The sequence below is a fragment of the Mus caroli genome, unplaced genomic scaffold (assembly GCF_978045245.1).
Source record: "Mus caroli unplaced genomic scaffold, Mus_caroli_1 scaffold_2, whole genome shotgun sequence".
NCBI lineage: Eukaryota > Metazoa > Chordata > Mammalia > Rodentia > Muridae > Mus > Mus caroli.
The window spans coordinates 14,003,152-14,144,425 of NW_028227257.1; the positions used below are offsets into that span (position 1 = coordinate 14,003,152).

General features: G+C 50.5%; 5 protein-coding genes across 7 annotated transcripts in view; 4 read left to right on the forward strand and 1 right to left on the reverse strand.

The window, feature by feature from the left end:
• Nucleotides 1-7,554: 7,554 nt before the first annotated feature.
• Nucleotides 7,555-19,507, reverse strand: Slc2a10 (solute carrier family 2 member 10). The gene is made up of 5 exons (XM_021157041.3): nt 19,381-19,507; nt 11,773-13,044; nt 11,124-11,246; nt 9,713-9,848; nt 7,555-9,298 (listed from the first exon to the last, which is right to left on the reverse strand). The coding sequence occupies exons 1-5, from the start codon at nt 19,382-19,384 to the stop codon at nt 9,223-9,225; spliced, it is 1,611 nt and encodes a 536-aa protein (XP_021012700.1). The 5' UTR covers nt 19,385-19,507; the 3' UTR covers nt 7,555-9,222.
• Nucleotides 19,508-29,912: 10,405 nt separating this feature from the next.
• On the forward strand, nt 29,913-33,461 carry LOC110289581 (EKC/KEOPS complex subunit Tp53rkb). Its single transcript, XM_021155859.3, has 2 exons — nt 29,913-30,490; nt 31,874-33,461. Exons 1-2 carry the CDS (start codon nt 30,235-30,237, stop codon nt 32,350-32,352), a joined length of 735 nt encoding a protein of 244 aa, XP_021011518.2. The 5' UTR covers nt 29,913-30,234; the 3' UTR covers nt 32,353-33,461.
• Nucleotides 33,462-48,627: 15,166 nt separating this feature from the next.
• Nucleotides 48,628-118,974, forward strand: Slc13a3 (solute carrier family 13 member 3). Its single transcript, XM_021185867.3, has 13 exons — nt 48,628-48,769; nt 73,356-73,621; nt 76,488-76,651; nt 84,881-84,947; nt 88,068-88,247; nt 91,882-92,007; nt 96,294-96,389; nt 97,428-97,532; nt 98,839-98,936; nt 103,563-103,675; nt 112,242-112,403; nt 115,262-115,399; nt 117,352-118,974. Exons 1-13 carry the CDS (start codon nt 48,659-48,661, stop codon nt 117,526-117,528), a joined length of 1,803 nt encoding a protein of 600 aa, XP_021041526.1. The 5' UTR covers nt 48,628-48,658; the 3' UTR covers nt 117,529-118,974.
• A 4,885-nt stretch (nt 118,975-123,859) lies between these two features.
• Nucleotides 123,860-128,651, forward strand: Ocstamp (osteoclast stimulatory transmembrane protein). Its single transcript, XM_021156969.2, has 3 exons — nt 123,860-123,974; nt 125,895-126,894; nt 127,807-128,651. The coding sequence occupies exons 1-3, from the start codon at nt 123,931-123,933 to the stop codon at nt 128,257-128,259; spliced, it is 1,497 nt and encodes a 498-aa protein (XP_021012628.1). The 5' UTR covers nt 123,860-123,930; the 3' UTR covers nt 128,260-128,651.
• A 7,346-nt stretch (nt 128,652-135,997) lies between these two features.
• Znf334 (zinc finger protein 334) overlaps nt 135,998-141,274 on the forward strand; it is an 11,977-nt gene continuing 6,700 nt past the window's right edge. For 2 of the 3 annotated variants that reach the window (XM_021154393.3, XM_085832330.1), the window contains exons 1-2: nt 135,998-136,316; nt 137,280-137,342. In XM_021154393.3, coding sequence (XP_021010052.1) covers nt 137,328-137,342 — 15 coding nt within the window. In that variant the 5' untranslated portion in view covers nt 135,998-136,316; nt 137,280-137,327. The remainder of the gene's footprint in view (nt 136,317-137,279; nt 137,343-141,274) is intronic. The other variant, XM_085832326.1, reaches the window with a different exon arrangement.

Here is a 141,274-nt window from a genome sequence, read left to right on the forward strand (position 1 = left end):
AGCAGGCTGAGCAAGCCATGAGGAACAAGCCAGTAAGCAGCAGCCCTCCGTGGCCTCTGCATCAGCCCCTGCTTGCAGGTTTCTGCCCTGAATGAGTTCCTGCCCTCGCTGTTCTTAATGATGACGTATTCTATGGAACTGTGAGTGAACTAAGCCCTCTCCTCCCCAAGGTGCTGTTGGTCATGGTGTTTTATCACAGCAATTGAACCCTAACTAAGAGAGGCCCTGAGTTACTCCTCCTACTTACATCCCATCCCAGGCCACCACAGCCTTCACGGAACACCCCCCCCCCCAGAATTCATCCTGCTGGAGGGCCCCACTGTGAAGGATCTCTGGGGAACTCCTTTCACTGGCCTGCTGAGTCTGTTGTGCTTGGCACTGTCTCTGCCCCCCCCCGCCCCCAGCGAGGGGACCAGTCTTCAATTAACATAGAAAAATAAGAACAGAAAGGACCATAGGCTTTATGGAAGAGATGAGATTGTGGCAAACGCATGCGCGGGGGGGGGGGGGGGGAGGTGACCTCAGCAGAGCAGGGCACTGGCGTTCCCCAAAGGGGACAGAGACAGCTGAGAAAACTAACACCTGCCCCACTCCCTGGCCACTGGGCTTCCCGAATTTGTGTTTAGAAAAGGATAGAGCACAGCTAAGTCTCCAGGGCCTCGCAGGCAGGCACAGGGTAGAGAGAAGATCTGGGTCCTGCTACATTCGGGCCCCCTTGCTTCTTGGGGAGAAAGAGTTTCCTGGGGGTTTTGGTTTTTTGTTTGTTTGTTTTAAGGTTTATTTATTTTATGTATGTAAGTACACTGTTGCTGTCTTCAGACACACCAGAAGAAGGCATCGGATCTCATTACAAATAATTGTGAGCCACCATGTGTTTGTTGTGAATTGAACTCAGGACCTCTGGAAGAACAACCTGTGCTCTTAACCGCTGAGCCATCTCTCCAGCCCAAGAAAGAATTTTCTATCACCAAAGTCTAGAGCCTGGGGACCAGAGGTTAGGATAGAGGGTGTGTCACAGAGGACAGAGGATGTCTAAGGTGGGGAGGGTGACCTTCAGATATGAGATCATCTCTACTGAGGCCAGGGGCTGTGATAAAATCCTCATGACCTGACTGGGAGTGTGTCTGAATGGTAAATCGTTGCCTCGAATATGCAAGGTCCTGGGTTCCATACCTGGGACTGCAATCAATCAATCAATCAATTGATCAACCAATCAATCAATCAATAATTAAAATACAGTAAAAATAAATGAATAGGGACTAAAAGAAATTTAGTTGGCAAAATATTTGTTTCAGAAGTTTGAAGATCCAAGTTCAACCCCAGAACCTATATAAAAAGTGAAGTGCACGCTTAAAATCCCACTCTTGGGAGGCAGAGACAGGAGGATGCCAGCCAGTGTGGCCTAAGTAATGAGCTCCAGGCCAATGAGAGATCCTGTCTCAAAGGTAGTAGACGGCATTCTGGGTATGATACCCAGGTGTTCCTCTGGCCTCCACACACATGCACATGTATACACACACACACACACACACACACACACACTAAAATAGGTGCATTAACACCCTTCCTGATAACACTTTGCAATAGCAGCCTCTAGCTGCCCATTTGTTCATCTGGAGGGTGATATAGAACACCCACTGCGTGCCTATTTGGTGACTACCTACTATGTGCCCAGTTCTCCCCTTGGTGGTAGAAAATCAGTGCTGAGGGCACAGCAGCTGTGGGGGTGCAGGGCAATGGCGCCTCATCCCTTGCTGGCAGGACTGTAACCCAGAGCTTCTCTGAGAAACAGCGAACACTTTCTTGCCAGAACTTTCTTAGCTTAAGTACCCACTTAACTGGGTAACTTGGAATTCCACCTCAGGTGTGCAACCCAGAAATAACTGTCCCCGGGTCTACTCAAAGAGTGATCACAGCTTGTTTGCCATTACCTTGAACTGAAACTGCCCCCACCCCCACTGTCACCACAGTGTCCCTCAGCTGGGGAAAGGGAACCTTGCAACAGAACATCCTGGGAGGGGCCTGCGACTCGGCGGTAAAGGGGAACCTGGGGCAGACGGACCACTCACTGGACAGGACTGCAGCTCACGGGGGCTCTGCTAGGTGAAGGAAGGCAGTGTCAAAACCCCACGGACTGTGTGGTCCATTTCTACAACCTTCTAGAAAAGGCAAAATCAGAGTGAGACCAGGACAAGTCACCGGAAAGCACCTGGAGAGGGGACGAGATGGGGAGGGGGGAGGGGACGAGATGGGGAGGGGGGAGGGGACGAGATGGGGAGGGGGGAGGGGACGATATGGGGAGGGGGAGGGGACGAGATGGGGAGGGGGAGGTGTTGGGGTGGTGGTGAAGCTTGAGCCCCACTCTGCTAAGAGATGCTATCTTTCTATTTGTAACTACATAGTGTGTGTGTGTGTCTGTGTGTGTGTGTGTGTGTGTGTGTGTACATGTGTGGAAGTCAGAGGATTGAGCTCAGGTCAGAGATTGACAGCATGTGCCCTTACTGAGCCTTCCCGCTGGCCCACTGTTTCCAAAAGCATGTACTTTCACTGTGCTCACGGGTACATTACAGAGCTCCGCAGCTCACCTCCGGAAGTCCCCTATTGTGTTTTAATCTCGGTGACATTTGGGACTTTCTCCTTGTCTCTTTCTCTTTTCCTCCTTGTAGTTCTGACTATAGAAAAAAAACAAAACAAAACAAAACAAAACAAAACAAAACAAAACAAAACAAAACAAAACAAAACAAAACAAAACACTGAACTCCAGCTTCCAGTGACCTCTGAAAGACCCATGAGTCTCACTAGCACAGTCCCATGGAGCCCTGTCCTGGGGTCCCTTGTGTGGCTGAGGATACAGGCCTGGTTCTCAGCTGTCACCAGACCTGGGGAACATTCAGAAGAGGAAATTTGACATGAGTAGCAAGGGTGACAGACTGGATTTAGGTGGTACAAAGACTCCCTCATCAATGGTTGCTGCTTAGAAAGCCAGTTCACGGGTACCTGGTGTGCCCTCTTGTGTCCATGTGGTGTAATAACATCTCAGGTGTTTCAGATCAGAACTAAGGTTGTGTCCACGGGAATCTGAACACTGCACCTCAGTTCTGATATTATGCTTTTTCTTCAGAAAAAATATACATAATTTTTAAGAACTATTCCTGGATCCATTATCACTGGCTCTGACCTTGTCCCTCCTAAGTTAGTCTCGTTAGTCGGCATGCGGAGGGTAGAAGGCTCACTGGCAATGAGTGACAAACTGGGACCTCAGGGGGTTGTTCCCAGGGGGAGAATACCAGGGGAGGATGGTGTCTAAGCTGCATAGCTGGTCCTGTTACTGCAGAGTTCACAAAGGCTCTCGGGACTGCTGCATTGTGTGAGTTCGGGAACGAAGGGGAAGTGCAGGTGTTTCCTGTGCTGGGTTGGTGCAGGCAGGAGAGGACAGCCGCCCGGAGGACCAGACAGAGACTGTGAAGAACGAGGACTCGTGTCTAAGCACATGTGGGCCGGGAAGTGGGGGCACCAACATGTGTGAATGGAGCATCATCCTGCTTCCCGTTTGGCTGAAACCCAAGGACCAGGAAAGCTCACTGGGTGGCCAAGATCCTTCCCTGCATCCATGTTAGAATCACAGAGAGAATGGTAAGATGGATAGATGTAGAGAAGGGGGAGGGAGGGACGGACGGAGGCAGGGAGGGACAGAGATGGACGGATGGATGGGTGGATGGAGGGAGAGATGGACAGGTGGAGGGATGGATGGATAGATGGAGGAAGAGAGAGAAAGAAGGGAGAGAGAGAAGAGATGGATGGGTGAATGATGGACAGAGGGGTGGATGGACAGATGGACGGATAGACGGACAGAGGGACGGATGGACAGATGGATGGCTTTGAGAGCCTTAGCTCAGCACTGCCCTGCAGAGGCTGGAAACTTTGGGGTCTTCCAAAAGCACTCAGAGTGCTACATGTCCTTGTCACCCATACCTCCAGCTCAAAGGTGCAGAGACATCCCTACTCTTTATTAAAGCCAAGGATGAGGGGACTGTGCCCCTTCACAGGTCAGCACCCGTGAGGTAGGTGTGGGGGACATTCCTTGAGGACACTGGGGATGGGGTCCCACCCTGAAACTGTCCAGTGCTTATTCCCAGTTCTGCTTTACCAGCACACTACTCCACACATATGTGTTCTTATAGACGAGCTATTTGGCACTGTGGTGGTTTGAATATGTTTGGCCCAGGGAGTAGCTGTTGGTATTTGGTGGGGTAGCCTTGTTGGAGTAGTGTGTCACTGTGGGAGTGAATTTAAGACCCTTGTCCTAACTGCCTGGAATCCAGTCTTCTTCTGTTTGCCCTCAGAACAAGACATAGATCTCTTGACTCCTGCACCATGCCTGCCTGGATGCAGCCATGTCCCTGCCTTGATGATAATGGACTGAACCTCTGAACCTGTAAGCCAGCCCCAATTAAATGTTGTCCTTTATAAGAGTAGCCTTGGTTATGTTATTTCTTCACGGCAGTAAAACCCTAAGCCTGGCACCTTGAAGGACGGTTGGCAGACATTTCCCATGTGCCTGCTCACCATGAGTGAGAAGCTATTGGCCAAGCAGCCTCTGGACCCTCCTGTAATGGTTTTCAGTGCTCTCTGACCACTGTCACCACAGTTCCTGATGAAGCCACAAGTCCTGTGTTTAGAGACCTCCCTCTAGTCCTGACTGCTCCAGGCAAATTGTGCTGGCTTTGAACAACTCTGCTCACTGTAGAAGAGTCTCAGTGAATTCCAGATGAACCTGCTCACCCTGTAGCTGACCCCACTCGGGACAGGCATATTGTGTCTCCCTAGAGACTCAACAAAACGCCTGTGATCGGTTCAATGTGGAGCTCTTGTCTTAGGGATTCTATTGCTGCAATGAACCACCATGACCAAAGCAACTTGGGGAAGAAAGGGTTTATTTGGGTTACACTTCCACATCATGGTCCATCATCCAACGAAGCCACGGCAGGAGATTAAGACAGGAACCTGGAGGCAGGGACTGAAGGAGAGGCCATGGAGGACACTGCTTCCTGCCTTGCTCCTCACGGCTTGCTCAGCCTTCTCTCTTATACAACCCAAGGTCACCTGCCCAGTAATGGCACTGCCCATGTGGGCTGGCCCCTCTCATGTCAATCATCAACCAAGACCATACCCACAGACTTACCTACAGTCCAATCTTCTGGGAGCATTTTCTCTTCCCAGATATGTCTAGGTTTATATCAGGTTGACAAACTAAGCAGATAAGAAACCCAAGCAGGGCCAGACGTGGTGGCGCACACCTTTAATCCCAGCACTTGGGAGGCAGAGGCAGGCAGATTTCTGAGTTCGAGGCCAGCCTGGTCTACAGAGTGAGTTCCAGGACAACCAGGGCTACACAGAGAAACCCTGTCTCGAGGAAAAAAAAAAAAAGAAAAGAAAAAAAAGAGAAAAAAATAAACCCAAGCAGGACAGCAGTGGGTGGCGCGTCTATTCGTTGGGTAGAAGGGAAGCCATGTATAACCAAAGCTGTGATTGGTGGAATTCAAATCCTCCCACTTCCCCTTTCTGGCTCTGTAAGCAGCCTATTTCTCAGTCTCCTTGGACCAGGAGGCTTCTTGTCTGTGCCCTACCTGCCTAGTATTGCAACATCTGGCCCAGTAAAGGCTTCTCCCAAGAGGGCTTTTATTTATCTTTGATATTTACCATTGGCGGAGCGGGCTGAGCTAGGGACTGGGGAATGAATCAAAACCCAGGACTTCTGGTTCTCTAAGGAAACTGCTAAGAGTGCCAAAGAGTGAGGGAGAAGATACGAGGACCAAGGGGCAAACCGTGGCAGAAGTATCCAGAAGGTGAGAGTCTGTGGCCAGGCAGTGGCTTTGGAGGGGAACAGCTGTGGAGTTCTGAGGGTAAAATCCCAAAGCTACAGGACTACAAACCCGATTCCCACAGAAACAAAGGGTACCAGTGGCTGAAGAGCCAAGGCTCAAGGGCTGTTGCTTTAGTGGCTGATTCTACTCCAGGCCCAGAGCAGTAAACACCTGGATTTGAAAGCTTAGATTTACCGAGTCTCTGGCTCTTAAGATACAAACTTCCTTTTTGGAAGTCCATCTTCCAAAACAGGGACAGGGCTGTCCATGCTGAGAGCCACAGGGGTGGTGGGTCACATACATAATCTTAGTGCTTGGAAGGCTGAGGCAGGAGAAATTGCCAAGTAGTTCCAGACCAGTCTGGGCTACAGGGAGTAAGGTCTTGTCTGGCAAGGAGGGAGTGTGGTGGAGAGGGAGGGAGGGAGATTTAGCTTACCCACAGTTTCTATCCAGATAGGAGAAAAGAATCTGGCCGTGTAAACCAACCGGTGTTCAGAAAATCCTAAGTGTTAGAGATGAGAGCTGCTCAGCCTCTGCAGCACATTGGTTCACTGAGATCACTGGACCACAGACCAGAGACTGGTTCAGAACTTCTAGACGTGTACGACCCCAACTCAATATGTTTCTTAGACCCCTAGAAACGAAGCCCAGCATGGAGTTCTTTGTTCTTACACCTTCAGCCTGAGAGAACAATGACCACTGGGTGACCCACCTAATTCCAGGAACTGACTCACCACAATCTTGACCCACCCAGGCACCTGACCTATATAGTATAAGGGACCAAGAATGTTTGCCAAAGATAGCCTGTAGCCTTTCTGTGAGAGATGAGCTGTAATTCACCATCCCCATTCTTACGATGTTTACTCAGCTTCCCCGTTCTTTGTGGTCTTATCCTCCCCTCACTTTGCGATTTATTCTTTAAAAACCCTCGACTGCAACTGCTGGGGGTCCATCTCTTCTGCCCCTGTGTGGGTTACAAGCTCGGTCTCAGCATGCTGACTCCCGAATAAACCTCATGCAATAGTTATTGGGTTTTTTTTTTTTAATGTTTTTTGTTTTGGTCTCACTATGTCTCTCTGACTGTCCTGAGACTCACTGTGTAGACAGACCTGACCTAGAACTCGAAGAGATCCATCTTCCCCGGCTTCCCAAGTGTTGAGATTAAATGTGTGCACTGTCACGCTGGCTCTCCGGCCTTCATTTTTAACTGGTTTGATTTATCATCATAGACAAAGGAAAATGTGAGCAGACACCAAATATTCTCTGTAACATATAGGGCAAGGGCAGTTCTTAACCTGTTAATTTTAGAGTATTTCCCAACAGTGTAAAAAAATGGGGTGACTGGAGAGGCTCTGGCTATTTGTGTGTTGTCTGTCATCTTATCCCTACTATTCGGTATCTGTCAATCAATGTTTTTTCTCCCCTCCATACAGTTTTTTGTCCTTCTTTCCCTCTTTCATCTCCTTTTCTTTCTCAGTCACCCAACCAGAATGTCAGAATAAGTACAGGAACCTTGTCTAGGTCACACTGTGCCCTAGGGTCTAGAGTGACCCTTGATACTTAGTAGACAACACACGTGCATTTGGGCGGAAATATAAATCACCATATGCGTTTATGTTCAAAATAATTTATTTCAAAATACACTTTTAAATTACACGTCTTTGTGTGAGAAGACTTCCCATCTGAAGAGCACTCTGTAAGCACACACACACACACACACACATACACACACACATACACATACACACACACACACACACATACACACACACACATACACACACACACACACACACACACACACACACACACACACGAGGACATCCCAGCAGCATGGAGGAGGGAGAAGGCCAGGAGAGATGTTAGGAGGCAGTGACACAGGTTTGGTTTTTTTGTATTCATCTATTGATTTGGTTGGATAAGATGTCAGTTTGAAGCCAGACTGGCCTAGAACACTCAATCCTTTAGCCTCCTGAGTGCTGGGATTACAGGCATGCACCAGCACATAGGCAGTGATGAGGTTTGAGTATTGGTTATTATAATTACACTGATTGTTTATTATCAATGAAAACACGGTCTAGATGATGCCAGTGCTTAGCAACCAGTCTGTAGAAATCCCGACTGCATAGCAGTCAGCTCTGGGGAGCCGGCACAAGCTTAATCCAGCACACCACTGGTTATGAATGAAATATCTAGAAACAGAGAGCACGGTCACTAGGCCAGACTTGGGAACCAGGAGGGTATGACAGCTGACAGTGCTGGTGAGGCCAGCTACCCAGTGTCCAGGAACTAACTCTGTTTTATTGATGTCCTCCTTATGTGACCTCTGACCTGAGACTCTTGCTTGTCTCCAGTTGACTGACCTTTACAATGCCCCCAAAGAAGAGTTTATGTAACACGGTGAGCAGAAGCCCCCAGGGCTCACGGAAGACTCTCCTGAGAGAGATGGGGTACGTCAATATATCCTTGAGGCACACAACTGTGCCCATTCTGCAGATGAATAAACCAGGGCTTTAGGAAGTCAGTAGCAACCGAAGTAGAAGCCACAATCACCAACACACGGATGAGTTCCTCTAATCCCTTCCTTCATTCAAAGCCCTCTGCTGAAGCCTGGAAACTATTGGGTTCCTAGCACTTGTCACATGTTGGAATCCTGCTCTTACATTCCAGAATGCTAGACTCTGGAACGGAGGTGCACTCTCTGCTAACTAACAAAGCTTCTGTCCCCAGAGCCACTCGACAGGGCCCCTCACTGAGTGCTTATTATGTCCCTGCTCTGAGACTTCAGTCCTTGTGGAGTCAGAAGGGATCTTAGGAGCAGCTTAGTCCAGCTTCTGTGAGACACATGGGGAAACTGAGGTCAGGGTCATAAGACCATCTCAGTTACAGCCTGCTGTTCCCAGTCAGAGTCTTGGCACCTGATAAACATCTTGGGCAAGGGTAAGGGGGTGATGAATACAGGCTCTGGATCACTAAGACCCCGGCAAGGGGATGAGGAAGGCGGAGACTCACAGCCTCTGCTGGTTGGGGATGGTGGTAGGAGACACTTCCTTCCCAAGTCCTCTGAGAAGCACTTGATGGACAGCACGCCACAGAGGATGTCATTATAAACATGGCAGACAAGCCAACTCCCTGGGGAAACTGAGGCATGGAGCTAAATCTTCCAGAGAGCCCTCGGAGTCTCACACTCAAAATGAAGAGTTTGGCGGTCATCTCTCACACCAGCAAGAGGCAGCCTCTGGGAGCAGAGGTCACTACAGAAGGAAATCTGTATCAGGAGTTTCAGACCCCAGCAGGCAGGAGCAGGAGATAGGCTGCAGGAACCAATGTCCCAGCATCTTCCAAGCAGACGGATGCCTCAGGAGGCTGAGGAGACATCCAGGCGATGGTACTGAATACGGATGCGCTGCCTACGGCCAAAGCTTAGAGGGAACCTGCCAATGAAACCACACAATCAGAGAACAGCAGGCCTGGAGCCTCCCTGGGTAGGAGGCAGTGGGCATCACTGCCCCCACCTGATATGGTGGGGCTGTGCCTCAAAAAGAAAAACCAGGGCTGGGATGGAGCTCAGGGTTGAATGCTTACATGTGTTACACACAGTTACACGGGCAGAGGCCCAGGTATGCATGTTCCCTTCAGTGCACACACAAACCCAGGAGCTGAGCCTTAATGTCCATGCAAAGCCACTGTCTGATGATACAAGATAGCTGAAGGAAAGTGGCTGGGCAAAATGGCAGGGAGGCAGGAGATGCAAGCATGTAGCAAAAGAAAGCAGGAGACTGAAGTCCTAAAGAGCCCCACCCCTTTTGATGCACTGTCCCAGCCCCTACACCTCATCCACCACCTACCTGCTTGTCTGAAACTGCTGCTCTATTTCAGCTAAAGACTGTCCTTTGGTTTCAGGAACAAGTAAGTAGATGAAAGCCAGGCCAAGGACAGCGGTCAACCCATAGAGCAGGAAGGTCCAAGCCAAGCCGATGGCACCTTGGGACACAATGTTGGGAGTGTGTATCAGGAGCTGAATAACCTGGTCTTGAGGCCCAGGCCACCCCAAGCAGCTCCTGGGTGTAGAGCCAGCAGTTCACCCATGCAAGGGCCAGGGATGGCCAGTTTGCAGAGGGCTAACAAGCCCTCAGGTAAAGACCTGAAAGCCAGAATGTAACTGGCTGTCCCTGAGCCCGGGGCCACCAATACAATGAGGACAACTTGTATGGAGGGAAAGGTCCCTCCGAGTCAGAACATCCAAGTGGAGGTATGTCTAACTGCAGGGACCATGGGAGGCAGCTCCAGGGCTTCTGCTGGAGAAGGCCACAAATGGTCACTTGGAAAATTGAACTACAGGTGGTCTAGGCTAGACCTGAGCCAGAACAGGAAGACAGAAGCCACTGCTCCAACCTAGAATTCTACCAGGGCTAAGGACCGTTATCAGAGATGACCTCCGCGAGGGACCTCTAAAGTCTGTAGAGGCAGAAGCCAGGCTCTGTGAGGGCACCTTTCTCTCTGGCAGCCATGATTACCCTTTCCATCAGCCTCCCCAAGCAGTGGAATCTTCCCTAGGCTGAGTCTGTAGGGCCAGGCTCCAGTCCCCCGACACCTGGCTGGACTTAGGAATTACATTTCCCCATCTGTGACACTGGGCTGAGGATAAGGCAGGGCTCTCAATGGGTCCTCCCCCTCTTTCCCCTCCATCCCCTTTTTGTCTTCTTCATCCATCCCACATAGCAACATCTGGAGACAGAGGCAACAAGGGAGAAGAAAGGTTGGGAGACCATCACATGGGTGGCGTCTCTAAAACGTCCCCACAGTCTCATGAGCTAGACTTGTAAACACTTGACAACTGGAAGTAGACAAGTAACCCAGCCCTAAGAACTACTAGGGTGAAGGAGCCCTGGGCATTAGAAGAACAGGCCATTAGCTCTGGGAGGGGCAGGTGATCTTGTTGAGCCAATGGGAGCAGGGCTTGGGCTATAGCTAATGAGAGAGATGCCCCAGAGGCGTGCTGGCCATCCTTGGGGATAGCAGGCCTGAGAGAGAATGAAGGGCAGACCCTGGAGTGGAAAGCCCAGTGGCTTTGTTTGAAGCCACCCACCCCGCTCATTTAGGTGACCTAAGATAAAGCAGCTCTTTCTGATTCACAAGCGGGTGGCATCCGGTTTCACGCAGCTATGACCTAGTGAATTTGGGAGCTTTAGCTCTGGAGAGAACTGTCCCCGGATTCAGCTGGACACTGCCTGGGTGGGGTGTGGTCAGAGTGCTCACCAATGAGGTCGAGGAAGGAGAGGCTGATAAAGAGGTTAGCTGCCCAGTTGAAGCTGCTGCAGAAGGCGAAGGCTCTCCCTCGGATCTCCGCTGGGTAGATCTCACTGAGGACCAACCAGGTTACTGGAGGCGAGAGCAAGAGAGATTCTGGGCACCCGTGAACTAGACAGGCCACCTCCCACCCTCATTAACTGAGACCTGTGTCATGCTCTTGACCCCAGATTCTCTCAGATGCACAACCTCTGTGCCCCTGGAGGAACCCCGTGAATAGCTGCAGTCTCAGGTTCCTGGGACACAAGACATTCGATGCTAAGCAGAAGGGTCCTAGGCAAACTGGTATGACTGGTTTTTGTCGGACTTATTACATTCTCTTCAAGTCAGCCTTTCTGATGGAACCACTCAGGGATAGATCTAAGGTTTGAAGAGACCTGGAGTTTAAATGTTGATGCCCACGACGGGGACAGGGGAGGGTTGGCTTAAAAACTTGCAGATGTGGTTGGATTTAAGCTTATGGGGGAACCCCTTGATATAAGCAAGGAATCCTGGAGCCTCCGCTGCCCATCACTAAAGCTCGAGTGTCCCTAGGCTAAGAAGGCCCACTGAAAGGGACAGAAGGCTCTAGATTCCCCTGCCCGATAAGCCCTCCTACCTGGTCCAAAGCCAACGGAGAAGGCGCTCACATAGACCATCATGCAAACCAGTGCAGACCAGCACAGCAGGGTATGCTCGAGGATGGGACTGGTGGGAACTGGGGAGGCAGTGTTCAGAACTGGTGCCAGGGATGCCATGGTGACTGGATGGATGGGTCTCTCAGTGACTGACAGGACTGGCTGTCCTTGGTCCCCATTGGTGTGTAGCACTGGTGGCAGAGATGAGCGCACAAGCAGACCCGAGCTTCCAGGCAGATCCACCTGCTGGCTGGCATTGGATGTGGCCAGGCAGCTGGGTCCGGAGTCCAGCGACACAGCAAAGCTGACCAGGCCTATGCCGCTGACCGATAAGGCCATGAGAGCACATCCAAAGAGCAGGAGGACTCTGCGGCCTGCACGGTCCACCAGCCCTGTGGCGACCAACGTGGCAGCCACCTTCACTGTGCCAAGCCCCACAGAAGCCAGTACAGCTGAGGAGCCCCCGTGGAAGCCAACGGAGCGAAAGATGGTAGAGGCATAATACAGCACATTGGGCTGTCCTGTGAGCTGCTGGAACAGCACCAGCCCCAGCCCCACTACAGTCCGGCTCCACATGCCGTCCTGGGCCCTGAAGAGGTCCAGAAAGCTGTACTGTGGCTTCACCAGGCCTGGTTTGCTTGTTTCCCCTCCCTGGAGTGGGATGAGGTCTTTGGGGGCTGCTGTGCCCTCTGCACCAGCAGGGAGAAGAAAGAGGCTGAGTGACTGTAGGAGAGCAGGCGCAGCCGCCCAGCCAAACATGTGCCTCCAGCCCCAAGGGCTGCCAGCCAGGACATAGTTGAGGCCATAAGAGAACAGAATGCCCACAGTGATGCCCACCTCGTAGAGGGACACCAGCACACCCCTCTGCCGCGGCCCCACCAACTCTGATACGTAGATACAGCATGCCATGGAAGACAGAGAGATGGCAAAGCCAACGGATAAACGGCCCAGGAGCAGCCAGGGCAAGGAGCTGGCCAGACCCAGAATCAGGCTGCCAGCCAGCAGCACCGCATTGCTCCCTAGGATGGCTCGTCTCCTGCCATAGCAGTCAATGAGGAAGCCCCCAACAAGGGAGGCGAGGAGAGCACCTAAGAGCAGACTGCCCACCAGGAGCTCCTGTTCGAGACAGCTCAGCCCAAAGTTCAGCTGGAGTGGTAGGAGGGCACCAGATATGACGGCCAGCTCATATCCGAAGGTCAGGCCCCCCAGCAAAGACACAGAGGCACAGAGCAGGAGGACAGCTGGGCGAAGGCCTGGGAAAACAAAATGACAGGGCAGGGCTCATATGTCTGTGTGTCACACGTTCCTTCTGTCTGTCTGCCCTCCATCTATCCAGCTGTCTACTGTTCAACCACCTACCCTTCCTTCCTTCCTTCCTTCCTTCCTTCCTTCCTTCCTTCCTTCCTTCCTTCCTTCCTTCCTTCCTTCCTTCCTTCCTTCCTCCCTTCCTTCTATCCATTGATACATCCATTCATCTTGCCACCCTTCAGTCTAACTACCCAAGCAGCCATCTGTTCACTCAGCCTGTCTCCACACACCCCTACTCTTTCCACTCATCTTCCTAAGCATTTATATCTCCTACCAGTCAACTACTTATCCTTCCTTTGCTTCCTCTTCTTTCTTCCTCCTATCAACCGACATAGCCATCTATCCACTTATCCATCCACTTATCCATCCACCCATCCATCCACCCACCCATCCACTCATCCATCCACTCATCCATCCATCCATCCATCCATCCATCCATCCACCCACCCACCCACTCATCCACCCACCTATCCATCCATCCATCCATCCACCCATCCATCCACCTACCCACACATCCACCCACCCATTCATCCATCCACCCACCTACCTATCCATCCACCCATCCAGACAGCCATCTGCCTACTTCTCCTCCTTTCCTCCTTCCTCCTTCCTGCATCCATCCACCCACATATGCTTCTATCTGTCCATTCATCTATGCATCCATTCATCCTTCCAATCAACTCTCTGTTCTTCCCTCCCCCTTCTGCCAACATACATACTGATCCATATCTCTTTTCCTTCTTCCCTTATGTTTACCAAACCACATAGTCACACATCTATCTATCCACCCATCCATTTATCCTGTATTCACCCATCCATCCATCCATCCATTTATCTCTCCATTTCCCCTTTAATTTGCCCAACTTTACCCATTGATTCTTTGAGCCATCTATCCACAGACCCACCCATTTCCCACCATCTTCATAGTCCATTCATTGTCACATTGTTGTGGACAGTCACCCATCCAGCATCTACCACACGCTGGCTGTGCTCTCAAGCCTGGCACTGCTGTGATGTTATCCAAGACCTGGCACCCCGTCAGACAACTGATAAAGTTCACATGATCTCGGGTGAGGACTTTATGCCATCAGCACAGGGCAATGGAAGAGCCCTGCAGGGCTCTGCTTTACACGGGGGAGTCAGCTAAGGCCTCTCTGGGGAGGGGACATCTGGGAAGGAACCTGAACACAGTAAGAGAGAAACTGGAAACAATGTAGCAGAACTCACAATACAAAGGGAAGAGTGGTTACAGAGGCTCCGAGCCAGGAAGCGTTTGGTGTAGGAGCATCTGGGAACACACACAGCTGGTCAATGTGTGACATTCACAAAGGGCCAGACTGTTGTGATGCTGCGCCTGCCTTCCTTCAGGGAATCTCACAGCAGCCCTCTGTCATCATCAGCAACATCCACAGAGAACAGAGAGGTTACAAAGTGTTCTCACGGTCACAGAGTAGGAGGCGGAGCTAAGGTTGTGGGAGAGCTTTTGAGCTCTGGGCAGATCTGCAAGGATGGAGAGGCTGGAGTCAGGCAAAGGTGAGGGACAGGCTGACGAGGTCCAGATAGGAGGAGTTCTTCAGGTCTCCAGGGCAACGAGGAATCTCATTTTTAGGGGACACAAGCCTCTGATAACTTACACAAGAAGGTAGTTGGTGGGGTTGTAACCCCCGAATTACTGATACTAGAGAGACATCAGTGTTGTGTACAGACAGTTTGCCTCTGTGTGTGCCCCCCCCCCCCGACACCTTGCCAGAAGCTCCCATCATCCTTCCAGCCTGCAGCAACCATGATCCACAGACAGCTGGTTTCTGCGCTGCGTCCTCCTACGGCGGCCCTGGACTCCCCTCCCCTCCCCTAGGGTTAGAATGGCACTACCCATAAAACTTCCCCTTAAGGAGACAGCTCGAGACATTCTCCCCGCCTTTGTGTCTCCAAAAACCAACACTCCTCCTGATCACTCTCCAGGTGCCTGTTCTTGAGACCTTAGAGAAATAACACGCTCAAGGGAGACCATGGAAAAAGTGAAAGGTAAACAGAGGTCAGGTCACAGACAGTTACGACTGGCCATAAAATTAGTCCTTGAGCAGACACCTATTAACCTCCCTCCCGCTTCAGTACTACTCCACCCTCTACTCCCTTTTCTGTGAATATTCACACTATTCCTATATTGTATATAAACCCAGTGTTTTCTGGACTCAGGGTTACTTGCCAGCATTCACACAGTGAGTGCTAGGTGGGTGAACCGGATTCGAACTTGAAACAATAAAAGACTCTTTGTGAGTTGCAGTGGACTTTGCAATTCTTGGACTTGTCTGAGTTCCCAAGAACTTGGGGCACAACAGTGCTTTATTTTTAATTTTGACTTTTTGGGTTTTGTTTTGTTTTGTTTTTGAGACAGGGTTTCTCTGTGTAGCCCTGGCTGCCCTAGAAGTCACTCTGTAGAACAGACTGGCCTTGAACTCAGAAATCCTCCTGCCTCTGCCTCTCAAGTGCTGGGATTAAAGGCGTGCGCCACCACTGCCCGGCTAGCCTCGAACTTCTGGGCTCAAGAGATCCCCCGGCCTCAGCCTTCCAAGTGATTGAGATTACAGGTTTATATGCCACTTGCCCCAGTTTCAAACCAGAGAATGAGTGAATGATAAGGGACTGTAGAAAACAGCTATGTGAGCCTGAGGGTGGAGCTGTGTGAGCCTGGGGGTGGAGCTGTATGAGCCTGAGGGTGGAGCTGTGTGAGACTAGGGGTGGAGCTGTATGAGTCTGAGGGTGGAGCTCTGTGGAGCGCTTGCCTAAGGTGAATGAAGCCCTGGGTGCTAGACTGCCAAAGGAAAGGAAAACCAGGTTGTGGAAATCTGGGTACCAGTTAGCTCCCTTCTTTTTTTTTTTTTTTTTTTTTACATATCTTTTGCTTTTATTTTTTTTTTAATTTTTAATATTTTTATTACATATTTTCCTCAGTTACATTTCCAATGCTATCCCAAAAGTCCCCCATAGCGCCCCCGTTAGCTCCCTTCTTAAGAATCATGAACCTCTGTGTTCTTATGAGACATGAGTAGACCGTGAGCCCAGCAGGCAGGAGTCGTCCAAGTTTGAGACCAGCCTGGTCTACACAGCAGGACCCATGTCTCAAAACGCAACAGACTAGCAGAGATGGCGGAGGAATAAGATAAAAATAGCTGTCTACAGGGACAGAAAGACCACATGCCCAAGACTGTGGGATGTAGTCCAAGAGTGATTTTCATCAGATACCCCAACATAACCTACAATAAGGGAAGGAAAAAAGTTGCAAGATAAATAGCCCCAAGGAACAAGTGGAATTCATGAATTTAAAAGCAGATGTTAACGAGATGGTGGGTGGTGGGAGAATCCAGGGCTGTTGGTCACGAAGCCTTGAGGGTTTGCACAGTGAGGAAGGAGAGCCAGAAACACAACCGACAGGGATTATAAAGGGACTGTGAGCAGGGACACTGGAGACGAACACAGACCAGTGACCCAGTGCTTGTCAGCTGGGATCTCCCCCACCTTCAGCTCACGCATCCTCAAGACTGACTGGTTTCTACCTTTAGTCGGGAAGGGACACCCGACCTTCAGATCCTCATGTTTCCAGACCACTTAACCCTAAGCACTTAGAACTGGATGCTTTCCTGTTCAGAGTTCCTGCTCTGCAAAGATTAATTCAAATGTGGCAGCCAGCTCTCTGCATTGCCCACTCTGTCCTCTAGTCACTCAAAACGCTGCTTTCCATTGCCAAACATTTCACGGAATGTTCTAGAATATAGAAACTTCTGCACCTGTGCTGTTTGCCTATGGTAGTAACCAGCCGCATGTGGACAACTGGGCGCTTGAGTGGCAGCTAACCTGATGGAGGGTGTCAGATTTCATTTCCATTAATTTAATTAGAAAATGTCTCTTAGTGCCCATGACGTCAGAATAAAATTCCTTTCGTTATTATTAGTAATATTAATAACTTGTGTTTGGTGATGGCCACATTGGCATTGGAGCCGTACAGGTCATTCTTCCGTTTTAATTCACACACTTAAGCACAGATACTTATGGAAGCATCTAGAAGCAGTCAGCAGCGTCTGTCACCCCACCCCCACTGAAGACAAGGAGAACTTTGGTCACGTGATAGCCAGATTTGCGAGAGCAGTCTCTGGTTCAGGTGTTGCTTTGATCACCAAGCATAATAGCTCATTTGTGTCTTACCACAGTTTTAGGAGATGGGCCTTGATATTATCTATGAGTGAATAAACTCATGACCAGAAAGAGGAGAAGCCTTCCCCAGAGCCAAAGCCAGGCCGTCAGCACACCGAGAAAGCAAAGGTTTGAGTGATAGGATGTTGTCCTGACCTCTCCTTCCTGCCTCTTCCTGGGTGTCAGGCAATTTTTATGAAGAGGCAAAATGCTCATGGTGGGAAAATTGTTGTGATTTCCACCTTCTTTCCTCATGAAGGAAGCACCCCCAAATTACTGCCTGGTCCACTGTGTTGGCATTTCTTCTAGGCTCCGCCCCACAGTTACCTGGCAACAGTCAGATGTGCCTGACTCACTGTAAAAGGGAATGCTTGCCCCCTCCTCTTTTCTTGCTCTTGCTCCTCTCTCTTCTCCTCTTACTCCTGCTCCTTACCCTCTTCCCCCCTCCCCATTCCCTCCCCTTTTCTCTCCATGTTCTCCTTCACTCCTCCTCCTCCTTCTCTTCCTTCCTCTCTCTCTCTCTCTCTCTCTCTCTCTCTCTCTGTCTCTCTCTCTCTCTCTCTGACTTTCTCTCAATTCCCCTCCCCATGTCCTGAATAAGCTGTACTCTATATTATACCACCATGTGGTTGGTGCCTCAGAGAGGGGAAGGGATGCCTTTGCCTCCCTCAAACATATCCCTGGTTACCCTTATCTTTTAATAAAACACAACACACTGACCTTACCTCTGGTGGCCCCTGGAGTTCACTCTCAGAGGCGACAAGAGGTGATTGCTATGGCTTATGTATGAGTTGAACTCACAAAAAGCTCATGCTGTTGGGGGACTTGATCCCCTGTTGGTGGGGATGTTTTGGAAGGTTCTAGAAACCTTAGGACATGGGACCTATTCGGAGGAAGTAAGTCCTAGAACACACAGAAGGCCAGACGTGGTTGCCACATCTGTATTCCCAACATTCCCCTGGCAAGGTGGGAAGCAGGAACAGTAGAGTCACCCAGAAGCTTGGGGGAAGCTACCCTGGACCTCACGGAGCAACACAAATAACCAGAGAGGCAGGGGCTACCCTGGACCTCACAGAGCATCAAAGATAACCAGAGAGTCCCTGCCTCAACAAGGTGGGGAGAACACCAATTACCTAAGGCTGGTCTTTGATCTCCATATGCACAGCATGGTGTGTGTACTCCTGTACTCCTCTTCCCACCCATCTACACACACACACACTCACACATACACGCACATGCACGCACACACATACATCATCATCACCACCACCACCATCATCATCGTTACCACCTCTCTTTCTCTTTCATACACACGCATGTGTGTGCATGTGCACACACACACACACACACCTCATTCCACCCCCACTTCCCACTCCTACTCCCCCACCTTCCCCCCCCCTCAGAAAAACCCACTTCTGGACAAGGCTTCAGGTCTGCCTTGGTCTCCTTTGCTACCAGAGGAACACACCTCCTGGCCTTCGTACCCCTGTGTGTGCCACGGCTCCTGTTCATTACCTGGTCCCCAGCTTCTCACCTCCGAGATTGAGAGCACAGTCTCTTTCTTCACTGTGTGTCCCAAGCCCCTCCCTGCGCGTGCTCTGAACAGCATGCCCACTGAAGAATGAGAAACTGACTATGCCTTTAAGTTTCTGAATCCAGAAAAGATAACAGAAATCTTGACCTCCTGTCCTCCTGGCTGGAACTCTGCATTAGTGGACCTGTCTCCTCTCACCAAAGTCAAATCCAGCCCAGGAGTTCCATCTTAATCTGTCCCTGTCAGTGCCCTGCCCCTAGGGCAATACCGAGCACTGCTGGCTGGCTTGGTTCTGGGGTCTATGACTCAGTTTGCCGAACTGGAGTCCCCTCAGAGCCCCCAACAGCCTCAACACCCCAAAGCGACCATGTCTGTGGAACTATCCCAAGGCCCTGTCTGCAGAATCATCGCCCTGGGGCTCCAGGGGGCTCCCTGCGGCCAGGCCACTCCCCTGGAAGGCAGATGGATAGCGCGGGGGAGGGGGGGGGAACCCGCCGGGGGGGGGACCCGCCCTGCCTTTCGCGGTGTCCAGGACAGGGTAGGGGTGGCCGCGACTTACCCATAGCTAGCGAGTAGCGCTGGGCGGCCGGGATGGGCTCTGGGTCCCGCACGTCCTGGTCAAATCCCCGCTGTAGCAGTGGCAGACAAACTTTCCCCAGAGCTGGGGCCTGCGCTCTCCCTCCGCCACGTTGGCCAGCCCGCTCTGAGTCTGGGGGGCGGGACGGAGGGTAGCCCGGTACCGCCCGACAGCCAATGCTGTGGCGGCCCTGCTGCCCCACAAAGGAACTTACTTCAAGTTTCCCCAGAGAAACTGTCACTCTACAAATAGTTTCCACAGTCACTGTGGCCCACCCTTCACTGGCCTGCCCAGTGTACACACACACACACACACACACACACACACACACACACACACACCCTGTGCCAGGTCTCACCCATATTCACACACACACACACACACACACACATCCTATGACAGTCGTCGGGCCTCTCCCATGTGTACCCCCACCCCACCCCACTCAGCACCTCTGACATCACAGCCATTCAGCACCATTCCCTCTCCATCCCTGTAAGCACAGAAACACTGGCTTGGACTTGGGGTGCCCCAGGGAACAAGGCAGACAAGTTCCTTGTTTCTTCTGCGGAAGAAAACGTTCTAAAGGAATCAGAGGAGCCCAGCAGCATAAGGAAGGACAGCCGGAGATCATTAGCCTGGGCACCAAGCCAGGCAGCTGGGGATGGCTGGGTTGGTTTGTCCTGATGGACCAGGCCCTGGGGATAGCAAAGGGGACAGCAAAGGAGCCAGTGGGAACAAAGGAGCATACGAAGTGAAGGCTGAGAGTCTAGAATCTAGGGGTTCAGAGAGGTCAAGTGGAGAGGAGTGGGTGAACCGGGACGCCATCCTGAGATCTTGGGGCTCTGTCAGGAATGTAAGTGTTTGGTTCACTGCAGTGCCGGGAGCTGAAGTTAAGGCCTCCCGTATGCCGGGCAGGCACTCTGCCATGGAGTCTAGCCCCAGACCAGGAACGAGGAGTTTTATCCCAGTTGAAGGAGACAAATTCTGATGGGTACAGGGGTAAGGCTGGGAGCTGGGCAGCTGATGCAGTAGAGAGAAAGCCATTTTGATGCCAATGGTTGGGATGGAGACATGTAGGCAAATCAGGGGAAGGCTTGGTAAAGATCGTCAGGAGGCTGGGAAGGGAGATGTAGGGCTCTGTGCTTACTGCCAAATGGCTTTGGGCATCCATGTAGAATGGAGGAGGGGATGGCTTTGCCCCCTAGGTTAGGGACAATGCCAGTAATTCTCACTCCAGGACCACAGGCAGGGTACAGCCCTCCCCCGCCTCTTGTGTGCTCACACACAGGTTTTCTGTGAATGTCGTCACACCAACCTAGTCTCAGGAATACTTTCTCCAAGAGGACCAAATGCCTTAGGAAAATGCAAGTACCTTGACTGTGATGATTTGTGTATGCTCAGCCCAGGGAGTGGCACTATTAAAAGGTGTGGCCCTGTTGGAGTAGGTATGGCCTTGTTGGAGTACGTGTGTCACTGTGGGTGTGGGCTTTAAGACCCTCATCCTAACTGCCTGGAAGCCAGTATTCTGCTAGCAGCCTTCAGAAGAAGATGTAGAACTCTCAGCTCCTCCTGCACCGTGCCTGCCTGGATGCTGCCAATACTCCCACCTTGATGATAATGGACTGAACTTCTGAACCTGTAAGCCAGCCTCAGTTAAGTGTTGCGCTTTGTAAGAGTTGCCTTGATTCATGGTGTCTGTTCACAGCAGTGAAACCCTAACTAGCTGAGACACTGACAAAGAGATGTTTGTAGACCAGACCTTCTGAGGCAAGGCCCTTTGGAGTCTGGAGAGACTACAAAGTTTGAAAACACGGCCCAGAATTCCTCACTCTCTCTCCCTAGTGTGTGTACACCGAGAGATTGCAGGGAGTAGCAAGCCATGTGACAACTGGGCTGAGACCCTGACCCTCAAGGTGAGTCTGACTGAACTGGGATTGGTGGCGCGCATCCATAAAGCTGGCAACTGGGGCTGGAGAGATGGCTCAGTGGGTAAGAGCACCCAACTGCTCTTCCGAAGGTCCAGAGTTCAAATCCCAGCAACCACATGGTGGCTCACAACCATCCGTAACGAGATCTGGCGCCCTCTTCTGGAGTGTCTGAAGACAGCTATAGTGTACTTACATATAATAAACAAATAAATAAATCTTAAAAAAAAAAAGCTGGCAACTGAGAAGCTGAAGTAGGAGGACTGAGGGCAGCTCAGACTACTCAGGGAGACCCTGTCCCATACAGCTGACGATGACAAAGTCCAGCTGCCAGCCCTGCTGTGAGGAAGCCCACACTACAATATATGTAACACTATATAACAATATATATAGTCCTAGCATCTGGGTCATCTCAAAGCCAGGCTCTGTGAATGATTCCAGACCTCAGGAGTCCTGTTCAGCCTAGGCATTAGCGATTATATGGCCATGACAGTTAGAATTTAAGGGCCCCATATCCCATGCATGAGTGTAATAAATGTTTGATCGAGCTGCATCAATTTGTACAGCAGTAATAACTGGACTGAGCACTGAAACCACTGAGAGAATCTACTTTTGATAATTACCTAGTATCGTTAGTGTTTTACCTCCTCATTAACCCCACCGTAGCCTAAGGAGGTAGGAATCGCTTCAATCTAGCCCCATGTTGGGGGACAAGAAAATTGAGGCCAAAGGAGATGGCACACTTGCCTGAGACACTTGCAATTCTCTGCCAAAAATAACCAAGAGCATTGACTTATGGGAGTGAAGAGTTAGGTTGGCTCGTGGTTTCAGGGGAACTTCAGTTCATCACAGCAGGAGAGACACGGTGCAGTTTATACCGGCAAAAGTCTGTCACAGGCACCTCATGTCATGACAGACAGGAAGCAGAGAGTTCTGGGCCAAAATAAGTGGTGGGAATAACCCTCAAATGTCCACCAGCCAGGTCTCACCTCCAGTCTCCACAACCTTTAAACCAACCCGTAAGTTGGACATTCAGACTCAGATGAGCCCGTGGGGGAAGGGCCACTTGGGATTCAAACCGTAACAAGGAGTTACTGGGAAGCAGGGCTCTTTCCCTGTGTGTGCTGCACTTCCAACTGTCCTACTGTCCCACTGTTCCACACAGTTCTCAGCCTGTTCCATGTGGTGGCTCTTCCCTCTTCTGTGGAACTGAGATCATGCAGTTTGGCAAGCGCTGTTCCACTCCAGTGAGACTTATGCATAGATGCCGCATGCCTGGAATAGTCTAGATGTTATTGGTCTTCGTGGCTCACACTGCGCAGTAGGGGTGTGTGCCTGACTGATACCACCGTGTCTGTCTCTTTCAGAAAACTGAGGCTTCTCTCTTTGTTTGAGCCTCTCAAGGAGGAAGCACCTTTCCATTGCTTGCCAATGGTCCCTGCCCCCTGGCATTTGTGTCCTAGGGCCATTGGCTTCCCTGACTTCCCTGCCGGTAGTGGAGACCTAGTGATAGGATTCCAGCAAATGGAAGGCAGACAGCCGAATTGACAATCTGGTCATGCAAGTTGGCAGTGTCAGCCTTACTCTTGCTTGATACCTGGTCACTTAACCAATTCACTCAGCCACTTGCCTCAGTGTGAGGTGCCCTACAGATGCCCCCACCCCCACCCCAGGCACTAACCTGTGGGGAACTGAGGGCCTTAGACCAGCTGCCTGTGAAGGACTGATCGTCAGCCAAGACCACAGCACGCTCGGGCCTCCTCCCCAACCCTGCCTGCCTGACATGTCTTCCTGGCTGTTGCCTTGATCTCAACTGTTACCATGTGTATACCTCTTAAGGGGATTAATTTTGCTTTAAATCATTAGGTTAGTAGGAATTTGTCATGGGATGATAAATAGCTAGCACCTACTCCATCACTATTAATCACATTGACTGAGAACAGAACGCCACCTAAAAGGAAAAAGTGTGGACCAGATGTGTCACACACAGCTGGGGGGTGGCGTGGGGGCTTATTTGTCTTGCCAATTCTCGGCTGCAGCAAACCTACATGACCTTGGACATATCATAGACCTGGTTTATTTATTGGGTTTATTTTATTCTCCACAAAAATGAAGCCGTATGAATGGGAACTTTTTAAAAGTCTCTTGTATCGCCTTCTTGGCTCCAGCATTCAGTTAAGAATAAAGTTCCAGGACTCTGCCCTGCACACAGCCAATGCTCCATGACAACCGATGAGGGGTGTTTGCCTTCCTTGGAGTGTCGACCCATGAGGGCAGATGAACTGAAAGAGGCAGAGGGACCCAACCCTCCCAGGGCACTGAGGCACGGGCTAAGTACCATTGGTCAATGCTACAGAGACTGTTAATTTTGATATAGATTTAGGGTTTTTTTTTTTAAAGCACTCTCTAATGTGTTTTTTCTAATGGGTAAATACCTTCAGAGCAGGGCCTTACAGGCCTGTGAGTGGAAGCAGACAGGCCCTTCCCTCATACCTTCGAGCCTGGTACGGGAGCCATTAACTGAGGAGTTACTTCTCTGGGTTGCCTTGATGGCAGGCTGGCCGTTTTGGACACCTTATGGTCACTCTGAGGACACTGCAGCTGAAGCCAGGACTTCTGCCCCAGCAGGGCCTTGTTCCAGTCAGGATGGCTCCAGACATCCTGCAGTGGTTGCGGTAGGCAGGACCTAGATCTCCTTATCGTCCTTCAGAATGGGATGTGGGGCCCTTCCTCAGTTATTGGAAATTCCAGAGATAGTGGAGAAGAGACACGGAAGATAACAAAGGCATCAGAAATATAAAGAGGGTATGAAGAGCTAAGATCAGGGACTACTGTCCTGTCTCTGAAAGAGTTCCTGGGAGCTATCGAGAACTAAGGACAAGGGCCCCAGGATCCCAAGCCCCAAGCTAACACTACTTGCAGTAACTGCTGAGGGCTGACACCTGAGGCTCCAGTAGCCACAGGCATTATGGGAGCTGAGAGCCCTGACACCTGATAGTATAGAATAAATAAGCTTTCCCGGTGAGAAATCACTCCAAGCACTTAGAGCTTAATAAAGGAAAAACCCTTTAGTAATAGCAGTCGACTGACTCTGGCTAACATACAAAGGAAACAGCCCCAAACAGGAAACTTCGCCAGTTTATACAGGCCTTAGGCATATACGTTCCTCTGTCATCCTTGACTCTCTTTCAAGTCCTGGCCTCAAGCCACACTTCTAACAACTTAAACAAGATGCCAGAATTATTTCTTTTTTTTTTTTTTAAAGATTTATTTATTTATTATATGTAAGTACACTGTAGCTGTCTTCAGACACTCCAGAAGAGGGCGCCAGATCTCGTTACAGATGGTTGTGAGCCACCATGTGGTTGCTGGGATTTGAACTCCTGACCTTCGGAAGAGCAGTCGGGTGCTCTTACCCACTGAGCCATCTCACCAGCCCCAACCAGAATTATTTCTTAAGTTCACCCATGCTGTTCATTTAAATATTTTCCCCATAAGGGAACTTGGGCTTGATGGCAGACTGAAGGCCGTCCTGGTGTGAGGTGTGAGGTCCCCTGGGCTGCCGGTTGGTGGAATGTTCTTTGGTATGAGAATGGACCTAACAGCCGGTTGTAAGTCAAGCTTGTCTTGGAGCCTAACTGGAGGTCAGTGTGCTGAACAGTAAGCAGAAACTGCAGTTTTGGCACGAGGCTGTTTCTACCAAGCCTGGTTAGATGACTACTTCTCTTCCGGTCACACTGAGGGCAGAGTAAATTGTACCTCAGGTAACTTAATTGGGCTAATTTTATGCACACAGGCTAGAGTCATGGGGGGGGGGCTCTGATGGATGGGGGAGGGCCCAGCCCACTGTGGGTGGTGCCATCCTGGGCTGGTGGTCCTGGGTGCTATAAGAAAGCAGGCTGAGCAAGCCACGAGGAGCAAGCCAGTAAGCAGCACTCCTCCATGGCCTCTGCATCAGTTCCTGCCTCCAGGTTCCTGCCCTGGCTTCCTTCCATGAGGGATTACGAAGTGGACTTGTGAGCCAAGCTGACCCTTTCCTCCTGACTTGCTTTTTGGTCATGGTGTTTCATCACAGCAATGTTAACCCCAACTAAGAAAATATTTCCTAAGCATGACTATATGTAGATCCTTTATAGCATCCATTTTATTCCAGGTCCTCCTGTGTCACTGAGGTTACAGAACTGTGATATTAGTTGAGCCAGACTACTGCGGTTGCTACGAGGAGCAGAGAATTACACTGCCTGAGGAATGCTGGGCCACTGGCAATCCAAAGTCAGAGTATAGATCAGCCTCCAATGAGGGCACCTGGGGCCATGCGTCTTGGCATTAGAACCTGGAACCTGGAACCACAAGCCTCTAGTTGTCAGGACTTGGACTTAAGCTTCAGTCAGCCCCACCCAAACGCCTTTGGCACACAAGGGTCCTTGTCTGCCAACACCAGAAGAGCCACTCCTTATTTACCTGTGAGTTCTGATAGAGGCAAATGACCCAGCCAGCTGATAGAGGATACAGGCAAATTCAGATAACAGCGATATCCATGCAGGTCCATGCAGTGTCACAAATGAGAGAGCAAGCTGGACAAGGTGGAATGCTGAGGGCTGTGACAGACAAAGGCCACCGGTTTCATCAAGAGGCAGCAAACCACAGCCAGCTGTCTGTGCTGTTCACGAAGCACGCAGCCATGTCCCCTCATTTACATGGTGCCCTGTGGATTTCTACTGCACAGGAATAGTCTGTGTGGTCTTATCTGTGAAGCTGTCTCTTAAACCGGAAAATTTTGAGGAGAAAGAACAAATCCACAATTGTCTGGTTAAAGCAAACTTTATTTTAGAGGTACCTGGGACTGGCTAGCCAGCTGCCTCACCCTGAGTTGAGATTTTAGAGAGATACCAGGATATGAGCCTTTGTAAGGTGGCTTTCAAAGGCACCTAAGATGGAGGCAGGCTGGTTCTTCACTGGCCAGAGTCTTACCAAGAGCATCACAGAGGGCATTTGACAACCATAGTCTGAACTCTCTGGACAGCTAAGCAGCACGGCTGAAATTCAGCCTGTCATGGCCAGGGGGACCTGTGTTTAGCCTGTCACGGTCAGGGACTTGTACCCAGTGTGTACAGTCTTCTACCAGGGAAGCCATCTGCTGTTTTGTTTTGTTTTGTTTTGTTTTGTTTTGTTTTGTTTTTGTCTTTCCTTTTTTCCCCTCAGTTTTTCTTTCTCCTCCTCTCCCCTACTTGACAGGGTCTCATTGTAGCTCAGGCTGGCCTCGAACTCGCTATGTAACCAAGGAAGACCTAAGATTCTGTCCTGCCTTAGCCTCTCACATGCTGGGATTACAGGCGTGCACCACCTTGCCCAGTTTATGCAGTGCTGGGATAAAACCCAGGGCTCTGTGTCCTTCAGTCACAAGAGCTGGAGAAATTTAGGGTAGGGGAGGAGGTGAGATCTGAGAAGAGCCAGGGTGCCTGCATGGGCCTCTGAAATGTTTAGTAGGCACTTGTGACACTGAGAGGGGCTCTTTAAACCTGCACCAAACCCTTCAACAACTCCCTTCTGTGCTGAGGATGTGAGCTCCTGCCTTCTCCAGAATCCCCTTCCTGCCCCATCACACCCCCTTTGCACCTGCTGTTTCTACCATAGGAAACTGATGTGTGTGTGGGGGGGGTGCCCTCTGCTGGGGGTGGTCAAGATAGCAGGTGCCAGTTCCCCAGAAAGTGACCCCATTGGAGGAGAGAACTGGCAGAGAAGGAGAGAAGAGGAAGGGAGATGGATGTAAGTTCAGATGGTGCCTAATATATTTCCCCTTCCTTTAAGCTTGTTTCTTGTTGCCACCCAAGTCATGAGTAATACAAAATGTCCCCACCCTAGCTGGCAGTATACCCAAGGGGAAGGCCCCTGCCCTCCACCCAAGTGCAACCTGGTCAGAGCACAGTGCCATATGGAAACGTTCTCGGTCCCTGCTCTTCTTCTAGGCCGGGGCAGAGGCCCCTCATCAGTCACCTCAGTGCGTGTGACCCTTCCCATGGGGGGTTGGAAGCAGTACCTCTGTGACCCAGGGGTCTCAGGGTCTTTGTCCCATGCTTTGTCAAAAACATTGGAGGCAAGAATTGGTGAGCAGAGAGGTTTGCTCACAGTTTGGACAAGAACAGGAGAGATAAATCCTCTACTTCCCTGCCTTGCTATTGGCAGATGTCTTAGGGTTTTATGGCTATGAATAGATACCATGACTGTGACAACTCTTATAAAGGAAAACATTTAGTTGGGGCTGGCTTACAGTTCAAAGGTTCAGTCAATTATCGTCATGGCAGGAAGCATGGTGGCATTCAGGCAGACAATGGACATGGAGAGGTAGCTGAGAGCTCTATCTCCACATTGGCAGGCAACAGGAAGAGCAGTGACACTGGGCCTGGCTTAGGCATATGAAACCTCAAAGTCCACCCCCCAGTGACACACTTCCTCCCACAAGGCCACACTTATTCCAGCAAGGCCACACCTCCTAATAGTGCCAGTCCCTATGAGCCGGTGGAGGTCATTTCATTCAAACCACCACAGCAGTGTTAGAATTCTAGAAAGGCCGAAACACACGAGCTGGGAACTCCACATGCACAGCATTATCTGTGAGGTGAGCTCTCTCAATTGCTAGTGACAACCTTTGTCCTGGAGGCAGTCACTCTGTTACAGGCTTTTAGCCCATCAACATCCCTCTTCCTGGATAAAATTTCCATATTCTTAGGACCCCTCCCCATTATAGAAGACACCGGCTCTCTGCATTGGCTCTTGTTCTCAGCAGAACACTTGCTGTTTCTCGAGAAACATAGCTGACCAGCCCACTTCTCACCGGCAGCCGGGAATCCCTACCAAATTCCCTTCTGATATTTCTTGGGATGGAGCCCCGAATATATGACTTTACAGTCAAACTTGCACTTCATACTAACTGCCCCTGAAAATAGCCAAATAAAAAGGGTTCCTGCCACCCACCCTTAGCCACCAGCTTCCTGCTCTCCTGCCAAGTTACAGGGGCCAGTTGTGGACCAGCCTGTCTCTCATCTCTCCAGTCAACTCATTTACTCATTCAGTGCTTTAAGGTCTCCACCCACATCTCTAACGACCTTTTCAGCACTCAGGTAAACAAGAAACTGTCAATTCCACTTCCCCATTTGGTTGTTTAAAAAAAGTCACACACACACACACACACTCACTCATGAAATATTTTTAAAAGGTCAAAATTTGAATCTAAATGTCCCTACCCTCAACGCCCCAGTCTTACTTAGTATCAGGCTTGCAGTCTCCTGTCTGAGCATCTGAGCACTGCACAGCCTCTGAGTGCTGGGATCACACATATGCACCATCCCTAAGACACTCTAGGCCGGTATCCACCTCTCTGGTGCTGAGGTAGAGATGGAAGCAATACAATCCCTGCCTTGTGAGTAGCTACACAGCAGGAGGGTGGGGGGCTCTGTGTGATGGACACTCTAGCAGGGTGAAGTGTGTTGGGGGGGGTGGAGGGGTCATCAATCAAGCAGTTGAACGGCCAAAACCAAAGGGAATCTGAAACAGGTCTGGAAAGTAGAAAACCAGGGCTGATAACAGTTGAACTCACTCTCCTCATAGAGGCCAGGAAGGGCTTGTCCGGGGAAGTGACCCTGCAGTGGAGAATAAAGGATGTCTATGCAGCTCTAGGTGATATGGAGCTGGACAAACATTTCCCTGCAGAGGAAATGTTGCTCCCTCTGTGCCGAGGGAGCATCATGGAGGATGGGTGGGGATTCTGGAGAGGGGAGGGTTTTATAAGGGATGCAGGAGTCCATGGGCCGAGTTAAGGTTTAGGTCTTTCTTCTTAGCACAGTAGGGAGACACTAAAAGATTTGAAGCTGCTTTAAAGAGCTAAACTCAGCCTGGCTCTGGTCAGCACCTTTGCACAGTAGATTTCTAAGGCAAGGGTTCAGATGGGTTTGGTTACCATAGAGACGGCTGTGTGGACACAAACAATTATGATAATGAAGCTACAGACTTGAGCACTGGGGGATATAAACGGACTGGGTTCTGGGTGCGCTTTGCTGGAAAACACATTTTGCCCACACAAAGGGTCTGATTATGAAAAGGGACCTGCCATGAATATGAACGAAACCCAGGGACCACAGAGCCAAGATGCTGGTGCCATAGCAACCCGGAACTCAAGGGCTTCTCTTCTGTATTTTCAACAGAGCCCCAAGGAGCGTGGGGCAGGGACAAGGGGGTCAAAGGCCATGTGAAGAGGGCCCTGTCCACCGGCACTGCGTAACCAGCCTCTTAATTCTGATAAGCCCTCACCCTAGCAGAACCAGGCAGCCTCATTCTGTAGCTGAAGATACCGGATCTGAGAGGGATGGTGCTGGCTGCTGACAGGCTGGTGCCAGGCATCAGGTGGCGTCTCTGGATAGAAAGCTTCGCCTAGTCCCTGCCTACTTCCCGGCTTAGAGCATGTTTCCATAGACTGAAGTGGGACACGAGTTCGAAGCTAATCTGAACTACACCGTGAGACTCTGTCTCCAAAAAAAAAAAAAAAAAAAAAAAAAGAAAGAAAGAAAGAACCCTAGTAAAAAGGAGCAAAACGTCCATAAAAGAGATTTCCCAAAAGAATCTCCAAATCGGAGGTTCGTCCCAAAGTCGGAGCATCACCAGCGGGCTTCCGGAAGAAGCCGAAGAGTGAGAAGCTGTTGGCCGAAAGTTGCCGAGCGCTCACGGAGATAGACGAAGAGCTTCGGGAAGGGCCCAGTCTACAGGTCCGAGAGGCTCTGTTGAGCGCGGAAAGGTCGAGAGGCGGAACCACACTATCAGGGTGAAGTGTGTTGTGGGGGCGGTGTTCTTGGCGGAAGAGGCCGGAGGATTCCCGAAGCGAGCGGAAGCGGCGCGGTCAGGGTCCGAAGGAGCGGAAGGCATGGCTGGCGCGTCCTCGGAGGCGGAGGCCGAGGCGTTGGCCGCGGCGCGCGAGCGGAGCCGCCTCTTCCTGAGCGGCCTGGAGCTGGTGCAGCAGGGCGCCGAGGCGCGCGTCTTCCGTGGCCGTTTCCAGGGCCGCGCGGCCGTGGTAAAGCACCGCTTCCCGAAGAGCTACCGGCACCCGGAGCTGGAGGCGCGGCTCGGCCGGCGGCGGACGGTACAGGAGGCGCGCGCGCTGCTCCGCTGCCGTCGTGCGGGTGAGGGAGACCGGACGGGGCTCCGGGAGACGGGAGAGACGGGGCTCCGGGAGACGGGACAGACAGGGCTGCGGGAGACCGGTGGGACGGGAGAGACGGGGCTCCGATTTCTAGGGGACAGGATCAGAAGGCAATGCTTAAGGACTCAAGGCGACACTCAGGACAGACGGCATTCTGTTTGGTTCGCGGGGCTTCGCAGCTGTCTCTCTGCTTGTTTAGCGCTCGGGCCCCTCCGTTTCTCATTTCTGTTTCTGCTTACCGTCCTTCCCTCTCCATTTGGTGGTTTTAAGCAGCAGGTGTCCTGACAGGCGGGTGGCAGGAGCCGGGCTCTGTGGATTCAGATTCTCCCTGCACTGCCTCCCGCGTAGCCATTCAATGAGTCGTCTAGCCCAGTTACCTTGTATGTCACGGGAATCTCAGGGATATTGTGGTCATTAAAGAAGGCATATGCATCACATGTTCTTATGCTGACATAGTTCAGTAAATGTCTGATTTCATTAAATTGTTTATTCTTTTCTTTTAAAAAAACATCCACACCCCCACAAAACAACAACAACATTACTCCAGAGAAAATGAGACTCAAAGAGGGGAAGTGCCTGAGGTTCCACAGCTACCAGGCAGCCTGTCTATGGCCCAGAACCACCCAGCCTTTTCTATTTTTCTATTTAGTGGTTTTTAGGTGCCCACTACTAGGACATTGATAGGAGCCAGGAGACTGGGAAATGCAGCAGTGAACAGGCCTGTGCTTTTCTGCCCTAGAGGGGCAATGGAGTTATAAAGAAGTGTTCATATATTCTCCTTTACCTTTTGTAAGTTTTATCAGACAGGGGTGGGGGCTACCTTGGTGCCCGTTGACAGGTCTCCAGGAAAGTGTTCTGAACCTGGTTGACATTCAGGAGAGACTCCTGGCGTTAACTGGAGGTTTTGTTACCACTTTACAGTTGTGGAGACTGAGGCACAGAGCAGCTAAGGGAACCTTGAGGTTTCACGCCTAATAAGTGATCTGAACCTGCCTGTTCCAGAACACAGATGAGCCTGTAAGGTGACACCCTGCTTAGCCACTTGCCTGGTGACTTTGTCAGGTGGAAACTGCTCAGACTGCAGGATGCTTTCCTTCTGGCTTCTTGTTTTGTTTGTTTTTAGGGAGCAGCAATGAATTCCAGTCCTAAGGTGGCTTGAGAAAGGAGGAGCAAGCCTTGATACTTCCAGACTTACCCTGGCCTGGTCTCAGGCCCAGTCCTGCAGGGCTTTAACAGGGCAAGCTCTGGATAAATTGTATCATTTTCCACAGTAGTCTCAACCCTGTTCCAAAGCAGGTTTAGGCTGAGAAACTGTCTGCCTGTGCATGAAGATGCACTCTCTAACCACGTGTGTCCATTGCAGGGATAGCTGCCCCAGTTGTCTTCTTTGTGGACTATGCGTCTAACTGCTTATATATGGAAGAAATAGAAGACTCGGTGACTGTTCGGGATTATATCCAATCCACTATGGAGACTGAAAAGGACCCCCAGTGCCTCTTGGACCTGGCCAGGAGGATGGGGCAGGTTCTGGCCGGAATGCACGACCAAGACCTCATTCACGGGGACCTCACCACCTCCAACATGCTCCTGAGGTGGCCCCTGGCGCAGCTGCACATCGTGCTCATCGACTTTGGGCTGAGCTTTGTCTCAGGACTGCCGGAAGATAAAGGCGTCGACCTCTATGTCCTGGAGAAGGCCTTCCTCAGCACGCACCCCCACACCGAGACTGTGTTTGAAGCCTTTCTGAAGAGTTACGGGGCCTCGTCCAAGAAGTCCAGTCCAGTGCTGAAGAAGTTAGATGAGGTGCGCCTGAGAGGGCGAAAGCGGTCCATGGTCGGATAGCGGAGCTGTGGTGAACTGGCTCACAGTGAAGGATGATGTAGATGAGGCTGGACCCCTCAGCAAAACATGGGTTGTTAAGTGGTCTGTGATTGTGCTGGGCCACCACCATCCATGGCTCACTGTTCTCAGGGGCTTCATGTACATGAGGTTTATTCTGGGCAGAGCTGGGTGGGTAGCTTGGGCTGGCTTCAAACTATGTAGTTGAGGATAACATTGAACTTCTGATGTTCCTGTGTCTGTTGGAGTATCGGTGTGTGCTGTCACATCTGGTTTCTTTGGTGCCTTGGGCATGCTAGTCAAGCACTTTACCAGCTGAGCTGCATCCCAGCCCTAGACCTGGCTGTTTCAGATCATCAAGCTTCCCGCAGACAGTGGCTGTGGAGCTCATGCAGAGCAGGCAGCCTTGAGCTGAGACATCCTGGAAGGACAAGGCAGGGACTCCGTTTGGGATGCAGGTTTTAGTCTGCCTTTTACTCTGGTGGGGTCTTTGTTATATGTCTGAAGGCTGCTCGAGGCCAGTTCAGTGGATGTAAACACCACTTTGAGAAAGCAGAACAGGCTCCGACTGGAATGCAGTGGTCTGCTCCATGGAGCTTGTTCCCAGTGTGGATTCCTCTGTGGGCGTCTGGAGTTTGATATAAAGGATGTTTTTGAGGGGCTGAAGAGGCGGCCTGGATCTAGGAGCACTTGCTCTTCCAAAGGACTCCAGTGTGGTTTCCAGCACCCAGCTGAGGGACCCAGTGCTGCCTCCGCCTGCTCAGGAGCCTGCACCTATGTGCACATCCCTCCCCCCCCCCCCCCCAAACACGGATAACGAAAGTAGCAAGAACACATGGTTAAAATATTCTTGAGAGTTGTTAAAAGATGAAAAAAAAGTACTTCCATTTTTTTCTTTTATAGGAAAGCAGGCTCACAGCTTTTTGACAGCAAGGGGGCGGGGAGGTTAAGGGCACTGACTACCCTTCCAGAGGTCCTGAGTTCAATTCCCAGCAACCACACGGTGGCTCACAACCATCTGTAATGGAATCCGATGCTCTCTTCCGGCGTGCAGGGGTACATGCAGATAGAGCACTCATCCGCATAAATAAATCTTTTGAAAAAGAACAGTTTTCAGAGACCTGGAACACTGAGTTTTTGCTGCTCTGTAGCCATAGGTCGTGAAGCTCATGTGGGTAGAGAAGGGAGCTGGGTTGTCTCTCAGGCAGAGATGGTGAGGGAGCTTGTGATGAGGTTGATAATCTGGGTGTACTGAGTCTGAAAACTGAGTTCAAACAGGACCGGGACTGTTCCATTCACCACAGCTGCTGCCACCTGAGTGGCCTGCTGTGACAGATGGCCAGGAGAGGGTGAAGATGTCCCTTCCCGGGTGGATGTCACTAGTACAGATGAATATTGCCTGCTTTGCTCAGTGTATGCCAGGTTCTGTGCCAGGAGTTTTCATAGCCAGCAATAAAGCAGTCCTTGGGATGTCTTCACTGTGGGGTGGTAGGCTGTACAGGGAGCTGGCCTAGGTCCCACGGGGAGCAAGAGGCCCCCTCGAGGGACTCCAGAGCCAGTGCTCTTTCCATGAGTTTCAGTGCTTTTGTGAAATAAGGTTTAAAACTATCTCAAGCTTGCCTCAGCCTCCCGGTGCTGAGTTTGCATGTATGAGCCACCATACCCTACTGACCCGACAAGAACTGAAGCATCTAACATGACTGACTTTATAAGACACCGATTTGTATAACATTTTCAATGACTTCTAAGGGCCAGAGGAGCCGGCGTTACCATCAACATAATGGAGAAGGCCTACCCTCAGTTTCCTCATGTACAGGAAGGACAGCTAGTTGCCTGAGGAGATGACTGTCTGATACACACATACATTATTAGATCCCTAGTGTCCACAGTGCTGGCCCTTACACGCAAGAGGAGCAGGGAACCGTGCTTTGCCTGTAGGACAGAATGCATGACGGTCTCAGTGTCGAGGAAAGGTGTGGAGCAAACCCAAGGTTCTGGAGCCTAGGGAGGGATTCTAGGGCCGCATGGTCATGCGAAGTTGGTGAGAAGCCCTGGGGGACAAGGCCAGTTCCACAATGCAGAAAATGGGTAAGGAGGCTGGGGAAGGCCAGTTCATGCAGGGTCCCCTATCAAGATGGTTTCCTTTGTAAGCCTCCTAGGATTTTCAACGGTGAAAGTTTTATCCTTTTGTGGGTGCGTTGGTTGCTGGCATATAAAGAGCTGTGGGGAAGAGAGGAAGCGAGACACTTGATATCCACGGGCTGCTACTGCATCCACCCACTGGTGACAGTGGCTGGGGAGGAAGCAGCAGTGGGCATACAGAGAAGTCCCTGGTCTGGGTGGATTTGGTGAGGTGTGGCCTATTGGTAGCAGTAGCACTGAGGGCACATCTTTGCAGGTACGAGAGAGATGATGAGCCTAGTAACGCCCCCAGCAGGAGTGTTACCCGTCTGCACCCAGTCCTTGCCTGTGATGGGAAGGGAGCTTGCCAGGGATGGAGTCTCACAAAAGGCCCAGGGGACCTTTGCAGCTCCAGGTCCTCAGTCTATGTGAGAGCAAGAAGTGTTTTGCTAGAATGAGTTGATAGCTCTGACAACTTGGTGCAAAGCCCAGTCCATTAGGGAAGTATGTCCTAGGGCCACTGGAAATGGTGGCTGGGACTCAAACCCCAGGTTTGACACTACCGGCCCAGTTGAGAATCGCTAAGATCTTTGCACATCTGAAAGCGTGTTACAGGCTTAAAGTCTCTGAGTCTGGACAGGGCTAGGGAGGTACAACACAACACGGATACATGCCTAGGCCAGAGAAGACCCTGGCCACTCTCTCTACATTTACAAGCAGTCCGTGGTGTGTGCCTCAAAGGTATGCTGGTAAGGGTACAAGATGAGCAGGCCATGTCCACAGAATGCTACTGTACAGGACAGGGAAGCCCCCCCCCTTCCTTGTGAAGGTGGGGGTGGGGTGTGAGCTGTGACATCAAAAGTAAGAGCTGATTCTGCTACTGAGCTTTACAAAAAGAGGCAGCTAAGAGCTGGTGTGAGCCATACTTTGCCAATTTGATTTTTAAGAGACACACACACACACACGTATATTAGGGTTTTACTGCTGTGTAGAGACATCATGACCAAGGCAGCTCTCATAAGAACAACATTTAGTTGGGGCTGGCTTACAGGTTCAGAGGTTCAGTCCAGTATCATCAAGGTGGGAACATGGCAGCATCCAGGCAGGCATGGTACAGGAGGAGCTGAGAGTTCTACAGCTTCATCTGAAGGCTGCTAGCAGAATACTGATTTCCAGGCAGCTAGGATGAAGGTCTTAAAGCCCACTCCCACAGTGACACACCTTCTCCAGCAAGGCCACACCTTCTAAAAGTACTACTCTATGGGCCAAGCATATACAAGCCATCACATACATACATACATACATGCATACATACATGTGTGTGTGTGTGTGTGTGTGTGTGTGTGTGTGTGTGTGTTAGCTGACTTGGAACTTGTTATTAAAGAGATCAGGCTGTCCTCAAACACAGATTAACCTGCCTCTGTCTCCCATGTGCTGGCCTGAGTTCAAGGCATGCACCACCATGCCTGGCTCCCAATTTTGTTTTTAAAGCTTAAATTATCTGTCCTAGCTAGTGAGGGTTTCAGCACGTGATTGACCCTGCACTCAGGCCAGCACCTCACTGCCTTCCCAGTCACAGTGTTGCTGTTCCCCCCAGCCCTGATGGAGCAGCCCCTCACCAGCAGCTCAAGTCTGATTCAAGGCATCTGACAGTGTCTGCCTTGTGCCACCAGAGGTCGCCTGTCACCGTCACTCTGGGACAGGTAGAGGTGGAGAAAAGCTTTCCTGTCCCTCTCTCCCCTGCTCCCTCCCTCCTCATTTCCCTCTCTCCTGCCGGGGGGGTTGCCATTCTCTCCCCTTCTTGAGCCTGCTCCTCAGCTCACGGAGTAGTCGTGGAGTAGACGCCGCTTCTGGCTTCCACCCTGACAGACACTTAAGTGACCACTCAGTGCCACACGCGAGGCAGATTGCTCTTTCTGCCCCAACCTCTCACCCATCCTCTTCGATTGGCCCTCCCGTAGGTGTTGGGTGAGCACTTTGGCTGGACCACGGGGCATCCCCAGCAATGGGGAAATCCCATTGTCTGTCCTGGGGCCCCCGACCAGTGCTGAACACTAGGACTTCCTCCCGGGGCTTCCTGCTGCCTGGCTCTGCATTCCTCCAGACTCAGCAGGCAGGGGACACTTTTTGGAAAGAAAAAAAAATTTTTTTTAATTTACATGTACCCCTGCACGTAGAGCCTGTGGGAGTTGACACTCATTCCACCATGTGCATCCTTGCTATTGAACTTGGGTTTTCAGACTTGGCAGCAGGCAGGTTAACCTGTCGAACCATCTTGCTGGATCCTTTTCAACGCTGTGCTACTCCAATGTATGGAAGTTCGCTGGCTTTTTATCTATGTCTCTCTGCTTGTAGCTGCGGGCCTGGAGCCCCTCCTCTACCTCTGTCCTCATCTGGAAAGAGGGCAGGCTGGGTGCCCCCTGTGGTGCTGCTGTAAGCAGTCTTGGCTCAGGTTCCAGGAGGCAGACCCTGAGTCAAGCTCTACAGGAGGTAATGGGAGAGAGAGGCTTGCAGAGGCAAGAGATGAACCAGGAGATGGGCCAGTAATCCTCAGCCAGCCCCAAAGCTATGCAGCCAGATGGCTGTCAGAAATGTCCCATGATGGGACAGGGTGGCCAGGCCTTTGGTATCCCACATCACAGAGTCTCCAGTGGGCCTCCCTGAGGTGGAGCAGAGGCATGGGCAAGGAGACCCCCACCCCCATGCTTGACAGCCAGAAGCTGATTGCTGTCCCTCCCTGAAACTCCAGTCCTTCCTTGAAGGGGAGCTGAGTCACACAGCACTACAGACACAGATGTCACCATTCAGGTGGGACATGGCCGCAAGGCTAGGCACACCACAGTGAGCAAGCACTGTCATGAAGCCATTCAAGTAGTATTGTTTATAGAGACTGAAGACAGGCTGTGGCAGTCTAGTGTAGACTGAGTAACCAGGCTAGTTCCTGCTTCCCTCATTGCCAGAGAATCTGCATTTCTAACAAGTTCTGAGGAAAAGCAAGGGATACCAAGAGGAAAGCTAGAAGTGCATGCTGGGAAGGCAGGAGACGGCTTTCGCTATGTTCCAGATGACAGAGTTGAGTCAGCTTTCCTCTTGACAACCTACAGAGTCAACCCCATTGCTACTGCACAACGCACCATGTGTCTAGGAATTCATTAGGGGAGGGTCAGGCTAGGTTTTTTTTTTCTAACTTTCTTTTTTATTTTCTTATATTCAGAATCTAGATGTTATTTATTTTATGTATATGAGTACACTGAGACACCAGAAGAGGACATCGGATTCCATTACAGATGGTTGTGAGCCACCATGTGGTTGCTGGGAATTGAACTCAGGACCTCTGGTAGAGCAGTCGGTGCTCTTAACCACTGAGCCATCTCTCCAACCAGGCTAGTTCTTGATAGAGGAGTTCTATGTGAAGCACCAGGGCAAAGATGCCTTCTTTGGGAGATTTGTTCCTGATAGGAGAGTGGGGTGAGAACTTTCTCCATGTCCAAACCCCCAACACACCCCCCTCGACAATTTCTACTTTTATTATTTATTTTGGAGGGTCAGGGTTTGGGACAGGGTGTTACTATGTAGCTCTGGCTGTCTTGGAACTCATTATGTTAGCAGACACTGGCCTTGAACCCATAGAGATCTGCCTGCCTCTGCCTCCTCAATGCTGGAATCAAAAGTATGTGCCGCCAAGCCTGGCAACAGTTCCTGCTTTTTAAACGTGGTGATGTCTGGCAGCTCAGTGGCCTTCTTGAGGCCATGAGGCCACAGCAAAGGTAAGGAGTCAAGAAGAGAGAGGAAAATGATGGCGTGCAGAGGTAGGTGTGGAAGGAACTTGTCCTCACCCCAGCCCCGTTCCCTGTCTCACGGCACATGCAAGTAGGCCTCTGCTTACTACTCACTGAAAGGGCCACTGTGGCTACCTGAAGTCCAAAGAATATGAGCCCGCGCAGAGAACTTGCAGGCCTGAGGGGCCACCTTGTCTCCAGCACCTGCTGCCTTGCTTGGTCATGTAGGGATTTTGGGAAACATGGTCTTGCCCACTTAGCTCAAGGTAGGGGCAGTGAAAGACCATTCCAGACCTATCTTGAGCTCAGATCAATCCCACTCAAGGCCTAGCCAATCTCCAGCTTGTGAGCTTGGAGAGTCCAGGTTTCCTTGGGCCTCAGTTTCCCCACCTGTAAGGTAAAGCATTTGGTGTGGGTCAGACATTGCTGCACCTTCTGGCTGGGCCCACACTGTCTTCAGCTGCCAATGTTGAACAGTTGGGTGGTTGCAGAAATCCAGGGAGCTGACTCCTGTGGAAAGAGCATCTGGAGAGAGCCTCATGGGTCTGTTCTCTACCCCCCCACCCACACACTTTTGAGGGGTCTCTGTGCTCCCCTCACCCAGCTCCACCCCTCCTCACCATCCTTCACTCAGGCAGCTTCTGGGCCCAACATTCCTGCCATAAGGACCTCACAGCATGTAAGACAGGAGGGAAACCTCCCCTCTTCATCTGCATGTTACTCCCCCCAGAGCCTTTGCGAGTCCCAGAGAAGACAGCCTGCAAGCCTTCCTCATGTCTCCAGGCACCTCTAACTTATCATGTCTCAATCACATCCATACTTTTTCTTTGTCTCCACACTTACTCAGCATGGCAGTCCATGCTGTTGGCAGGGGCCGTGTAGTAAATAAGAATGGAGAAATTCAGTTGAGCACACATAAGGAAGCAAACAGGCATGCGTTCCTTCCTCTCCGCTCTTGACTGTGGGTGTGATGTGACCAGCTGCCTCGAGCTCCTCCCACTGTGAATTCCCTAAAATAATAGACTAAAGCCTGGAATTGTAGCTATAGTGAGCCCTCTCCCCGAAGTTGCTGTTTTGCCAGCAAGAGAAGTGAAACAGGACAGGGCTCCTGTGGCTCTGTCTTCAGCCCAGAGCACAGACCAGCAGCAAAGTCCTGGCAGCTTAGGAAGGACAGTGACTTGGCTGCTCCTGAAAGGATGGGCAGGCTCTGGTTTCTGCACTTGGTGATGATCGGCCATAGACCATGCCTGCCCTTTCTATGTTACTCTGCTGCTGCCAAAACTGTGAGGAGTTGAACAGGACCTGGTGATGCTCACTAGAGAGGAGTATCAAGAATTAATATGAGCCTTCCACTGCCCAGAACACACATAAAGGTGCGCACACACACACATGCAAATACACACATGTCCACTTAATACATATACACACATTATCACATATATACAGTTATATATGCACATGAGTGCATATAAAAGCACATTCACACATATATACATATATACACACAAATATATATATATATATATATATATATATATATATATATACACACACACACATGAATACACAAATACATCACATACAGACACATACACTCCACATATCCTCAAACATATATACATACACATACACAGAGAGCCACACACACACACAGGCCCCACCTACCCACCAGATTCTCTGCTAGAGGCAAAGCAGAAAACAATCCTGGCTTGGGATTCGGAACAAAAAACAATGAGAATGTTGGGGGTCTGATTGGATCAAAGGCCACTGTGTGTAGCCTCCCCCTCTGCCAGGAGCCAGAGTACAGCCCTCCCCATAGGAAGGAAAGCCCCAAGGATGAGTGGCTGGCCCTCTAGGCCACTAGGGGGGGCCACTAATCCTAGCCCCCACCTGAGAGCTCTGCTGGGACCCATCTCAAAGCCAATATTGCTCTTGGAGGTTCCAAGCGGTGTCACACTGGGAGATGCTGACAGTGGCCTAGGAGAGGAGCAGGGAGGAGCCATCATCCTGGGAAGGAAGCTGAGGAGGCTGCCTATGCCCCTCCCTCCTTCCTGCTTGGTTTCTTTGCAGCATTAAGCACTGTGGGGCCTGCTGCCCAGTCTCAGGTTTGTCTTTTTTCTCTCTTTCCCCATCCCTCAATCCCTGTTTGAGGCAGGTCTTGCTATGTAGCTCAGGCTAGCCTCAAACTTGTGATTCCCCTGCCTCAGTTCTCCAGGTGCTGTTCTATAACTCTGCCGTTGACGTCCTATATGAAGTTCTTCACTACTCTTGAGACACAAGTCCTTTAATGGCTACCGGAAATCACAGGCACGCCTCTCTCTGACTTTAAGAGTGTGGTAGCACAGCAGACACCTGAAGTCACATTTAGTTTTTGCCCTATATGTCTTGGGGCCAGCCCAACCTGGCCCAAGAGGCCTCTTGAGAGTGTGGCTAAGAGTGAATAGTGTGGCCTGAGCCACAACCAGCATCTCTGAGCTTCAGTCTTTTCTCTGGGAGGAGGACAATTGAAGTCACCTGGGAGGCCATGGACACACAAAGGGACAGGAGTCCGGGAGGACTGAGCATAGCACTTGGTCAGGGCAAGAGCTGGGAGGACTTTGACTTGCCTCCTGACCACCCTCACAGGGAAGACAGGGAAGCAAGAGGTTTCTCCCAGCTGCAGGCTGCCTCTCAGTATCCATCAGCTGCCGTCTAACTCTGGGTATCTCTCAGTGGCAGGTTGGGCTCTCTGCATGTCCCTCCACTGCAGGTTGGCACTGGAAATAGGCTCCTGGGATCACTGCTCTAAACTTACTGTTGCTACATTTGAACCCACAGGACAGAAACCTCTGTTCTAAGGCCAGATGTCCTATTCTAATCTTTTAACTGGTTCTGGAGCAGGGGAGACCACCCAGGGCTCCTTCCCATACTCTCTGGTCCCAGCTACGTGCACTAGGGCCTTAGGGGGTGGGCCAGTTTGTGTCTCCCACCCACCACAGCCTGGAAGATCCAAAGCGCCCTTTGCAGGCCTGGCCTGCCCACTCGAGGTTGTCTGCTGCCTTTGATGATGCCGAACTGGGCCAGCTTAGGGTCACGGGAGGAGGTTTCATCACAGCCTGGGACAGGTCCACCCGGAAGTCACTTGCCCTTGGGATTTACAGGAATGCTGTGCTGTGCTGTGCTGGGTTGGGGGGTGAGCCTGGGATCTCTCAAGACTTCCCAGGCCTGCACGTTCACTGTGTCTGCGCTCTCTGCATGTTAAGGTACTTGGTCTCTTCCTGTATTATTACTCAACACTATAGACTTAAGTTTTTATGTTAAAGGGGGGCTTTTAAAAGTCACAGCTGAAATAAAGTTTTAAAACTTCACTTGCTTAAAGTCAAAGGTAACTAACTGTAAGAATGAATGAACATACAATAGTACCATCTGAATCTGATTCTGGCAAGAGAACAAAGTCCACACCCCCAATCCAAGTCTATAATTCCAGTTCTTAAGCGGCTGACAAAGGAGGATTGCTGTAACTTCAAGGCCAATCTCATATACAAATTTCAGTAAAGTCTCAGCCAATGTAAAGGTGAAGACTAAATTTGTTCCTTAGCACCGACATAAAGTACACACACACACACACACACACACACACATATTGTGTGCCCTTGTGATCCTGGTGCTGGGGAGGCAGAGACAGGAGGATCCTTTGTGCCAGCCAGCCTGGCCTGATTGGTGAGCTTTGGGTCCCAGTGAGACGTCGATCACAAAAATTAAAGAATAATTGAAGATACCCAGTGTCAGCCTCTGCCCTCCACAGGTACACATGTGTACACACACCTGCATGCACAGGTGCACACACACCTGAACCCCCCCCCCCACACACACACATTTGTGCACAAGATGCTCAACGCAGCACCGTTCCTATCAGCCAAAAATGCAAATAGCCCCAATGTCTGTCAACTGATGAATGAATAATAAAATGTATCACATCACACAATGAAAGGTTATTTAACAGTGAAAAGGAACAAGGCTCCCATGTTGGGCAGGATGGGGATACAGATAGAGAACATATCCAGTGGGGAGCACACACTGTCTGATTTTATGGATGCAGCCATCCAGAGCAGGAAGAACTATCTAGATGGGAAGTGGGTTCACAGTTGCCAGGGCTGCTGGGTAACTATTCACTGGGTGGAGCTTTGTGGGGGTGGAGGAACACAAGGGTCTCCAAATCTCCCAGGGGTTCCCACAGGTAACCAAGGTTGGGAACCCCCATGCTGGGCATTTCAAAGGTGCTGATGGTGGGGATCATCCCGGAGAGTGGGCACACACATGAAGTTTGCAGCATCTGCAAGCACCTGGGATGGAGAGATACACACTGACTGCAGTGGCTCTGTCCCGTGTCGTCACTAACATCAGTGATCTCATACCTAAGAAAGGCACACATAGCTGTCCCTTAGGAAATGGCTAAGCACAGGAGTTCAGCTGCCTTGTATAACATGCTAGTTCACATACCCTTTGCACCCCCTCCCCCATAGTTTATGTCAGTCCTGTTACTTGTGGGCCCAATGTAGCCTAAGCTAAGCAGTTGCTTGTTACACTGTATCTTCTAGAGAGTAACAAGAAGAAAAACCCGAGTATTTTCAGAACAGGTTTATATTTGGAATATTTGTTACAGGATGGGTGATAGACCTGGGAAGTCTTGAACCCTTGAGGGCCAGTCACACTGTGGGTCATGGAAGAGTGGCATGTGAACTCAGGCTATATTACTGTGGGTCAAGTCCCCATTTTGTATCCTTGGCTAAGTTTGTTGAGCTATTTGTATATGGTTCCCCTTCTGCAAAATGAGGCATCTGAGGACAAGTCTGTAGGGTTGAACTCTCAGTGGCTTAATGCATGGAATGCTGTTGGGACGGAGCCAGGCTCCACATAAGCACCCAGAGAGTGCTAGCTGTGGTTATTCACAAGGAAGGATTGAACTTGACACTCAGGAACACATCACAGGCTTTTCTGTTGCCTTGATGAAACACTGACCAAAAGCAACTTAGGGGAGAATGAGTTTCTTTCATCTTGCACTTCCAGGCCATTGTCCATCACTGCGGAAAGCAACTTGATGCAGAAACCACGGAAGAATGATGCTTGCTGGCTTGCTTGCTCTCTGGCTCATGCTCACCTAGCTTTCTTATACATCCCAGGGCTACCTGCCTAGGGAATGGTGCCGCCCAGAGTGGACTGGACCCTCATACATCAATTAAGAATCAAGACAATCCCTCACAGATATGCCCACAGGGCAATATGGTCTGGTAAAAATCTCTCAGTTGAGACTCCTTTCTTAGGTGAGTGTAAGCTGTGTCAAGTTGACAGGTAAAGCTGACTATGACAGTTCCCTCACAGCCTGAACTATAACTATAACATGTTTCCATAAGTTATATGTTTCAAGCATTAGATACATAAAAATCCCTTTGTGGCTAAACTCATGAGTACCCTGACACCTTGAACAGCACAAGAAATTCATAATCTGCTTTCTTATCTTTACTTATCCTCCTCCTCTTCTTTTCTTTCTTTCTTTCTTTCTTTCTTTCTTTCTTTCTTTCTTTCTTTCTTTCTTTCTTTTCTTCTTTCTTCTTCCTCCTCCTTCTCTTCTTCTTCTTCTTCTTCTTCTTCTTCTTCTTCTTCTTCTTCTTCTTCTTCTTCTTCTTCTTCTTCTTCTTCTTCTTCTTCTTCTCTCTCTCTCTCTCTCTCTCTCTCTCCAATCTCTCTCTTTTTTGTTGGCCAGGGGTGGGGATAGGGTGTCATGTAGCCCAACCTAGTCTCAACCTTACCCTGTAGCCAAAGCTGGCCTTGAACTCACAATCCACCTGCTTTGACCTCCCAAGTGCTGAGAGTACAAGTATGTGAGCGCATAACAGCCAGCTTTTACTCTCTTTCCTGGCAGAACTTTGGTAGGTTCTAGTTTTATCCCTTCTCAGATACTGCACTTAAAAAATAAATAGATGCCCTCTTGGTGGGTTGGGGAGATGGGTTAGTTGGTGAAATGCTTGTCATGAAGGCCTGAGGCCCCGAGTTTGCATCCAGCTCTGGGGAGGCAGAGGCGGATGAATCACTGGGTGGCAGCTAGCCAATTGATGAACTCTAGCCTTTCTGAGAGATTGTATTGAGGGAGACATCACTGCCGACCTCTGGTCTCTATACACACAGCCACCTACAGTGAACTACTCATGTGTACATGTACATACAACACACACACACACACCTCCACCCACCCCCTTACCACCAGGTTGAGCCTAGTCCCATACTCCTACATAGGTCAAGCCTGAGCAATAGGGTACCTCCTTGTTCACCCTGACACAGGATCTTGCTGGGTAGACCTGTCAGGCCTTGAGTTCTCCATCTTCTCCCTCAGAATCACAGGTTCTGGGATTGAGGGTACATGCTTCTATGCTTGGCTTCTTTTCTTGATGCAGTCTTACCCGGCCACAAGAGATGCTCTGGAGACTTTATATTTTATGCAGCACTATTGAAAGTTATTTTTGGTAGTCCTGCCCTTCTGGTTGATAACAGGAAGTTCCAAGACATTATTCAGGGTCTGAAGAGATGGCTTAGCCCTTAAAAGCTCACCACCAAGAGGCTTTCCAGGCTGCAAAATAACTAGTAAGAGCAATCTCCAGAGAGCTGAGGACATATAGGAGCCTGAAGGAAATAGTGTTTTTCACTTGTGTATGTGTGTGTGTGGTTTGTGTGCTTGTGTATACATGTGTTCACATGTGTGAGTGAACCTATGTGCATAGGTGCACGCGCACGTTTGTAGAGGCCTGAAGTTGACACAAAGAGTCTTCCTCTATCATGCTACCCCTTATTCATTGAGGCAGGGTCTCTCCCTTGACCCAGAGCTCATCCATGTGGCTCGTCTTACTCTGGATAAGCCTGCATAGCTAATGCCTTACCCACAGAGCCAGCTGCCTAAGGAACTCCATTTTTAGCAGAAATGGCAAGATCATTGCAACAGCAAAGTCTCGGCTGCTCTAGTTCTAGAGCAACTGGCGAAGAGAAGGAACTCACGTCAGGCAGCAGAGGAGTCAGCCATGTTCTCTGCTTTCAAAGGAGCTCTGCATCTGCCTGCTGCCTGGAACTGTGGGGGTTCACCATGCACAATGACAAGAACCCAGAGGGAAGGGATGCTGTGAGCGAGTTTACTCCTGGGTAGGAAGGGGCCTCCCTCAAAAACAAGGTGCTGCTGCAGAAGTGGTGGCAGTGAGATCTGAGATCTGTGTCGGAGGCTGAGGTGGCACACATACACCTACAACACATGAGGAATGAGACCAAGGAACTGAGAGGCGTCCTTGCTTCCAAGAAGTGCAGACTGCCAGAGGCTGAGTGAGCTGTGGGGAGAGCTAAGAGTCAACCATGCATGGCATTTCAGGCCTTCACAAAGATTCAGGGTCACGACCCTGCTACCATCACAGGAATGACTACAGCACTATCTGGAAGACTCTTCCAGCCCCAGGATATGGGGAGGCCTTGGTGGGGACAGGTAACGCCCCCCCTCCCAACAACCATAAAACTTATGGCAACTCAGCCTTACAGAAGGGAGGCACTGTCTCTCAATTCAGAGACCGGGAGCCAAAGAGCTCTGGCTTGCCTGTGCTCCGCTCCTCTCCTGCTTCAGGAAGCAACCAGCTCCTGACACAGAGCATTTGAAGCCAGAGACGACTGAGGCCACACAGAGGCTGAGGGCCAGGAAGACCGATTGCCTCTTCCTGAGGGAAAATGGGATGAACACCATTCTCTGCTGACCCTTCACACAGAATGTCCATGGTGTGTTCAAAGATTAACAAACAAAACTGCCTGTGGGAGAGCTGGCTTTGTTAGTAACCAATACTGCAGGGGGATCAGGGTTTGGTCCTCAGCGCCCAGGCCTCGGAACTCATTATCAAACCTCCTGGAACTCCAGTTCCAGGGGATCTGATGTCCTCTTCTGGGCTCTGTGGACACTCTTGTGGCAGACACTAACAGAGATACATAAATAATAGCTATTTTAAAATGTGACCATCAACAGAATTAATAGATCTTAAGGTAACTTAGGTTCTTAAAACTTAGGACTTAAAATGTGGACAAAAATAATTTAAAAAAATAGAGCAGCATTCATAAATAAACGGGACCATTCCTCTGAGACTTGAAACTGTAACAAGCCAATGGAGAAGACGCTAGGGTCAAAGGCGTGACCTCGTGCACGAGGACGGAGCCCGGCAGCAAGGAGATAGAGTGAAGACCAAGTTAAGCAAACCAAAGTGGGTTATTGAGGGTTCTCAGACCGGGACACACAGAGGGAAAAGGCAAAAAAATGTGGAAGAATCTGAAATTTACACACTAATGCCAAGCGATCTAACATAAGTGTTATTGATGGTTAGAGACACAGGATAAAGCTTGAGATGAAGGAAGCATTTGAAGGGAGAATGGTTGGGACCATGTCACAGCTGGCAGAAGATGGGGATGCTTAGAAACCCTGAGCCAAACCCAACCAAGGCCATGACACTGAGAGATCTTCCCAAACAGCCAGAGTTAAGATGGACACCGCCAGCCATCAGGAAACCGTGATAAAAACCATGGGAGTTTGTTAGTGGAACTGTGGGAAATGTTAGCACAGTGGTCCCTCCCTTTCTCTCCGCCCCTTTCCCTTTTCCCCTCTCTTTCTTGTGCAGTTTTTATTTTAGTACGAGAGGGAGAGAGAGAGAGAGAGAGAGAGAGAGAGAGAGAGAGAGAGAGAAAGAGAGGGAGAGAGGGAGAGAGGGAGAGAAAGAAAGGAGAGAGAGAGAGAAGAGAGAGAGAGAGAGAAAGAGAGGGAGAGAGGGAGAGAAAGAAAGGAGAGAGAGAGAGAGAGAGAGAGAGAGAGAGAGAGAAGAGAGAGAAAAGAGAGAAAAGAGAGAGAGAGAATGCACACTTGTGTGTGGTGGTCAGAGGACAATTTACAGGAATCTTTGATCTCCTTCTATGGTGGGTCCCAGGGACCAAACTCAGGTCACCAGGCCTAGAGGTGCCTTCACCTGCTGAGCCAACCCCTCTTCTGTACTTTCTATCTCCATGTGTGTGCATGACGTGCGTGCGTGCGTGTGTGCGTGCGTGCGTGCGTGCGTGCATGTGTGTGTGTACAGGCATGTGAGAGTGTGGGCATGTGTTGTTGGAAGACCTCGTTGGTTGTCACATTCCATCTAGTTTGAGAGAGTATTACATTGCTGTGGCTGGACTGAAGTCAGCCATGTTAACAAGACCTTGGGTTTTCTAAGCCTGAAGTTGAAACTAAGCCCACAGCATGGCCATGATTCCAAATGTTTGCAGAGCAGCAGCAATGTTAGGAATGATAAGCAAAGGGGACCCAGGGATCAGTGAGGCTCTCATATTTTACAGGACCTGGTAAGATGGCAGTGCCCATAGATTATAAGCTGTGTGTATGCAAAGTTCTGAACCAAGCCCCCACCCACCCACCCCCCACACGTCAAAAACCAAGAAGCTTCCCAACAAGTCCCTTTCTCCACAGAAACCACTCAGGCCCCAGGAGCCAGGACAAGGTCCCCATTGACAGTAGCCAGTGGGGAAACATGTCGCGCTCCCAAGGAGGGTGGAGGACCCACTCAGGGCCGAATGCAGAGTCAGGCCTTGTGCCTCCTGCTTTGCATGGCCAAGGCCTTGTGTTCCTTCCAGGCATCTCTGGGAAGCAGAAGAGTCCGGCTGATCCATCACTGCTCAGCAGTCCACGGAGGATGTGGAGAAGCTGGGCCTCCATGAGTGGCTAGCGGGAATGTGAATAGTGCAGAGTAAGACCAAAGAGTCCCTATTTTCTTAAAATAGTGGAGGTTGGATCTTGAGCTGACTTAGCAGCTGCCCATATGAAACCAGGGGCATTGGCACACTTCCATAATGCCAACCCTCAGAAAGTAGTGGCAGGAGGATGGGAGTTAAAGGTGGTCCTCAGCAGCATAGGGAGATGCAGGCCAGCTTGGGCTAAATGAGAGCCTGTCAATATCAAGCAGGTTGTGGCATCTGTCACTGAGAAGGGAAACTCCTACCCACAGGTGACCGGTCCCTTTGCACGAAGCACTATCTCACTTAAAACCCCAACCAACCTCCACGGCTGAAGAGGCTGCAACCACGGTCACTAGAGGTCTCAGTAGCGTGGTCTGTCCCTACAGGGTCTGAACTGGTTTGACAGTGCTGAGGCCTTTAGTCCCACCTGGGCTTTGCCCCATTTCCCACGTGAGTCCAGAGTGGGGCGCGGGGGCGGGTGGGGTGCTCTGGGGCCCCTTCCCTGCTCCTTGTCCTCGACTTTCCCCGGCCCAGGAGGCGCGGCTGGGGCGGTTCCGCTTGGCTCCTCCCCGTCCCTTGGGGCTTTAGGTCCCTGCCTGCGGCCGCTGAGGGGCAGTCGGGCCGCCCGGTCTCCAGCGATCGCGCGGATGGCGGCGCTGGCGGCTCTGGCCAAGAAGGTGTGGAGCGCGCGGCGCCTCCTGGTGCTGCTGCTGGTGCCGCTGGCTCTGCTGCCCATTCTCTTCGCCCTGCCGCCCAAGGTACGGTGGTCCCGGGTCGAGACCCTCCCGCCTTGAGCCTGTCTACCCCTAGGAGCACCCGCTCCCCTTCTCCCTTCCTTGCCTCTCCCTGGTCCGCCTCTCTCGGTCCTCCCACTCTTCTAAAGTTTGAGCTCTGACCGCTTGCTTGGTGCTACTTCACAGTCTTTCCGAAGAACAACTGTGTGACCTGTCGCCAGTCACTTAACCTCTCTGAACTTTGGTTTGCGTACCCCTTACCTAGAAAGAGGGAATATGATAACGCAACATAGGCTCACGGTGAAGATAAAGGAGTCAGTCTATGTCAGTGTCTTAAATGGGTGCTAGCTGCTTTTGCTCTGTAGCAGTTGCTCAATGACTGGAGAACTACACCTTCCTGAGCGCTTCCTAGGAGAGGTGTCACCTGTCCTGTGTCACCCCTGAAAAAAATCCCTTCAGAACACACCCCCCTCCCCACTCATGCTGGGTCAACTAAGGCTTAGAGACAGCAGGGGACACTTTCATGGGTGACTCCCAATGGGAAACCCCTGAGTGCCCACATCTGAGAGCCCAGGGCCTTTGCTGTTCCCAGAGTCCAGTTCTCTTAGAGAGAAGGCTGGAGTGAGTTCCTAGGGACCAGAACCTGTGTCCAGCCCATCAGGACTTCCAGAAGGGCACGAGGCCCATCGCATTAAGTGGCTTCTTCCAGAAGGTGCTTGGCCACATCATGACAGTGCTGAATGAGCTAGCCGATGGTCACAAAATAAAGGAGAGGTGATGGTGTCCTTTAATATGTGTCAGGCAGCAGAGCCCCAGGGAGCGGCCTGCTGCAGAAGGGCTCCTGCGTGCCTAACAAGGAACGGTGACCCCAGGCTGGCCGTGCACAGCAAGTCCTTTAGTGCTCAGCTATCTAGCCCGTCAGACTCTGTTGACATTGAAGAGAGCAAATAAATGACCTCAGAAGGAGTAGGTCACCCTTGCCAAGGCCAATGGGGCCCTGGACGAGCGAGCAACTGGCCTGGGGGCTCCCCGGCTCCCTTCCTTGTCCAGGTTTCACTTTCCTTGGCTTTAAAACGAGATGACCATCTCTTTGCTTTTGGGAATCAGTGTTGCAGTTGGTTGAGGCTGGAGTGATCAGCTCGGGAAAAGGTGGAAGGTCGAGCCAGGACATCAGTCTTGTGGCCAACAGATGTCTGAATAGGGACGGTGGATGCATAGGAACCTTATGGCTGCAGGGACCACGGCTGCTGTGTGCTCCACCCCAGAGGCAAATATCACAAGAGCAGACCCACCAGCATGAGTTTCGGGTGAGGTCCTGCCAAGACAGGGACGGTTCCACCTTGGGTCTAAATGGATGGGGCAGCCACAGCCACCTTAACCTGTGTTAGCTGGGTAGATGTCAGGGATTGTGGCCTGCCTGATAAGGAAAGGCCTCCGGCCAGGCTCTGCAGCAGTATCTTCTGCAGTCTGCTCAGCCAGGGAGGTGCCTGTGTTTGCCTTCCTACTTGACACGTGAGGAAGTAAAGGCTCAGGAGGCTGGGTAACCTGCCCAACGCAGCCCAGGGTAGCCACACGCCAGGGATAGCAGGGGGTGTGGCTCAGCACAAACCTCAAACTTAAGGCATCGTGAGACTTTCGAATCTTACTTTTGGGGTAAGTCAGTGGTGAGATTCTCAGGCAGGTGTAGATGACATGGTACGGCAGGGTCAGAGAATCACACATGCTCGGTGGGGCTGCGTACACTGGGCTGGTGCCCTCTTCGTTATCAGGAAAGGACCACTCATTTGTTTGTGGCTCCCTGGGTAAGAACTGCATATGTGGGCCTGAGATGTCACCGCTAGGACCTGGCCTTGGCAGACAGGTGGATCCGTTGAGTGAGGAGGCTTGGCATCTCTGCATTCAGAATGGTTTACATAGTTTTCCTCAAGCTCCTGGCTGGTAAGAGCTGGTGTGTCCTCCTCTTGGTTGTGAAATGTGATTCCACAGAAGGCAACTCTCGGTTCATAGCTAGCAGGCAGTGTAGACATGGCCTCCCTAAGCCTGCAGGGCCAATCTCAAAAAGCTGATGGCAGCTTGGAGTGTCTGTAGTGTTTACCCAACTTCCCTCATCAGAGACTGCTTGGAAGTCTCTGAGCCCGAGGCATGCCCAGGCCACCAAGCAGGTGGCATTGGACAAGCATGGCCTAGAGATCCTTGGGAGTGGCAGGTACCAGATGAGGGAAGAAACTTAGAAGACCAGGTCATCTTCCATTTGGTATGTTATGGAGAAATGGAGCCCACGCCAGCTCAGCGCTGGCTTTCTATCTCTGTGATCCACCCAGGCCACACATTCTGATGTTTATGAGTCACTGGTCCAGAAGGCGCTGGCCCACTGTGGAAAGCTGGGGTTGGGGACAGAGAGGCTCCTAGCACATGCTATGAGTCAAAGGTGCGAGGCAGGAGGGAAAGGACACGCCAAGACCAGGCCTAGAATTCCCCGCCCCCAAGGCATCTTTTTCCATGACCCCAGGGGTTGCCAGCAACTCTGGACAGAAGTCAAGAGCTGCTGTGTTTCCCACCAAAGGCCATCTCTGGAGGTGGGAGTGTATCGGTGGCCTGCGTAGCTGGTGGGTGTGGCTGCTTTTGAGTTAATACCAGCCCGTCTGCTGGCAGAGTAGCTTCCTCTCCTCTGGTTCCACAAGGAACAGACAGATGCTCTGAACCCCCTGGCCGCTGTGAGTTCTTCACCACTGGGTGACTCTGAAGATGCTATAAGCACGGGCGGCTGGGGAAGTTCCAGGCTGGACAGAGACAGAAGGTTGCACAGGTGGTGCACAGAGCAAGCTGCAGCTGTGGCTAAACCAGGTCTTAGGGCACAGCTGGATCCCCCTAGGGACACTCCCTGCTTCTGAATTTGCCCATAGGTGTCCTCTGGAAAGGCTTGACCTGGGGCAGGGAGGGGGAGGGGGGAGGACAGCAATCTTTTTAGGGGGTAGTGGGTCCCCAAGGTACCTTTCTTTTCTTTGGCTCAGTCTCTTGCCTGTGGGTGGCACGAGAAGGCGTTTCTTTTCCTGTTTGTGGGGATTTGAGATCAGGACTTCTCTGTGATCCAGACAAGTCACTGGCTCCCATGGGCCTCCCTTTCAACACAGCCAACATGCTGTCTGCCTCCCTGGTTATCCTTTGGGTCCCATGGCACAATCACCATGGACACATGGGGCTTTGTGACTTTTGAGCTCAATATTCAAGAATGGGGGTACTTACATTGTCAGATAAGGGAAACCGAGGCTCAGGGGGCATTAGTGATGGATGAATAGGGGCCCTAAGATGAAGGAATAGAGAAGATGGCTCTGGGCTTGAAGGCAGAGTTTCTGAGTCTCCTTTCCTTCTTGGTAGGCAAGGGCTCCCTAACTCAGTGGGCTGTGAATTCAGACAAAGCTCAGGGCAATACAGGACTTGGACATTCATTGCCATAACAACGGCCAGCACCTTGGCCCCTCCCCACCTGAGCTTGGATATCACACCTCAGTTCCTTTCGCTCCCATAGTGGTCTTAAGAAGGAAGTACAGTGGCCATCCTCATCAGATGAGGAGATGGCGACAGAAGTTGAGTCATGTTCCCAAGGTCACATAGCTTCTGATTACCAACCCAGAGCCTGTCCATGCTCTCTAGGCCCTGAGCATTGGAAGACAAAGTGACCAGGTGGTGTAAAGCCCTGGTGGAGATTTCTGGAAAAACAATTGATTTCCAGCCCTGTGGTTGATGCTTTCCATGACCAGACCTTGCTGAATGTCTTCACTTAGCTGGCTTTTCACTGAAGTCCAGAGAGGGATAGGGGTGGTGAGGGGAGGGGGAAGGGGGCACATGGGAGGGGCTGACAGCTCAGATCATAAAACTCTCACCTTGGAAGTGTGGGGACCTGAGTTCAATCCTGAGAACACGTGAGAAAATGTCCTGTGCATCTGTGATCCCTCGCTGTGGGAGGCAGAGCCAGGGGCATCCCTGGGACTCACTGGTTGGTCAAGCCAGCCTAATTAGTGAATTCCGGGCCACTGAGACACTCAGTCTTGAGGAGGCCGATGGCTTTCCTGAGGGTGTCCGCTAGTCTCCAGGTAAACAGACACATTATATATGAAAACACACACACACACATACACACACACACACGCTCTGCTAACTACTTGGTCACATTCCTCTTGTTTACTTCTTCAAAGACCGCAAACCTGTCCTGCCCTCCCACACTCCCCTCTAGAAAACTTAAATACACTGTCTTACAGGGGAGCCTTTATGTGGGGTCCGTCTGTGAAAATCCAGGTCTATAATGACTGAATGGACAGAGAGCAGCTCACACGTGTGATGGCAGAGACCAAGGGGAGGCCAGGCCTCAGAACTGGCGCTCACCCCAGGGCCTTTGTATATGCGTTTCCCTCTGTCTGGACCACTGTTGTCTGAGCAGTCTGCAAGGCTGACTCCCTCAGTTTACCTATGTGGTTCACACCACCTCCTCCAAGGCTTCCCCGCCACCACCTTCAGGTCCTCTCTAAAAGGGAAAATCCCCACACTCTACTGTCTTCTCTGCTCCTTTCCCTGACAACCTTTATCACCAGCCGGCAATCTGTCACATATTAAGCGATGTATCTGTCAGCATGCCATCTACATCGCCACCCCCCTCCGCCCCCGGCCCCTGAGGGAGGTCAGCTCCAGGAGGGCAGGGTTCTCTGTCCCTACCTCCCTGTCTTCAGCCAGCATAGGGCCTGACATGTAGTAGACAGCAAATCCAAGTTGCATAAGAGAACAAAGGAATGCTGGTCGACAGCCAAGCTCTAGCCGTGCACTTCTCACAAATCCTCCCGTGACCCTGGTGAGGCGCTCCCGTGGTCCTCTCTGTCTGCCCCATGCAGATCAGCTCTGAGGGGCTCTGGTTCTGTGAGTGCTGGCGAATGGATGACAGTCATAGGATGCTTCCCGGGCTGAGGCCAAAGTCTTGCTTGTCCTTAGGCCTTTTGCCTTGTTTACCATGGTGCTTGGGTGACAGAGACAGACAAGCTTTTACCTAGGGTCAGGCTGGCAAGCCAAAAGGCATCTGCCCCATGGATCCTGGCCTGGATGGAGTAGGGACGGGGAGGAGGGCAGGACACTGCTGGCTGTGCTGGAAGAGGCAGGAAAGTAGGCCTCCCTCTACCCCACCCTAAGCTTCAGGGAACCCTGACCCCAGAGGGCAGGAACATGCAGAAGCCGCACTGGCTGAGCACCTACTCTGAGTCTGGCTGAGAGCCTACTATGTGCGTGGCACATTATATTCAATGGAAGCGGTCCTTTGACATCAACCAAGGCGGCCTCCAAGGTCTAAGGCAGTAGACCAACTTGGACATTAGCAGAGGTCTCAAGTCACTTTCAGGTCCTGCCCAGCACTGTCACCTGCCTGCCACCTCTCCTCATGGTGCTGGGATTGGTCAGGGAGCTCCTAGCCACAGTTACTGTCATGAAGGAATAAGCTCTTCACACACACAGCTGCCTTAGAAACAGGAGCAGGCCACCATGCCGCCAAGAGTACCCAGGAAGCCCAGGGCCTGCGGGAGGCAGAGGCAGGGAGGAAGGGCTGCTGAGAATGAAAGCTGAGGCAGGGCAACTGGTCAAGGCCGACCGCTGGTAGGAGCTCAGTGAGCTCTGGTACGCAGGGCTGTCCCCAGATGCTGTCTGGCCCTCTGTGATTTGGGGAGGTGAACAGCAACTTGGAGCAGACCCTCTGAGCAGACTGCAGGCGTGGGCTCCCCAGTGGTTACATTACCAGGCAAGAAATGGTGCAGGCTTCTCATCTTTAGGAATCGACGCACCTTGCATGGCGCAGCCCCTCCGGCTGTCTGACCACCAGAGGCAGAAACTAGGAAACACGATCAGAGCTCTCTCTTGCCCTCACTTCTTTTCTTACTCTCTTCCAGCCGCTCATGAGCCTGCTACTTCTTCACACCTGCCCTGCCGTGTTTACCTCAGGACTTTTGCACCCACTCTGCCTCTGGAATTCTCTTACCCTAATCAGCTGCAGCTGGAAGGCTAATGTTATCGAAGTCTTGAGCACAAGGGCACTGCCTCCAAGGAGTCCTCCTGGATGACCACTTTAAAAATCTTGGCGCACGCCTTTAATCCCAGCACTTGGGAGGCAGAGGCAGGTGGATTTCTGAGTTCGAGGCCAGCCTGGTCTACAAAGTGAGTTCCAGGACAGCCAGGGCTATACAGAGAAACCCTGTCTCGAAAAAACCAAAAAAAAAAAAAAAAAACTTGCCTCACTCACCCCCAGAGAACCTCTCTAAAGCTACACCACCTGCTTATTGTCCGCATAGCACTGTGTACAGTCTTGCCCTGTTTCATATCTACATCTTATTCTGGGCTGTGGCCAGTATCAGGGCAAAACTTTATTGGCTGCATACAGTTCCCTCTGTGTCTCTAAGGTCTAGAACATAGCCTGACACATGAAGGATACTTGGCAACAGAGAGTAGTCAGCTTGGGTTTAAACAGAGGTCCTGGTTTCAGAGTGTGCATGCCTCCTAAACCCCCTGCCCACGTCTGGACTGTGGTGCCTTTGAGCAGAGGACAGCAGATTATGCTTCTCAAGCCGGGAGACAGAGGGAAGTCATCCTGGTCTCCCCACAGGGAACCCCAGATCATCCTAGGAGTCCTCCTGGCTAGGTGGCCGGCTGCCCATCCCTTACGGGCACCCCTAGCTCTGGGCCCCAGCCGTAGTCCTCTGAGGTCTGGCCAGCTTTCCACTTCTGCCAGGTGTGTAAACAGGCCTGCATGGTTCCCGGTGGCCCGGCAGGGAGCTAGATCGAGTGTCCTGACCCAGACCCACAGGATGGTGCCCTCTACACTGATGAGCTGAGGGTTCTGATACCCCCAGACCCTGAAGACACAGTCCTCATACCAGTGCCAAGCTGCTGCCTCCCGCGCAGATGCACCAGGGTCTTGGGAGGAGACACATGTGGCCATCCTGCCTCTTGGCTGTTTTCCTCCCCGACCTCAACTTCCTTCCCAGCAGAGTGGCTCAGTGAAAGCCACTTGCCAGGAAAATGAAAATGCTTAGTGCCCCACGGGTGCCTGGTAAAGGCTGACTGATGCCACCTGCAAGGTGAGGGTCCAGTGCCTGTGGTCTGTGTCTCAGAAACCCACATCAGGTGTGGCAGCACCCCAAAAGATAAAGACACTGGGATAGGACCCTCCAGGCCAGCATGCCCTTGCCACCCAGACGAGTGGGGATCCACAGTTTCCTGAGGAGGCCTTAATTCACAGGACTGAGAGGGGCCTCTGTGTTCAGTGTGTCAGGCTTCCTCTGCAGAGAAATGCAAGCTCCCCGGAGGCTGCAGGGAGAGACCTCTTCCCATTCCCCAGAAGTCCTTTAAGAGCCACGGTTCAGAGCAGTGTGGGTGGCACACACCTTTAATCCCAGCACTCAGGGCTGAGGCGGAGGCAGAGGAAATGGATCTGTGAGTTTGAGACCAGCCTGGTTTACAGAGTGAGTTCCAGGATAGCAGCTAGGCAGAAACACTGTCTTGAAAAACAAAAACAAAAACAAAAACAAAAACAAAAACAAAAACAAAACACAGATAAAAAGGATCAAAGCTCAAGATTCTGCCAGCTCAGGGATGTTCAGGGATGTCCACTGTGTGTGTGTGTGTGTGTCTAGCAACCAAAGCATAGAAAGGAGCAGGCATTGCACTGGGCTCCCCTGGATGGTGCATGGGAAATTAAAACACCTTTGAGGTAGCCCTCCCTCCTGTGACCTGGCTGGAGAAATGCCTCAGTGCTTAAGAGCACTCACTACAATCTCAGAAATCAGTGTTAAAATTTTTAAAAGCAATCTGACAAAAGTGTTGGACGGGATGTGGAGAAAGAGGAACCTTTATTTACTGCTGGTGGGTGTACAGATTCATAGGGCCATCGTGGAAACATGTTTGGAGGTTCCTCAAAAACATTTTAAATAGAACTAACATGAGACAGCTATTCCGCTCCTGGGATATGCCCAGAAAACCCCATGTCCTGCCATTTGGCTGATGGCTAGGGATATTGAACACTTTTAAAATTAGGGATTGGCTAGTCACTGGTTCTTTGGTTTTTTCCTTTCTTTTTTTTTTCTTTTTCTTTTAAACTGTCTATTCAATTACTTTGCCCATTCGCTGATTGGCAATTCTGTTTCCTTAATATTTAGTTTCTGCAGTTCATCAGCATGCCTGAGCAGAACCGAGAAAGCTCACCACCCATTCTGTAAAACTCCCAGTGCTGACCAGTTTCCTCCTCTGAATCCTGACTTTTATTTCCAGAGTCCCAGCTGTTGGTACTTGGGGCCAGCTCTCAGGCTGCTGGGGTTCTGATCAGAAAGTTCTCGCTGCCTCCGCTGCCTTGAGGATTGTACCCTCGGCTAGTGTCTGCAAGTTTCAGCATCCGGATCTTAAAATCGAGGTCTTTATTCCATCTCGAGTTGATTTTGAGGCGAGGTGAGAGATAGGAATCTAATTTCTGTCTTCTGCAGGTGGATACCCATTTTTGTCACTCCTGGCTGGACAGTCTATCCTTTCTCCAATGTATAGTTTTGCCTCCTTTGTCAAACACCAGGCATCTGTAGCTTTGCGGGTTTATTTCCAGTTCTCAATTCTGTTGGGGTCTCCCTGTCTGTCCCATACATCACCAGGCTGTCTTTGTCACTGTAGCTCTGCAGTACAGCCAAGACCGGGTGTGGTGATCCTTCTGGCCGTGTCTACTCCTTAGGTCTGCTTTGGCTGTTTGTGGTTCCATATGAATTTGGGGAAGGGAGTGTTTTTTTCTAGATCAGTGAGATGTGGCATCAGAATTTTGATAGGTGTTGCAATCTACACATAAGCTTTAGTAATATAGCCATTTCCATAATAAAAATTCTGCCAATCCAGGCACATGGGGGGGGGGTGTCCCCCCCATCCTCTAGCTTCCTTTCTCAGTGACTGGATGTTTTCATTGTGGAGGTCTTTAGTTAGATGTATTCACAGGCACTTAAGTTTGGAGGGATCTATTTTGAATGGGATATTTTCCTAGTTTCTTCTTCCATGTTGTAGTAAATATTTAAACTCAGTTAGGGGTTTCTAGCCTACCTTCGATCATTCAGTTCCCAGATAAAAGATACAAAACTTTTATATTTCTAGTAAGCCGTAAAAGCACAAGAGCTGGGCAGACAGCTGTCCTCTGAGCTATTAGGATCTGCTTCTCTTTCATTAACTCTGAGTTATAACTTGCCATGCTCCGTCTGCGCTGCTCTCACTGGCAGCCCTCATGGCCATGTTCTCACAGGGTTCTCATGAACCCTGTGGCATCTTCTCCTCTCTCTCTCCACCTTCTCTCTCCTCTCTTGTGGTTTCCTGCCTCAGACCCCCAAGTTCCGGAACCGAAGCCCTGCCTATCTCTCTTCTGCCCAGATATAGACTTTAGGCATCTTTCTTGACCAGTTGGGGATAACGTGAAGGGCAAGGTCACACAGCATCACTTGGTCTCTGTGAGGAGCTCCTCATCCCTGAGGCAACAAGGGCCAGTATTTAGCATTTCAGTACCTAGCAACAAACCAAACTACAAGAGCTTTACATTTAGGGAGCAAGGCTTGCACAGCAAAGGCTGGTAAACGTGAGAATTCACTCATAGGCCTAGACTTTTGGGTACAGAATTCAGCGTTACAGTACACAGCAACAGCCCAAACCCCAACATAAATAGGGGGTTCTGTTTTGAATGGGATAGCTTTCCTAGTTTCTTCCTTGGAGAGTACAAGAGAGAGAATAAGATACCTAAAGGTGGCCCTGCCTTGGCTACATGTGACACAGGGAGCACCTCTCCCTCATCCTACCCAACAGCTGTCCCTTTTCACCTCAGTGCCACACAAATTGCTCCAAGGACACCTGTGGCAGCCATGGGTCCGTGGATTCCTCTATGAAAGGTCCCGGCTACAGCCTGGGTTTACAGCAACTCAGAGTGAATGGGGAGCTGGAGAGACGTGGGTGGGCAGAACAAGATCACTATCTTCTGAGGACACATTCCACGCCAGGCCCCAAGCTACTCTTTAGCTACGCACTGGCTCCCTCACTGGTCACAGCAGCTCTGTTCAGAAATCGGTAAACTGAGGCATGGGGCATGTTCAGCTCAGCACCTCCTCTGTCCACAGGTAGGGTTAGCATAAGATAAAGCCAAGGCTGAAGCATGAAACGCACAGGTTTCAGACCTCCAAGGTGGGTCTGGGTGCCCCATGTGCAGTGCTGGATAATGCCCTCTGCAGGCGGTGCCTTTGACTCCCAACACTGGAAGGTTCTGGTAGAGGAAATGAAAGGGCATGGCCCGCAGCAGAAAGGGTTCTACACGCCCTTCTGCTTTCTTCCTGGGTGGCTCAGCTTGGAGGGCCAGCAGAGCTGAATGCAGGTTCCCTCTTGCTAAAGAGGAGACTGAGGCAGGGAAGGTTCTGTCAGAAGCACACGCAACATTCATGGTTGAGAAGTCTACCTGTTATACAGCGCATGGTGGGTCTCTACTAGTCTTCCCAGTCCTTACCCCTCCATGGTTCAGGCCCAGAAGTCACCAACAGAGTGGGTAGTGGCCCAGGAGCCCCCCATCATCTCTCTTGAGTGCCCTACTCAGTGCATGAGAGGTTTGCCTGGCTGCTTCTGGTTCCACACAGGGAAAGAAGGAGTTAAAGGGGGCAGAGAAAGCTTCTGTTCCTTTGCCCCAGCCCCAGCTCCCCAGGACCAAAAACTAAAAGCTTTCAGGAGAGAGGAGGGAGGAGGGAGGAGAGAGGAGAGAGGAGGAGAGAGGAGAGAAAGAGAGAGAGAGAGAGAGAGAGAGAGAGAGAGAGAGAGAGAGAGAGAGAGAGAGAGAGAGAGAGAGCACACGTGCACAGCTGGTAGAAGGTGGAACAGCCTTTTCTTTGTTGTCGCCTCCACTTCAAGGGAGGCACCATCTCGCTCCCAGGAACCCAGAAGGCAGAGGGCTTGAGCCTGGAGATGACCAGGGCAAGGAGAGCCAGGATGCCCCCCCCCTTCCCAGCCCTTACCTTCCCACGACCCTCTGGGGCCAGGCAGCACCCAAAGCTTGCTGCTTCCATTGTGGTCCAGCTTTGCATGGTCCGGCTTTGCTAATGGCAAAGCTAGACTTCTATCGAGACCAAAGAACTAACGAGTGCAGCAGGGCTGCTCCTGCAGGGCTTTGGGCAGGCATTGGGGCCACCCGCACTCATCAGCTGACGTGACCAACTGAGGTACAGAGACGTACCTCATTATACAGCTGGCTTAAAACCCGGCACTCAAAGCCTACTCCCAAGCCCAAGCTGCATTCCCCACCTCTGGCTGGCTACCTACGTCAGTCCTGGTCTCCCTAATATCTTGCCTCTAGAGAGCCCCAGAGACTTCCAGAGTCCTAGTTTGGAGTGCAATTGGCCAGTCAATTCCCCTGGGCAGCTTTCTTCAGGGTCCCTGCCCTGTCCAGCACAAATCTCCCTGTCACGGCATCTCTCAGTTCAGTCAAGCAGTGAAGCAGCCATCTAGAGCTGATTGAAACTGCACGTCCAGGTAATAGATAAGCAACACTGCTCTGAGCCTCAGTCTACTCATCAACACAATGGGTCCATCTTTCCAGGTCTCGCACAGCGAACTGAGAACAGACTCTAGAGGCCCCTGGCTGTAGTTAAATCCAGCTCAGCTACTTGACTGAGCTGCCACGGTGGAGACAATCACCCTGAGTGTGCTTCTGGTCTAGCCCTCCCTGCCTCAGTCTCCCCTTTGTCATGAAGGAACCTGTAGACCCATCTGTTGACCCTCCAAGCTGAGACACCCAGGGAGGAAGTGGAACTCCTCACAGAACATTTTTTTTCTGAGGGTCTTGAGCTGTGGCCTGAGCAGGGACCTGCCTCCCATGAGCCGGTGCACCCGGCTGTAAAATCATTTCTGGGGTAGATATGGACTCCCACAGCAGGGGGCACAGTGGTTCGGGGCAATCTTGTTCTTCCACTTCCTGGCTGTTTGAACGTGGTAAAGTAACTCAGTTTCCCTAGGCTGCAGTTTCCACCTACATAAAATGGAAAGACTGCTGGGAAGAAGGTCGCAGGGCTGAGGGGAAGCTTGGTTTGTGTATCTAAGAAACCGAAAGATTAAGGCCCATTCAAGGCACTCGGGCAGCCCTCTGCAGTACTGAGGAGCTTTCTGTGCCTGGAGGAGCTTTAATGGAGCCTGGAACTCTCCCCTGAACCCTCTGGCCTTTCCTCTTCTGAGGCCCCAGGTTCTTGGAGCCCCCTTTTCTTTCCCCTCTAAGCTGGAATAGGGCTCATCTGTCCTAGTGGGGTGTCTGGAAGGTCAAAGAAGTACTGAAGAAAACCTCAATGGCCACCCCTTTGTCCTTCTTATCTTTAGCTCAAAGCCCAGAACCCTAGAGCTATGAGTAGTAGAGGCTGAGATAGGGTCCCACGTAGCCCAGGCTAGTCTCAAACTCCTTATGTAGCTGAGGATAGATTTGATCAGGTAGCCTTTCTGCCTCTGACCCCCTGGGACTCCAGTCACAGAATGGGACAGTCTAGATGGGATTTGAACCTCATGTGATCAATACCTTTCGGCAGGAGAAGGTCTCAGGCTGCCACATGTGGACGCATCTCCTGGTCCCATGTTTAGAGCTGATGGAATTGCGGGACAGTTGGGGAGACAAAGGCACAACCAGCGAAGGAGCTGCCCAAGGTCATAAAGTGAGTCAGCTTCTTTTCCTGAGGCACACAGCAGTCTGTTCTAGGGTTGGGTCAGGCTGCTGGGGGCTCCTGATCTGGAGCCATTCCTGAGCGGAGTCTGCCTGCCTGCCTGCCTGCCGGCTTGTGAATGATTAGTGAGGCCTGGGCAGCCTGAGAGTGTGAGGTGCCCCGGGAGTACTTTTTAATGAATGGCTCTAGGAGCTTGAACTTGTCAGGACATCTGCTAATGAGTCCAGGGGTCAGCATTGTGCTGGGTGGGGGCAGGGGCAGGGCAGAATTCCCTAAACCAGCTCTGCAGACTCCGCCCCCAGCTCCCCTGTGGTGATCCCAGTGAGGCCTAAGTCAGAGAGGGAGAACCTGAGTCAAACTGACCAATTGCTGGTACTCGGACAGCAGCCTCCTGCGAGCACTCATTCACAGTCAGACACGGAGAGGCTCAGAAGGGACACATGTTTGCCCCCAAGGCTCTTCAAGTCTGGGAGCTGTGTTTAGGAGTGAGTGAGGCCTCCTGGCCTTGTCTCTGGGTCTCTGAGGCCTTCCCAGGTCCCTTACTTACAACTGGAAGCCTCTGTCTAGCATGCTTCTCGGCTTTGTGAACAGCGTTTCTATTGTGTTCTTGTTTGTGTTCCTAGGCCAGGACTTGTCCCCCAGGCCAGTGGTCTGTGCCGCAGACTCCCTTCCCCTCAGCACCTGTGTCTGCATGGCACCTACAGCCATCACCTTCACCCCTCAGAAAAGACCCCAAGTCCCTGGGGGCTATCTAAAACAAAAGCCCAAGGCCTTCTTTTGTTTGGCTTTGTTTCAGACAGGCATCTCATTATGGCAGCCTAGGCTGGCCTCAAACTTGGGATCCTCCTGCATCAGCCCCAGAGTGTTAGGACTATAGGGGTAGGCCACCAGGTTGGGAAAAAATCTCATGCAAAAGACAAGAAATGCGCACCAAGTGCGAGGGCCATTCTGTAGGAAGTGGTGCCACAACTGTCGTGTGCAAATGTCGCTGACTCTGTGTCATACCTGGCTGCCAGGTATACCCACAACGGCTGTGCTAGGAGGTCGAAACTCTTTAGGGAAGAGCTAAGTAATAGAGGCAAGATTTGAGCCCAGGCACCACAGCACTGGACACCACCCTATGAGCTACGGTCTCTGTCTCAGTTCCGTGTCTACTGCTGTCTCCATGGCCCCACACTTGCTTTGTGGGGCACTGCCTGTCTTCCAGGCAGACTCCTCTATGTGGTAGTAGGACGCCCTTGTTCCTAGCCTATCTATTTGCAAACAGGCTCAGAGATGGAGGTGCTTTGGCCAAGGTTCCACACCACAGTCAGAGCATCTAAACCTGACTGGCTCCTTTCCTGCCAGAGCCCCAAGTTCAGGGCCTCACAGTGACTGTGCATTCCCAGAGCCTTCATGAGCCTCAAAGGTGCAGGTACCACTGAGGGCATCTGGTCCCCAAGGGTTGCCTGGATCTCTACCACCATCCTGGTCACTAAGCATACACACCCCTGACAAAGGTCCCTGCTGTGGCCTAGGGGAACTTAGTGGGATTCAGTGTCCTGTGATCTGTCCTTGGCCATTTCCCTCTCTTTCCTTCATGGGCAGAGGGGCCAGCCTGGAGCAAGGGGGAAAAGTCACCTGGGGCTGCCTGGAAATCATTCCCCAGCTCAAAAATTAACCTTCTGACACGGCACTTTCTCCCCCTCCCCCTGCCTGCTTCGTCTGAAGACTTTAATCTCTGTGGCGAGGTTCGGCCTAAGCTCAGAGGCTGGGCTTTCTTTGGTTAAGGGATTATAATGCTTCCTGTGGGAAGGCCAGGTCCTATCCAGTGTGTCAGAGTAGCCCTGGCATGACTTTGGCTGAATCAAGGACGATAACCAACGGCCAACTCTGTCCTCCTTGTTCCTAATCAGGCTAGGACAAGAGTGATCCCAGGATACCTCACAGAGCAGGTTGAGGAAGGGGCTCCCAGGCAGAGGCAGGTGCAACATTTCTGTTCTAATACACAGTGGTGCATGCCTGGAACCCCAGGGCTCAGGAAGTTGAAGCAGGGGGATAGGAATCCAAGGCCAATAGTGGCACATAGTAAGTTTGGGGCCAGCCTGGGCTACGCAAGACTCTTGGCTCAAAAAGCCAACCAATCCTTCAGGTAAAAAACAGAAAGGTCTCTCTGCGGCTTAGGGCAGGATGCGAGCGGAGGCTCTGACTGAGGAGGGCAGCACTGGTAGACCTGTTCCATGTTGCCTGAGCCCCGCCTGACCTCCTTGTAGCTCACTCTCACTGTAAAGGCCCCTCTCTGGAGAGTTTACCTTCACCCATGTATTGTGAGCTGTTGTTGGGATTCTTTCTGCTGGAGTTGATTGCTGGTTCGCTCTCCATAATCTGTCCTCCCTCCAGCCCTGAGGTCTGTGCAGGCAGGGCTTTTGTCTGGCTTTGCTTGTCCCCGTGCTCAGGCATCAGTAGATGCCAGCTACATGGATGAAGAAATGCTACAAACCAGGCCATGTGGGTGCACAGGCAGGGCATAGCCCAGTGAGAGGTGGGGCCAGCCTGAGAGGAGCCACGATCCCTGCAAGGATCAGACTTGCTTTTCTGGTTGTGGTTATGGGTGAAGAAAGAACTTTCTTCATAGGGGGAATGCCCCAGTGGAGGGTAGCTTAGAGCCAAGACTCCAGTATTGCAAGGGCCACAGGAAGGGGTGGGAGTGAGAGTAAAGCAGGGCTCAGGCCCCTAGGGACAGAAAGTACTGCTCTCAGCTCTGGACTGTGCAATGAGGATGTGAGCCCCCCTCTGTGCCCAAGTGCTCCTGAATGCCCAAGAGACACTTCAAAGTGCTTTCTCTGTGGACTTTTATTAAAAGATTTGCTCATCAAAAGGAAAACATGGGCCAGAAAAACCTGCCTCTTTGTGATTTCTTTTTATTTGTCTGATTTTTGAGACAAAGTCTCACTGTTTTAGCTCAGGATGGCCCTCTGGCTTCTTGCTTCGTCCAACCTGGGTACTGGGGCGACAGGCATGTGTCACCATGACCAGCCTGTAATTTTTTTTTTTAAATTGGTGAAGTCACAGATGCCTCTGGTAATGAGTGGACACGCTGAGAGAGTGCTCACACCTCCAACTCTGAAGGTAATGTCAGTAGTGGGTTGGATTTGAAAGGGTTCCAGGACTGTGTGCTAAAATAGTCTGCTGTCTTAAAATCCCCAACTTACAGATGTCAAAGCTGAGGCCTGGAGAGGCTGGGAAACTTTCAGGACCATGGAGAGCACACAAAGTGCTCGGTGGTTCTGTGTCCTAGCCACCCAATAGTGGGCCTAGGTATGGAAGCCACAAGAGTGGCAACACCACTGTATCTCACAGTAAACCCATTTCACTTCTGCCTCTGGGCCCCTTGGTTCATGAGTGCAGGCCAGCCACGTGGCCACACCATCATCTGCCAGCCACATCCGCAGAGTGCTGGCTTCCTTCACCCCTCAAGGCAGGTTATGGCCACAGCTGGAGCACGGTCCCTTAGCATTTGCTCAGAGGTCCTGGAGAAAGCACCCGATGATCTTCCTAGCTTCCTCTCTGGGTCACTCTGGGTAACTCCCTTGCCTTCCTGCTTTGGTTCTGCCTAGAGGCTCTGCCTCCTGAATTTGCTGAAGGACCAGATGGGGAGGAAAAAAGACAAGACAAAACAAAATGAGAAACAAAAAAAACCGCTGACATTGGAGGAACCTGAGAATGAGGCCTGGAGAAGATGGTAGTCTGAGAGGCCAGGTGCCACAGCAAGAAAGATGTCCCAGCCAGGGCCAGGAAGAAGTTGATAACAGATGGGATCCAGGAAGTAGCTGGAGTGGGAAGTGGTCATTAGCATAGGAAGACAAAAGAAGTCTCTACTGCATGCCATCCAAATGCCAGAGCCCCATGTCATAAGCTTACTTAAAGAACTGAAATTTAGAATTCTAGTTTCTCGGTTGGCACTAGCTGAGTTTCAAGTGCTCGCTGCTCCCTAGGGAAAGTCTCTAAAGAACTCCACTGCTATGGAAAGTTACTGTGGGTGGAGTTGCTGTCCAGGGTCTGGAGGCCTGAGGGAGGGCGTGGTGGAATTCCCCAGAACACTCTGAGCCTCAGTTTGTTCTTCTGAAAGCTGGGAATCATGATGCTTAGATGTCTGCCTCCCATAGGAGCCTTTGGGGATAATAGCCTGAAAATGTGCATTGAAATGTGTCATCAAGCCAGCAGTTTACGCCTTTAATCCCAGCACTTGGGAAGCAGAGGCAGGCAGATCTCTGAGTTTGAGGCCAGCCTGGTCTACAGAGTGAGTTCCAGGACAGCCAGGGCTGCACAGAGAAACCCTGTCTCGAAACAACAAACAAACAAACAAAGGCAATGTGTCACTGATGTGCATGCATGGGCACATATGTGTGTACATGTAGATGCATGACATAAGTACTTGTTAGTAGGGGGTGTACACATGCGAATTTATTTGAGACGGGTTCTAGCTATGTAGTCCAGGCTAGACTTGAAATCACGGTGATCCTCCTTCCTCTGCCTCTCAGGCCCTGGTATTACAGGTGTGTACCACTCATCATGTCCAACTCTCCTGTTGTTGAACATTCTTGTCTTTGGTCCATTTTCAATACCTGCCTCACTCCCTCTCTCTAGAAGGCTCTGTGTGGCCGCCTACTGCCTGAGCCCCAGAGTCCAACACCCTCTACTGAATGTCTGTTTTTAGACCCATTTGTTAACTTACATTTTATCATTTTATTTACTTTTGAGACAACGCCTCACCACACTGGCCTGGAGCTTGCAGCATAGTCCAGACTGACCCTAATGCTAATCCTCCTGCCTCAGCTTGCCCGGTACTGGGATTCTGAGCATGTGGCACCTTGTCTGGGGCTCCTGTTTCTTATCTGGGGATAGTTTCAGGGAGGCCATCGCCTCTGCTGTAACCTTTCACGGAGGAGCATTAGCTCTATAGCTCCCACTCTGTAGCACAGTTCTTCCTGGGTTTATTATTCTCTTGCCCATTCTGTTCCCTCTTACTTCTCCTGGCAGGTTTGTGCAGGTCAGCTGGCTGCTCACCATATCCTTAAGGCCGTTCTCCTAGAACCAAGTCTTAGAGGAAAGTTCAGGGACCCTTGCACTAATGCTGGAACCCAGTCTGAAGAATGCCGCATGCTCAGTCTAGGTTTGGGCTTTTATGTCTCCTTTAGTCAGAGTGCATCTCAGGCTGGGTGGGATACTCCTGTCATCCTGTATTCTGAGGTGACTTGGGATGCTGAGTCAGGGCCAACCTGGGATACACAGTGACTTTAAACTGTATCTTTTAATTAAATCAGTGATCACCAGCCCCAGTGCTGAGCACGACCGTCATTGCTCTGCACCTGCCACAGACAACCTGCTTCCTGCCAAGGGTCCTGGAGTCTCTACAGTTAGCTAACCTCTACTCTGTACTGTCACGTAGCTCAGGACACTCCCTCCCCCAGGTTGCATGAACAGTAAAGAAAGATGTTGCCGCTGCCCAGAAACCAATGTACTGATCTGCTCTGAGGATGCATCTACCCACACGAGGGTCCGCCTAATGCTAATCCCACAGCAGTGGCTTCGTCTTCATACAAGGGGTGAACTTAGCTCTTTTCTCTCATCATCAAAGGTAGTTTCTTGTTCTACTTGGTCCCTTTTTGTGGCTGATCTCCGATTGCCCCAGCAAAGGTGGTCACAGTAGAAAAAGACTATCTTGTTAACTCATACCCATGTGCCTCCCACCTACTAATCCTGCTACCCTTAAGTGTTCAAAAGCTTTGCTCTGAATCAGGTCTGTCCCCCAGACCCAGCTTGGTTTCAAGGAGGTAAGGCACAGTGGGCCTCATCAGCAACCTGGAATTTTTAATCCATTGTACATAGGATGCTCAGCTAAGCAAGCAAAGATATTTGGGGTCACCAGCAGTGTCCCAGATACTAACCAGAAAAATAATGAAACCTGTTCCTGACCTGTGTGCTGCCCAAGGCCTGCTGCCTTTCCTGCTTCCTGTCATGGTCAATGCCTCCAAGAAGGAGATCTGTACAGATGGAGTCTGTAGGGGAGAATCTGGAAATCAAGCCTCCTGGGCAGACTCAGCAATGCAGGAGCTGCGACAGGCCTTGGCTTGCTGGACATGACTGAAATTGATGGCTTTCTGCAATCCTCTCTGAAGAGAGTCGGGAAGGAATAGCGTCCCCATAGAAGTTGTTGGGGGACACTAACTGGGTCTATGTGTGTGAGGGGCCTGGAACTTAGGGAATGTTCTGGAAATGTCTCTGGGTGTCAGTGCTACCGCCATGACATACCTACCTAGTGACATGAGTCAGGATACAGAAGGAAACAGGACTCGGGCTCTCAGATGGACGTTTTCAGGTAACCTCATGAACCCTGTCTTGTAAATATTCCATTCTACTTTCTTTTCTTGTAACACCCTTGCCAAGGCAGCCCTGGGTTATACTGAGCCCATAGACTGAAACAGGAATTGGCTTCCTTGTCTATTCTCAAAGAACAGTGTGCAAGGCACAAACCCTGTCAATTCCACTTCCGTTCAGCAGAGTTAAGGCAGAAACCAGCAGGGCAGGGGGAAGAAGAAAGGGGAGGGGGGACCTAACGATTGGTTTGATTTCTTAAGGAGATATTGGAATATTTTATTTTTCTAGTTCTATTCTTAGAACGGAGTGAGTTACGTTTTCAAGACATTTGTTTCCCTTAAGTTGTCAGCACGAGGTGGTTCAGTTTCTCGTTGTCACCGCTTTGATGCTCTGGTCCCCATGAGGCCTCCTCTAGGCTTTTGTCTGATGAGCCTCAGCCCGAGTGGTACTAGCCAGGAAACCACATTGTTGCCTGAGTTTTAAGCTGGGTTTTTATATGTGCACACAGCCCCCAAACACACCAACTTCCGATTAGTCAGAGGGTCCGATTTGCAAGACTCCTCTATGGCCCCACACGTCTCCTCTGGGATCTGAGTGTCCCCTGAGAAACAAAGACCCAAAGGCTGCAGGACAGGAGAGGGCCTGACCTTTGGACTCCGTGGACGTGTGTGTTTTCTGAAGTGTAGCTGAGAGTGCCTTCTGACAGGTCACCCAGCTTTCCCTGTTTGGCTTGTAGCTAATTATTCCTCTGCAATCTCAAACAGGACCTAGGGCCACACCTACCACCAAGTACACTGTTTTGTCCTGCGGCTGGGAGTCTATAACCATGACTGCAACCACCTGCCCTACTGCAGTTAGGGGAGATATTTACTTTCCAGCCGCTGTATCCAGAAGCTATGGCCTAAGGTCTATCCAAGAGTACCCACCTCCATCTTCTACCCACTCATTCATCCAACCATCCATCAGTCTCTTATTACCCACTCATCCTCTCATCTGTCCACCCACTGATTCTTCCATCTATCTACTCATCCATCTGTCAACAAATCTATTCACCCATCCACTCATCCATCCAACAATTCATTCATCTGTCCATCCATCAAAACATCCATCCACCCAGTCATCCATCTATCCATCCACCCACTCATCCATCCATTTACCCAATTGTCCATCCATCTGTCCATCCACCCACTCATCTATCCATCTACCTACTCATGCATCCATCTGTCCATTCATCCACTCATCCATCAATACATCTATTCATCCATCTATCCATCTACCTACTCATGCATCCATCTGTCCATTTATCCGTCTATCCATCCATCCACCCATTCATCTGTCAGCCACTCATTCATATGCTTATTTACCCATTCTCCACTGCAGACATAAGCACTAAGTATGTTGAAGACTATGTTAGGTTCTGGAACACAGAAGAGAATGAGACACAGCAAACAGGGTCCCTCTTCTCATGGAATTTTGGCCCTACCATGGAAGACAGCACAAAGAACTCTCATTGAATGCTGCAATCTTCTCAGATTCAGTCGGGCTGATTTTCTAGCCACTTCCATGGAGTGTACCTGCTGAGCATAGGGAGTACTGTAGATAACTGCATCTTGAAAACCTGCATTAAACAAATGCAGATATGAGTCTGTAACCTGTCAGCATCCACTACACCTATCATGAAGCTTTAGTGGATGCTAAGGAGAACAGTTGTTTGAAACTTCCCTGCCCTTGGAATCCGCCTTGGAAATATCTTACATGACCTTAGCTGATGTGCCTGGGCGTCTGATAGAGATTACATAAAACCTGATCTGTGTTGTGGTAAATCTCCAACCTAAATAAGCCTGGGGAATGAAAACACAACTCAATTAATATGAATACATGCCGTGCGCCTAGATTGGGCAGATCTACCGCTACATTACCATCTTCCCCACATTAGAGACCCCTTAGAACTTGTGGTTTCTCCAGGCCAGGTGCTTCTGTTCCACTTTCCTTCTTCGTCTCGACTCTGCATCCTCTCTCTCTCTCTCTCTCTCTCTCTCTCTCTCTCTCTCTCTCTCTCTCTCTCTCTCTCTCCTTTTCTCCCCCAAATCTTCAGCTCCACCTTCCTCTCTTTCTCTGCCTTATTTGGGTTGGAGATTTAGCGCAACAAATCAGCCCCTGGCAAATCGGCCCTTCTTGGTGGTTCTACCTGCGCAGAACACACTGCATACTTTCTGAGCATGGTGTGACATCTCCTTTCATTCTGAAGCACACTAACATGTCTACTGAAGAACTGTGGCTGGGAATACAGATGTCCCAGCTGGGGAACTGCTTGCCTTGCAAACATCAGGACCTGAGTTCAGTCTTCAGAACACACTCAGAAAGCTGGCGTGGGGGGCTTCTGCTCATAATGCAAGCACTGGGGAGGCCTCAGAGCACACTAGCCAGCCAAGTTAGTCTAGTCAATGAGCTCCAGCCAATGAGAAACCCTGGCTCAGAGAAGGAAGACCACATTCCTAAGGTTGATTCCTGACGTTGACCTCTACACACCAATATATGCACACATACGCACATGCATGCACACACACACACACACATTTTTAAAATGAAATATATTATTTCCTACAAGAAATGGTGACTCAAACCTGTAACCCTAGATACTTGGGAGGCTGAGGGAGAAGGATTAGAAGTTCAAGGCCAGCCTAGGCTATACCATATGTTCAAGGCCAACAGGGGCAACTGGTGAAATTCTGTCTTAAAATCTACAAAGCAAAAATATAGCTAGAGACATAGCTCAGAGTCAGAGGATGATCCAGCACATGCAAAGCCCTAGGTTCCAACCCTGGTACTTCACAAAACCAAAAACCAGACCACAACAGAACAACCTATGTTTTCATCTGCCAGCCTCCGAACGCAGCAGCTGGATGCTGGGTAGACAATGGTAGCCCTTGTTAGCTGGGTTTGCCTTAGACAGGCTCTGGGTCCAGCTGGAGAGCACAACTTCCTTTTGAGTCGCACACAAAAGAAGCTTCCAGCACAGGCAGAAAGCAGGGACTCCCCTTCCCTTTGCTATAGACCTCTGAACCTCAGAAAGCTGCCGCCCTCTCCTGGAAGGCAGGAGACATCCTTTGAATGGGTCGTTCATCAAAGGGCCTAGAGACAGGGTCTGAAGTCAAGCCACGACAGTAAACTAGGATGAAGAAGTTAAGGCGAGGATAACAGAATCTCACTAGGAAGCTAGGGAGACGGCGTTCAATACGCCTCCTTCGTCTGGTTAGAAAGGCCACCAAACTTCCTAGTGGAAACTGGTTCCAGAATGCTGTTTCCCTGGAAGTATTGGCCAACTGTGCACCTAAAGACAGAAGCTGAACGTTCATGTCTGAGCCAGAATGATGATGCCAAGCTGGGCAGGAGGAGTGTCTGTAACAAAACCCTAGGGTGCCTGGGTAGTTTATAAACAATACAGGTTTACTGCTCACAGCCCTGAAGGCTGGGAACCTCCATGCTTCTGGTGAGGAGGCTAAAAAAAAAATGTCCAAGATGGAGATATTGGCTGATGAGGATCCTAGTGAAGGCAGCACTCAACCTCAGAAAGGTGCTCTTCCTTGGAGTCCTCACAGAGCAGAACGAGCCTGAGGCCTCTCTCAAGGGTACAAGTCCCCACCTCTTATCACCACACCTGTAGAGGCTGTGTATCAACAAGGGAAGAGGGTGAAACATGCATTCAGATGTTATCACCTCCCCTTTTCACACTCAGCCCCCATCCCTGTATCCCCACAGCTCATCAGATCCAATTCTGCTTCTTGCCTCCTTGGGGATGAGGGCCAGGCTACACGGTCTCTCCTAAAGAAGCGGAAGCTGGGGAATCCGGGGGCAGCAAGGCACCAACAGAAACAGAATGTTTGAGGGTCTGCTACTGTCTAGTGGTCTGAATGTCTTACATTGGCCCCAAGATAAAAATGGACAATCTTATACACATTTTTTTCCCAAATGCAAAGATGTAAGTAAGATGGACCAAGGGGATCCCAGAGTCACCAATCTTACACCCAGACATCCCTGGACCCACCTCTCCCAAGTCTTGTCAGGAGATGCATGGAACAGGGCAAATGGCAGGGAACAGTGAGTGTTGGCTCTTTCGGTCCATATCAAGAGTGTCCTGTAGGGGTGGCAGTTGCCATCAGTGCTGGCCAATCCCACTCACACCAATAGCATCTGCCTGTTTCCATGGTGAGCTTGTCTGACTGGAGGGGCATGCTCAGTCTGCCACTGGGGCATCTGGGAATGCTCCCAGAACAGTCCTCAGCCAGGGATAACAAGAGATCATCTGTGAATACCCAGGATGTCCTACACTTCAGGTAGCACCTCAAGACATGTTCTTCAGCATAGAACCATGGAGGAGTGCCATCAATTCATCTCTATGTGATTTCCTAAACTTACTTAAAACATTAGAAGATTCTTTCCTTCTTCCCTTCTTCCTTCCTTCCTTCCTTCCTTCCTTCCTTCCTTCCTTCCTTCCTTCCTTCCTTCCTTCCTTCCTCTCTCCCTCTCCCTCTCCCTCTCCCTCTCCCTCTCCCTCTCCCTCTCCCTCTCCCTCTCCCTCTCCCTCTCCCTCTCCCTCTCCCTCTCCCTCTCCCTCTCCCTCTCCCTCTCCCTCTCCCTCTCCCTCTCCCTCTCCCTCTCCCTCTCCCTCTCCCTCTCCCTCTCCCTCTCCCTCTCCCTCTCCCTCTCCCTCTCCCTCTCCCTCTCCCTCTCCCTCTCCCTCTCCCTCTCCCTCTCCCTCTCCCTCTCCCTCTCCCTCTCCCTCTCCCTCTCCCTCTCCCTCTCCCTCTCCCTCTCCCTCTCCCTCTCCCTCTCCCTCTCCCTCTCCCTCTCCCTCTCCCTCTCCCTCTCCCTCTCCCTCTCCCTCTCCCTCTCCCTCTCCCTCTCCCTCTCCCTCTCCCTCTCCCTCTCCCTCCCTCCCTCTCTCTCTCTCTCTCTCTCTCTCTCTCTCTCTCTCTCTTTCTTTCTTTCTTTCTTTCTTTCTTTCTCTCTCTCTCTCTCCTTCCTTTCTTTCTCTCTCCTTCCTTCCTTCCTTCCTTCCTTCCTTCCTTCCTTCCTTCCTTCCTTCCTTCCTTCCCTTTTTGTAATCTTCAAAGACAACCTTTGTAGACGGCATCTTTCCTAATATCAAAATGTCGGACACATCTATAACACCACCTCCAGGTTTCCCACCAGAATCATGCTTCAGGTGTCCATGGAGGAACCTTCTAAGTACTCTTGATTGCTTTCCTTTTGTTCCACTCTCCCTCTGCCTTTCCAGAACTTTCTAGAATTCCCTAGAAGTAAATTGTTAATGTTCTTATCCTCGGGGTTTCCCACAGAGATAATGGTGTGTGTGGGAGGGAATGTTTCCATATATTTCCAACAACGTCTGTGGTACAGAGAGCTTCCTCATTTTGTAGCTGAGCAAGATGATATGCCCACTGCTTCCCTGAGAGTGAGCCTTGGTGCCCCTTCCCCTATCACCTCTGGCCTGGAGCTCAAGCCACTGATGGAGTGTTCACCCTTTGCTCCACACACAGGAAGGCCGATGCCTCTATGTCATCCTGCTCATGGCGGTGTACTGGTGCTCAGAGGCCCTGCCCCTGTCAGTGACGGCTCTTCTGCCCATCATCCTCTTCCCCTTCATGGGCATTCTGCCCTCCAGCAAGGTCTGCCCCCAGTACTTTCTCGACACCAACTTCCTCTTCCTCAGCGGCCTGATCATGGCCAGCGCCATAGAGGAATGGAACTTGCACCGGAGAATCGCCCTCAAGGTCCTCATGCTGGTTGGGGTCCAGCCTGCAAGGTAGGACCAGGCACAGGGGAATGTGGGGTGGGTGGAAGGCAAAGCTCTTCCTTTATGGCCATTGAACCAAGAAACTGTCATTTCCCACATGTCTGGCTTCCTAGTTTCCTGACGACTCGATGCATTCCTCATACGTGCAGTGTAGAGCTGATTTGGTGACAGCTGTCTTTGATATGCTTCAAAATCCTTCAAAGCCAGCCATGGTGGTGCACACCTTTAATCCCAGCACTTAAGAGGCAGAAGAGGGCAGGTCTCTATGAGTTTGAGGCCAGCCTAATCTACAGAGTGAGTTCCAGGACAGCGTGAGCTACATAGTGAGATCCTGGCTCAAAAAGTCAATAAGAGTCACTGGAGACAGGATTGGACTGCTTGCCCCTCAGCCTCGTGTCACCAGGCTTCTTGGGCTGAAGTCAGGCTCCTCTGTTCCAGAAAATGGCAGCACCCACCTCTGCCAGCTGTGTAGCCAGGTCTCAAGAAGTCCTTGTGAATGAACAGCAAGTTCAAGGGATCACAGACTTGAGAGATAAAGCTGACTGCTAGCCATTCTTGATGGTTGCCAGAGAGAAGGGTAGGAGTGTGTTGTCATATTTAATCTCAACTGGGGGCTTCTACTCTGCCTTTGATCACTCAGTTCATGGATAAAAGACACAACTTTTATTATTATAAGCCCTAGTCAGCTCTAGAGCTGGCCAGATATCTACCCTCTAAGCTATTAAAATCTATTTCTCCAATTAATAACCCTGAGTTATAACTTGCCATATTCCATCTGGGCTGCTCCTAACTCCAATTGGCCAGCCCTCATGGACGTATTTTCATGACTCACCTAACCCATGGAGTCTTCCCTCTCCCTCTCTTCATGGTTCTCCTCCAATGCCAAGCCTGGAAACCCCCAAGCCCCGCCTATCTCAATTTTGCTCAGCTATAAGCTGTAAACATCTTTATTCATCAATCAGGGATAACTTGGAGGGCAAGGTCACTTAGCATCATTTGGGTCTATGTGCAGATTCTCATCCTTAGAGGCAACCTTAGGACCAATATTTAGCGTTACAATACATAGCAAAAGACCAAACCTCAACAGGAGTGGCTTGGGAGAGCCAGAAACTTAATCTCTGAGACCCACATGGTGGTAGGAGAGAACCAACTCCAAAAGTTGTCCTTCCTCTGACCACCAACAGATGCCATATTATTTGCGTACACACACACACACACACACACACACACACACACTGGATGGATGGATAGATAGATAGATAGATAGATAGATAGATAGATAGATAGATAGATAGATAGACAGACAGAAGAAAAATAACAACCCCAGTGACAGCAAAGTACAGTTTTCCAAACGATCCCTTTAGCACACGCGTGCCAGGGCACCACACGCTAACCTCTAGAAACACATCAATGTTGTGTGCTCCCATGGCAGGCCCAACAACAGCCATCATTTGGTGTCAGGTTTAATTGTCCCTGACACCTCAAGGTGCCAAATCCCTTACAGTAGTTGTTCTCAGCCTGTGGGTCTCGGCCCCTTCGGGAGTTGGATGACCCTTTCAATGGTTGCCTATGACCAACAGAAAATGCAGGTGTTTACACTGTGGTTCCCAACATTAGCTAAATTACTCTTATGAGTAGCAATGAAATACTATTATGGTTGAGGGTCACCACAGCCTGAGAAACTGTATTAAGAGGCCATAGCTTTAGGAGGGTTGAGAACCACAGTCTTACAGTGTAATGGGAAAGTGCTCATGACAAGGTGTTTCAGTGACACTGTCCCATCCCCATTAGAAGACCAGGAGGATAGTCTCAGATAAAAGCTTGTTCAATGCCAGGTGTACTTGGACCCCTGAGTATAAAGTCTGAGAGGGGAGGGAGGGGGACTTCCTGGAGGAGGGAGTCTCTAGGCTAAGCTGGGCAGAATGGACAGAAAGGCCATGAAATGGCTCTGAAGATGCAGCAAGGGAGCCTGAAAGAAACAGGTCTAAGAGGAGACAGAAATGGATGAAGAATCCAGAAGCCATTGTCATCATAGGGAGCCTGACAGGAGCTGGAGTCCTTGGCTTAATCAATGGGGTCCTCCATTTACCTCCTACCTAATACAGTGTAGTTAAATGATCTCCGTGTGGAAAACCCCATGACACTTTAGATCGTGCTGGTGGGTGTGGACCAGGCAGACTGGAACAGAAGCATCCAGGTTGACTTTATGCTGGCAAGAAGCCCAGGCTTCTTGGAGCAGTAGGAGCCAGCAGACGTGGGAGCAGAAGAGGAGGGGCAAGGTGGCAGATTCTAGTGCCAGGTTGCTGCATCCTGGAATGGGTACCATTAAGGATCTGTGGGCAAGGCAGAGAAACGCTAGGCTTGGACTGACTTCAACAGGCAAATTCTTTAAGCACAATAAGCCAAGGTGTCCTTGGATCTAAAACAAGCCTGGAGCAGCCAGGTGGTTCAGTGGGCAAAGGTACTTGCTGGCCAGCTCAGGGACCTGACTTAGATCCCTACAACCCACACAGAGGTGAAAGCAGAGACCTGATGGAGCCTCTTTGCACACACACACTCCAAATCACACAAGATAAGCCTAGGCAATTGCTTCTATGTTTGCTATGTGGTGAGCTCCAAGTCGTCCAGAGCTACACAGAGAAACCCTGTCTCAGAGTAAGGGTTGGCATGAGGGCACTCTCAATGTAAGAAGCGCTCCTGTCTCAGATTGCACTGATCTGAGGGGTCTGACCTTTCTACCCTCTGGCACTGGGATCTACTCTGGACTCCGACTTCCCTCCTGTAAAACCAACGCTTAGACTCCCCCAGAGACTAGACCAGAGTTCCCAGTGGACCCCGAGTTCTAGACCCAGCCCTAACTCTTTCTGCCTCCCAGGCTCATCCTGGGGATGATGGTGACCACGTCATTCCTGTCTATGTGGCTGAGCAACACGGCCTCCACCGCAATGATGCTACCCATCGCCAGTGCCATCCTCAAAAGCCTCTTTGGCCAGCGTGAAGCTCGGAAGGACCTTCCCCGGGAAGGTGACGAGAGCACAGGTGAGTCTGGACGGGCGCCAGGGCCCACACTGGTGGCTGCTGGGGGGATGGGCATTGGAAGTTCCAAGTCGTCCAGAGCTACATAGAGAAACCCTGTCTCAGAATAAGGGTTGGCATGAAGGACACTCTCAATGTAAGAAGCGCTCCTGTCTCAGATTGCACTGATCTGAGGGGTCTGACCTCTCTACCCTCTGACACTAGGCTCTTAGCAGATGTTTTCACATGATGTAAGTCACCGCCTTAGACCACACAGAAAGAAAGTGACCAAGCCTGACTTTGAACCCAGGCAGTATGGCCAGAGATGGGTGACATCAGTGAGAATTCTTTTGACAGCAATAGAACGCATGTCTGCCTTCAAGTGGCTTTAAAAAAATGGGAAGTAATTTTCTTCAGACACGATGAAATCAAGGGAAGGCATCGTGGGGTCACTTTTGAGGCACAAGGACATCAAGGCTTTTCATTGGCAACCCAGTGACTCACACACCTCCACCCCAAGGTGACACAGTGGCTGCCACATCACCTCTACTTTAAAGTCTTCCACTTTGTATTGATATCTACATACTGAGAGGTCTAAAGTCATCCATGCCTGGGCCAGGAGTGCCATCCCACCTCCCGAGTTCTTTCTGCCTCGCACACAGATCCTGCACAGCACACTGAGCTGAGGAAAGCCATCCATGTCTGGGCCAGGACTGCTATCCCACCTCCCGTTCTTTCTGCCTCACACACAGACCCTGCACAGCACACTGAGCTGGGGACGGCTGAGCTCCCTGCCTTCCCTGTGTATTAGGTAGTCAGGTGTCTAAGTCTGGTCCGGGAGAATTTAGTGGAAATATGGGGGCTCTTGTGGTTCTGCCCTTCCCGGTCTCTAACCCATGTTGAATGGGTGTGGTGAGTCACGTGATGAGAGTGGGAGACGCCACCTGGGGTAAGAGGTGAAAGCCACACTTTGACAAAAGTGGCTGACCACTCCCACAGAGGTGCCATTCAGGCCAATAAATGCAACATTAGCCTTGAAACCATGCTAACGGTGTTCTTTGAAAAGGTGTGTAAGCATGCTTATTCCAGAACAAACTTCTCCTGCAAGTATGAAGGCCTAAGTTCCATCCTCAGAGCCCATGTTTAAAAGCCAGCTGAGGCGGCACGCGCTTGTAATCCTAGCTGGGGAGGTGAAGGCAAGTGGATCCCTGGAGCTTGCTGGCCAGTCAGCCAGATTGTTGAATCCTAGGCTAGTGGCCTTGTTCCCCACCCCAACCCCCCAAAACCACAAGATGCCAGGTATGCCTTTGATCCCAAGACTTGAATGGCAGAGGCAAACACAAATCTGTGAGTTTAAGGTCAACCTAGGGTATATAAGGAGTTCCAGGCTAGTTGTCACTACATATGTCCAAAAAAGAAAAAAAAAAGGATGACTCCTGAAAACTATCTGAGGTTCACTTCTGGTTTTCCCATGCACAGACATGATTGCACACATATATGCATGCACACATATGTATACAAACACACATGCATCCCTGCATACACACATGTACACTGCATATACATGCACACATGTATACATATACACACCTGCACACATATGTGCATATGCACATCTGCACAGCATGAACACTGCATACAAATGGACACATGTATACCTGTACACATATGCATACTACATACACATAGGATACCTGCACATACCTATACACTGCACACACATTCACACCTGCACATATATGTACATACTGTACTGCATATATATGCACAACATCACACACATGCACAGACATATACACAAGCACATACATACACACATGTATACATGCACTCTCATTTACACATGTACATTGCATACACATGCACACATAACACACAAGCGCACACACACCTATGAATGTGCATGTACCCATGCATACATGTACCACACATGTACACTGCGTATACATGCCTATGTGCACACACATGTATAACGCACACACATGTACACTACATATATACACATGTATACACAAACTGCACATTGATCCGTGCACCATCCACAGGCTGCCCATGTCTGGCGAGTGTGGTATACACTCACCATGCGGGACACTGAAAGCTGAACACGGTTCAGGAGCACTTCCCAGATGGGTTTGCAAAGGCATAGTGAAACATCTAGAATGTTACCATTGGTGAGACAGCAGAGAGGTATTGTCACAGGACACAAGGACAGAGGACATCTGCCAGGTAGTTGGGTTGGCAGTTGTTCCCTGTAAATAACCAGACAGCAAACATTTTAGACTTTCTGGGCCACTCTGTCGCAACTTCCCAACTCTGCCTTTGAAGAAGGCGGCAGGGTGCCGGCGGCTGGCTGCGTGCCAAGAATAAGTCTGCATGGGATCCAAAGCTAAGATTTCCTATAACCGTGTCATCCCTGAGTGTTCTGCTGCGGATCGTGTGTGTCCGTGTGCACTGTACATGTTCGTACATGTTCGGGGAGGTTCACATGCAGTGTACCTTTTGCAGCGGGGGTCTCTCAATGAACCTGGAGCTCGCTGGCTCAGCTGACTAGCGAGCCCCAGCCAGGATCCTCCTTCCAGCTCTGGGGTCATAGATACATATGCCACTTGACTTTTTAAAAATGATTTATTTATTTTTATTTTACACACCATGGTGTTCTGCCTGCAGGTGTGTCAGATCCCATGGAACTGGAGTTACAGACAGTTGTGAGCTGCCGTGTGAGTTCTGGAAATTGAACCCAGGTCCTTTAGAAGAGCAGCCAGTGCTCTTAACCACTGAGCCATCTCTCCAGCTCCCGCCCTTGACTGTTATTGGGTAGTTGGAATGAAACCCAGACCCCCAGGCTTGTACAACAAGCGCCTTGCTGACTAAGCCTCTTCCCAAGCTTTGGATCTTTTGAACTATTTAAAAATGGTAAGAGCTCTTCTTAGTTGGCAGGTCAGCTCAGACAAGGTGGGCCAGATTCAGGCTACAAACAAGGGCGGTTGAGCCCACCCTATGATTCTGGCTTCCTGGCCTTCAAACTGTTCCCTCCCACATTGTGGGGCTCTGAGAGGATGGCCTGCCTCGTGGTCACCCTGGGGTGGCATCAGATAGTTAACACTACCCCTTCATCCTTTCAACCCCTGCAGAGCCTTTATGTTCTGTTTGGCCTAATGTGCCTGCAGAAGAGCCAAGCTCCTTGAGTACTTACTGTGTCCAAGGACCCTTCTGAGGGTCTGTGTCTGAATGAGATGGGATCCCATCGACATCATTTGGATAAATAGAAATTGAGGAGGAAATAAGGAGAGGATGGAGAAGTCCCCAGGGGGTTACCATGGCAACATGGCCTATGTCACTAAGTGGCCTGTGTCACTAAGTTGGCCTGGCTAACTCTGGGGCTGTATTCCTTCTATCCCTCTTCTCCTGCCTCCCACAAGGTTGTCACATGGATGTTGGAAAGTCCTGTCCCTTATAACAGGAACAAAACCTCTAAGACCTTTAAAGGCGAGGGGACTTGCCTGCGGTCATAGACAGTGACAGTTATGAAAGGAAACCTAAAGTCATTCTTCTTATTCTGCAGGCTGTGGGGAGGTCGAGACCCTGGAGCCCAGGTCAGACATCTGCCTTCAGGCTACAGGATCAGAGGCCTGAAGGTTAATGGTCAGCCTCAGAGGCCCAGGAAAGTGTTAACTTCAGGGCAAACAGAGGGGCCCTTTCCACTCTGTTACTGTGTGTTAGGCAGGAGGTAGGACGTGTGGAGGTGTGCTGGTGAACTCCGACTGGAACAAGGAGTTTGTCAGAGGCTCCAAGTTCATAAGGGTCACCAATGGCCAGGTCAACAACTGTGCCAACACAAACTTCCTAAAGACCCTGAATGTCAACTTGGCCCAGTTTCTCATTAGCCTGTGGGAGGTTTATGGTTCCCATTTCATAGATGGGGAGATAGAGGCTCACAAAGGCAAAATGTTTTGCCCAGAGAAATGTGGTAAGCAAGAAGAGGCAGAGCTCTGAGCACATGAACAGATGGGAGCACCGGACAAAACCCCAGGAGGTCCTCCACCTTGCAGGGAGTCCCTGCCACCTCTCCTTCTAGTTTTGCTAATGCTGTCTGAAGGTTCTGTGGCATTTTGTCATTACTAATGAGGGGGTGCTGTTCTAACCCAGGATTCAGCCAAGGAAAGTCTCTCAAGGCTGTGTTCCCCGAAATCCTTCAACCAGCAAGGTGTTTGCCTAGTTTTGTGAACTCTCTGTCTTTTCCCTGTCTGGAAGAAGCCACCCTTATGGTTGTAGTTAGGCGGCCAGAGCGGCCATTCAGGTTGAGGTAATTGGCTCTCTCCTTCACTCTGCTTGAAAGTCTTGAAAGTCAGGACACGCATGAAACTGGAGTCTGTGATGGAGGAAGGGGCTGGTGTGCGGCAGTTATGGTGGCTCATGCCTATAATCCCGATATCTAAAAGGCCAAAAAAGGGAACTGTCACATGCAAAGGCAGCCAGGGCCACATGGCAAGGTCCTGTCTCAAAAGCAAAAACACCACCAGGCTGCGGCAATGGTTCAGTGTGGATCCACAGCGCCCTGGTGAAAAGTGAGGCAAGCCACACACGCCTATGCTCCCCATTGCTGGGGAGGGAGGGACAGCAGGGTCCCTAGAGTTCCACGGCCAGGCCAGCCAGAGCTTCAGGTTCAGGGAGAGACTGTCTCAAAAACCTAAGGCGGAGCATGATATAGACATCTAAAGTCAGTGCTTCTAGTTTCTAAACTTGTGCACACACAGGAACATGCGCACACACACACACACACACACACACACACACAGAACTCAAAGACATCAGCGACAAACAAAAGCACATTCTTTTTTTTTTATTACATCTTTTCCTCAATTACATTTCCAATGCTATCCCAAAAGTCCCCCATACCCTCCCCCCTACTTCCCTACCCACCCATTCCCATTTACAAAAGCACATTCTATAGTTGGCAGGGTAGGCAACAAGACCCTCTCTGCCTTTCTTCATGTTCCCTTCCCACCCTGGGAGAGGGTCCATGGGGTCATCTCTCTGCTGTCTGTCATCTGTCTCTAAGCTCAAGAAGGACTGAGTCACTCTTATTCATCATGTGAATGACATTTGCGAGTGCAGTTTTGGGTCTTAGAGCACTACCTGGCACATAGTAGGTGCTTAGTAAGTGCACATAGGTAAGGAGTAAGCAAAGGGACAGACCAGTTAGCATCTGTGTTAGCCCTCTGTTTCCCTCTTCGTCCAGTGGAGAGAACAGTACTTAGTTGCAGGCTATGGGCTGTGTTGGATTAATTCTATTCACTAAACTGCCTAATGTGGGGGTGCCTGGCCCTCCATGGGGTGCTCTCTGCCTACCTCAACAGGCTAGCTCTTTCCTGAGGCAAATCCAAGAGGTTGCACAGAGGAGTTGGAATAGTCATTAGTCCTGTGCCAGACCTACTAGGTGTCGAGTGAGTGCCCTGGACACACGGTGAGAGTTACAGTGGGGGCTAGCAGTTCTGGGTAAATCCTCAGTCCTGGTTACTGTATAGGCCTGGCTTAGCCACGAACCCACTGGATCCCCTTGTGTCCCCAGCCTTGACCTGCCTCTCCAGGCCTCATTTTTCAAACACAGAGGATGACTGACTCTGTGGCTGGTGGGGCCTGCCTGTGTAGTGGCACGCATGCAGATTCCAGCTCTCCCACGCAGTGTACACCCAAGGCTTGTTGTCTGTGCAGCCCTTACATAAGCACACACTCTGGGTTGACCTATGGCTCCAGGACCCAACAAAGGCACCCTAGAGACTTTGCCCCACAGACCTGTTTCCATTCCACCTCTAAAGCCACTTGGGTCACAGGGACATCGTGGGATAGCCAGAGTAAATTGGGAGCAAGGAACACTCACCTTCGTTTTCCTGTTTTCCAGTTTCACCTTCACCACCACCACTACTACCACCAGGCAAAGCCCACCACCACCACCATCAAAACTTGTGCCCAATAGAGAACATCTTGACACCAATACGAGCCCCTACCCCTACCCACAGGTGCACATACCATGCCCCTCATGCCTAGAACCACACAGTCTCATATGGAGTTCCCCAGCTCTGGTGTAGGCAGTGAGCAGCCTGGCTCCACATGGGACCCACTGAGGTACGCATTCCCACCACCAGGGCCAGAAGACACTGCAAGCCTCAGTTTCCCTTCTGTGACTTCAGACCTGTTGCTCTCAACCCCCGACTACACAAAAGAATCTCTTGCCAGGTTTGTCAAAACTACTGGAGCCCTGCTTACTACAGAGCCCCTACAGACCTCTGGGTAGTACTCACACCCAAGGCCATCCCTGAGGCTGGGGAGTTCTTCCCCTGGTACTGGCAAGCTCTGTCAATGTCTGATGTTGTCCCAGATACCTGGGGCCCAGTGGGAAAGATACCAGACAAGCTTGAGATGGTGAGGGTCAGTGGTCACTGGGTCAGAGGTCTTCCTCTGGGGAGTGACTCCTTCCACCCCCTGCCCCACCCCCATCTGTATGTTATTAACAGCCTCTGTCTTCTGCCTCAGTGCCTTGGGCTCTGGCCTCGTGCGCTGCATGTGGACGTGTGTCCCATTGCCCTAGCTGTGAACTGTTCAGCAGTCTAGGGAGAGTGGACCTGGCCTTTTGCCTGAGACCTCTACTGTGCTCAACAGGGAAGGGGCACCCCAGGACACAGCAGAAGTGACGCTGTCAGACACCATAAAGTCTTGTTCTCCTTTGCTGCCAGCAAGACAACAATAGCCTAGAGGAAGGAAGGGTGTCCCTAGGCTCATGGCGGTAGGGGGGACTAAGAGAGGCCAAGACTAGAGCCAGACCTTTCCTCCCAGTGCACAGGGCTGACTGTGTGTCCCGATGTCCAGAAGGACACTCCACATGTGTGTTCAGGATGTGTTTGTGTCCCTGGCGAGAGGGTGGGGCACAGGGAGAGGGTGAGAGAGGAGAGACCTTCAGCCCTACTAGCTTCCCTTGACACGCAGCACTTTCCTTCTCAGGACCTCCCACACATCCCTCCAAGGTGACAATGTTCCCTCCCATCCGGGTTCCATCCAGAGTCAGCCAGACTCTCCAGGGTGATGTCTCCTTCTTTCCCTGTGCTGCGTGTCCTGTGACACACGCCCACCCACGTGACATACTATGCTTGTTTATCTTGAGCTGGACGGCAGGACCCGTGATGAGCCTCCTATCTCATCAGTGATTGCTGGATACACAAGAAACTCAAAAAGATTCTGTGCTTGGCCCATTTCGTAAAATTTGCATGCCTGAGTCCCAGTCCTTCATTCCCAGTGGCGGCGAGGTCTTGATTTCAACACAGCTTGGTCAACCTCAGTGTCTCTATGATCACTGGTGTGGCCCAGCCACTGCCCCATTATTCAACGTGGACAGCCAGCTCCCTGAAGTCCATCCAAGCCTCTACCTGCAGAATATAACTCCACAGAGCATTTCTGTCACCTCTGGCTTTCTGTACCCTTTAACCCTTCCCGCCTCACCACTGTCCCAGCATGCCTGGTTTCCTCGGCTCTGCCAGCTTCTCCTACCACAGGGCCTTTGCACTTGATGCTCCTATTTCCTGGCCCTTTTGCTATGGAGCTCTGTAGGGCTGGCCACTGTCATACTGCAGGCTTGATGGAATGTCATCAGCTCAAGTGGCATGACATCAATGGTACTTGGCTGTCACTTTCTCTTCCCTTGCCTGGTTGTATTTCCTCTATAACATTCATTGCCACCTGAAATTGTCATTATTTTATTCTTATCTGTCTCCTATTCTAGAATACAGTCTCCATGGGGGAAGGGGCCTTGTTCTGTGTTCTGCATTGTGTCAGTGGCTGTGTTTTGTTTGAACAGATATGAATGAATGAATGAATGAATGAATGAATGAATGAATGAATGAAAACCGTTGCTCACATTGCTCATGTTTCCTTTAGCAGATGGTCCCTCAGGCCAGCCTTGGATTGTGTTAGGGGTTGTCAGTCAGCCTAGTGTCACCACCCCGGAACTGATGATGGGGTGACGTGTGGAATGCAGAGTTGTGACCTTTATATCCCCCCTCCCATTCCCCTCTATTGCTTTTTCCTTCCCTCCCTCCCTCCCCTCCTCCCCTGTCCCTTTGCTGTGTCTTGACCTGCCTCATTTTTTTCTTCAGTGAATAGCATCTTGGCGGTGAAATCTTGTTCCTGGCTGGCTGCACAGGAATCAGAAACTTCCCGTTAGTCCCCTTTGCATTCACCAATGTGCCTCCTCTTTTCTCCCAGCTGCTGTGCGAGGAAATGGACTGCGAACAGTGCCCACGGAGATGCAGTTTCTTGCCAGTTCGGAAGGGTAAGCTCTGGCCTCATTCCTGGGGAATCCCGAGCTTGAGTCAAGGGGGTGAGTGACTGGGTGAAGCCCCAGCCCCACCAGCCCCCAGTTCTCTCCAGATGTTCCAGAGTCTCGCTGTTTGCCCTTCACCCCTGTGGATCAGCTGAGGCCCCTTCTTTTTAAAAAGCAGCCAGTAGCCAGGTGTAGATATACACACCTGTAATCACAGCCATTTGGAGACTAAGGGAGGATGAAGACTTGGAGGTTAGCCTGGGATACATAGCAAGATGCTATCTCGAAACTTTTAATTATACCAAGCTAAGAGGCATCCATGGTGGGTTATAAACACAAAGATGAGTTTGATCTCAGAATCCAGAAATAAAGAGGGAAGGAGGAAGGAAGGAAGGAAGGAAGGAAGGAAGGAAGGAAGGAAGGAAGGAGGGAGGGAGGGAGGGAGGGAGGGAGGGAGGGAGGGAGGGAGGGAGGGAGGGAGGGAAGGAAGGAAGGAAGGAAGGAAGGAAGGAAGGAAGGAAGGAAGGTGAGAAAGGAAGGAAGGTGAGAAAGGAAGGAAGGTGAGAAAGGAAGGAAGGTGAGAAAGGAAGGAAGGAAGGGAGGGAGGGAGGAAGGAAGGAAGGTGAGGAAGGAAGGAAGGAAGGAAGGAAGGAAGGAAGGAAGGAAGGAAGGAAGGAAGGAAGGAAGGAAAAATGCCAAGTGTCATGGCCACAGGGAGATTACTGGTACTCGCTAGCCAACCAACCTTCTTGGTGAGTGAGTTCAGGCCAATGAGAGATGCCACTCACAAACTATGGACACCACCTGAGGATGACTCTCAAGGCTGACTTCTGGTCTCCACAGGCACACATGCACATACAAGCAAACATGTGTATCGTGGCAAAAACATGGACATATAAGCACACTGATGCTCTCCTGTGTTCCTCCTCTCAAGAGGCAAGCAACAAGACCCCAGCCTGGGAAGACCCTCAGACATTCGCCTCCTGCTAGTCCATAGCTGCCCCCCTTGTGTGTGTGTGTGTGTGTGTGTGTGTGTATGTGTGTGTGTCTACAGCCACAGCACACATGTGGAGGTCAGAGGACAACTTTCAGGAAACCAGGTCTTTCCTTCTACCATGTGGGTCAGAGGGATCAAACTCAGGTCATTTTAGCTTTGAAGATGAGTTTTCAAATATGGCTTAGAACGTGCCTGGTTACCCAGGGCCAGTAACTTCACTTTCATTTTACTGTGAGAGGCCAATCTAGGGCTTTATGTGTGTTAGGCAAACCTGTTGAGTCACGTGCCCGGCTTACAATTTCTTTTGGTGGGTTGGTTGTGTTTTGCTTTTTGAGACAGAGTTTTCTGTGCAGTCTTTTCTGTTCTGGAATTCACTCTGTAGTCCAGGATGGCCTTGAACTCAGGAGATCCATCCACCTCTGTCTCCCAAGTACTTGGATTAAAAGAGTGCATCACCACTACCCTGTGCAATTTTTTAAATCTTCATTTCTTTTTTCTTTTCCTGACTTATTGAGAAATAACTGACAAACATCAAGGTGTTTCTGAGACACGTGCATGTGGTTGAGATACCTGTATGTGGTGAACTGATCGCCTTAATCATGGTGGGTTAGCATACCCCTCACTTCACACCCTGTGCATACAATTCCTAATGCCAGATACATATAAGCACTTTATAGCAGCCCTAGACAGGAAGTAGAACACTTGAGGGATTGGAGGTAATTCAGTCTGTAAAGTGGTCCTTATGCAAGCCTGAAGCTGTGAATTCAAAACCCCAGAATCCAAATAAGAAAAGCCAGGCATTGCAGTGTGGACCCATAACCCCAGAACTGGGGAATGGAGATGAACAGCTCCTGAGATAAACTAGTGAGCCAGTCCAGCAGAATCATGGCCTCTGATTTTCAGACAGGCAGCTCTCACTATAGATTCCAAGCTGACCTCAAACTCAGAATTCTCCTGCCTCTGCCTCTCTGCCTCTCTGCCTCTCTGCCTCTCTGCCTCTCTGCCTCTCTGCCTCTCTGCCTCTCTGCCTCTCTGCCTCTCTGCCTCTCTGCCTCTCTGCCTCTCTGCCTCTCTGCCTCTCTGCCTCTCTGCCTCTCTGCCTCTCTGCCTCTCTGCCTCTCTGCCTCTCTGCCTCTCTGCCTCTGCCTCCAGAGCACCGGAATTGCAGGCCATGCCATCTCTGGCTTCTTCACAGTCTCTCAAAGAAGCAACTAGTAACTCTTTGCTTCATTCTTTGCCAAATTGTATAAGGAAAATAATACAAAACAAAATTCAAAGAAGATATAAAAGTGGAGAAACATGATGGTTCCATTCCCAGACAAAGAAGTGAAGCACAATTGTGTATACCATTGTACATCCCCAAGACACAGCATTACAGGAATATTTTTACAACAAAGTCCAGGCAATGATATTAGCTGTCTCTCATGAGATTGCTGACACAGACACTTAACAAATAGCTCTCAAGTCACCCACTTACTTTTATTTTACTTTCTAAATTACATTCTTTTGGGGGATGGGGGTGGGGTTTCGAGACAGCCTTGGCTCTCCTGGAACTCACTCTGTAGACCAGGTTGGACTTGAACTCAGAAATCTGCCTGCCTCTGTCTCCCAAGTGCTGGGATTAAAGGTGTGTACTACCACTGTCTGGCTTTAAATTACATTCTTACATTTTAATTTTGCCTGAGTTTGTGTGCATGCATGTCTGAGTGTTCATGCCATGCACATGTGTGGAGGTCAGAGAGCAACTTGCACGAGTCTGGTATCTCCCACCACCATGTTAGGTCCAGAGGCCTTTATCTGATGAGCCATCTCACTAGCCCCCAAATCACACAATCCAGAAAAGGACTCTGTATGTACCTGATTTCCCTTGGATGGACAGTTCCGTTGTTTTTGAGTGAGATAATCTTTAATGCCACGGTGCACCCTGCTACCCACTGTGCTTCTTACCTCAATGTTTCCTTGAGGTAAATTCTTTGAGTAGAGTGTCTGAGCTGAAGGTTTTCAGGGCCCATGCCAGGTTTGAGTCTAGGAAAAATCCTGAAGCCGCACACAGAACCTGAGGTGGCTGGCCCCTCCTGAAGCCGGAGGCTCTGACCGCTCTGAGTTGTCTCTCTCGGGGTCCTTTCCCACAGAAGTCACACTGAGGATGCAGAGGCCCCCATGGAGCTGCCTGATGACTCCAAGGAGGAGGAACACCGCAGAAACATCTGGAAGGGCTTCCTCATTTCCATTCCTTACTCCGCCAGCATCGGGGGCACTGCCACCCTCACGGGCACCGCCCCCAACCTCATCCTGCTCGGCCAGCTCAAGAGGTGAGTGTGGGGCTGGGGGGAGGGCTCAGTGGGTGAAGGAGGGTTTTGCTGTGCAAGCCTGGGGAACTGAGTCTGGATCCCCAGCACCTACCTAAAAGTGAGGTGTGGTGACACAGGTCTGTAACCTCAGCTCTGGGAAGGCAGGGACAGATGGACCCCTGGGGACTCACTGGCCAGTGGAGTCAGTGAGCTGCAGGTTCGTTGAGAGGTCCTGCCTTAGACAGTAAAGTGGAGAGTGACTAAGGAGGACACTCAGCATGGACAGCCTGGGCTACTTGAGGACACTCAGCATGGACAGCCTGGGCTACTTGAGGACACTCAGCATGGACAGCCTGGGCTACTTGAGGACACTCAGCATGGACAGCCTGGGCTACTTGAGGACACTCAGCATGGACAGCCTGGGCTACTTGAGGACACTCAGCATGGACAGCCTGGGCTACTTGAGGACACTCAGCATGGACAGCCTGGGCTACTTGAGGACACTCAGCATGGACAGCCTGGGCTACTTGAGGCTCTTTCTCAAAACACAAAACAAACAAAGCCAAATGAACGTATGCTACACATGGGGCAGGAAGAAAACAAAACAAGTCAGGGTACAGAGGGGACAAGACTGGGCCCTGTGGTGATACATCAGTCGGGGACACCTGTTTGCTGAGCTGATGTGTGAAATCTAGAATGGGGCTGTGAGCTCAGAAGCTGAAAGAGCACTTCAGAAGGAGCAGAGGCCCTGAGGGGTGACTGCCCTTGGGCGTCTCGGGGAGCAGCAAGACCAGGGAGAGTGGGGGGGGTACCCCTGTAGTCTGAGGCAGGTATCTCACAAGTTAGACACTAGCAAGACATCATCTCAAAGACAAACAAGCCAACGATTCTTAAAAAGAATAGGGGGCTAGTAGGTTATAAGCATAGCATGTAAACCCCAACAAGTAAAACAGTGAGACCCTGAGAGATCAGGGCATTGGGATGTAAAACTCAGATCTTAGCTGGAGGCGTTGGCCCAAGGCAGGAATGAGGCCAGAGGAGGCTTCCAGCTCTGAGCAGGCTCCTGCAGGGAAGTCCTTCTGCCAGCAGGGAGGGTCTCTAGACACTGACCCCAGGCCTAAAACAGAAGAAAAGGGCTCCAGTGGGTGCTGGTGTGTGTGGGCCCAGGCTCTGGTGTGTAAATCATATTTTAGGGTTCTCTGTCACTTTTAGATTCCAGGATTCCAAGCAGCTAGGTCCCTGGAGTTGCTCTGTTGCCCCTCCCCATGTCTATTTGTATCATTTGCACAAAGCAAATGTAAGCATTTGGCAAACAGCACTAAAAAGATCTAGTAACTCAGTATGGCTGCTGAGGCTGCCCACCAACCTCACCCTGTGCTCAGCCAGAGCCCAGACCTGAGAGACAGGCAGTGGTGGTGGCGGTGGTGGCAGTGGTGATGGTGATGGTAGCAGTGGTGGTGGTGGTGGCTGGGGAGGCACAGATCATTTCTTACGTGCAGTCATGAGACTGAAGGGATACTTAGGCATCACCAGCCCAGTGAAACGCTCTCTGCCTGAGCATGAGGACCCTAGTTCGATCCTCAGCTCCCAGGTAAAAATCCAGATGTGATGGTGTACATCTGTCATCCTGGCACTGGGAGGCAGAGACAGGAGGGTCCCTTGGGCTCACTGAGCCCTCACGAGGACCTGAGAGACTGGAATGGCTATGGCGAGCTGCTCTTTACACAAACACCTTTTACTGGTGTTTCTCGTGACAAAATGAATCATGCACACTATAAACTCTTAGAAAATGTAGAAAAAATTTAAAAATTAAACTCGTTGAGTCTCACTGACAGCAGGCTTCCTTCTAGTCCTTTCTATGTATGTGTGTGTGTATATATATATATGTGTGTGTGTGTGTGTGTATATATGTGTGTGAATATATACACATATGTATATATGTTTGTGTATGTTTCTATTTAATATTATTTTTGCTATAGTGTTTGTACACTTTTATAGTCTTGTTTTTATCATTAAAATGTTACAGAAAAATATACATTTCTAAAGGCTCTAAATGATCCTATCTTGGGCATTATATTTAATCAATTGTGGCATCTTAATTATTTCCTTTTAGTATCATTTTGATATTAGGAATTTATGCAACTTGCTCTATATCTGCTAATGCATTAATATATCCTTCATCATTTTACTATATTTGCTAATGCATTAATATTAATATATTCTTTACTATTTTACTCCTTCTCTTGCCTACTTACAACACATACATTTTTATTGTAGGAAATCAGACAGTAGAATCTCGCTCTCTGGTTATTGATATTTCTATTAGTTTGCCAGACAATGGCTACTCCTGTTTTATTTATTTATTTATAACTGTTTATTTATTTATAACTGGCTACTGTAGTACTGTGTCCATATTCTTTTATCTGCATCATTTTATAACATATTTTCTTTCCAATCTAATAACACATTTTTTTGTTTTGTTTTATCTTGTTTTTGGCTGTTCTTTCTTCTTCTTTCTTTTCTTCTTCTTTATTTAATGAGAGTACACTGCAGCTGTCTTCAGGCACACCAGAACAGGGCCTCAGATCCTATTACAGATGGTTGTGAGTCACCACATGGTTGCTGGGAATTGAACTCAGGGCCTCTGGAATAGCAGTGCTCTTAACCACTGAGCCATCTCACCAGCTCCTGGCTGTCCTTCCTTCCTTCCTTCCTTCCTTCCTTCCTTCCTTCCTTCCTTCCTTCCTTCCTTCCTTCCTTCCTTCCTTCCTTCCTTCCTCCCTTCCTCCCTCCCTCCCTCCCTCCCTCCCTCCCTCCCTCCCTCTCTCTCTCTCTCTTTCTTTTTCACTTCTGTTTGTGACAGTGCCTCACTCCATAGCTCTGGCTGGCCTAGAATTCACTGTATAGACCAGGCTGGCCTTGAACTTACAGATATCCACCTGCCTCTGCCTCTGCCTCTGCCTCTGCCTCTGCCTCTGCCTCTGCCTCTGCCTCTGCCTCTGCCTCTGCCTCTGCCTCTGCCTCTGCCTCTGCCTCTGCCTCTGCCTCTGCCTCTGCCTCTGCCTCTGCCTCTGCCTCTGCCTCTGCCTCTGCCTCTGCCTCTGCCTCTGCCTCTGCCTCTGCCTCTGCCTCTGCCTCTGCCTCTGCCTCTGCCTCTGCCTCTGCCTCTGCCTCCGCCTCCTGAGTGTTAGGATTAAAGATGTTCACCTCCAGGTTCCACTCAAGATGTGGGAAGATTCACAAGAAACATTTGAAAGAGATGCCAGCTCTTAAACCCAGTGTAATTCAAGTGAGGCTCAGAGCTGGGCTGGCTCACAGGCTCCTGAGTGGTGACCCCACATAATTCCAAGTGAAGTTCATAACTGGGCTGGGCACACTCTCTCATGAATGCTGACCAATGGACCCTGAGTTTGCCATAGTCCAACTTGGCCACATCACTGTCTGGCTCCTGTGGGGCACAGATCACCTGTGGTTCCACTGAGTCAGAACCCACTCCTCTCCCCAAGGAAAGGTGCCTTCTGTCTAGGGGGAAGGATCTTCCCTTCCTACGCTCCCAGGGCCCTTGAGTCTTTCTCTGCCCTGACCCCTTGGAGGCCTCATGCCTTGGCCCTGATGGTCCTGTCTGATGGCTGCCCTCCCTTTCCTCTGTTCCCAGTTTCTTCCCACAGTGTGATGTGGTGAATTTTGGCTCCTGGTTCATCTTCGCCTTCCCTCTCATGCTGTTGTTCCTACTGGTGGGCTGGCTCTGGATCTCCTTCCTCTATGGTGGAATGAGCTGGAGGTATGTGGAACTTTCTAGAGGGCTGGGGAAAATGCCCAGGCTTCCTTGCCAAGCCCAACATGTTGCCCTTTGAGCAAAGACAAAGTGACTCTGGTTTTTAGGATAGTTTGGACCATTGATGGTGTCCAACCAAGACATAGTCAAACTGTTTTATTTACCTTTATGGCTTCTTTTTGCTTACAATGATGGTTGTGTGTGTGTGTGTGTGTGTGTGTGTGTGTGCGCTCATGTGTGTGTTTGCGTAAGCAAACATGTGCATACATGCATGCCTTTGTTTGGGGTACATGCATTTTCACAAATGTGAGTTGAGGCTGGAGACATCTGGTGCCATTTTTCAGGTACAGTTGATCCTTCTGTTTTCTTTTATTGTTTTTATTTATCATATATATATATATCCCATCACTGGCCTGGAACTTACTAAATAAGCTAGACTGGCTGACTAGCGAGCCCCAGGCATTAGCTTGTCTTTGTACCCTTAGTGTTGGTGTTAAATTTACACAACACTATGCCCAGCTTTGTTATACGGGTCCTAGGGATCAAACTCGGGTCCTTGGGCTGACAAGGCAAGAACTTTCCCCACTGAGCCACCTCCCATCCCCATGACAGTGACTTTTATCTTCCATTTATGAGTAGGATATGAAGTTTGATATTTACATTCATTGTTGTCTGTTTATTTTGTTCACGGTTCCTAAAAATCAGGCCCAGGGCCTTGTATGTGCCAAGCAGGCACTCTGTCCTTGAGCTATGCCCCCTCCCCTTGTCTTTTTAAAACGGTCTCCCTCACTAGATAGTCTTCTTCATGTCCCTGTTTGTGGATTATAGTCTATGTCAGCACAAATGGCAGGAAAGTGGTTAGTCTATTTACAGGACAAGACTCTGAACTGTGAGCCAGGTACTGAGCAGATAGTGGTTAGAGCCAGGGAATAATTAAAGCAGGAGCTGAGCTGGGGGTGGCGGCCATGGCTCAGTTGTTGTCTGACCCAATGTCCTCCTCTCATCCCCGGACCTTGACCGGATCCTTGGTGGAGTGGGATCACTGGGAACCACTCTGGAGCTGAGGTGTGAACACTTGGAACACAGAGAGGGGCCCACTGGATGCTCCTGGTCTCAAGGATCGTCCAAGCTCCTGATGGCAGAAGCCCAGGCTGAGAGCCAGCTCAACCAGGAAAGCATAGTCAGACCTAGCCACATGGCCACATGGCCAGAATCCCAGTCTCTCTCTGTGTGCAGTTCTGAACTCTGCCACTTCCCCAGACTTGCCAGCTCTTACTTCTGTCCCTTGTAGACCTGTAGATAAAGTCACCTGCAGCTGGGAGAAACACTCAATGAAGGACACGGGCAAGATGCTGAGAAGGAGGCAGAGCCAGGATCCCTTCATCTCCTCTGTGGTGTGACTGGAACTCGGGGGCCTGAGGGAGGCAGTGCCTGTAGAGGGAAGCATGGAGAGGGATTTTTGAGGGGCAACAGGACATTTCTATTCAGTCCCGTGACTCTGTCTTTACCTAGCAGATGGCCTCTGAGCCTTGCGTGCCCAACAGCCATGGGTGCTGAGGTCTGAACCCTTAACAAGGCAGAGGCTGACCGTGGTTGTGAGGAGCTTGAACTCTGGGTCAAGGGGACTCAGTAAGCAACAGAGCACAGTACAGTTTCCAATCAAGAACAGAGTGAGGGTCAGCACTAGTGACGGGTAGTCTGGGGCTTATAGAAGGCTAAACAGTCAGGCTCAGGAAATGAGAGAGGGAGATGTGTGGGAGACAGATTTTTTTTTGAGACAAATACTCACTCTTCAGCCCTGGCTAGCCTGGAGCTTACCATGTAGATCAGGCTGGCCCAGAACTCAGAGATCTACTCGCCTCTGCTTCCTGAGTACTAGAACTTAAGACATATATCACCACTCCCTGAATGGGTCGAGTTGTTTTAAAAAAACAAACAAACAAACAAACAAAAAAAATGTTTTTCCCATTTGAAAAGATAATACACACACACAGCTCAAAAATCAAAACAGCACAAAGCTGGGCGCGGCGGTATCACTTGAGTCCATTTCCCTGGTGATTCTCGATTCTGACAGATTAGCAATGAACAGCCCCACCCTTTGTCAACTTGACACCCCGACACATCACACGTCAGCCATAACTTTCTAGGTTTGTTCCCATGGGCTTCTGACCACGTTGTAGCTTAAAATGTGTCCAAACAACTTTAAAGTCCCCAGATTGTCAGCAGCCCTAACCGTCTAAGGTCTTTATGGTGAGCTTACATATGTCCACAAGTAACACTGCCTAGTTCAAAGAAAGTGGATGTCAGACAAAGAAAAGAATGATCTAACCAAAGCAAACTAAAATCTGGCAGGGCAAACCAAACCCCAAACCCTGACGCTCGTGCCTGCCACCTGGGGCTCATATGTCAGTCAGTGGTCTAGGCTCAGATGGCTGAGGCTGCCTCCCTCCTCCAGCCCTGTAGCACACACAGCTCCTCTCTCAGGACAGCTCCACTCCCTGACAGATGTTCTGTGTTCTTATCATTTCTAGCACAGCTTAGGCTGCACCATCACAGCTTCCCGCTGTGGCCTCTGGACTCTGTGCAGGAGCTCCAAACCTCCCACATGTCACCAGGCCTCAGCTCCATACAGACGCTGCTGCCCAGTTGTGCTGTCAGCTAGAGATGTAGCCTGTTCCTCTTGGCCCATAGTGTGCTAATTCCTGCGTTTATTCCTTTGAGACAGCTATCTCTGTTATGGGCACTCCCCAGCTTGAGTTTGCCTCCTTTAAATGAATTCGGAAGCCTCCAGTGGACAGGCACCTTTGTCAGTGGCTGGTGTAGGGCAGAAGGCTTCTCTTCCACGGCACTGATCTCTTAACAGTTAGGGTTGCTCTCTCAGAAGTCACCTGAACACTCTCCTGCCCTGAAATGTCCTCTGCTGAACACGTTAGCCCATCATACCCTCAGAGCGTTCTGAGTATGAGCAGGATTGAGCCAGATTCTTGGCTAAAATGTCACACAGACAGCCCCTCTCCCAGGCACTGATGGAGTCCTTGTCCCCTGACCCCCATCTCTGTTTCTCTTAGCATCCCTGTCTTCCAGGCTTCCGCCAGAATGGCCCATTCAGCTTGGCTTCTTGCATTTGAAGTCTTTTCTAGCCCGGAGCTCCAGACTCTTCCACGTTCCTCCCATAAGTCCGTTCCAAAGTCCTAAGAGCCACATGGCCAGGTTTATCACAGCAAAGGCCAGGTTTTTTAATGTCAACTGCCCTGGTGCAAACAGGAGAAAGATGTATTTCAGCTCACAATCCAGGGGCACATGGCAGGAAGGGCAAGGCAGGGACACATAAGGCAGCAGGTCACATCAAATGTACAGTCAGAGTTCAGAAGACGTGCCGGTCAGCTCACTTTGAATTCTGTGGTCGAGGATTCCCTGTCTGGGGAATTGTCCTGCCTACAATTAAGATGGGCCTTCCCACCTCTGTCAACACAATCAAGGCAGTTTCTCAGAGGCATGGCCAGAGGTGGTCCTAAGGCCCTGTCAAGTGGACAACAGGAACCATCCCCTAGGGAGAACTTAGACCACAATAACAACAACAACACCCAAATAAATACTTTACGGCATGAAGTACCCCCTAATTCCACAACTGAAAACAAATTCTAGGATGTCACTCCGATCCCACTGACTTACACATCCAGCAAGGCGATTGACCATCCTCTTGTAACAGGGCAATTGAACATCCCTCCCGTCTATGCTGGTCGGTCAGACATGCTGCCCTCACCAGGGACCGAATTCTCACTTGTGACAGCCTATTTCTGTTTTGTTCCACTGACTTTTTGATTATCCATGTGTGTGTTTGACTTGTGAAAGGATTTAAAGCCTGAGAACTTAGCCAGTGACATTTCATACTTTTAAAAAGGCCAACCGGAACCTACGTTTTAGGAAAGAAAGACAGAGGCCATGAGACCACGCTCCAGGCTGTCAGCATCTTCAGGATGGGCAGGCTGTGACTGGGCAGGAGCAGGGGACAGGGAAGGTCGGTAAGAAGCTAATTACCTTTGCTCATCAAGGTGGCTCAGCAGGTAAAGTCACTTGCAGCTAAGCCAGACAACCTGAGTTCAGTACCTAGAACTCGCATGGTAGGAGACAACCACCTTCTACAGTTTGTCCCCTGACCTCCACATATATACCAGGACACTTTCAGGCTCCTGCATATAAATAAATAACTTAACAAAAAAGGAAATTTTAATTTTAAAGCGTAAAGCACCCCTCTGCAGCCACCGATCCTAATCTCCATCTTTCCACCCCAGAAGTTGGAGGAAGAAGAAATCCAAGATACGAGCTGACGCAGAGGACCAGGCTAAAGCGGTGATCCAGGAGGAGTTCCAGAACCTGGGGCCCATCAAGTACGAGGAGATGCTGGGTGGGAGTGAGGGGGGCTTTGGGTTTCAGGGAAGTTACCTCGAGTGTGGCTGAGGCCCAGTGACTGAGTGTGATGGTGAGAGACGGCAGAAGGTGGTTCCTGCCTTGCCCTGGTGCTGGGGCTCAGGGTGGACTGTGTTGGGCATCTTCCCCGTTCCACCTAAGTTCTCCTTCTATCCATGGGCTGTCTCATCTCCCAGAACTGTGGGCCTGGTTAATACATGTTTCTCATGTGATGAAATCAAGGTGACCTCAGCAAGCCCAAATTCAAGGATTGTTTTGACCATTATTCCCTGTGCACCTTAAGACCCATTTCCCAGTCTGTGGACTTGATACACTGCCGCTGCTTCTTGCAGACTTGAGAGTCTGTCTTTCCATCTCTATGTACCCTCCGCTGTGTGTCTGACCATGTCTTTCCCTGTGTATGCCCCTCTTGGAGTATCTGTGACTTTCTGTGTGTGTTTGTCAGTCTGTATGATTGTTTCTCTGTGTGCGTCTCTCTCTCTCTCTCTCTCTCTCTCTCTCTCTCTCTCTCTCTCTCTCTCTCTCTCTCTCTCTCTCTCTTTCACTTTTTTGAGACAGGATCTCTCTATTACATAGCTCTCTGGCTGTCCTGGAACTCACCACGTAATTCAGGCTGGCCTTGAACTCACAGAGATCCTCCTGCCTCTGCCTCCTGAGTGCTGGGATTAAAGGTGTGCATCGTCACACCTGGCCTGTGCCTCTCCATTCCTTTTCTCTTTGCTTTTCTGCTTCTCTTTTGCTCTGTTTGTGTTATCTGTCTGTCTGTCTGTCTGTCTGTCTGTCTGTCTGTCTGTCTGTTTCTGTAGGATCCTGAGCAATTCCCTTAACAATGGTAGACCCCTTTGAGGACTCTGGAAATCACCTGCACCCTGGGGTACCCTCTCTCCAGGCTTCCCTGAGAGTAATTAGCCCCTCAGCTTTCTCTGAAGCAGGTCAGGGCCACCTCTCGGGTGCCTGTCAGAGCCCAAGGTCACCAAGCCCACATCTCTGCTCCACAGGTTTGCTGAACAGGCCGTCTTCATCTTGTTCTGCACATTTGCCATCCTCCTCTTCTCCCGGGACCCCAAGTTCATCCCTGGCTGGGCCAGCCTCTTCGCCCCTGGGTGAGATTCTGCAGACCTACGGGGCACGGCTCCATGGGAGGGTCCCGGGGTAGGCTGTGTGGAGCTGGCTGGGCTGAAGTCCCTCCCAGAAGAGCTTAGGTGGGTGCTAACCCTTGCTTTCTCAGGCAACAAGCACTCAGACAAAACTGGGTTAGAACCCTAGTTCAGTCTTTATGAGCCTTTATGAGCTAGGTGACTCCATGCACCTATGTTGCTTCAGTCACTCACGGATGAAGAATGTGTCACATGCTAAGCAGGAGACGGTTGCCATGGGCACAGACAAGAGCAGATACTAGACAACCAAGTGACTGCAGCTTGGACTGAGTGCACTGAAGACATGAATGAGTTGTACTATAAAGCAGTGGACTGGGACACTGACTGAATAGCTCTGGAAAGAACTCCAGGCCAGGAATGCTGTGGGGGAGGGGTCACATGGAAGGGTGTGAAACACACCACTAACTACCCTCCTCGAAGTTAACCCTGGATTGTCTCACTAATCACAGGTTCCCAATGCCCTCACCAGGTTGGTCCCCCGTGAAGGTGACAGAAAAGTGGCCCCGAGTATGGTGTGGGATTGGCCCAGCCCCCCCCCCATCGTCTTGGCAATTTCAAGCATTCTTTTGGTGTGTGCTACATAAATTAGCAGTGGGCTCTGGGCTTCCCTGAGCTCAGAGCTGAGAAAATCAGAGTTCGAGCCCACCCCCTCCACAGACCATAGTCTGGTCTTAAGCAAGTTGTTTCTGCTTTTTGAATGTCCCTAAAGCCTACTCTAAAGGACTCATGTCTACCAAGAACTCACACCCATAAAGACACGGTGTGAGTTCTTACAATGTGGAAGCTGGGTTTGGAGGAGCTGTGAGGCTGGTGGACCTGGGCTTGGCAGGTGTGGATAGCTGCTTCTCTGGTGGTGAGCTATCTGTGCCAGGAAGAACCCAAGCAGAAGCTAGACACACACATACAGGGCTCTTATGGGGTCCAAGTGTAGGTGATTCCTACACACTCTGTGGGCCCTAATATCCTTTGCTTTTTAAATCCCCCCCTTTGAAGAATCCCTATTCTAGGTCTTTAGATCAAGAGAACAAGCCTTTGTTTGGCAGCAGTAGAATTCCTTAGGGTGTCCTGGGTAATGGCTTGGGCCTCCCTTGGTAGCCACATCTGACCTGGGCACAAAGCAGGATGGTGGTCCCACAGCCCTCCGTGTCCCTTACAGCAGACGTCTCCCAGTCTGCAGGTCCACTTTTACAAGTCTGCCTGTCCGCGACCTGTCAGGAGCCAGAGTCACGTGCCTGTGGCCTTCTCTCTGCAGGTTTGTCTCGGATGCTGTCACCGGTGTGGCCATTGTCACCATCCTGTTCTTCTTCCCTTCCCAGAAGCCCTCACTCAAGTGGTGGTTTGACTTCAAAGGTAAGATGCTCATAGATGGTGTCTGGGCTGGGCAGGGGACCCAGGAACCAGGAAGCAGGACTCAGTGCTGCTAGCCACAAGGTCAGTGTGCTGCTCTGTCTGAGGACTGGGGACTGCCCCAGGTGACCAGCTAGGAGACATATTAACAGCTACAATCTCTGGGCAAGACCCAGCAGCTGTGTGCCCCACTCCCACACACGTACACAACTCAAGAGCTAAAGATGCTTGTTGCGTTTTCAAATGAATAGAAAAAAAGCCAAAAGGAAAATAATTCCTGATATCCAACTAGTGTGCGAACTTGAGCTTCCATGGTTCTTTAACAAGGCTTAGCATGAAGTGGAGAGGCACGTGCCTTTAATCTCAGCATTGGCAGGCAGAGGCCAAGCTCAAGAGGCCTTGGTGAGTTCAAGGCCAGCCTAGTCTGCAGAGTGAGTTCCAGGAAACCCAGGGCTACATGGAAAAATCCTGTCAAAAAACAAACAAACAAACAAAAACAAAGTGGGGTGGGGCAGCTTTGCAGTTCCCCAGTGGATCCTGGAAGCTGTGTGTTCTTAATTATGTGATTACAAAGATGACAATGGTCTCAATTTGATCTCTTGGCCCACAAAGCCAACGTATTTACTTTTGGATATTTTATAGAAAACTCTTGCTTAAGGTAGGAGTTACACCTCAGATGCCTGAAGAGGCAGATGGACAAACTTGAGCTAGGCTTAAACTGAATAGACACTGGGGAGGAAAACAACAAAAGACATGGGGGGGGGGGGCGTTTCCAAGAGCCATGGAACATGGAGTGTCCCATTAGTGTCTCCCTCCCTCTGGATCTCCCTCCCTCTGGGTCTCTCCTTTCCCTCTGGGTCTCCCTCCTCTGGGTCTCCCTCCCTCAGGGTCTCCCTCCCCTCAGGGTCTCCCTCCCCTCTGGGTCTCCCTCCCCTCAGGGTCTCCCTCCCCTCAGGGTCTCCCTCCCCTCAGGGTCTCCCTCCCTCAGGGTCTCCCTCCCTCAGGGTCTCCCTCCCTCAGGGTCTCCCTCCCCTCAGGGTCTCCCTCCCCTCTGGGTCTCCCTCCCCTCAGGGTCTCCCTCCCCTCAGGGTCTCCCTCCCCTCAGGGTCTCCCTCCCTCAGGGTCTCCCTCCCTCAGGGTCTCCCTCCCTCAGGGTCTCCCTCCCTTCAGGGTCTCCCTCCCCTCAGGGTCTCCCTCCCCTCAGGGTCTCTCTCCCCTTAGAGTTTCTCCCTTCTCAGAGTTCTTGTTCCCTGTTTTGAAGCCTGACCTTCCTCCCTGGGTCTCCTTCCCAGGGAACATTTGCTTTCCTCTGCCATTCACCTTTTCATCTTCATCCCTATCCTCACAGGGCTCCAGCCTACTCCTTCCCCACCTGTAGCACACAGTGATGCTCTCTGGAGTCTTCCTGTTCTGGCTCTCTGGTCCCCATCCATGCTTCCAGCCTAAGGGCCTTGGAGTGTGATCTGTTCTTACTTGGGCAGTGTCTCTTTGGAGTCCCTGTAGCAACATGGACTCCTGACAAGACTTTGACCTGTTGGCTCTTAGTCTAGGATCTGTCCCCTGCATTCTGCACTGTGGAGAGGTGTCACAGAGGACCACTACCCTACTCTCTTTCCACCTTGCTTTGTGGCTTCCGCTAAGGCCCCCAGATTCTCTGGGCCTGGGCTCCTCACTTACATAGCCAGGGTTCCTGGGGATGCCCTGCCTCTGGGGTTGGTCATTTAATAGATATTGTTGCAAATTCTAATGCCTCTAGAGAGAGCATTTAGGTTCTGCTGAGTGGAGGCAGGAAAGTGTAGCTTACAGGATGCATGGCTTCCTAGTCCATTGCTCTGTCACATCTTTGAAACGAGGGACAGTTTCCATCCCATAAGGACTCAGCAGCAGAAGGTGGGCTCATTACTTTCCTTGGGATTGTGATCAAATCCCTGACCAGAGGCACATTGGAAAAGGGTTGATGCTTTTCATCATCTGGAATCACCCGGCAAGATAGTCGCAATGAAGGACTATCTGGATGCCGTTGGCCCGTGGGCTTGTCTGTGGGGGATGGGATTGTCTTAATTATGTTCATTGGTTTTGCAAGAACCAGTTTAAAAGTAGGTAGAACCATTGCTGGCTTCTGGCCCTGAAGAGTTAAGGAGCAGAGAAATTGAGCTAAGCAGTGAGCCTGTGTGCTTGCCTCCTCTCTCCACTCTTGGCTCTGGGTGTGCCTGGCTACTTGAGTTCTTCTGTCTCCACTCTCCCCCACCCCCCCCCCCACACACACACAATGGCGGACTGTGACCTGGGATGATGATCTGAGCAAACCCTTCTCCTCTCAGATACTTTCTGTCAGGGCGTTTTATCACAGCAGCAGAATGACAGGAACTAGATTGCTTTGTCCCAGTCCAAGTGGAAACAGTTCAACATGGCGGCGAAGACATGGCGGCAGGATCTGGAGGCCTCAAGTCACATCATGTCAGCTGTCAGGAAGCTGAGAGAGACTCCCTCCCCTTTTATATTTAACCTCAAACCCCACCCCCATTGGATGATGCTGCCCTGTCCACATTCAGGGTGGGTCTTCCCTCTTCAGTTGAACTTCTCCGGAAATACCCCCCATAGACACGCCCAGAGGTGTGTTGTCATGGTGACACCAGTCAAGCTGACAATAAGATTAATACTCAATTAATACTTAAGAATAACTATAACGGTAAGACCTCCATCCCTGGGCGTATCAGGTCTGTTCACACTCGTATCTGGAAGTTCTGCTTTCAAGGGAAGATGTCACTCATTTCATTGCAGAAAACCAAAACTAGTTTTCATTAAAGTTTTCAGATTTTTTTTTCCCAAGAGAATCAAAGAATCTAGATTTCTACATGAAATCTCCCCTAGTTTTAGATATTGTCCAATAATTCAAATCGCAACGCCAACACATGGGGCCATAATAGTAGTGTGATATTATTTAGTGTGACCAGTCAGGGTCAGGGAGTCGCCACTTCCCCTCTGCAGAGCAGGGTCAGAATGGAGTCTCTGGAATCAGTGGGCAGGGACAGGGACTCCACACACGGCCACCCTTGGGCTACCAGTTGGCTTGCACAGAAGTGACTGAGGCAACCTTTTGTAGTGTTCCCCCATGGAGTAGGAACCACGGGACCTTGGCAAGGGGCCACAGGGTTTCCATGGGAAGAAGTTACCTGATAAAGACCTAGTTAAAAAGAGATAAGCTATAGACACCAGGCCACATAGGTATCCTGCTCATACCGACTGCCTTCCCTTCATGGGTCTCAGTGACACTGATGCAGACCAGGGCCTTTGGTAGCTGGGCACTGTGCTGTGGTTGGTAAGTGGGTGATGATGCTGCTGCTGCTGCTGCTGCTGGTGGTGGTGATAGTGACAATGATGAGGATGATGGGGATGATGGGGATTATGGTGATGATGTTGGCCAGGATAACTCTTATTTCTTCCCTTCCCAACCAGCTCTTCCTCCAGATGTCTGCCTGGCTTACTCAGCTGCATCATTCAGAGCTCTTCCCAAATGCCACCTCCCCGGAGAAGCCCTCCCTGAATACACCATATCTCTCTGTTCTATTACTTATTTAGTTGTTCTTTATAACACATAACATAATATTTCCCAACACTGATGTATTTATTTATTACGTGTCTTCCCTGGGGAATGTCTGTTCTCTGGGGAAAGAGTTGATCTCCATACACTTTCTGTGTTTGTGACGTCAAGAGAGCATTGGGCACATGGTGGACATGTGGGGTTTATTTGTCAGACAAAGAACCAGGCTTGGTGTGTCCCCCTCACACTCCTGGGTCCTCACAGAGGTTGAGTCACTGGCCCAAGGCACCTGCTTATGGGGTGGGACCCCAGGGGCCGCTAACTTGGTGTCACCTGCCCTTGTTTCCACACTGCAGTTTTCTCTCAAGCACAGGTCTGGCTTGAAGAGCCTCACCCATCTCCCTCCACCCCCGGGGCCAGCTGTTTGCTGCCCCCCTACCCCACTGCAGTCACTGCTGTCAAGTGCCAGCTTCCAGGAAATAGCAGCCATCCCATAATGCACTGGGCTCAAGAACCCGGTGTCTATTTTTCAGTTTCCTTCCTCCTTTTGCCCTTTGTTTTGGGGTATGGGCATTCTAAGCCAAAAGACCAAGTCCACCCCTTCTCCTGAGTCCACGGTCCCCACAGACCCTGGGCCTGCAGCACCCAGGCCTCCTGGGCTGCATTCTGGGACACAAAAAACTGTACAGAGACGGCTCTCTCTGTGGAGAATGGGCATTCAAAACCAAAGTGCCAAAACCACTTGTCCCGGGTCCACAGTCCCCACATTCAGACATAGAGAAAAGCCTTTTATCTTGTAAATGAGAATAAAAATAGCCCTTAGCCAAGAAGGCTGGTGAGACATTTAAACAGGGCATGTGAAGAGCCTGGGGTCCAGAATATTCTTAACTACAGGAGCCTTGAAAATCATTTCCATTTGGATCAGAATGAGGGGTTGGGGTTCTCCCTAAATCCCCAAAGCAGATGTTAGAAGTAGACATAGCTTCCGGGGTCCCCGAAAGTCCCCACAAAGATGGGGTTCTGGGGCTGCCATCCTCCCAGCCAAGCAGCCTGAAGCCATCGCCAACTGGGTCTTTTTCTCTACCTAGCTCCCAACTCAGAGACAGAGCCCCTGCTGAGCTGGAAGAAGGCCCAGGAGACAGTGCCCTGGAACATTATCCTTCTTCTAGGAGGTGGCTTTGCCATGGCCAAGGGCTGTGAGGTGAGAGCTGGGGGGACCTGGGGGCAGTGGGCCAGAGGAGGGAGGACTGTGGCCAGGGAGGAGCAGCAGGGGGGTGCAGGGAGGAAGGAGAGGGCTGCTGGGCATGGAGAGAGTAGAGACTCTGGCCACGCAAGAGTCCAGGCTGTGAGGTGAAAGAGCAGCTGCTGTGGGCACTGGGAGAAACCAGGCTTGGGGGGGGGGGGCTGTGACAAGGGAGGAGCCAGGAAAGGATGGAGGCTGTGGGCTTAGGAGGAATTGGGACTGTGAAAAGGAAGGGGGAGGCCTGCGGCCCAGGAGGCCTGCTGCTGAGTGGGCCTGGCAGCTATGGCCAGTTTTCTACTGCAGCTCCAGGGAGCAAGCGAGGAGACAGCCAGGTCCTGCTCCCCAGCTAGCCTGTGGGTATACCTTCAGTGCCTAGCAGTGTTGACGGAGGAATGAAGTCTGATGCAGCCCCTGGGGTCCCACGATAGGCACACACCAAGGCTAGCACTAGTCATGGGGTGACCCAGAGCACATGAGTCACCCCACTTCTGGCATAGGACCTTGGGAGACCTCCCCACAAACCTCAGAGGCAGATGCCACTGTTACCCCCATTCAGTGCAAGAAAGCCAGGACACAGAGAGGTGAAGTGAGTTGCCTAAGGTCGCACAGCTATGGAGGTGGGATTCAAATCCAGGCAGGCTGACCCCAAAGTCTGTGACCTTGACCCTAGTGGCACGAATGTTAGAAACGGAGGGCCATTCTCAGCGATTTCTGCTAAACCCAAATCTGTGAGGAGAAAGATCAATTCAACGGCTGTCTGATTGAAGCCAGCTTTATTTTAGAGTTGAGCCCGGGACTGGCCAGCTGGTAGTCTCACCCCATCAAGATTTCAGTGAGTAGCTCCCCACTCGCTTTTGGGGGTCTCTTTTATGGGGAACAGTGAGTGATCATATATCATAGCGTAGGTGGTCATGGGTATTGATCAAGATACCTTGAAAATGTGTTTTTTGTAAGGCAAAGGGAGACCATGGGTTCGTGAGTTCAGCAAGGCAAAGGGTGATCATGCATCCTGGGCTCAAAAGATCAGAACAGGTTAAAAAACGTGATTTCAGCCGGGCGTGGTGGCACACGCCTTTGATCCCAGCACTCGGGAGGCAGAGGCAGGCGGATTTCTGAGTTCGAGGCCAGCCTGGTCTACAAAGTGAGTTCCAGGACAGCCAGGGCTACACAGAGAAACCCTGTCTCGAAAAACCAAAAAAAAAAAAAAAACAAACAAACAAAAAACGTGATTTCCTAGGCACATTGGGTTTAAGAAATAGAAACTCTGAGCTATGGAGACTTAATAACAATGTGCAACAATATATCTCCTTAGCAACAGTGAGGCCCCGGTTCTGGTTCCACAATCTCTGAGACTGAGCTCAGAGGCAGGCTGGGACCAGGGTAAGCACCACCCAGGGACTGAAGCTCCCGGGAGCAGTTTCAAGCTTGCCTACTTTCAGCTTCAGGTTTGTTCTCTTGTGAGGTCAGGGTCAGCCAGCCTCGACACCAACAAAACAACGGAAGCATCATCTCATTTAATCCTGACCCCTGGCCCTAGGATGCAAGTAATATTTCTATCCCCATTTTACAGATAGGAAAAGTGAGGCAGTGAATAATTGCGTCTCCAGGAACTCTGGATAGGAGCAGTGACCCAAACTGAACTTGGTTCTGAGGTCTGGAAGCCCCACTGCATCCTCTATAGAGCTTGGATGCCAGGCTGAGGGGCTTTCCAAGCAGTGACCCATTGTCTTCAGAGAACCCCTGACTCACAGCTGCTTTCCTAGCCCTGCCCAGCCCATCTCATCCTCTCCCAGTCTACTCTAGTCCATCCCATCCTATTCCACTGCAGTCCATTGAGACAGGGTCTCATGTAGCCAAGTCTGTCATCAAACTTGCTAAGTAGCCAAGGATGACCTTGAACTCCTGATTCTCCCACCTTCGGCCCCACCTCCCGAATTCTAGGATCACAGGCATTTGCTACCATGTCTGTTTAATGCAGTACTAGGGATCAAATCCAGGACATCATGCATCTGAGTTATGTCCTCAGCTGCTGTCCCCATTTTAAAGATGGAAGGAACCAATTGCCAACACCATTTGCTTAGCCAGGAGAGGGCAGCACCAAGAGATTCCAGGCTTACCACGTGGGGATCAGCTCCACCTCCGGCTAAGGATGTCTCTGAAATAGGGAAGGGTGAAGTGCCTTCTCACACGGTGTATCTGGGAAGGCTTCCTGGAGGAAGCAGCATATTAGCCAGGCTTGGAGGGTCAGGCCCTGCAGTGGGACCAGACTGTCTCCATTAGAATCACAGAGTTTCTTATGTGTGACCTTGGTCAACTTACTAAATATTCTGGGTCTCAATTTCCCCATCTGTAAAATGGGAATGATGGGGCAGCCACTTGCTATAACTAGTGTTATAAGATGAGGCAGTGCTTAGGGCACGGCCCGGTGTGGTTGGCTATCTGGATTAGACATTAGAGAAAAGGCTAGTGGAGGGAATGGGGAGGCTCAGACCTACACAATTCAGTGGCTGAGGTACGTTTTGATACAATGACTGGCAATGCCTGGGCCTGGGGCAGGAGCTGCCGGAGACCCTGTACCCCAGAGGATTTCCCCAAGCTGGGGGATTGGTGGAGAGGCCCTGCCTCTGGGCTGGGATGCAGGGCCGCAGTGCATGCTGGGAGGCAGTGCTGGGCAGTTGGCCAGGGTTTCAGTTCAGTGAGGCCTTTGTCTACCAGCCGCCCTTCACCCCAGCCTCTGTCCCTAGGCGGCATAATCTGGCCCAGGAGCCAGCCACCAGGAAGCTTGCGACACCTCTTGGCTTCTGGACCCTGTCCAGGGTCTTTACCAGGCTGTATCAGGTTGCCCAAGGCTTGAGGATCCCCGGATGGAGGATAGATGGGCCCGGACATGTGGCCTCCTCAGAAGTCATAATAGCACACTTCCTCAGGCCACCTGCTGCAGGGCACGCACTAAATACCCATATACTTCAGCGCTAGGCTGAAAGTGAAGGCTTCCCTGGGCCTCTATGTAGAGCCATTCATATCCGGCCCCTGACTCCCTCCCTGCCAGCATGCGCGCCTCCTCTTTCCTTCTCCCTGCAGCTCAATAGCCCCTTGCTCTTTGCCAGCCCGCCAGACTCATTTCTACCCCAGAATGTTCTCTAATGACCTTTCTCTGTGATCTGAGTCCTTGCTCTTCAGGTCTTGACTCCTCAGAGACTGAGGCCATGTTCGTTCCTTAAAGCCCAACTCCTTGCCCTTGCCCCTGCCCCTCCCCCTCTTGGTACCCCAGTGACTCCCAAATAACTTTGCTTGCCGCTTGGGGCCTCTCCGTAGGGAAACTATGAAGCCACCTGTCCTTCCCACCACTGTTCGGGCCACTTGATGCTTCGTGGCCCTTGCTTTAGCCATTGTTGCATTTACTGGGACAAACTCCCTTAGGTAAGAAACCAAAGGAAGGAAGAATTTATCCTGCCTCATGGTTTGAGGATACAATCCATGACAGCAAGGAAGGCAGGCTGGAGCATGTGGCAGCTGGTCACATTGTATCCACAGTCAGGAAGCAGAGGGCCGAAGGTATTTGGCTCACTCTCCTATGCTAGTCAGGACCCCAGCCTATGGTGGCAGGGGAGGTCTTCTCAGTGAAACCTTTCTGGAAACATCCTCATGGACACACCCAGAGGTCTGTTTCCATGGTGATTTCAAGTCCAATTGAGTTGACTGTGAAGATTAGCCACCCCAGAGCTCAGAAGGTCTGTGTTGAGTCATGGACTAGTGTGAACATGGACTAGTGTGAACATGGACTAGTGTGAACATGGACTAGTGTGAACATGCTAACGCCCCCAGAGAAGTTTCTGGAAGAGAGTGGATCCCTGCCATTGCCATGAGCACATAGGACCTGGAAGCTGCCATAGCTGCTGGCAGGTGACTGTCCAGTGTCTGCTCTTGCACTGGTACGTCACATCCACCGAACAAATCTACTGGGCTCCAGGAGGTTAAGTCAGAGGCAGTGAGTCGCAGAGGTGGACAGAGAGGCATACTCCTGCCGTCAGCCGATTTCTGCTGGAAATCACAATCGGTTTTTATGTGTGACCTGTTGATGGTGGTGTGAGCCTACCAAAATGGCTAAGATTCAGAGCCCAAGCTCAGAACACATCTGTCAGCTCTATTCTAGTCAGGGTTTCTGTTGCTGTGATGAAATATCGTGACCAAAGCAAGCGGGGAGGAAGGGGTTAATTTCAACTCATACTTCCAGGAAGTAGCCCATCGCTCACACAGGGCAGGAACCTGGAGGCAGGAGCTGGTGCAGAGGTCGTGAAGGAATGCTGCTTACTGGCTTGCTCCCCATGGTTTACTCAACCTGCCTTCCTATAGAAACACGAGCCCAGGGGTGGCTCCACCCACAATGGGTGGGCTCTCCCCGCCTGCCATTCCTAATTAAGAAAATGCCTTACAGCTTGGAAGCATTTTCTCAACTGAGGTTCTCCCCTTTCAGATAATTCTAGCTTGTGTCGAGTTGACATAAAACACAAGCTCCCTGTGCCTCCATTTCTTCAGCCATAAAATAGGAAAGAGCGCATCACCTATTTCATGCATATGGTCATAGAACTTAAATTAATACTTGCAAAGTACTTGGGGCAATGCCCACATGGAGGAAAACACTCTATTGCCCAGCAGATTACTTAAAAAGTAATACGTCCTTTCCCGTACCACTTTTATAGACACCCATTAATCCGCAGAGTCACTTAAAGCAGTGGAGGAACAGAGATGCTACGTCACTTATCTAAGGTCACAGAGCTCTTACATGCTGCAATGGTTAAATGCTCTCTCTCTCTCTCTCTCTCTCTCTCACACACACACACACACACACACACACACACACACACACCAGCCTTCTCTTTCCTCAAGCTTGCTTTGTTTTCTTCCAAGAATTCGTTTGCTGAGCTGAGTCTGCTGTGTGTTGCGAGGCCTTTAGAGAGATTTCCCAGGACCCCAGTGTTACATTCTTGCGGCCTTGATTAGGTTCGTGTGCTCGGCCACTCAAAGAATTAAAAGGCAGGGAGGAAATTGAGCTGACAAGTAGCAGCAGGGAAAATCTCAAACAGCTGACAGCGGCAGAGTCAGCGGGAAAAGAAGCTTCGGGTCGTTTTTTAGAGATGAGGAACGCTCATGTATACACACACACATACACAGAGAGAGAGAGAGAGAGAGAGACAGAGACAGAGACAGAGACAGAGATGGACACGGAGACAGAGTCAGACAGAGACGGAGACAGAGGAAGACTGAGGGGGGAGGAGAGAGAGAGACAGAGACAGAGACAGAGACACAGAGACAGAGATGGACACGGAGACAGAGTCAGAGACGGAGACAGAGGAAGACTGAGGGGGGAGGAGAGAGAGAGAGAGAGAGAGAGAGAGAGAGAGAGAAGCTAAAATGCAACCTCTCCATGAAGGTTAGGGTTCTAAGGGTCTTTAAGGCGCACCCCTCCCCTGACTCAGGGTTGGTCAGTTTGAACAAAAACAGAGAGGCTAACAGACCCACCACTTTGGGTAAACTCGTCCTGGTCTGGCCTGGTACTTGTTGGTCTGGTCCATCAGCCACAGGGGTGGGCGTAGGGGATGGAGGACAACTATTTTAAGCTGTGGGGCTTTTGTCTCAGGTCAGGAGGGTGAGGAAGAAATGGCGGGGGAGGGGCTTGCCACCCTTGTTATCTATCCACTTGTAGCCCCTCTTCCTGTCTGTCTGTCTCACTATGCATCTTCTAGTCCCTCGGAGGCTTGGAATTTTGAGCTCTGGACTTGAACCGTCCTTAAGAAACATGGCCACACTATGCTCTCCAGGATGGGAGCCACACTATGTGGAGATGAGAGCGCGGAGAGAGGGTCTGGCTGAAGGAAAGAGGAGGAAGAACAACAACATCCTGAAAGCTTAGTCTCCCCCCCCCCTTCACTTCTGCAAAGTGACCTGGGGTCTGCTGGTCACCTTTGGAGTCTGACAGCCACTGTGTCAATCAGCTCTGAGTTGTCCCCCCCACCCCCCACGCCCAGGCATCAGGTGTCCTCGAGCGACCTCTGACCACTAGCACTCATGGTGCCCAGACACAGTGCTAAGTATTTTAGATCTGTAGGCTGCTTTTCTCCCTTATAACCTCTGGCCTACAGATATGGAAACTGAGGCACGGGGAAGGTAAAGAGTTAGCTGGGCAGCACACTTAACCCAGCTAAGCAGAGTCCCTTAGCTCTCCCCAAGCTGCCTCTGGCTATGGCTGGTCTCTGGCCTCCCTGGGAATTCTGAGGGCTGTGTTTCTAAGGAAACCAAGACTATAGTTCCTCGGGGAATTGAAAAGGGCTGGAGGAAATCCCTTTAGTGTCCCCAGCAGGACCTTAGGGAGCTGAGAAGAGGAAGATGCCTTCCATTTAGGAGCCCAAGTCAAGGCACTGGTTGGCAAGGGTCCTCTCACTCAGAGGCCAGGCCACAGGAAGCTCTTGACTGGACACTTGCCTGGTCATTAACAGGCTCTCTCAGCAGTGCACAGTGTGCCAGACCATGGCTTGAGGGAGCACCAGCTGCCCTGTGCTCCCTGTAGCAAGGAATGGCTGGTGCAGCCTCTCACAGAACTCTGCAGGTTGCAGAAAATGCCTTAATGCTACAGACTTTCCTGGGGTGTGATGTGTCTAAACTGTCGTTTGTTTTTGTTTTGATTTTGGTTCTTTGGTTTTGGCTTGTTAAGATAGAGACTCATACAACCCTGGTTGGCTTGAAACTTCCTATGTAGCCAAGGCTGGCCTTGGATTCTTGATCATCCTGTTTTCTACTTTCCAAATGCTGGGATTAAAAGTGTGAGCCACCGCACCCAGCTTCTTAAGCTCTTATTACTCTGGCCCTGGAAGTAACTTCTAAGGTAAATCAGAGAAGCAAATGCGTTGTTCCTTCTGGACAATGACTGCTGTGCCCCAAATCTATCAAGGAATCTTCTAAAGACAGCTATGGCGATCCAGACAGGCAATCTCAGGAGAGAGAGGTAAGAATGGCAAAAGCTGAAGGGTAGCCTGGGCTACAGAGTGAGTTCACCCAGAGTAACATGAAGAGTGTGGCCTGCAGGTAGTGCTCAGTGGTAGAGCACTTGCCTCACATGTGTCAAGTTCTGGGTTTAGTATTCAGTCTTGCAAAGGTAAATAAATACATTAATAAGAAATATAGCTTCAGAATGAGCAGTGAATGTTGCACACATCATGAACGAGCAGGTGTCAAGCACCTCTCAGACATGATGATTTGATTCTCAGTGTTTGGGGATCATCCAGCTCTGCCTTGGATGAGCCCTAAACCTACAGCTCTGCTACCCTTCTCAGAAAGAGCCCTAAGGTGGGCTGGGAAGTCCAGGGGGTCGTCCTGCTCCCATGTACTGACATCATAGGTGTGAGCTACCACACCCAGGTGGGCATTGCTCTTAAAGGGTCATGTGACAGACCAGCTCCTCCAGAGGAAGGTGGAAATGATAGGGAACTTTCTAGAAGTTCATATGGATTCTCAGTCACTGTTATGGGACCTTTGGCAAGTCACAAGAATGTTTCCTATTCAATAAAACAGGGACAGGATGGTAGGGAGGAGGCCGCAGGTGCCAGCAGGTGCCCAGCCTTGATAATGGTGATTCTTAGGATAGTGACTAGCAATACCATGTTAATATTGGCTTCTTGTGACTATAATATTGGTTAATTATCATTGTGACAATAATCTTTAGGGCTGCTCATAATTCTATCATTAATAACATTGTGTCACATTTGCTATATCAGACATATGCTGTCTCTGTTTTCTTTTCTGTTGATGTGATTTAAAAAAAAAAAAAAAAAGCCCCGACAAAGCAACTTAAGTGACAATGGGTGACTTCTATTCACAATTCCAGGTTAAAGTCCATCATAGTCAGAAGTCAAGGCAGGATCCTGGGGGCAGGGCAGAAGTCACATTCCGCCCATACTCAGGAAGAAACAATAACTGCAAGCAAGCACACTCAGCTTAGGTTCCTTACTCTAATAGTCTAGAACCCAAGCCCAGGGAATGGCTCTGCCCATAGTGGGCTGTGCCTTCCCTCATCAATTGACACAATTAAGACAATACCTTACACACTTGCCCACAGGTCAGTCTGATCTAGACAATCCCTAGTGAGGCTCTCTTCCCAGGTGGTTCTAAAATGTGTCAAGTGGCTAATTTAAACTAGTCATTACATATGTCTTATATTACAAATAGTATATGGGATATAATATATTCTATACATATTAATGTGTGATCATGTAGTAACACTACTTCATTTTTTTACAGAAGATATAAGTGGTCACCATCATTGAAGGAATAAGACTTAGCCATAAAGGCCTGTCTGGTTCTCTCTCCCACTCAAGATGGCACTTTGGGTACTGGACCCAAATGGAAACAGAGACTCTGCTTTCTAACCAAATAGATCATGGGGTCCCCTGGGCCTGTAGAGCATGCACTAGTGTCTGCCTGTGAAGGGTGGTACTGGGTGGACTGAGGCCAAAGGTATGTCTGCCCACAGGAGTCTGGGCTATCAGCATGGATCGGTGGACAGCTGCACCCCCTGGAGCATGTACCCCCACTGCTGGCAGTGCTGCTCATCACCGTGGTCATCGCCTTCTTCACGGAGTTTGCCAGCAACACGGCCACCATCATCATCTTCCTGCCTGTCCTGGCAGAGCTGGTGAGGATCCCTGTGGCCCAAGTCCCAACTCAGAGTCCCCTGCTGTGGCGCTTCCCTGGGGCTCCAGCTGCCCTGCTGGCTCCCAGAATGCATGGGAGAGTTTGAACCACAGAGCCAGTTCACAAATGTCAGGGCTTCTTTCTTAAAGGGATACTTAAGAAGTGGGGTAGCTCCTCTGTGGGAGAATTAACCCATGAGGACATCCTGTCATCCTGTGTTTCTTAGAAACAGAAAGAATGGGTTCTATGGAAAGTCTTGATTCACCAGACCAGCACAGAAGAACATCCAGCCATAACCCTGCTGCCTCCTGTTCTAATCCGAAATTTTTCTGCAAGGAGGCTGTATTAGTTAGGGTTCTCTAGAGTCACAGAACTTATGGGTAGTCTCTATATAGTAAGGGAATTTGTTGATGATTTACAGTCTGTAGTCCAACTCCCAACAATGGTCAGCAGCAACTGTGAATGGGAGTCCAAGGATCTAGCAGTTGCTCACAGTCCCACAAGGCAAGCAGGTGAAGAGAGCAAATCTTTTTTCTTCCATTGTCCTTATGTAGGTCTCCAGCAGAAGGTGTGGCCCAGATTAAAGGTGTGTGCCACCATGCCTGGATCTGGGACTTACTTTGTCCCAGATGATCTTCAACTCAAAGATCTCCCTGTTTTAGTCTTCTGAGATTCTTAGTCACTATGCCTCAAGATCTCCATTCCAAGATCCGGGTCAGAAGCCCGTGTCTTCTAGCCTTCAGATGAGGGTCACAGATGAGCCTTCCAATTCTGGATTGTAGTTCATTCCAGATATAGTCAAGTCAACAACCAGGAATAGCCACTACAGAGGGTTCCCCTGCAAATTGTGGGGTGTCAGAGCACTCTCCATTTTCCACCCACTAGAGGCCAGCAGCACGCTGTAAGAGCGGCAATCCAAGATGTCACCAGACATTGCCAAGAGTCTCCTGGGAGGACAGGTCTTAACCTGTTGAGACCCTCTGCTATAAATGTCACAGGCCAGTCTCAGATGGGCTGGGGTCAGGGGTGGTTCAGGGTGATTTATTCAGAACCCTCTTTTGCTAGGCAAGCAAGATCCAGCAAACCTTCCACCTGCAAGTCCCCATTAACCCCAGCCATTCCTGGGGCACAAAAAGATGCAGGATAGAAAAAAAAAGTCCTGAGGAAGCCAGGCAGGCAGAAAACAAAGCAAGAGAAAGTAAGCCTCCAAGGCGATTGGCGTGTGGTGGGCATGTGGCAGGCATGTGGTGGGCATTTGGTGGGCATGTGGTGGAGGTCCAGCCAGGACTAGCTAAGGGCACACGCTGCCCACAGATAAATCTCATTCTAGGACTTAAAGGTCAGCTTGATCTCATAGCGCATACCTTTAATCCCAGCACTCAGGAGGCAGAAGCAGGCAGATCTCTGTGCGTTCAAGGCCAGCCTGGTCTACATAGTAAGCCTATGATAGGATAGCTAGGGCTACATAGAGAAATGCTGCCTCAAAATAAAGGAGGATGAGTGGTTGGATGTTAGGAAACTAGGGATTTCACTTTGTAGTTAAACAGATTGAAGAAAAGCAAGCCATAGGCCACCCCTCCTAGAACCCAAAACGGATAAAATGAAACAATGTTGCCACCTTTGCAGGGGGCTTAGCTTTCTCATCTCATCTCTTTGTTTACTATGTTTCTATTTTTAATTGAGGTGACACTGTATCAGCCACAGACTTACATGTGTTTCTTTTTCTGAAACACACTCCACTGTAAATGGATACTGCTTAAGCACTGTCCTAAAGGTCCCGCAGACGTTTCCAGAAAGCACTACATGGTTAGTGTTTAAGCTCTGTCCTAATGGGTAGGCAGCATTTCTAGAAAGCTATCACCAGCAGCTGGTCCTCACCTTGTGTGCACAGGCTGCTAACATCAAGACAAGGTTCAGCCTGGAGTCCCTAGGTGAAAGAACTCGAACACTGGAAACTGCTGGATGGAAGCAACTTGCCCTCAGGATGGGCACCCTGGAGTGCCCAGACCTCTGTTGAGTGGGACTGGACTGGTCAGACTTTGCTCTGAAGTCTAGGGTATCTGGCCACAGGTGGAGACAGGGATGCTCTGAGGTAGTACGGAGGAGGGGAAGGAGCTCAAAGCCCACGAGCCTGGAACTGGCAGTTCCCAGAAAAGATACCATTAAAGGCCATTTAAATGTGGTTTCTCATCAAAATCAAAATATTTACTGGCTGGGGATGATGGCAAAGCCTATCGAGAAAATGTCTACACTTCTGGTTGCAGAAATTCCCTCTAAGAGAATTTCAGAGATGCAGTCAGCCTAGAGGGTAGGTAGCATCCAAGACCAAGTCACACTGAACTCTGCCTTAGGACAGTGCTTGCCAAGGGGACACTCACCTGCAGGCAGGCCCTGACTAAAAAGGTACCACATGGCAGCTTCTAAGATGCCATAGATGAGGGTAGGGCCAAGCCTAGTTATGTGAGCCTTTGTTCTTGGCCTATGGCCCTGGACCAGCTCCAGCCTGGGCTCCTGGGAACATAAGAGAGATGCAGTATCTTGGTTCTCACTCAGACCTCTGGATCAGTTACTCTAGGGAGCTGGGACCACAAGCTCGCTCATATGGGAAGGGGGGGCGGTTCTAAATAAGTTTCCTTGCCTGCTCCGTGGTAAAGGGCAGTGTGGCTCTGTCACCATTGACCTTAAATTTTTCCATCTCCCTAAAACTGCATGTCATGTGTGGTGTGTGTTTGTCTACACTTCTGTCTCTGTTCTTCTTCCCACGTGTATCTACGGTTCTCTGTCACTGTGACAATCTCTATATTGCTGACACTCTCTTTCCAATGGTCTCAATTTCTCACTGGGACTCCTTCCGCCCAGGCCATCCGACTGCGTGTGCACCCCTTGTACCTGATGATCCCAGGCACAGTCGGCTGCTCCTACGCCTTCATGCTGCCAGTCTCAACACCCCCAAACTCCATTGCCTTCTCTACTGGACACTTGCTGGTCAAAGACATGGTAAGCGTGGGCCTTCCCAGAGGTGGGCTGGAAAGGGGTGGGGGGTGATGGCCAGATACGACCAGCATTGCCAGTCTCTCCCATGACCCATGTGAATCTTCCCACTAAGACACCTCTACCTCTTCCTCCTCCTCCTCCTCCTCCTCCTCCTCCTCCTCTCCTTTCTCTCCTCCTCCTCTCCCCTTCCTTCCTTCTCCTCCCCCTCTTCCTCTATACCAGTGGTTCTTAGCCTTCCTAATGCGTCAACCCTTTAATACAGTTCCTCCTGCTGTGGTGACCCCTCCCCCCATCATAAGCTTATTCTCGTTGCTACTTCATAACTGTAATTTTGTTAGCTGTTATGAATTGAAATGTTAAAATACCTATATTTTCTAGTGGTTGAAGAACTCCTGTGAAAGAGTCATTCAACCCCCAAAGGGGTCACAACCCACAGGTTGAGAATGGCTGCTTTATGCGCCAGGGTCTTCTCTGCCATTTCTTCCTCCTCTTCCTCTTTCTCCTCTTCTTCCTCCTCTTCTGTCTCTTCCTTCTCTGCCTCCTTCTTTTTCTCCCCCTCCTCTTCCTCTGTCCATAGCCACCACTACCCTATGCATCCTCGGCTCACACAGCTGAGGACAGTCTACCAAGGCAAAGAGAGTGAGGAGGAAGAAGCAAAGGAAAGCTCTCCCTCCTGGCCTCTTTCCTTAGTCCGGTTTGCCCAGTGTAATCTGTGGTTCGGCCACTGGGGGCAGCACTGCGGGAGACACAGTTGCCTGCTTCCTGGGAGGGTAGGTACTTTCTGTGGCTGGAGTCAAAACTGGAAGACTATGCCTCACGCATTAAAAATAGTGTGTTTCAGAATTGCTAAGTGGAAAAAAAAATACAAGATACCGGGGATCAAATTAGAACGATGGAGTGGGTCAGACCGACCTCCGTGAAAGTGACTCAGCAGCCTTGCAAGGAGCCGTGGCCCTGTGGGGAGTGGAGTGGGCAGAGAGCCCAGCCTGTGCAAATGTCTGAAGTAGGGAAATGGCTTCACTCCATATCACCAAATGCACAGGATCAGGGGCTGCTGGGGTTGGGTGGGTTCAGACAGGAATGGGGTTATTAGATGCAGGGTCTGGGCTTTCAGAAAGCAGGTGCAGAGCAATTGAGATGTCTCAGTTTTTGTGACTCTGGCTAGCCTTGAACTTGCAGTGGTCAAAAGCAAAACAGCTGTCACCTCAATGAGGAGAAGAGATGCTTTATTCTGGAGCCAAATATAAGTGAATGTGGCCCAGAAACACAGATTCCAGGGGCTACAAACACCACCACGTTTTAGTGAGGTTTCATAGTAACAGAACAGAGAACGAATGTCATAAATCAAGGCACTTTTAAAATATGCTGGGAGAAACGGCAGATAGGCATGTTAGCTGTCATCCCAGCTCTTGGAAAGTAGAGGCAAGAAGATCAGGAATTCAAGGCCAACCTCAGCTACATGGTAAGTTTGAGGCCAGACTAGGCTACGAGTCCCTGCCTCAAAAAGAAAAGACTTTCCTTAACTGGATCTCTAGTGTGTGTGTTCTTGTACACACTTGTGCCTGCATACACATATGAACATGCATGTGTACCTGTGTCTACATGTGTGTGCTGGGTGTTGGGAGGGGCCTAATGATCAACTAAGATTATTGGACCAGGCCTGCCTTTCTCTGACTTGAGGGGAAACAGATAACTTTGTTGAGGTGGTCTTGTGTTTAATTGGCATAACCCATGAACACCCTGTGGCTAGGTGCCTGACACCTAGAGATCCTTAGTGCGTGGGTGTGGGGAGGGCGCGGGGAGCCACCAGGGTCCTGGGAAACATCTGTGGCCTACACTTGTGGCTGGCTCTAGTACGGCCAGCTGTGCACTGCCAGCTGTGGGCTGAGCCTGCAACTTCCATCTGCTCTGAGGGCGTATTATTTATTGCTCAGCTCGCTCGGTCTCCACTGCAGGTGCGGACGGGCCTCCTGATGAACCTGATGGGTGTCCTGCTGCTCAGCCTGGCCATGAACACCTGGGCACAGACCATCTTCCAGCTGGGCACCTTCCCAGACTGGGCCAACACCCATGCTGCTAACGCCACCGCACTGCCACCAGCCTTGACCAACAACACAGTTCAAACCCTCTGAGCCCTGCTGGGGACTTCTTTTTAGACTGGGCCTTCTTCCCCAGAGGGCTGTTGCTGTCACTTGCTGCTAGGAGCCTCCAAGCTGATCAAGCAATTCTTTCCTGTAATCTGATAGGAGGCAGCAAGCAAGGACTTCCTCCAGTGGTTCCCTGGAGCCACGGGCTCACTGTCTGCAGCACCTTCTCTTTCTTTCTCATGCAATTCAAAGCCAGCTATCTCCTGCACTCGCTGCCTGTGGCCTGCGGAACAAGCTTTTTTCACCAAGCTGGCCTCTGGCCAGGGTGCAGGAAAGTCCACGTCAGCCACCAGGAGCAAAGCTGAAATGGCATTTGTTTTGCACACCTGGGGCCAGGGGTATCGATACTCACGGCTGCCATTGGCTTTAGGTCTCTGGAGACATCGCCACTCCAGAGACAGGAGAGGCTTTGAGACTCCAAAGCTCCTGGCCAGATGTTACAGCTGTTCGCAGCAGGCTAGATTCTGCCCTCTCTTTTTAACCATCTCCCTTGTAGATGAGCCGGGCCACTAGAGATTAGCTTCCATTGCCTGAGGCAGAGGTGGGACACAGGTCTTCCTGGAGTCTCTCTGCTGCTTTCCCCAGCCTCCCAAGCAACACACCATGGGGGAGAGGGGGTGTCAAGAAACCCCAGCTCACACATCTACCCAAGATGCTTGGGGTTCTCTCTCTCTCTCTCTCTCTCTCTCTCTCTCTCTCTCTCTCTCTCTCTCTCTTTCATCTGATTCTCTTAGGCCCTAGCTCTAGGTCAGCCCTGCTGGGCCCTTGAGAGGGGCTCTGTGGCTGCAGAGCTGTTTTTACCCTGACAACTGGGTTTGTCCTCCCTACTCCCACCCCAAGTGATCAATACGTCTTATTTGCAAAAGCCATGGTCTTCAGGGGTGAGAGAAAAAACTAAAGGTCAGCGGAGACCTCAGAGAAAACCGGGGCAGTGTCTTAGGCCAGAAGTATGCTGTAACATTGTAACATTGTGACAAAGTAACATTGTGCAGATGGAGACACCCCACCTCTCTCCACCCCACCCCGCCCAGGACAGCCTTCCACTAGAGGCTGAAGCCAGGAAGCAGACAGTTGCTGTCCTTATTCCTGTTAAAAGCCTCTGGCACTGTGAACAACGCAGTGTGGGGACAGTGGGCGACTCAGAACTCTGCTGGCACCTGGGGGTGGAGCCATCACTTCCTCCAGAGGGTGGACATCCCGGGGATAGCACAAGTGAGTCAGAGTGTTTTCCCAGAGCTGGGGTGGAGGGGGCCCTGAGCGGGAGGTGACTGAATCAGCTTCAGCATGTCCTGGGGCTGGATGGCGGTATCCCTCAGGGGACAAGGACGGACATGCACAAAGAGAACCACAGCCTTGGGACCATAGGATTCATGATTTCTGATACTGCTGATCAAAAATGCGCTCAAATAAAGAATGTTGGTCAATACTGGATATGATGACTCTTGGCTTTTCAGAATGAAACCCCAGATTCCTGGTCAGGACTTCTGCAAATCTGACCTCCAACTTCCCTTCCTGTACTGTCTCCCCTGTGCACACTTCCGGAGCTCTCAGAGGGCTGTGGTGTTTTTCCCTCACCCCATCCTGGACAGTAGAAACAACAAAAGCCATTCTCTGCCTCCCTAACGCAACTCAGATGTCTGGACCAGGTTCCAGCACACCGCCAGTGCTCAGTAAATGTACTGACTGCAGGTTTGAACGTGACCTCCGAACTTTCTTTACACAGACCCCTCCCCCCCGCCCCCCCCCCCCCCCCCGTCTATTCAGCAGTAACTTAGCCTATGATGTGCTGGGTCAAATGTGGTAGAGGGAACAGGCAGTAGGACAGATGTACAATGACAGTCACCATTTAAATGGCCACAGGATGAGCTGACTCAGGCCATGGGCTTTGGGTGGGCTTCTCTGAGGAGGTGGCATTGGGTTGAAGTTGAACATGGTGGCCGGACACTCATAGTTCTGTGGAAATGAGAATATGGGGGTGGTGGGGAGTCCAGAGGAAGATGGACAGTGTGGAACAACGGTTCTGGGCTATCAATGGGGTTTTGAATGGCCAGCTTCTGTCCCTTCTAGCTGGTGGCAGCTATCCTCACCTCTCCCAGGACGGTCATTGGTCCTTTTACTGCTTGTGTATTCTCAGTAAGAGAGACCTGAGGCAAGAGGAGACACTGACAGAGGCACTTACCACAGTGGTATGAGAACTGGCAGGACTGAGTCACAGGAAACATATTAGGACTCCTCTGGAGCCTGCCAGGAGTGCCAAAGGCCAGAAAGGACAAACAAGCCAATCCCAGTCTTGTTTGTTTGTTATCTGAAGATGCCCAATAACCAACTGAAGCCCTGCAGCCTAGGGACAGATGTGTTGGCTCACACTGCTGCTTCTGTGCAGAGCTCTGAGGAGGCCCTAGCGTCCCAACAGCCCTGTACCTCCAAGAAGACGAGCAAAGGCCCTGTGGTGTTGTTTGGGGCTGGCTAAACATGATTGCAGGGTCACAGAACTTGGCTGGGGCTGGAATGGTCCCAGTGGTCACTGACTCTCTAGGGTCCCTCTTCAGGTGGCTCCTGAGGTCCCAGCCTAGACCTTGGTAAGCCATTGTGTTCAGCACAGCCACTGGAATGGTTGGTTCCAGTTTATTTCATGTTTTTAGCCTGTGGGAAACAGTGGATGGTGGTGTGAAAGCTGCATCTCACTGACAGGAAAATGGAAAGAAGCCGTGTTTGGGGGGTGGACTCACAGCGATAGGGACTTGGTGACTCCCACACCTGATGGGATGGGGGTTGGGGGACTGGCAAACTAGGAGTGCAGAAATAGGGATTGGAAGATGCTACCTGCTGCAGACCACACCCATCCCCTTTTATCCAGGCCTTTCTTTCCCTGATTAGACCAGGCCTACCATATAGTCTGAGGCCCATCTTCTTTACTCCAAACCCATTAACCTAAATGTTAATATAATAATAATAGTAATAAATAATAAACCTCCCTCACAGAAACACCCAGAATAATGTTGACCCATCACTGGTACCATGGCTTGGCCACGTTGGCACATACAGCCCCACATGTCCCACCAACAGAAACACAGAGCCTTCTGTGTGGTCTTTCCAGGTCACTCCTGGGCATGGGATGGGGAAGGGAAGGAACAGACCCCACAGTCCCAGCACATGGCTCTCCCTGTCAGAGCTGCCCCACAGCCCTGCCGCCAAGAATTGCTTCTCCCTCCCTTAGCTTCCTGTTAGGCAGTTGTCACTCAACTGCAATATCAGGAGAGCCACCTAAGAATCTGGGGTTCTAGCTCTCTTGAGAAACAAAACGCCAAGCTGGGTGTGGTGGTACACACCGGTCACCCTATGACTTGGTACACTGAAGCAGGAGTTACGCATGACAGGATAGCCTGGGCTACAGATAGAAACAAACAGAATAGCAGCAACAATTAGCAGCTGAGTAGCTCGTGTGGGAGTCGAACCACAAACAGTCCTCTCACCCCAGGCCCCACCTATCCTTACTGTCCTACACTGCCTCTCTGCTTTCTACTGAGCCATCCTCCTGGCCTGTAAAGGAATATGACCTCACGGCCCCCTGCCACCCCACCACCCCTCCCCCACACACAGCCTGATCTGGAAGGACTGGCTTTGCTCCAGTGGTCACAGGGCTCTGGCTGCCCTGAGTGGCACTTACCACAGCACTTCCTCAAGCCGTGGAGGTGGTCACCATTTATTTGCCCACCTAACATTTGGGCCATGGCACTTGCAGTGACACAAAAATCAATATAATTTTTCTGTTACGCTTTTGTGCATTTCTTCTGAGTTTAGCACATCGTATCTGGGATATATTCAATGGAACAAATCTCTTATTGAAATAGATTTCAGGGCAGACGTGATGGCCTAGTGAGTAGAGGTCCTTGCTCCTAAGCTTACTGACCTGTGAAGTTCAATCCCTTGGACCCACATGGTGGAAAGAAAGAACTAACGCTTAAGATTGGCCTCTGACTTACACACACACACATGCACACACACATGCACATGCACATATATATATATACACACACATACATACACACACATGCACACACACATACATACACACATGCACACACATGCACACATACATACGCACATATACATACATATACACATATGCACACACACATGCACATACACACATGCACATACACACATGCACACATGCACATACATGCATATACACATATGCACACACACACAGATAAACATTAATAAAATGTTTTTTCAGTTTTAATGTCATTGCTAGAAACTTCTATGGCTCCTGCTAACAGCTCCCATTCTGTTTCTGTTAGGTTCTCAGGTAAGATGTGTGGTGTGTGTTTGTGTGTGTGTGCTTTGCAGTGTGAGACATCTCCACAGCCTGCCTGTAAGGTTTCAGCCACCTCAGCGTTGTCAGCCAGGAGAACTGCAGCCACCTTCTCACCCCTTTGCTAAAGAGCACAGGGACACTAACATACTGTGGGACTGTGAGCCAAGTGGCCCTGGGAACAGTTAAAGACTTCCCACTTCCTCTCTGTCTTGTGCCTCTGATTCCCTCAAGATTCAATTCCCACCCCCGGCCCAGCTCTGTTGACTTAGGATGACTCAGAGGTCCTTCCAAATGCCGTGGGCCTTGAGGCCAGATCCGTCTGGCCTGAGTAGAGGTGACTGCCCATATGTGCTAAGAGAACCCCAAAATATCTCCTGCCTTCCCCTCACCAGGCCCTGTGCTCCAACTCTGTCAGCCTACTGAGGCTTCCCCAAATGGCCTCTGATTCCTAACCAACCAGTTACAGAGCCAGGCAAAGGGTGGCCAGGGGTTATGGGTTGCAGGCCCACACTGGAGAGGGAGTGGGGAGGAGGAAGGGGTAGAGGAAATGGTATGGAGGTCACCTGGCCTGAGCAGTCAGGTCTGAGCATCCTGGAGCCCATGCAGGCAAAGCTAGAACTCAGGTGGAAGGGCTTATGACATGAGCATTTATGCACCACCTGCTGAACACCCACCAGTTGGGGGCTTTGCTCTCTTATAGCAGCGGACACAGACTTCGGGGAGGAACAGTGTCTTACCCAAAGTCATACAGCACAGCAGAGTGAAAGCTCTCGTTTGCATTTAGACCTGTTGCCTCTAGGCCAGGGCTGCTACGGAGGCGGCCCTCCGAATAGCTCCTTGAAGCCCACTAGACAGCAGAGGACCCAAGCCTCCTATAGAGTGGTGGCCTGTGTTAACTCCTATAGAGTTAAGACTCTGTGTGTGTGTGTGTGTGTGTCTGTGTGTGTCTGTGTCTGTGTGTCTTCCCTCCTTCCTTTTCCCTTCCTGTCTTCCCTGTTTTCTCTTCCTTTCTTTCCTGGCTTTAAAACCTTGTTCATTTTCCCACCAACATGTGAGCGTCCCATTGGGCTACCTGGGTGGCCTGCTGCCAACTCCAGCAGAGCAGCCGCTTCACAAGGGCGCACGCACACACGCACACACACACACACAAGGCCTGAGAGCTGGTTGCTGCTTCTGGGCTCTATCTACTGTGTGCCAAGGCTTTGCTTGGGGTGGGGGTGGGGAGCTGTCACCTGTGAAGGTTCCTGGCTTCCTGGAGGGGCTCCTAGGCCTGTGAGGGTCTGGTCGCAGGCGTCCCATTCTATCCTGTTCTATGTGTGGTTACTTCCCCATGGCCCGGCATGATAGCCTTAGAAGGAAGAGTGGTTGGTAATTTGCATCTTGTCAATGTGCTCCTTACTTAGCATGGGAGCCATCCTGTGGCAGAGGAGTCCTCTTGGAGACAGTCCTGGGGTAGACAGACATGGGGACTGGTGCTGGGGAGAAGTCTCTGCATGCCAGGTGGGAATGGCCTGGAACTACACCTTCAGGTCAATCACTACAGGGACAAGTGCAGTTATTGAGCACTTACTGTTTTCAATTATTCAATAAATGCAGGCTGCATTTATTATTCTCTTTCCATGGCCGTGCATCATGGCTAAGAACAACACAGTGTGGCCTTAGCAGGGGTCCCTGTGGGTCCCTGTAGTCTCCTGTGGGTTCTCATCCTCAGAATCATGGATTAGGAGGGGGACAGGGGAAGCAAAGTGGGGTTCTTAGTCTGGTGTTACTGTTGGTGAGCTGTATGGTTTCTCTGAACCTCAGTTTCTTCCTCTGTAAAATGGGCTAGTTCTACTTTTCCTGTCACGGACACTGCTTGGAAAGTGTGTCTCCCTCCTCCCACCCCTGGCTGCTCCTGACTGCCTTTCAGGAGAGGATGAGGCTGCTGGCCCAGCCCCCAGGAGGTGGGCCCCTGGCAGGGCAGGATCAGGAGGGTTTGATTGAAGGGAAAGCAGAAGCAACTGGACTCCGGATCCCCACACTTCCTCTTCACCTGCTGTGGCTCCTGAACACAGCTTTCAAAGACTATGAGGAACATCAGGGCAGCCACGGAACACCTCATTGGCTTGGGGTACGTCTGGGGATTGGGACATAGAGGCCACACACAAGAAAAGTCAGCAGCCCATTGAAACGGGTGCAGGATCAATGAATCCTCACCTTTCTGGGCCCTGCTTTTCTCCTGGTAGGGTGGAAATAATAGCAGTGGCTAGAAGGCTGCAGGAACTGAATGAGGGGCGTGTGCAGAGGGTGTGGCTCAGAGTGGGAGCACTGCCTGCCGCCAATGAGTACCTGACGTGGCTTCCAGTTTTTGGTTTTGTTTGTTTGTTTGTTTGTTTTTTGTTTTGTTTTGTTGTTTTGGTTTTTGAAGACAGGGTTTCTCTGAGTAGCCCTGGCTGTCCTGGAACTCACTTTGTAGACCAGACTGGCCTCGAACTCAGAAATCTACCAGTCTCTGCCTCCCAAGTGCTGGGATTAAAGGCTTGCGCCACCACGCCCCGGCATCCAGTTCTTAAAAGCATTTGCGCCACTTGCTATTGCTTCAGCAGTTCCCCTGTCCTGAAACTAATCATACTGTGTGTAGAGTAATGTGTAGTTCCACGCTTAAGTGTTCTTGGGGGCGCCAAGAAGAGGGTTCAGGTGTTGAAGACTCGTGAGTGTGCAGTAGTGACAAGCACCAGTAGAGGGCGCACTCGGCCATGCTGACCCGCAGGCAGTGGCTGTTTGGCTCCATCTGCAGGGAAGAAGGTAGTGATGTCTGTTTCATATCTGACCTCTGAAGCCAGTCATTGTGTAGTCACCCCCCCACCCCCGCCTGCTGTAACTGGTGTAACTAGTGTGAGTACCTAGGAAGCCAGAGTCTATTCACTTCCCTTCCTGCTATGTCTCCAATGCTGAGTTCACAGCAATTGCTGAATATTAGTTGAGGGTTGGAGAGCTGCCTCGGTGCCTTCTGTACGAGGACCTGATTGGGTCCCCAGAACTCCTGTGAAGAAAGCAAGGCCTGAGAGAACATATTTGCTCTCCCAGCATTGGAGAGCTCGAGACAGCTCCCTGGGGCTTCCTGGTCACCCAGTCTAGTCAAATTAGTGAGCACCACGCCCCTTGAGAGATTCTGTCTCGATAAATATGTCGGAGGGCCTGTGAGACACCTCAGTTAGGATTAAGAGTTCCTGATAGCAAGGTCAGCAACCCCAGTTCAATCCTTAAGACCCATGTGATGGGAGGAGCGAAGCAAGTCCTAGAGGTAGCTCATCCGGTGACTCTTTCGAGCTGTCATCTGACTTCTACACACACACACACACACACACACACACAGAGAGAGAGAGAGAGAGAGAGAGAGAGAGAGAGAGAGGCATGCAAGCATGAAAGCACAAAATGAAAATGTAATAAAAAAAACTTGAGGTGGAGAATGAAAGATGTTGACATGCAGGCATAAATGTTAAATATACAATAAAAAAAACAAACACATGTTAGTTTGATGACTAACTTGAGGCTGGTTGAAGAGCAAAGGTCCCCAAGTGGCCAACTGGGCCACCTCCTTGCCTGTAAATGATGGAGTGGGCACTGTAAGGAAGAACGTGAGCAAGACCAGCAGTGAGGTACACAGACTGCGTGTGTATGGGTGTGCGTGTAAAATGTTACGCGCGTAAAATTGCGCCTCCTTACTCTCTTGCACCATTCTTTATTTCAGCCAGGCTTGCTCTCCCTCCACAGCTTACCTGCTGCTCCCAGAGCCTGTAACCATGGCCTCAGTCCAGATACCTAGCCCACAGGCTGTTGACTGACAACCCTGTAAGACTTCCTGGGGAAGGCTCTGATTGGTTCAGCTTGCGTTACCCCCGCCCCCATGAGTGGAATACCTCTGATTGGTCCATCTGGAAAGTGTGTGGGTTCCAGCGGCTATACAGGGAGTCTAGTAGCAGTCTGGCTGGTGGGATAGAGGATGGCCACACCCTCCTGACACATGGCTCCCCTGTTTCCTTGTATACAGGTGGAAGTTCTGGCGCTTGGGGATCTGCAAGGCAGTTGTTCCACTGCAGGCTGCCTGGAAAGCCTTCTCCCAGCCTGTCCCAGCCAGCTGTAACGAACTACTGACCCAGCTTCTCCTGTGTGTTTCCTTGGCCAGTCTTATCGCAGGCCTGGCGCATCACTGGCTGGTCTCTTTGCAGCTTTATCCTTTGGGACCCCCTGCCCTGGTGACCGCTCTCTGTGGTCTCTTCGTCTTCCTAAGCCTGGGCCTGGTGCCCCCCATCCGCTGCCTATTTGCGCTCAGTGTGCCAACCCTGGGTTCCAAGCAGGGCCGCCGGTTGCTCCTGTCCTACAGTGCAGCCAACCTGGCTGTCGCTGTGGTTCCAAACGTCTTAGGCAATGTGCGTGCAGCTGGGCGAGTGCTGAGCTGTGTTACTGAGGGCTCTTTGGAGAGTCTGCTTAATACCACTTACCAACTGCGCCAGGCAGCCAGGGAACTGGGCCCAGCCGGCCGAGCAGGCAGCCGCAGCCTGACTTTTGAGGCCGAGGGTAACGGCTCAGCCTTCCGCCTTCACATGCACACGATCACTCAGGAGATCCTGGAAGACTTCTCTGGCCTGGAGTTCCTGGCTCGGGCAGCACTGGGCACTCAGCGGGTGGTCACTGGGTTGTTCCTGCTGGGCCTCCTGGGAGAGTCGGCCTGGTACCTTCATCGCTACCTCACTGACCTGCGTTTCGACAATATCTATGCGACTCGGCAGCTGGTTCGGCAGCTGGCCCAGGCTGGTACCACACATCTGTTGACCTCTCCGCCTCCGTGGCTGCTCCAAACAGCCCAGCCTAGGCTGTCACGGGAGGAGCTGCTGAGCTGTCTCCTAAGGCTGGGGCTACTGGCATTGCTCTTAGTAGCCACAGCTGTGACAGTGGCCTCAGACTATGGGGCCTTCCTCTTGGCACAAGCAGCTGTAGCCTGGGCTCAGAAGTTACCCACTGTCCCAATCACACTCACAGTCAAATATGACGTAAGTGTACCGACGGGAATACTCTTGGAATAATCAGGTGGGAGGGGTCTGTCTGGTCCTGGGTTTCTTTCTGTCTATATTTGCCTGCCTGGGAGTCATTATCTTGGTATGCCGAGGAGTCTGACAGACAGAGGATGTGGAGACATGAGGTACAAGAAAGCAGAGACCTGGAATACAGGAAGAGGCCAGGGCTAGGTCCAGCCCCGCCCCCATCCCAACCCCCACCTCCAGCGATTGCTCCCTCCAGCTGGGTCCGATCTCCTAGCTTTTTACCTCCTTCCATCAAGGCCTTTGTGTCTCGGACCCATCAGTAGAACACTGATTGGTACAGAGCCCCCACCCCACCCCCACCCCGTGCCCTAATTCTCCCTGAAAACACCCTCACAGACCAACCCAGAGGTGGATATTGTTAATGTCCTGGGCATTTCTCAATCCCATCAAGTTGGAAAGACCACCAAACCATGAGCACTAATTGGCAGAGCTTTTTTTTTTTTTTTTTTTTTTTTTTTTGGACAGGGTTTCACTATGTAGTTCTGGGTGACCTGGAATTTGATAATACAGAACAGGCTGCCCTCCGAATCCACAGAGATTCACCGGCCTCTGCCTCCTGAATGCTGAAATTGAAGGCGTAGACCACCACTCCTGGTACACCCCATTATTGGGTGGAAACCAGAGCTTCTTGCGTGCTAGACAGTCACTCTGGCTTCTGAGCCATTGATACGTCTCCAGCTTTAATTCGTTTTCTCTAAAAATACTTTGTTCAGAGTAATAAAAATAACGGAAGTAAGTTTTGGGTGGTGCCGCTTTGATGGTTACTGAGTCACAGTTGCCCCTCCCTCGACCCATTCTGTAGGTGACCGTAGGGGATGGCCTGGTGGCTCCTCTGACTTAACCCTTTTCTCTGTTTTGAAGGCCTCATATAAGGTCCTGGACTTCATCCTCTTCGTCCTCAACCAACCTCCAGTGGAGAGCGTGTTTGCCTCCGTGCAGCGTTCCTTCCGGTGGGAGCTGCGCTTCATGCCCCACGACTGCCATCTGCCGCAGGCTCAACCACCCCGTGTCACCGCTGCTCTGGCGGCGGGCGCCCTGCAACTGCTAGCGGGCGCCACCTTGGTGCTACAGGCCTACGCCTGGCGCCTGCGCCACACCATCGCAGCCTCCTTCTTTCCAGCTCAGGAGGCCAGGAGGCTTAGTCACTTGCAGGCCCGGCTCCAGAGGAGACACAACCGGAGTGACCACCTGAACAGACAGCCCGGCACTATGGCCACCCGGGAATCCAGGAAGCCTGGACAGGGAACTAGGACTCTGGAATCACAGGGACCTCAGGCACATGACTCCCTTGGGCCTCCGTATGATCTTGAGTAGGTCGTTGCACATCTCAGAGCTTCAGTTTCCATATCTACATAATGATTGGGCGTGGCAACAGTGATCTGCTTTTCACGGGGGAGGTGCGCGAAATCGCGGCGAGTGGAAGGTCGGGAAGACGCGGCTGCGGTAAAGAGGACTGGACTTTTGGGAGGACCAGACGGCCCAGTCCCTTTCCGCTAGACAGCCCTGATAACATACTCAATGGAGACCCTGCAAGTGGATTCACCTCGGCACTCCTCCAACTTACAAGCCTTTGAGAATTCACGTTAATCTGCAAGTTTGATCTTACAAATGAGCACAGTCATTAAATAGAAGAGTAACCGGTGTTGCTCTTTCCTGCTCCTCTGGGGCCTTTCCATCTAGACTTCTGACGTTTAGTGAATAAAAATACAAGATGCCCTGCCCAGTTTTGAATTTCAGAGAAGGAACACCTTTGTTTAGTGCTCATAAGCCTAGCCTCTGGTTACCCATGTGTGGCCGTGAGTCCTCTAGAGAAAAATTGTTGTTTTAAAAACACAAATCCGCCGGGCATGGTGGCACACACCTTTAATCCCAGCACTTGGGAGACAGATGCAGGTGAATTTCTGAGTTCGAGGCCAGCCTAGTCTACAAAGTGAGTTCCAGGACAGCCAGGGCTACACAGAGAAACCCTGTCTCGAAAAACATAAAATAAAATAAATAAAAACACAAATCCCAGCTGCTCAGTTTTACCAATGAAGACTCAGGAGCCAGAGGCTGTGGTGAACGCCAGCTAGCTCAGAGAGGCAGAGAGAGCACCCGGCTGACCTTCCCACAACGTCCCAGAAGGGAAAGGCTCCGTCTCCTCCTTCTCCATGCTGTCTTAAATGCCCTTCAGCTGAGACTTGTGTTCCCTCTGTCCCCTGGTGGCTTGCTCTACCTCTTGACCTAGAGTTGACTTTATATAGCTCTGGCATTAAAGGTGTGTGCCAGGGCTGAGCCACGCCCCTACTTGTTTACAATAAACAGAAAGCTCTAGGATCAAAGGCTGAGCCACTATTAGAAACAGATGTTTACAGTTCATTAGCTCCAGGTTCACAATGTGATCAAATATCCTGCAACATAAAATAATAATGATAATAATAAAACTTTTGGGACGTCATCAGGCTATACCCCATTCGGTAAAACAGAGTCATGTGTTCTTAAGACTGCAGGAAGGGGTTGGCTCCGTGGAGAGGGCGGGGTGAGGAAAGCAGAGAAGGAAGCGTAAGGAGCCTTACCCCCAAAGCCTGTGTAACGATTGAGGCTCACGTTCATTTTCAGAACCTCAGTACCACAAACACACAGGTGATGGACCACGTCCCTGTGACTGTGGCCCCACTGGATTCTTCTGCATCCGTGGTACAGAATGCTCACCCTCCCCCAGAGACTCATATTTGAATCCTTGGTCCCCAGTTGGTAGAACTGTTTGGGAAGGATTCGGGGGTATGGCCTTGGAGGAGGAGGAGTGGCCTTGATGGAGGAGATGTGTTGCTGGGAGTGGCCTTTGAGATATCAAAGCCTCGCAGCATTTCCAGGTAGCTTTCTGCCTTCTGGTTGTGTCTTGAGATGTGAGTTCTCGGCTACTCTTCCAACACCATTCCTGCTTGCTGCCACGCTCTTCCTCACGACAGCCATGGACCCTGCACTGGCTGGGTTTGTGTGGCAACTTGACAGAAGCTGGAGTTATCACAGAGAAAGGAGCTTCCGTTGAGGAAATGACTCCATGAGATCCAGCTGTAAGGCATTTTCTCAGTCAGTGATCAAGGGTGGGCGGGTCCATTGTGGGTGGTGCTATCCTTGGGTTGGTGGTCCTGGGTTCTGTAAGAAAGCAAGGTGAGCAAACCAGGCAGGCAAGCCAGTAAGCAGCATCCCTCCATGGCCTCTGCATCAGCTCCTGCTTCCTGACCTGCTTGAGTTCCAGTCCTGACTTCCTTTGGTGATGAACAGCAGTATGGAAGTGTAAGCTGAATAAACCCTTTCCTCCCCAACTTGCTTCTTGGTCCTGATGTGTGTGCAGGAATGGAAGCCCTGACTAAGATAGACCCTAACCCTTTAGAACTTGAAGTTCCAAATGTACTCTTTCTTCTATAAATTGTTTTGTCTGTGGTAGTTTTCTTTCTTTTATCTTTGCTTATTTTATCTTGTAGTATTTGATTTGGAACAGGGTCTCATGTAGCCCAGGCTACCCTCAAACTCACCATACAGGCAAGGATAACCTTGAACATCTTGGTTCTCCGGACTCCACCCAAATGCTCGGATTCCAGCTCAGCTCAGAACACACAGCAGAAAAGCGGGAGAGCCACACGGCCATCCCAGGACGCACAGCATCAAAAGGAGAGAACCAGAGGGCTAGCTCTGAATGCACAGCAACAAAGGGGAGAGCCAGCCTCAATCAAGGGGAAGACCGGCACCAGAGGCTGTCCTCTGACCTCCACGTGTATGCTGTGCCCTGCACATTCCCAGAGACGCGCACAGGATCATTGCCTGCACACACACATGCATATACAAACTGTGCACACAATGGGGTGGGGGGAAGAGAAGGAAAGAGGGAAGGGTTCATATATTTTCCTTTCCAGGTATAGAATCAGATTATTATATTTAATGTAATTTCTCAGAATTAAATACATCCAGTAGTATTGAAAACAAAAAGGAGAATAATTCCAGACTAGACAAACAGACTATGGTTACCAGTCTGTAAGTGCCACAGGGCAGCTGAGATGGGAAAGAGGACAACAGAGGCCATCTTTCACCTGGTCACTAACCCATCCATGGTGGCCTAACCACAAGAACCCTTGAAACCATCTTGTGACACCATTACCTGAGGAGCTGGGGTGTCAGCACCTAAATTGGGGCAAACAGACCAGCCACCTCAGGGACCACGGAATCTAAACAGCTCTGTGGGAAGCAGGGGGCACACTTTGAGGCAACCTGAGCTCTAGTCCCAACTCCCACACAGTGGAAAAATTGAACCGACTTCCCTGACTTTGTCCTCTGACTTCTCTATGTTTACCATGGCATACACACACACACACACACACACACACACACACACACACACACGGTAAGTAAAAGCATTACACTCCTAGTCTCAAGCAGCTGTGGCTGCCTACACAAAAGAAACCAATCAGCATGCTGGCATGGACTGGGGAGGGGCAGACGCGGCCTCACTCTCCTAGCTGAGATGCTATTTGCAGTCAGTGGCTACTGGGGTTGGGGGTGGTAATTTTTCTTTAGGGGTGTGGCTCCTGGTGGCTTGCCCATGTTCTAGTGGATGGTACCACATGCACTTACTGGCAGTGCGGACTGGATTTGTACATATTTCGTATATATCCATGAAGTCCCCAAAGAGTAAATTAAAATATTATAATAACCAAGTAAATAAATGTAACAGAACAGGCCTCCTGAGTACTGATCAGATGGATAAGTGAGTATCTATCGAGTGAAGACTTGCCTTCATCCTAGTGTGAAGCCGCAGACAGCTAGCTCCCATCTTAGCAAGCCCATACTGACTCATAGGGATCTTTATTTGCCAGCAACGGAAAGCATCTCAGCATCCCTCAGGGCGAGCTGTACGAGTCAGGAAGATCTAGAGCCAGCAGAGCCCTGGAGACCCCTGTAGCTGGGATCACGGGCAGTCTTTACAGCACCCATGCCAGACTGAACCTCCATTCTACTTGGGGTTCAAGTTCAGATTCATGGCATGGTTTGAGTCATGCGCCTGCACCTTGGCTAGGGTAATAAGGTGCCCCCATCATTCTGTAGGTGGCCTTGACAGAATTACAGGTTGGGTAAAGCTTTGTCTGGTGGGTTCTTCTCATACAGTGGAAATCAGCGGGTCCTCTGGTGCTGGGCAGTGCATAGTTTGTGAAACCCTATACAGCATTCTTGAGTAAAGGTTAGGGTAGTTGTGTGTCCCCCCCCCCCCCCCCGTGGAAAAGTGTTATCAGAAAAAAAGGAGCCGGTTTTATGAGGCTACAGAAAAACACGAGTCCCTTCAAATTGCTTGATCCACATTAACAACATCTGGATATACTATCAGAAGTATCAGAGAGAACTGAAGCCGGCTTCAGTGCTTTCAATCAGCAGGCCTTCTTGACTGTGCAGCTGAGCTAATGAAGTTGATGGCCAGCCTCCGAGGGAAGTTGGCTGAGGAGTCTTCTGTCATCTAGTGGTTACTGTGGGGAAATGCAGATCCGTCCATCTGCCTGCCTGCCTGTCTGTCTGCTGTCTTCCTGTCCCAACATTCTACTGGCCTCCTTTTCCTCTCTTCTCCTCCTCTCTTCCCTCTTTTATTTCACCAATCTAAACGATTCACTTTGTTATTCTTCCCGTTGTGAGTGTATACAATGTATATGTGCAGGTGAAGTGCTCAGATGTTGGCCACAGCAGCCCTGTGGCCATCAGAGGATGCCTTTGTGGAAGCAATTCTCTTCTTCCATTGTGAGTTCTGAGAACAGAGCTCAGGTCCTCAGGCTTGAGCCACAAGTGCTTTTGCTTTCTGGCGCAAGCCTAAGCTGTTTTTTTGTTTTGTTTTGTTTTGTTTTTGTTTTTTTTTTTAGAAACCTCACTAGTTTAAAAACTCACCAGGATCCATGAATTGTCTGCCTCCTTTGTGGTAATTAGTTGAGTTGTAGTCATACACACACAATGTCAGAGCCTTGATATCAACTCTACGGTCTTCATTCAAAGAGAATGAACGGAGGGATCATGAAACCTGTGATCCCTAAGCAATCCTGGATTAACGTCATCGGATGGCTGAAAGTGAAGTAAAAGAAGAAACAGCACAGAAGGAACCCCGACGCTCTATCAGGTCAGAAATAAAATCAACAGGGAGATGGAAAGATAATTTCGAAGTCTTCGAAGTGTGCGGTGTGTCCCAGAACCACCCCCTGGGGCTTGGAGGTGCAGCTATGGCACCTTGGCCATCACTGAGGTCGGTTCCCAGCACTTGGGAGGCAGAGACAGGCAGTCCTACGTTCAAAGTGAGCCTCGGCTAAATACAGAAACGCCACCTCAAAATCAAAGCAAACCATTTTGAGGCTGTTGCTGATGTGTATCTTTCCACAGAAGTTCAACTATTTCTTTCATAGTCTCCTGAACTGTTAGGATAAAGGGCACATGAGCTTCAACTCACGTGCAGCAAGTGTGCTACAAACTCTGCAAGAGAGACAGCCGACTCAGCCAGACGAGGAACGTTTTTCCAATTCCATGACCAAGCTTGTCTGCCAAAAGTGTATGTGATTTTAAAATATTATTTACTTCTTTTCTAGGATCCTTAGTGTTATTGGCCATTTTATATGTGTGTGTGTGTACACATAAATAACATATCCATATGTATATATGTATTTATGTATATGTATATGTATATATATATATATATATATATATATATATATATATATATCCACATACATTTATATGGTGTCTTAGGGTTTTATTGCTGTGATGAGACACCATGACCAAGGCAACTCTTACAAAGGCAAACATTTAATTGGGGCTGGCTTACAAATTACAGGGGTTCAGTTCATTATCACCATGGCAGGAAGCACGGCAGCAGGCAGGCAGGCAGACATGGTGCTGGAGAAGGAGCTGAGAGTTCTACACCTTGATCCACAGGCAGCAGAGGGAGGTTGTGTTAACACTGGGTGTAGCTTGAGCATAGGAGACCTCAAAGCCCGCCTTCACAATGACATACTTCCTTCGACAAGGTCACACCTACTCCAACAAGGCCACACCTCCTTGTCATGTCACTTCCTATGGGCCGAACATTCATAGACATGAGTCTATGTGGGCCATACCTATTCAAACCATCCCATATGGCTAATTTCTAATTCATTTTCAAATCTTCTATATTAATTTTCTTGTTCTTTACTTGACTTAAAAAACATACTAAATTGAAGTTATTTCTAGAAGCACTATTAATAATTGAGCCCACTCTTTCACTTATTATATATAGAAGCCAACTGCATTCTCTTCCCCCATACATCTGCTTTTAAAATCTATCTTTCCCCAAAGTCATTTCAGTTTTCTTTTGACTTGGCATGGGTTCGGGTACATACCCCTGAGAATGGCCCGGCACACATGTGGAGCTTGCAGATCTGGGTCCTCTCTCTAGACCATGTGGACCCCTGTGACCCACAGCAGGTCATCTGGTTTGTTGGCAATGCCTTTATTTACTGAAACATCTTGCAGACCCACCATGTATTTATTGCTCCATAACAAACTACCCCCCCCCCAAATCTGGTGGCTTAAAATGATGCAACTGGTTATTTCCTCCGTGCTATGAGGCTACTGGTACGGACTTTGTGGCTCTGTGTGTGCTTACTGGTATGCACTGTGGCTCTGCTTTATGTGAGTCTATATGCAACTGAGGCCACCCAAGAACATAACTGCATGCAATGTTCAGGGTGGCTCACTCCCTGCGTCTGAAGTCTTGACAAGGATCCCTGGAAGGGGAGGCATGGCTGGGTTTCTGGGAAATATTTGTCTGTTTCTCCACATTGCCTCTCTGCTTCTTTTGGTTTCCACTTGATCTCTGGTAACTAGTTAACTAAAGTCATACACAAACTCTAGGAACATCGCAAACAAACCCGACTGCCAGGATATCAGGTTTGCTTTTTGAAGCCTGCAGTGTCCCTTCTTATGACCCCTTTATTTAAATTACATCATGGCCACGTTCGATGTGGGAGACAGTATACAAGCATTGAATCCCTGGAAGTCTGGCTCACTGAGAGCTATCTCTCAGCCTCTGCATCTCGATGTTCCTTTTGGTATTTAAACGTAATAGATAACTGTGTCAGAAACTGTCTGGCCTTCCAGTGACTAAGATATTACATAGCTTTCCTCTTTTAAAAATATATAACGGAGGCAGGCGGATTTCTGAGTTCGAGGCCAGCCTGGTCTACAAAGTGAGTGCCAGGACAGCCAGGACTACACAGAGAAACCCTGTCTCAAAAAAAAAAACAACAACAACAACAAAAAAAAATATATAACGTATTCAATTTGTCCTCATGGATGAAGAGCAGTTTCTATATTACTTGGATTAAATATAATTGGTCATGTTAAAATATATTGTTAAGATGGTGCAGTGATTTATAGCACTGGCTGCTCTTGCAGAAGAGCAGAGTTCAATTCCCAGCACCTACATGATACCACCTTCTGGCCTTCTCAGACACGGGGTACCGAGCACAGCACGCAAGTGGTGGACAGACAGACATGCAGGCAGGCAATATATCAATACATATAAAATAAAATAAAAATTGAAAACAACATACTGTTAAAATATTTTGCCATTACTTATTGTGACTTCTCCTTCTGTAAAATTGGCAGGAGAGTATGCACCTCTCAGTAAAGTCAGTAATAAACAGGATGGCGATTATTTTCTTTTAGGATATTTAGAGATGGTTTGATTCTTTGTTAGGGGGTCTCTTCTGTAATTTTGGGATTGTCGTCGATACATTTTTATTCTGTTTATAACTGTTTGGTTATTATTTTTTCTTAATACACTGTTGGAATTTCTTTACCGAGCTCTAATTTTTTATTCTCACACTTCTTCTTGTACTCGTGGTTTTACTCGTGAGTTACTGTGATTAAAGCCCTAGCGCCTCAGAGGGTATCGGCTGGGCGGGGGCCGCAACTCTTTGTGGGAAATGTAGTCCTGGAAAGACTACTGCACCCTTTGGAGAACCGTGGGAATGGCCGCTCCGAGGCTCTGCGCATGCGCGGTCTCCTAGGCTCTATGGATGCGTTTCCGTTTCGTGGGGCTCGAGGCTCGAGGGGCCTCTGTGCGCCACAGTTGCCTGGGGCCTTCTGGGAGCTACAAAAGAAGCGAGGTTTCCCCCGAGCCAGAGGAATTCCGGGTGGCGACTCCGGGCCAGGATCAGAAGAACCAGCGCCTTCCTGGGGCCCGCGGAGGCTCGCGCGTGTCCAGGGGCCGGGCGAGGCTAAGCGGGCGCCCCCGGGGCTGCAGGCCCCCGGGCGGGCAGCCTGGGAAGGAGAGAGGTGCGTGCGTGCAAAAAGCGGATCCCAGCAGCCCTGCGGATGCTCTTGGCCCGGTAAAGCTTCGGGGGCTGCTTAAGGGCTGAGCTGCGATTGAGGGAATGAGCAGGTCTGATTGGCGAGGATGGCGTTTCATTGGCGGGTCTTTCGTTTGGGAGGGAAGGGATGCCAGCCACGGCTGAGAAAAAGGCCTCTGCATCACTTCGAGCAATTGCGTGTCGTTCATTAGAGTCCCCATTCTGTTCCGCCAGAGTTGCTCAAACCCTGTCCATCACCATCCTGGAGTTTACTGGTTTCCTTTATATAGAAGAATGACCCAAGAGTATCTACAGAAAAGGGTTTTTATAAGAGTCGAACTTCTCAAGTGAGGAAGGCAGCTATTTTGACCATTTAGGTAGTTTACTAGTGCCAGAACCAAGAATTGAAACCTGGTGTGTTGATTCGAAGGCCACGGCTTTGTCTTCTGCTACACTGAAGCAGAGGCCTCCCGCTCCCGAAACTGCAGTTAAGGTTGGGGGAGGGGAGGAGCAGAGTGATAGGCATCTTAAACCCCTCACTCCCTCTGTCTGGTTTTCTGATTTCATCTGCTGAATGCATTAGTAGGAAAACAGGTAATTGATACCCCAAAAAACTAGATGGTAGGTAGATAGATAGATTGATAGATTGATAGATAGATAGATAGATAGATAGATAGATAGAATCTCAGAGTTGCTGGCCTGCTCTTTCAGGCTTCATATATACTAGAGCTTATTGATATGATCTAATATGAACTCCAAAGTGTTGTTTGTTTTTTAAGGAGACCTGAGTGAGACAGTAGCTCAGTTCACACCTTTGTGTCCTTTCACACAGTAAGAAAAGCTCTGATTAGTCCATTCAGAACTGCCCGTGGGCCTTCCCTCCGCAGACGCTTTCTATATGACGCAGGTCGAAGGGTCCTTTCCTTCCAGGGCATGTCTATGAGTCACTGTCAGAGCTGCTAGCCAGTCTGCTAGTCACATTTCCTGTTCTTCCTCACCCAGCCCTTGGATCACCGGTGGTTCCTGGCCCTTTCTTGAGAACGCCTGGAAATGGACAGTACCCAGGTAAGTCACTGAGGGATTCACGTCCCACCGTTGGCAGTGGCTGTTCATAGATCTGCAGTGAGTACATCTGGATGTGGTAGACGTGTATAAAAAGGCAGCGCCAGGGAAAGTAAGGGAAGCAGGTCAGTACCAGAGAACTGAACCCCAATAAACAGAAGGCATTGCCAGATGTGCTGGAGCACGCCTTTAAAAACAATAAACAAACGGATAAATAAATAAACAGAAATTATTCACCCCCGTAGGCTTGTTCAGGTTGTATGACAAAGACCCAAGTAGTAGGAAGTAGGCTGTTACCATGGTTTTTCATCATTTATTTATAAACATGTTCTTAGAGAATCTATGAGCAGATGATGCGAAATCACCTTTGCCAACAGCAGCTGTGGATTCCCTTGACTTACAACTTGGCAAGGCCTCGTAGTTACAGATGTCTAATCTATTTTCAGAGGTGTAGACAGCCCTCTGATCGTTCTCCATAGCGTAATGATAAAACCTGCCCTCAGTGGGTTACGTGTGCCTCAAATGGTGCCTGTTGCTGCTCCTTTTTATCTCTGGTGCCTTTTTAGAAAGTGTGTGTGTGTGTGTGTGTGTTACTGTAAAGAGGAGACAGGCTCACGCTGATAATTCTCCTTCTGCCTACTGAGTATTTCAACTCTGCTTTTAAAACAGACAGCTCGGGGCACACTTTGACTTTAGATCCCGTGATAAAACTATTTCACTTGCTTCTCTTAATGTCAACTCACTCCATGTCCACTACCCGTGTTGTGACCAAAATCAGTGATCATTCGCTTATTTTCTGACTTAGTATTTCTACTCAGTGCTTCGCCAAACCCCTTGCCCTTACAGTGTGGCTGTCTCTCCCCAGACCGTACCTCTAACCATGTCTAGCTTTCACACAACTCTCTAACTCGCTAATTGTTTCCTCTCTTAGACCCACTGCACCTGCCTCTGCCACCGACATTGTGTGCTTATTCCAGTCTTCTCTCTGCTTTCCTCTGTGTCATCTAGAGTTTTAACTGGAACCCTCTCACCGCTGAAATCTTCCTTCCTGTAAGACTCTCAGGGTGAATTCTCTTGCTGTACTTCTCTGCAAGCGGTCTGCAGAAGGCTCTTGGAGTTCTCCAATGCAGAACAGAAATAATGTCCCCACCTCCGTTCAGTGTGCAGCCACCTCACTGTTCTCCGCTGACGTTGCTAAGCCTTCCACAAGCTGAAAGAAAATAAGCCAGGTGTGGTGACTACAGCTCCAGGACTCAGGGAGCTAAGGCAGGAGAATTGCCATGAGTTGAGGCCAACCTGGGCTACATTGTGAAACTGTCTCAAAAGTGGGGAGGGGGAGAAGAAGAAAACGAGGTGTGCGTCTGGTCCTCTTGTTCCTTGTTTCCTGTCACAGGCAGTTGTCAAGCCTTGTGAAGGTCTCATGAGAATCAGTCCATACCTCCCTTCTAGGCCTACTTCCCCGACCTCAGTTCCTGTCTTTGGGATTGTCAGAGATTTCCCCGTGGTCTATCCACATCTTTCTCAAGTGTATTGTTCACACTTGCCTGTCTTGCTAGCAATACCCATCTGTAACGTCTCGATGCCACACTGCCCGAGCAGGTCCACGCTAGTACAAGATGAAAGTCCAGCATTCTTGGTTTGACTTAACAAGGCCAGGTACTTCCTGGCCTTTTCCTGCTTTTCTTTCATTCCTGCCACTCCAGACCTTTCATTTAACAGCTACGTGTCGATCACTGTGTTGTGTGTACCGGATGCTGCACCTGCAGCTTGGCAAAAGCCAGCACCTCTGCGCTCATGGAGACAGAGCTGGTGGAGGACTGGCTTTCCTGTGGCTGACACCCAGGCAAGGCTCAGATCACTATAAACAGATTTGCCATTGATGTGACCAGGGTATTAGAAAGATGGGGCACATCATTTCTGTAAGGCTGTCCCATTCACTGTAGGATACCAACCATCCCTGGCCTGGTATCCCTCTGCCAGAAGCCATCTCACTGAGCGGCACTAGCCAGACATTAGTGACCCGGAAAGCAGGCGTCAGCTGTGTTAGCCTGCTGCAGAAGGATCGTGCACCTGAGTTTACTTGGAAACCTGTTCCCTGTTGTTAAAATAATTTCTACTTCTTCAGGCTGTTTGAGACCACAGCCCAAAGTTGTTCTATTGTAGACTCCATTCCTGTCCCTTCTCTTTATCCTCCAGGTTGGGTGTTGATGGAGCTGTGCAGCCGTCTCTATTTCTGCACGCTTGCCTGTGGGGCTCCCTACATGTGAGGCCATTGGCCCTCCTCTCCGTGCCCTCCCTCCTCCTCCACCCCTTACAGTGAGGCTCCTCCTCCTCATCTTCCTCCCTATCTTTTTTGGTTTTCCTTTGTTTTCTTCCCAGACTGCATACGGTTGCTCACAGAGTTGACTGGATCACTGGAGTATGATGTTATTTTGCCATTCATCATGAGCACCGGTCAGTGTCTTCCAAAGGGTGTATACTCTCCCTTCTGCTGTGTACTGTGTGCGGTCAGGGCAGCTAATGCTGTCCTGTGTGCAGAGGACTCAAGTCAGCGCTCCCCATCCGACTCTTGTCACCTTCTTCCCTCTACTGTTCTTTGACTCATTCTTCTAGTTGTCCAGAGCTTTGGTATGCATCGTCCAGCCTAGGTTATGATACAAATAATAAAGTACTGTTTATTACCAGGAAGCTTGTGGTTTGTAGAGCTTATTTAACGTGGATCGTGAACTGCTTCCAGGAGACAGGTATGCGATCCAGAAGGAAGGGTGCCGTAAGGCCTGTGTGCAGATATAAGGCAAGAGGAGGAAGAATGATAGCTTTGCATGAGGTAGAGCGCGTGGCCTGGCATACAAGAGCCCATGGGCTTCTGCAGAGCTCTCTTATCACAACTGCACTTCGGAGTGAATTCAGACAAACGTAAGAACAGAAGTCAGAGACAGTTCCCATGCACGCTTGGCCTGCCTTCCCTTGGCTGTCAATGCTGGGTGCAGTGATCAGAACCTGGGGAAATCACCAGCCCAGTTCTGTTACTGCACGGACACAGGGCAGGGCAGGGCAGTGAACTGTCTCCAGCCCAGGGATCCAGTGTTACAGCTGGTTGTCATGTGTCCATGACCTCTTGCATTCCGGGATGACCTTGGTCTCTCAGGACCCTGTAGAGCACACTCCTCGTCTGTAACGCCTCTGTCTTGTGACCTACACTCTGCTGGCTTCCCTGTCCAGCCAGGTGTGGTGCTGTTTGTGTGATTTGTGGTTCTCCTCCATAGCGTGTGCCTATTGGCTGCTTGGGTTTGGGGAGTTGAGAAGCATCACAATGGAATCAGGTGTGTCCACAGACCTCTGTGGGGAAGTCCCGTCCTCAGGGTTGCGCTTTCTCCTGACTGTTACTCCCTCCTGTCCTCCTCCTGAAGGTGACAAGTTCACTCATCCCTCGTGGCCCTTTCTGTGTCTTACACGGATATCGTTACTATGTGTTCTCTCCTCTCCTTTCTTACATAACGGTACACGGTGGCTATCGCTGCGCCTCTTCCCCCTCACAGTGCTGCCTAGAGCTCATTCCGTGTCAGTCTAGAGACAATAGCGTTTTTGCCTTCAGATACTGTTCCCATTACCAGTCTCCTCCATGAGCTCCAAAACCTGCTGTCACCTGCCAGGCTAGGTGCCTTTAGACTCTTCTTGTCCCTCATCCACTGACGCTCCCTGTGGAAGGGCATCCTGATCGTCTTCCCCTTTGATTGGACCTTTTAGCTGTTTCCCATGTTTCCAAGGAGGGAGCAGCAAGCCTTTTCTGGGGGACCATATGCCAGCTGTTTTCAGTTTTGCTTGGACACACGATCTCTGTTAGCTCTAAATGCAGCAGTTTGTAGAATGGAAAAGATCATGGACAAAGTGTGAACCAGGCACTGACCAGACTGAGCCACTGAGGCAGGACTGGG

Excerpts from the sequence above, each read along its gene's own strand:
- Ocstamp (XM_021156969.2), top strand. The coding sequence starts at position 123,931 with ATGAGGAACATCAGGGCAGCCACGGAACACCTCATTGGCTTGGG. Across the intron at positions 123,975-125,894 it reads GAACACCTCATTGGCTTGGG|GTGGAAGTTCTGGCGCTTGG; the intron begins GTACGTCTGGGG and ends CCTTGTATACAG. Across the intron at positions 126,895-127,806 it reads CACTCACAGTCAAATATGAC|GCCTCATATAAGGTCCTGGA; the intron begins GTAAGTGTACCG and ends TCTGTTTTGAAG.
- Slc13a3 (XM_021185867.3), top strand. The coding sequence starts at position 48,659 with ATGGCGGCGCTGGCGGCTCTGGCCAAGAAGGTGTGGAGCGCGCGGCGC. Across the intron at positions 97,533-98,838 it reads GCCAGCCTCTTCGCCCCTGG|GTTTGTCTCGGATGCTGTCA; the intron begins GTGAGATTCTGC and ends TTCTCTCTGCAG. Across the intron at positions 103,676-112,241 it reads CCATGGCCAAGGGCTGTGAG|GAGTCTGGGCTATCAGCATG; the intron begins GTGAGAGCTGGG and ends GTCTGCCCACAG.
- LOC110289581 (XM_021155859.3), top strand. The coding sequence starts at position 30,235 with ATGGCTGGCGCGTCCTCGGAGGCGGAGGCCGAGGCGTTGGCCGCGGCG. Across the intron at positions 30,491-31,873 it reads GCTCCGCTGCCGTCGTGCGG|GGATAGCTGCCCCAGTTGTC; the intron begins GTGAGGGAGACC and ends TGTCCATTGCAG.
- Slc2a10 (XM_021157041.3), bottom strand. Across the intron at positions 11,247-11,772 it reads CTCCGTTGGCTTTGGACCAG|TAACCTGGTTGGTCCTCAGT; the intron begins GTAGGAGGGCTT and ends TCTCGCCTCCAG. Across the intron at positions 9,299-9,712 it reads CAGCAGTTTCAGACAAGCAG|GTTCCCTCTAAGCTTTGGCC; the intron begins GTAGGTGGTGGA and ends TTTCATTGGCAG.